This window comes from Protopterus annectens, chromosome 8.part0, assembly GCF_019279795.1.
Source record: "Protopterus annectens isolate FY-2018-M chromosome 8.part0, PAN1.0, whole genome shotgun sequence".
NCBI lineage: Eukaryota > Metazoa > Chordata > Ceratodontiformes > Protopteridae > Protopterus > Protopterus annectens.
This window is the reverse complement of record NC_056741.1, coordinates 437509424-437653602: the sequence shown is the minus strand read 5'-3', so window position 1 is coordinate 437653602 and position 144179 is coordinate 437509424. Positions and strand designations below refer to the sequence as shown.

The 144179-nt window shown below is 38.7% G+C and overlaps 1 protein-coding gene across 1 annotated transcript; it reads left to right on the top strand.

The window, feature by feature from the left end:
• Nucleotides 1–34377: 34377 nt before the first annotated feature.
• On the top strand, nt 34378–85665 carry LOC122808857 (protein S100-A4-like). The gene is made up of 3 exons (XM_044079955.1): nt 34378–34523; nt 71301–71470; nt 84831–85665. Exons 2-3 carry the CDS (start codon nt 71315–71317, stop codon nt 84966–84968), a joined length of 294 nt encoding a protein of 97 aa, XP_043935890.1. The 5' UTR covers nt 34378–34523; nt 71301–71314; the 3' UTR covers nt 84969–85665.
• Nucleotides 85666–144179: the final 58514 nt, after the last annotated feature.

Sequence of the window (144179 nt, the reverse complement as noted above, 5' to 3'; positions counted from 1 at the left end):
ATGAATTTCCTGTTCCCCATCCAATTGCCCAAGTTACACTTGAATTGGGTTAGGTTGGAAGTCTGCTTCACATGGATGAGGAGTCTGTTCCACAGAAGGGATAGTCTCTGAGATACATACCTATTTCTCGAGCAGGTTCCATTTATATCACAGGCAAAGTTTGAGTCTTTAGAATGGGTAATTTTTGTGCTCTCTTTTTGCAGATATGCAGGACTTTCATCAGGGTAGTGTCTAACAATATCTTGTAGGCTAGGTATAGATCTCCCCTCAACAGCTTGTAGGAGACAGAATACACGGATAGGGCCCTGTATTCTTTTAGTGAGGCACCTCAATGGACATTTCAATTGTTGGATGAGTCTGGTTAGGTACATAGTAAAGGGGCATTGTACTCAATGACAGGTCTAATGAATGCAGAATGCTGTGCAACAATAACGTTCCTGGACCTAGATGCCATACCTTTGCTTATAAGTTGCACAATGCAAAATGATTGCCTCACAATTGTAGATACGGGATGGTCAGAGGCTAGATTACTGCCTTTGTGTGTCCCCAAGTCCCTAATTAATGTGTCAACTCTTAGGGGTGGGTTGTCAATATAATAGTTACCGCGGGTGGATGGCTTTCCAAAGGATACTGTTATGCATTTCTTGGCATTTAGTTGTAGTCCACGGCTCTGTCACAATTTATTTGTCTGTGTCAGTCCTTCCTGGAGAACATTTGGGTAGGTGGAGGATTCTATGGCCACTCCTAACTTGCTGTCATCTGCAAATTTAGTCAGTCAGAGACCCTTGTCATTGGCCTTGACTTCAGAGAAGTAAATGCCAAAAGGGAGCAGGCCCAGAACTGATCCCTGAGGTACTCCACTTGTGACTGGCCTCATTGTAGATGTGGACTCCTCAGTTCTAACTTTCTGGGTTCTGTCTGAGATCCAGCTGGCTATCCACTGGGTGACATAAGGGTTTGTATATAACTTCTTGAGTTTGTCAACAATGTCTTAGTGGGGTATTGCTTCAAATTCCTTGACCAGCTTAAGGCAGGCAGTGTTAACTGCTTTGCCCTCCTCCATTGTTTTGCTGATCTTTGCAAAGAAGTCCACGAGGTTGATTGGGCATGACTTGCCCTTGATGAAACCAAATTGGGTTGGGTCCTGTGTCTGGAGGTCTCCTATGCCATTATTGATCATTTCCATGCTAATTTGTATCATGGCTTTGCATATGAGACTAGTGAGACTTACGGATCTGTAGTTTCCAGGATCTGGATGGGATGAATGTTGCTGTTCTCCATTCATGAGGAAAAAAAACTATTTGAAGGCTTCAATTAGACTGTGATTCCAGAGGACCTGATAAAGTCATGTTTCATGCTTTGTAGAAGGCATCCTGAGATATTGTTTGGTGCCATTGATTCAGTGTTCTTGGCCTTAGACAGAGCATTGAGGACTTGTTCCCTAGTGATAGTGGGGAGGGGGGCTATATTTGATGGTATTTCCTGAGGGAAGGTTGAGGGGGAGAGAAGGGTAAAGTTAGAGCTACATTTGATGGCCAGTAGGTTTGCTACATCACCAGGTTTGCTATATCCCTGCATCCACCTCCCTGTTGAGTAATGTTATTACTATGTCTGCCTTCCCAACAACTGAACTCAAATTCTATATCATATTTAATAGAAACTCCCTGGGAAAAGCCCTATAAAATTCCAGAGCAGTTTAAACATTGGGATAGCATGCATGCTAATGTATCTACTTTAAGGCAAGAATTTGTGAATTTAATTGCGGAAAGAACCACAAAAGGAATTTGTCGCTCTTAGCAATTGCTTGGATGGTAGATAAGTGTTTCCCATCTCCCCATTTGTCATTCTGCTATACAGCTGCCCTTTTCTTACGCTATTATTTGATTGCTGGATGCCCCTTCTGACATGGTGAGTAGGCATGTACAAAATGACAGACTATCTAGGCACAGTTGCCACTACTAAACTTTCAACACCATGATCCTAATTCCCCCAAAGAGCATATCTCTTAGCTGTCCAATTTTTTACAGAATGTACAGATTTGTGCCTCATATTTTAGGTCTGTTCTCATAAAATGTGTGTTTTATGGCAAATAGCTGAGAACTGAAGTCAATAAATAATGACATACAATAGGGTTTCAGATTTCACATCTTTCATAAAATACATGCTAATGCAAATCCTGTTATTCCAGAAACTGTATAAGTTTATAAGAGCAATATTTAAAACCTGTCCTACTTTTTTGGCTGTTGTCCTCCATTATTTTAGGCTTTATCCACATTTTTTGTACTAAGAAGATGGGAGCTGTGCCTGGGTGTTGGCAGTATTGGCTTCTCTATCATAACTCCCAGTCAGCTATGCAGACAAGTCCTATCTTTGCAGGCATTCAAAGTTAAGTGCAGTAGAAGCCAGGCTTAACCTACTACAATGTTGATAGACAGTCTCAAGCAAAGAGCCCACCTAGGAGATATGAAACTGTTTTAAGCTTGGGGAGAGTAAAATGTAGTACAGTGTGGCATATCTCACTAAAATTGTATGATAAAATAAAGTACATGTAACCCAAAATTTGTAAATATTATATAACAAACTGGTGTAAATAGCCTATAGGGAAAACTTATGCTGTAACTGTTGTAAATAAAGCTATCACTAAATGGAAATTTTGTTGTATTTGTTACAAGAGCCTCACAGATTTCCTTAATAAAACTAATGGTATATAAAAGAAGGGCTGGGCTAAGCCAGTTTAGAGAACTGTTTGCCCTACTTCGAGGGGGATTTGTAGCCTGGAGTAGTGGCTCTGTGAGAGATACATCAATGTAAAGAGAGATATAGAAGAAAACATCAGAAAGAAGTCTAATCTCATTTCCACTAAACAAATCCAAAAGAGAGAATGAAAAGAGACTGCATCTCAGCAGTATACAGATGCACCTATGAAATTTGAAGTTATGTTGCCAAACCCTATGACTTTTGTTTGGGAAAAACCTGCATTTTCTGTTTTGTGTGACTAAATTACTCTGCTTTTATAAGTGTGGTTGTTTTTACTGCATTTAATATTACACAGTGCATACACACCCACACACAAACACACACACACACACACACACACACACACACACACACACACACACATGCGCGCGCACACACACTCACACTCACATATATATATATATATATATATATATATATATATATATATATATATATATATATATATAAAATATATGTGTGTGTGTGCGTGTGTGTGTGTGTGTGTGTGTGTGTGTGTGTGTGTGTGTGTGTGTATTATGCGTATGTGTGCAAGCAACTGCCACCACTACATATGCTTTCTTTACAGACATTTCCTCTCCCACTTCATGTGATTATGAGTGCTCTGGTGTTTGCAGTTCACCTCATACCTCCCAACTGTCCCAAATTGCTTGGTTTTTATCGAGGTTTGGGATACAAATAATGGGGTGCCATGATTCCCGAGTGGCACCCCTTCATTCCCGATTTTTAAATTTTTTTTTTTCTTTCTCACTTTTGGAGCTGACGTCATCACTTGTGTGATGACATCAGCTCTGTTAACCTGTCGGAATTGAGCAAGGGCACGTAGGGCACGCATGGGAAATGATTGCTTTGCTTGGAGCTTGCATGCATGGAATAAAACTACTCAGGTATTCTTTGAACAAGTTTCCTATCCTATTTAAGTTTCTGCAGGTAGTTTCTGATGATATTTCTTTGAGCTGCTGCTTTGATTTTAATATTTCTTTTTTGAACTGGTATGATGATTTTTTTGAACTGGTAGTTTCAGGTACAATGTTGTTAGCTATTTGGAGCTCAGGTACAATGATTTTTTTGAACTGGTAGTTACTAGGAATCTTATTGCATTATAAAGCAGAAGCATGAAAACTTAATACTATTCTGTGTTAGGTATTTTCCCCAGGCAGATGGAACTTCACAGTAGTTAGTTCTCCATTTAAAAAGAGGCATGTGGTTTGAGGGGAAAATGATGGGCATATCTCATTCATCATCATTTGCTGGACTGTGAGAGGAACTGATTTACTTTTGCAAGCTAGAGGAGTACATTGTTGGGGAAAGAGTGGAATTTAATGTTTCTAAAGTGGTCCCAGTGCATAGTAAACAATCATAAATCATTTACAAAACTCATTCTTCACAGAGACTATTATATATAAGGATAATTGTTCCCAGGAAGGCCTTTACAAATGTGTCACTGCTTTATAGTTAGGTCATTGCCATTAAACGTGTCCCTGCCTTGTAAATAAATATCTGTTCTTCTGTGACATTTACACAACTCTTTTCAAATGTCACATACCCTTCTAATTGCTTTCTCTCTTCTACTGCTATTGGTAAAAAAAAAACATGTTTTATTTTGTTTGTTATCTATCATAATTACTATGTCACCTTGTATACAATTATTATGTCTGACAAGTGAACTGTATCTGTAGTAGCAATATTCTGTTTTGTTATATGTGGAGCTTTTCTCCCCGGGCCTCTACTGAAAATGGACATATATCCAGTTAGACTAGCCCAGTCAACAAATGTAAAATAAAATAAATAAATAAATAAAATGAAATGTTGTCTTTGTTTTCCTAACAAACTTTTTTATTTTGATCAGTTTGCTCCCCAATATTTTATCTAATTGTGGTACTGATGCACATGCATTTGATGAGGTTCTGTCCATTTAGAGGAATAGGAATTCTGCATAATGACGTATGGTGTTCTTTCTGCCTGTGGCTGGGGTTGTCAAGTTGTTTCCCATGACATTCTCTTGACACCTGAAATGTTTGTCTATTAGCAGTTATGAGACCTATGTACATACAACAAGACCTTTTTTTTTTTCAGAGATGTAATTTAGTTTTCATTTGTGGTGTCTTTCTGGTAGAATCCTCTTTTAGCAGGCTTGCAAAATTATTTGTGTGGCAGTTTATAGTATCTTGGAGAGTTTAAGTTTTAATAGCTTCTGCTGTCTCTTAACTCACTTCATACTAAAACTGAAGGAGGCTTCACATTCTTATTACACCATTTTAGATGTTGCAACATTCAGTTTAGTCACTCAGCAACTTCATTTCACACAACCCCATAATCAGTCTTTTGTTGAGTTCATATAACTCCCAAGTACAGTTCTCAGGAAAACTGTGAACAAGATCCTGACACCATAAACACACACACACACACACACACACACACACACACACACACACACACACACACACACACACACACACACAAACAACAATCGCAGCAGACTCATTAAAAGTAATTTGCACCATGTTTGATGATGTTCAGTTAATTTAGTGCTTATGATTGCATGTGTTCAGTACTTGAATAGCACAAACGTAATTCGGTTATCAGCTAAAGCATAAAATGAAATACTTTGGCCTGATATACTACTTTACTTGCCTGGGTTGAGAGTTGTACAGGGGTTTCATAAAGTAACCTTTCTGAATGGACAGTAAAAGCACTGTGGTAGGGCTGTCTATAAATTCAAAAAAGTTACCTTGAAGTGCACACCTGTTAGTAACCAAAATTAATCCCCTCAGGGTTTATTCCTTCCTGGCTTGCAGCAAGTTCAATTCTTTCTTGTGTTATCAGGATCAACCCTGATGAGTTAAAAACAAATCCATACATAACCCTTATGCCAGGCAGATATTAATATATATTAGTTAGAGGTTAGAGTTGCTGCTTTGCTTTTCAGTTTTTCTTAGACGTTAGTCATTAGTTTTACGTTTCTGATGCTTGGAGCTTTTGCTGTCAGGTCAGGTATTTTTACCCACTGCTTTGAAGCTTGTTTTGAGCCATAATGACTGTTTTCTGCTGCTTTGTGAAAGAACCTTAGGTATTGCATTGCTCTGTAATGAATATTTTCCACTGTTTTGTGTAGGTATTGCTTTAGTTAGAAAGGGTTGTGTGTCTGTGTGTGTGCGTGTGTGTGTGTGTGTGTGTGTGTGCGTGCAAGATGTCAGGGTAATTCTATGGGCTCGGTTTGTAGTACACACCTATGAGTGAAAATGCCCCCATCTGAATACACCTGGCGGCTAGAGGTACTCAGGCTCAAACCCTGTACCTTGGGTACAGGTAAAAAGAGCCTAAAGTCCCTAGCCACCACCACTTGTGAATTTGTGCCTCATATTTTTGTTATATTCCTCATTAAATCTGTGGGTTTCAGTATTTTTGTGGCAAATCACTGAAGAATTGAATTCACTAAATGACAGACATTTGAATTTCAGACTTCATATAATTTTTGGTAACACAAAACATTTTATTCTAGCAATTTTCAAAAAAAATTCACAGTAGTAGGAATGCTTAATTTATTAAAAAAGATAAAAGCTTTCGGGATACACCCTTCCTCAGTTATCAATAATAAACTTTAAAAAACATCTCATTATATACCCTCCAATGCATAATAGCACATGACATAGCCAATCAATCAAATAATGCATCCAATTAACAAAAAATTCACAATAAATGAGAAATTTAAATGAGTTTATAAATACATATGTGTGAACAATTAAAAAAAAAAATATATATATATATATTTCTTACATCATTTATATTGCATTTGTCTTTCAACTAAATAAGGTTTTATAGTCACCATGTTGTACAAACCAGGAAACTTATCAGCATCTAAACTAGTTATCCATCCATACTCAGCAATATCTAATTTATTATTTATATCACCTCCTCTTACATTCCTATGAACAATCTCCAAGACTTTAAATTTGAATGTATGTTGACCACCATACTCATTGATATGTCTAGCTAAAGCATTTGCCATCACATTTCTTCTTATATCGGATTTACGCTCTATTATTCGGTCTTTTAACCGTCTCAAGCATTTCCCTACATAAAACATGTGCATCTTGTACATGTACATAAAATAAACAACTAATGTTGTATTGCATGTTGCCTGACATCTTATACTAAATTTGTGCTTAGTTATTGGATGTTCAAATTCTAATAAATTACAAATATTACTGCAACAAGGTAATGTTCCATTTTTACCCTTGAAATGTGTCATAGTATTAACTTTGAAATCCTTATAGCAAAGTTGCCTTCTTAAAGTCATACTATTTATATATGTGAAATATGGCCTATTCCCCAGTAAATTTAATAATTCTGGCATAGAAATCAATATCTGCCAATTTCTTTTAATAACACTTTCTACATTTGTGGCCATCCTATTATATGTAGTTATATAACGTATATTAGCTATTTTGTCTTTATTATTTACTCCAGATGAATTATCTATTATTGTGTCACTAGAAAAAGGGGGGGGGCAGTTGTCATCCTATTATCTTACTTTGCTTACTTCTTAATGTCAGTGTCATCCCTGTTTGTTTAGTGGCATTGGGCTGCTGTTCTTCCTTTTCTTCCCATTGTTGTTGAGATCTTTTCTTTGTTCCGACTGCCCTCTCGACTGTGAACACCCACATGCTTCTACTTTCTCCAGGAACCGAATAGCTACCGGCTTTGTTGTATTGAAAAAAACCTTGCCATTCTGGATGTGATTTGAGGTTTCCACTAGTGTAGATGATGACGCTATTGCTGACATTTGCGTCTGATTTGCCCAGCGTTGATTCATTGAATCATTCTCTGCTGAATCTTGTTCCAGTCTATGAGTGATAGGAAGAGTGGCAAACATCGTCGGCTTGTCTTGGACATCCCTCATCACCTCATTGGGTGGATTCCAATCTCCACACATCATAGTATAATGCCTGTTTACTGCCCTTCCGCAGATGTCTGGCATCCGCGGCAGTTCTGATGTACTCCGCGGCAGTTCTGATGTACTGCGCGCCTGCGCAGTACATCAGAGCTGTGGGCAAAAGCAACGGAGAAAACAAGATCTCCATTGCTTTTTTTTTTACTGTTTTGCTATGTTAAATGGGTTTAACATAGCGAGACAGTTTTAAAATAAGCAACGGAGATGTCCGTTGCTTATTTTAAAACTGTCTCGCTATGTTAAACCCATTTAACATAGCGAAACAGTAAAAAAAGCAACGGAGATCTTGCTTTCTCCATTGCTTTTTTTTTAAAACCTGTCTCGTTATGTTAAATGGGTTTAGCATAGCGAGACAGCTTTAAAATAAGCAACGGAGATCTCCGTTGCTTATTTTAAAGCTGTCTCGCTATGTTAAACCCATTTAACATAGCGAGACAGTCTTTTTCCATTAGTATAACTCGATTTACAATGTGCACGCTGGCCAATCAGCGTGCACGTTTTGGGGGGGTCATGGTATAATATGCATTGAAGGGTATATAATGAGCTGTTTTTAAAATTATTGATAACTGAGGAAGAGTGTATCCCGAAAGCTTTTATCCTGTTTAATAAATTAAGCATTTCTGCTATTGTGAACTTCTTTTTTTTTGAGCATTGCAGCATTGTTCCTAGTGGTGTGCTACAGCTAATTCGTTGACTATTCTATTTTAGCAATTTTCTAAGTTTATAAGATAAGTGTTTGAAATTTGTCCCTATTTTGGGGGTGTATACTACATTATTGGCTTTGGCCAGCTTTTTTGTGCTAACATGTAGAGAGCTATGGTGAGAAGTGAAAACTGAATTCTGTGTTTCCCCCATTATTGGCTTTGTCTGGGTTTTGTGTGCTAAGAGGTTGAGAGTTATGGTGAAAAGAGAAAAGTGAATTCACTAAATGACGGCCATTTAAGTTTGTCTTCCTGTCTTTTTGGAAGCTGCTGATTTGGCATAGTGGCATGTTGCACCAACTGTAGTGCACAGGGTCCTGGGTTCAAAACTTGGCATTATAAAGCATGGTTGTAACACATTTTATTCTAGCAACTTTCCAAACTTATACAAGCAATGTTTTAAATATGTCCCTGTTTTTTGGCCTTTTGTCCCCCCCCCCCACAAAAAAAAAACTGAAATTGAAAATAAGTGCGAGAAGCTTTGCAAGATGCCTATGGCTTACACTACTGTCATTCTACTGATAAATATATATATATATATATATATATATATATATATATATATATATATATATATATATATATATATATATATATATATATATATATATATATATATATATATATATATATATATATATATATATATTATATATATATATATATCCATATATCCATATATATATATATATATATATATATATATATATATATATATATATATACATATATATATATATATATATATATATATATACATATATATATATATATAGTGTGTGTGTGTGTGTGTGCGTGTGTATAAGTAGACTTTTATAATCATGAAATGTTCTGAATTGGGCAGTTTTTTCATTATTAGTTCATGCATTTTGTTTCACTGCCTACTGGAAAAAAGTTCAAACAATAACTTTTAAAATGTGCTCTAACTTAAGTCTAACAAGTGTGCTGTATTATACAAGGAATATAATTTAATAAAGTCACAAAGGTGTATCAAAGAATGCATGTATGTTTTGTGTGCAAGCCAGGGGTCTATGATTTGAAAACAGCCCAGATGTCATTTTTATCCACCACTGGCCAGATGCATTTTCTTTGGATGTGGTGTGGGTTTCAATGCTGTTTCAATGAATGTGAATCTCAAGGGCAGAGAAGTTTTAATGCCATATGTTTTCATTGGGAGACAGTGTTGCTTTGTTTAGATATCTATTAGTGTCTGTGCATTGTGCTATAAAATGTAAAAATCCAAATAATCATTGTAGAAGTAAAGCAGTATACACACATTAGTGTTTATGGTAGATGGGGCAAAATAGCCAGTTAACAGGACTTTGGAATGACTGCAGGGAGACTCTGGTGCCATATTTTGATCGATTGTTCTTCAGTTTGTATTTGAAAGTTGGTATCCCACAATTCCATTGGAGTGGGTGGGGTTACTTAATTATGTATGCAAATTATACGTTAATGAGTGTACACATTTGTACCTATTTTTCATGGACCTTGTCCAGATTTTTGATGTTTCCAGGTTGAGAGGTATGATTCACCTTCATGCTGCATATCATTGAACTTCTAGTCCCTTCCCCCGTCACACTCCTGGACCAGTTCAATGGCCTGTGGCTGTGGAATGACAATGATATTCATCTTCACTCATCAGTCGACATAAAATAGTGTCTTTCAAACCTCCTTTTGCAAGTACTATAATCACAAGCTCCTCTCTCTTCTCCTCTCCTCTCCTCAGCAAGTAAACCAACAGCAGACTTGTATGATGACTCCTTCTCATCTATAAATGCTGTCGCTGGCATTTTTACCACAGATTGTTGTTTGCTGTGTTGCAAATTCTAGCACTCCAAAAACTTATTGTCCAAAATCTCAGTTCTTCTTGTTGCCACCCACTGGCTCACAAATGGGAAAAGACTAGGGGAAGATTTCCATTGCACTGGACAAATTTCCCTTTGGTATCCCTTAAAAAGAAGACACTGGCCTAGCTTGACTAACCCAGTCAACAAAGACTAAATAAATAAATTATACACAAGTTCCTCAATCAGAGGTTCAGAGTAGGATAAAACAGAACCATGACACTTGGTGTACAACAGCCCAATCTGAGTTTATGAAAGTGCATTTCTTTTGTTGCTGCTAAAGCTGAAAAGACATTCTAGCACAGCCTACAGCTGGCCTTGAGCAGCTTGTTTGCTGGAAGCGATCTACAAACCTAAATCTTGTAGTGAAAATAACTTTGATGTGTTGATCGATTTGTTCACAAATAAGTTGGTTTCTTCTGTGGATTTAGAAAATAAGCTATTGTTTTACATAAGTCCTGCATTCAATATCTTTGCAGAGTTATACTGGTCATCTTTGCATGGGAAGTTGGCCAAGGACTTGACCTAAACCATTTCTTGTAATATCTCTTCTGGCAAGTGCATAACTTGCTTGGGCTAATATTTCTATTAGAAGTTATATCCAGACAGATTCTTGCTACTGTATTTTGTGTATCTGTCTTCTGTTTCCAACCATGCTTTCTTCAAACTAAGATTGTCACATTTTCAAGTTCGTAAAGTGTTTCTTTGTAGAAACTTGAAATTTTGTAGGACAAACATACTCATGGTCAGAGTAAAGGACAGAACGTCATATTTTTTGCTAAAATAAAAGTTATTCTTGTAGTTTTGAGTTGCTTCTGCTATTTCTTACAGCATTTAGGTCTTTCAAATACAAAATAACTGTTTTATGCAAGTATTAAAGACAATTTAGGAAATATTTTTTGTCCTAAAAATCTCAGTACATTTGCCATTTTTTTCATTTTTTTCACTGGACACAATGGCCCAAAGGGACATGTGGTAACCCTACTTCTAACTCTAGCTATGAAGTTGTAAGTGAACTGACAGTTGCCTGAAGCAAACATAATAAAACCCTTCCTTTATTTATTTAGGTACAGAAAGATAAGCGCTTTCATTTTTTGATTAAAAACTTTATCAGATAAGTCACATATATGCCATAAGCATATTTAAAAACATTTGTGCACATATGACCACCACAGTCTCCAAATGGCCCAATGAAAATCCATTTCACCTCACATCCTTCATAAATATAAAGTGGAATTATGGATCTGAATAGTTTACTCTCCAAATAATTATTAAGTTATTCTTCATCTCCTTTGGGATTTTAACTTTAAAATGCATGCTAAAGAAAGCATGCCATTTAGACCGGGCCAATAGTTTGCTCCTGAATGGAGCTGCCAGTATAGCTCTCATTTTTCTAGCAACAAAGGACATGGTCCTCCACGTGGTCACACTCAATTTTCTCCAAAATTAAAAACTTAAAAGAATGAGAGGGGCAGTCGAGTAGATGTTTAAACAATGCATTTGTATCCTTCCTTTTCTTTATCTAATATAAATGCTCATATACCCGCTCCTTTATTTTTTGTCAGTTTTACCAATATAAAAACACTGACAGGAGTTACACAAAGCTGTGTAAATTACTTCATCAGTATTACAGTTATAATTTCCATTGATATATACATCAATATTATAAATAGTGGTTTCCTTGGTAACAAACCAATTTACAGAATCGACAAGCTCCACATATTCTCATCCCCAAACATCTCATAGAGGTGTTATTATTTCCCCTGTCAAGGATAGTCTTTAAATTTGAATTTCTATAAACAATTTTTGGGGAATGTCCCAATTGCTCCACCAAACCTTTTTCATATCTTATTATATTTTAATTTTTATCTAACACCCATCTTAAATTTGTGGCATCCATATTATATGTAGTAATAAATGCATGGAGAAATGTGCAATCCGCATTGAGCACTTTGTCAACCTGATTTTCCTCATTAATAACATTATCAGCCATTTGGGTTCCCCCATCCATAAACTGATCATCCACATGTAATCTTTCCTGCTTACCACCTAAGATGGGTAGGCAGCTCCCATCACCATTTCTGTGAACAATTGACCTACAAACCAAATAAAATTATTTTTAGGACCATATCTAATAACATTTCATGTGTATGTATCTGGTCCTGAGGAATGGAACATGTACCCAAAAATTCTAAAAAAAAAACATTCCATTCCAACCTCATGGGGAATACAGGTATAAAGATCTCTTACATCAATTGTCAGGAAGATGAAATTGCCCTGAAAGCATCAATCTGAGCCAGAAATTCCCATGAGTCCCAGCATATATGATCTTCCATAGCTACCAAATGCTTAAGCTTGATATCTAGCAACTTTTCTTTGCTGAATGGCTTAGTCCCACTAGGCAAGTAGCCTCTTTCCATGGGAGACACGAGTTAGTATTGATACTTCCAAGGCAAATGTGTCCTGCCCTTCAGGGAACATTCCCTACTCTTTTCAATAGGTGCTGTGGGATATTTTACATCAACCTGAGCTACCACCAGCTGAAGCAGATGGGGCCTCAGTTTCAAGTGTCAGCCAATATTTAGCAGAAAAGTTCAATAAAACACTGAAGTCTATGCTAAAGAAAGTATTGCCACAGATGGGAAGACTAAGAGCATTTATTACCTTTCATTGTGTTTGCTATAAAATAGGTGACAAAAGCTTCAACTGGATGAATCCCATTCTAAGTTTTGTATAGCAGGCATCCCTTAGAACTGCTTGACATTGCTGAGGAAACTTGGGACAAAGAAAACAGACCATTTGTAAGTGTGATACAACACTATGTTGGTTTGCTGAATAGCTCAAGGCTGGCTATGCCCAGATCGAGGAAATAAAACAATGGGATTAAAATAAGAGTGCCCAACTTAGAGAATTTAACCCAGGAGGTCAAGTATTAGTGTTAGAACCTGTGACATCCCACCACTGGCCAAGTAATCAAGGAGCCTCAATCCTCACCACTAGCATCAGTGGGGGACATGTACTTGGGAGGATGACAAGTACACACAAGGTAAAGTGCAATTTCCCTTAAGAGCACACAGAGACCACGGTCCGTCTGGGGCTGTTTTCTCCCTCTTTCTCCAGCTCCCCAGTAAGACTCCCCATTGGCACAGCTATAGAGTTGAGATCTCAGTTGAGTGGCCAAGCCAAGACCTTCAACACCCTCTCTGTCCTGAAATCTATGCCTGGCATACAGGGCATTGTCAGACCCCACTCTGATGGAACCCCTGCATATCTGCAAAGCAAACAGCACCAGAATTACCCATTCAAAAGACTTAAACCTTGCCTGTGATATAAATAGGACCTGCTGGAGAGACAGGCATGTATCCGAGAGATCACTCCATCTCTGAAACAGGCTCCCCATCCATGTGAAACAGAATTCTTCCCTAACCCAATTCAAGTACAACCTGGACAACTGGATAATGAACAAGAAATTAATTGATGGCTTGGCACCTATGTCTCTAATGGACACAGGTGACCTGTAAATGGTTCATCCACCAGATCGTAGCTTGTAAATGTTTCATCTCCCAAGTCCCTGCTTACACTTGTCAAGGGTATCAGAACTTGTCAGAGATTTGGGATGCATGTCTAGGCTTAAAAAGGTCCTTGGGGGTTGTTAGCCTAGTAAACACCTATGAACCTATAAGGCTTCAGTACCTTCACCACAGTTAGACCATCAGCTGCACAGACAAGGAAAAAAAGTGGAGAAATCTCAGTCTATATTAGCAGCAGGCATAACTCTAGGCTGGTTAAACAGGATGATGACAAGGAATTTATCTACATACAAATCACAGATGACAAAGCCCCATACTATATCTTAGCAAGCTATAGGCCACCCTCTGTGTCCCTAGAATCCCATACATTATACTTAGACCTACTGAAAAGACTCACCAATAAACAAAATATGTTATTCATTGGAGACTTTAACTACCCCTCTTTTGGCTGGGAAACATACTGCTTCATACTTGCAGGCACAATAATTCCTGGACTTTATAAACATAAATACCATTGAATAGATAGTGCATACTGGACCTGGTACTCACCAATATGGAAGAGCACTGCACCCCCCCCCTTCCCAGTATCATGTCCTCACTAGTGAGGTCGTATCACAAAATTGACCTGATAATCCCAGCAAATCCTGTTACAGTTAGGAACTATTCCAAAGCAAACTACATCCTATTAAGCAACAGTTTGTCAAAATTCCATGCTCCTCCCAACCCCAAGTTCACAGCAACCTATGTGGAATTGTTCACAGAGACCCTGTGCAACCATGTAGGTGGCTGTATAGAGGCAGCTGTTCCTAGTAGAAGTAAGCCCCCCCCCCCCCAAAAAAAAAAAAAAATCTAAAAACAAACCACATGGGTGGAATCCTAAACTTAATAGGATATATAACAAAAAGAAAAAAAGTCCTGGCTAAAATCGGGAAGAACAACCCTTATAATGATGGGAGTTGTCTAAATAAACTAAACAGGAGACTGAGAGACCTAATTAATTCCAACTAGGCCAATATGAGGTCAAGATAGCCTCACAGATTGCCCCAACTATTAGCAGGGAGCATGTCTGTTAGAGCTCGCTAAGGCTAAAAATACAGGCTTAGTGTGCCCAGCAATATAACAGGATGTCTCCTAACTAGTCTGAAACATGATCGATCAGGATCATTTGAGTCACTTTTCAACTATAGACTTAAAATAGGCTTTGTACCATAAGAATGGAGGACTGCAATGATTATTCCACCTCACAAGGGAAGACCATCAACTGACCCTTAAAACTGCAGACCTATTAGTCTGAAGAGTATAATATACAAAGCAATGGAATGAATTATCATGGAAATGATCAACAAAAACATAGGCAACCTTCAGACATTGAGCCCAGCCCAGGGTTGGCTTTGTCATAGGAAGGGCATGCCTGCTAAACTTGGTGGACTTCTTTGAGAAGGTCACCAAGGCAAAGGATGAGGGGAAAATGGTACATACTGCCTACCTGAACCAGGCTAAGGCATGTGATACAATACCCCACTCGGGCAACAAACTCACTGAACTGGGCATATACCCTTACATAACACAATGGATTGCCAGCTGGATCCCAAGCAGGTCAAAGGAAGTCAGGATCGGTAAGACTACATTCACAAAGAGACCAGTCACCAGCATGGTACCTCAAGGCTATGAGCTGGGACTGCTTTTATTTGGCATGATTTTCCGAGGTAAAGGCTAAAGTTAAGAGCCTTTGTATGACGAAGTTTGCAAATGACTGCAGATTGGGAGAGATCATAGGTTTCCCCCATGACACAAATATCTTACAAGAAGGTCTAACACTGAGAAATGAATGTTGCCAAAGTCATGGATTAAAACTCAATGCCAAGAAATGCATTATAATATCTTTTAGGAAAACTGCAACCTAGGCTAATTATTCCATTGATAAGACACCCATAAGAGTTAACCAATAGTCAGGGATCTGGGAACATTTGTAGACAGTAATCTGGCCTTTGACTAACATGTCGCCAAGTTATTAAGAAAGCCACTATATGTTGCCTAACTTATAATGGCATCCAGGTCCAAGGAAGTCATAGAACCATTGTATTTGGCTCTTTTCAGAACCATCATTGAGTATAATGCCCCTTTTTACATGTACCTGACGAGACAGATGCAATAGTCAGAATGGCCACAAAGGTTCCTTACCAGGAGAATCCAGGGTATAAACACATTGCCGTAGATGGATTACCTTAAAGCCCTATCTCCATATTCGTCTCCTACAGGTTACTGAGCTGTGATCTATGCCATTGCATAAAAGGCATCCTCAGATACAGCTCTGATTGAACTTTTGCATATCTTCAAAATGAACATCATCAGAACCACTAGATTCAGGGATTTAAATTTTGATTGTGACATAAATAAGACATGTTGCTGAGTAAGGTATGTGTCTCAGAGTATCTCCATGTTCTGGAACAGGCTCCCCACCCATGTGAAGCAAAGTGCATCCCTAACCCTATTTAAGTGTGACCTTGACCAATAGATAGGAAATCAAAAATTCACCCTGGTTCTGGCCCTCATGTCAAAGATAGACAGAGGCAGACCGTAATGCCCAAACTAACATACCCCACCCCCATATAACCTCAAGAAACTTTCTAACTAACATACTCCCCTCCTAATAAATGCCCATGATGCATATGGACACAACTAGACTGAGTTGCACAGCTAGGCTTATAAAGGCCCTGGCGGTCATTAGCCTAGTAAATACTTATGCACCTATTTGAATATATCACTGTTGCAGTAACTGTTTCTTCCCTCTTATTTTGGTGTTATTCTTGTTGCTAGCTTGTGGATATTGATTTTTATTTACCTAGCAATGATCCCTTTCAGGGCTCTAGCCTCCCTCTCTTATTTGACATGAAAGCTCTGAAAGGACAGCTGATTTTCTTCAGCTCTGCTCAAGCTGCCAATGGTCTGGGTGAATGGCATATGCCCTTAAGCACTGGAAGCTGGCCAGCTATCTGAGGCAGGATATAGCCCATATAACTAAGGCTACTGCATCTGTAAACTATTCACATATAAGGCCCACAACTGTACCTTATAGTTGATGACATTACATCATACTATCTTGGCCACTTTATAACAAATAAGATGTCAACTCTAATGACTGCCTTTCTCTCTTAATTGCTTTATTATCTAGTCCCATGCCTAAGAAGATCCTTACTTCATTTGGCCTGTTAGATTTTGGAGGGCTGAAGTGAAACACATGCTGGTCACATTCTCATTTGTTTTATATCTAACTTAAGTAGCACCTTCTATGTCCTTTAGATGTTATGGGCAGGGATGGTCACTTGTCAGTTTAGTATAATAGCTTTAATGATGTATCTAAACACAGACTGACTTGGTGATTTTTCATGCCTTTGAATGCATCTGCAAATTCTTCTTACTGCTGTCTGCTTTATATTGTTCCTTAAAATAATCAGAAAATTTATCATCTTAACTTGGCCTACTTTTTCTCTGTTGTAATGAAACTGTTAAGAATAATTCACCCTGTGCTTAAAGTATTTCTGTCTTGGTTTTGATATTCTTAACTGAACCTTTGAATATTCTTTTGATTGGCTGAGGTTGTTTATTAATACATGATAGGGAAAGATCTTAATATTCCATATCTTTCTTTCTCAGTATGTATTGTAATATTAGTGGGGATGGAGAATATGCCCTCTCCCCAGCATTGTGCAGTCTTGGAGCTATAATATAAAATTAGTTTGGAGTGTAGGAAGGGAGGTGGGGGTGCAAAGACACTTATCCCCCTGCAAAAAAAAAAAACTGCTGTGTTTTTAACTGTTTCTAGAACTTTTATTGACATGGTCTTAGGTCATGTGAAATTTTTTTGTCAACCTTTTGATTTGGACATTAGTAATTTTGACATTTGGGTATTTTGATTAAATGTAGTACACCCACACATGCACACACATATATATATATACGTGTGTGTGTGGTGTGTACATATATATCTATCTATCTATATATATATATATATATATATATATATATATATATATATATATATGTGTGTGTGTGTGTCTGAAAGTCATAATGTTTTATAATTATATGATCGAAAAAATATGTTGAATATGTTCAGTTTGGTAATACTGGAAATATACAATGTTGAAAATGAATACCAGGAAGGGCGATATTGAGAATGATTCAAAACACTGTAAAGCAGTGCAAGTGTAACCAATGACTCCAGCACTTCAGTAAGAGTTGTTCTTCATCTGTGCTCAGCTCTGTAAGGTGCATGTCAGATAGCAACACTGTGAAAAAGCCTGCAAACCACAGTAAAGAGCCTACAGCAATGTTTATATCGATTCCCATTAGTCTCATTTGGGTGAAAATACTTATATAAAGTAATAGGAATAGAAGCACAGCAAGCACAGAAGAGCACCCAGGGAAACAATGCAGGTAAAAATGGGATTAGGGAGGGTGAGGAAGGAAATGAGGAATTTGTTTTCCACAGGGACAGTTGCCTATTTATTTATTTATTTATTATTTTTGTTGTTAGAGAAGGAAAGATGGGGAAGTATGGAAGGGTAAGGAAAGGGATGCAAAGAGGAAGTGGTTTGGAAACAAGGCAAACAATCAAACATAAAACACAGACAAAGACTGACGGGGAAGTGCTAACACACTTGGGAGGGGGGTGAAAGTGAAATAACAGACATACAGACCAAAGGGAGGCCATTACTGATGAATAAGACTGGACAACAAACAAAGGAGGAAGGTGACACATCTGGATAACGAACACCAGGATGGGAGATAGAGTGGGTATAACCCTCTTTTTCTCCACTGCCTGGCCTAGACCCATTTGGTGAGGTTAGTCAACATCCTGACTACCTTCCCTACTGTGCCAAGCCTGAGAAGGTGAAGGGCAGGGCCAGGCAGTGGTGCAACTCTAAAAATCCCATAGGGACTCTCTTCAGACCGCTGATGCAGGCTTTGAGCCACCATTCCATCAACATTCCCTACTACCTTCGCAAACTCCTGCTGCATAAACAAATGCACATGCACTGCTGGCAGTGTCACTGGAGTTAACAACAGCACTCCACTGAGGTAAGAGACCAACAGTGGCCACAGATGACACAACCTGCTCATCCCAACTACACCCAACAGGGAGGCTGGCCATGGGCCACAATGAGTGCTAGCTGGAGAAGGCCAGGCCTAATAGACGGGTAGGAAACTGGGCCCTATGTCTGGCAGAGCTGAGGCAGATGCTGCTGAAAATGGGAACCTAAATGGATAGATACAAAAACAACATGAATCAAATCAAATACAAAAAAAGATGGATAGTGACAAAGAGGAAGGGTGATAGAAAAAAGTTTATAGTATTTAAGTTACATGTGACTTATCAGGCCACAGATGTGTAGTACTCAAGCATTAAACATGCTATTATGACACATCAGATACTTTTGTCTATATGCATTATCCTAAGATACTATGGTAGGATGTCAAGGCATGTGTGCAGTGTCACAGGTCCTACTGCCGTGAGTGTGTGTCCATGGCCATTCACTTGGTTGCATTCCACAGAAGTATGGTAGCCCTCTCATTGTCATGCACATTGATGTTGTGATATTACCAGTCATGTTGCCGCACACAAACATACACACACTCACAGTCATATCTGCAGTGCCAACCATCACTACATAGTTATACAACAATGGGGACAACACCCCTGTCTAGCTAGTATACCCAGTCTCCCAAATCTCCTGGACATGTCTTTCTCTCTTTCCTACACACAAACACACACACACACACACACACACACACACACACACACACACACACACACACACACACACAAACACACACATATATTCACACTTAGAAATGAAGTTAGTCCCACACAAACAATGAAAAAACAATAGGAGTCAAGAGTCCACACCACAAACCCAATAAGTTTATAAGTATGAGCACCAATTTCCTAGAATTTGCTAGTAATATAACCAAGGAATATGTTAATTATTTAGACATAAGTATAGTTAAAAATCAGATTAAAAAGGAATTTATGTCCAACATCTTTAGGAAACCAACCTACTTTAATACCCTCCTTCATTTTAAAAGTTGCCACCCCTTTCATCAGAAGAAGTCTTTGGTCAAGGGACAGGGGGTGCACATAGCTAGGATGGTATCGGAGGAAGATGCATTCAAACAACAGTTAAAAGTACAAAAAAATCTTGGTTAAAAGAGATTATCAATGAGGTTTTATAGAAAATATATTTAGTGAAGTTAGAAGGAAAAGGGAACAAAGGCTATTCTCGCCTCTATTGGGGAAAAACCAGGTGATGGAGGAAAGAAATAGACAACAGGAAAGAAATAATAGTGAGAAATTAGGTATTTTTAAATTTAATAATCAATATTTTGATATTAAAAAGATTTTTACATGTAACTGGAACATTTTAGGATAAATCAGGAACAACTAGATTTAGTTGGACTTGCACCTAGAATAATATATAAGAGAGACTTGAGCTTGAAAAACATTATTAAAAGGAATAGAAATGTGAATGGGAGGGGGGAAGGAATGGTTAAATGTGGATTTTGCCTGCAATATAGGGACATTAAAGAAGGGAAGGAAGTGATAATTCCACATTATGGCAAAATCTGCTTGTAGAAAAATACACATGTAGTAATAAAGCTGTGGTATATCTGGCATTATGTTCCCTATGTCCTTGTTTCTATATATGAAAAATTATTAATACCCTAAGGACACGTATATATCAACGTAATTATGACATCAGTAAAAAGGACATGAAAAATACTTTAGCGGTTCATATTGCATCCCATGAGGGACATAAGTTTAATTTTTTGGTCATCGACCAAGCTGCTGTGGGAGAGAGAGGGGGCCCCCTAAATGATTTTTCAGAGCTAAAAGAACTGAGATGGCAGCTGAAAGTGAATACTTCAGAGCATCCTGGGCTGAACAGTGCCATTTCAATCAGCTCAATTTTAAGGTTAAAAAGCACAATGTTTTAGGTAAAATAATTCTAACATAGAGTAATTTTTATATAGATTTTTTTATAGGAGTAATTACCTTAGAGCTTTCTACATAGACTAGTATTAATGTATTTATTATTCTTTGTATCCATATAGATTGGATATAATAATAATGGGCATTTTTGGGTTATGTGATGTATTCTATATATATAAAAAATGTTTTTTGTATGGTTCGAATAAGTGTTTGGGGTGACATGTAACAGTACTGTATTCACCTTTTTTGGGATTCATGCAATGTAGTACGATGGTTAGATGCAACATGTTTTATGTTGGCAGTATGGCTTTAAATTTATAATAACAAGGAAGTTATGGCATTTTACAAGGCTATTTAAAGGTGGGGTTGTATGTAACATGTATTCTGATGAAGTTTCTAACAGGAAACGAAAGTCCTTAATTAAAGGATTGTGTTGTGGACTCCTGACTCCTATTGTTTTTTCATTGTTTGTGTGGGAATGACTTCATTTCATGGTGTTGGAGAGGATGGAGGGTGGAAGAACACCTGAACCTACTGTGGCAGACTTGGCCAGATCGTTTGCTGTGTTAAACTTGACTGTATCTAACCTCACCAGCCTGGTGGAGAAATTATGTCAATAGGGAGATGTTCGTGGTCATTCCTTTAATTTGGGTGATTCCCAGACCTCTGGTCTGGGTGTCATTAGTGAAGACACTATTTCTAATACAATTGAGTTCATGCTGGCTCAAAGAGACTCCCCGGGTAGCAGGAACCTATCGGATGACTGCAGTTTGCATAATTCGATGCACGGAGTGACGCAAATGGGAGGAAACTTATATAAGTGAAGTAATACGTTATACCAATGGTTAGATGAAGGTAAAGATTGGCGTGTTGGCTCTAATGATGTGTTGGAAGATAATCATAATTTTGGAACATTAACTGAGCAACTAAAGAATTTTGAGGATTTAACACTCAAATATTGCAAACTACAAATAGAGAACAGTTATTTAAGGGAATATGTCAGGACCGAGAGTATCCCAAAGGGTTTATGGCTATGGAAATACCCTTCTGGTCTGGTAAGGGATTCCCTTCTGCATAACGAACTTTTGGAACTGTTCAACAAACAAGGATGTGAACTATTAACTGCTTTAATTAAAGACAATGATAGGAAAATGCTTAAACTGGCTGAAAATATAAAAAACTGTGGATAGTAATTTGCATAATGATTTGTTATTTGAATCTAAACAACATGATTATTTTAAAATATTCAAAAGAATAGATAGTACTGCAAATGAAATTAAATGTAGAAAGAATCGTAAGTTATTGAGGGATGAGAGGAAATATGGGGAAGTGAGGGTTTACACCCTACCCCTCCGGGACAGAATGGATATCAGAGGGAAAAGAACCAGGATGTACAAGAGGAAATAAACAACACACAAGAGGATAGTATGACTAATGAGTTTAATCCTAACTGTTTAGAATACCCCCGTCTGAGGAGGTCTGAGCGACTGAAGAATCAGACGAGGGAAGAAGGATATGGCTCTTACAACAACAATTATTACCCCTACAAAAACAACAGGAACAACTGGGGGAAAGGGAGGGGGAAAGCTCCATACATGAGATTTTAATGGATGAGTCACTAGTATTTAACATCATTACTAACAAATATGGGGACTTTAAAATATATAACTATAGCAGCTTGGATATTGATGAAAGGGTGGCAGATTTATTTGAGAAAGGTCTGTCTTTCGTTCCCAATAAAGATGCAACTATAGATGAAGCATTAATAAATTGAACACTTTTCACCAGAAAAATAAATTTCAATTTTTATTTTAAGGGCACAACACAGAAACAACAAAATGTAAATATATGTAAGAAGACAAGTGTTTTCAACCCGCCCTTTACGTCCCAGTGTACAAATGTATGAGAAGATGTGTGAGAATGATATTAAGGCTATGTTAAAGAATAGAAGAAAAACGACCTGTGATACATGTCTAGAGATGAAATGGAAATATTGAATGGTATTTCCAATAATACTGGAATTAGGGTAGCAAGCCCTGATAAAGGTGGTGGTTTGGTGGTAATGAACAGAAATACATATGTGGATAAGATGTTAAGTGTATTGTATACTGATACATATAGTGAAATCAGTATCAATGAAAAGTGCATTGCATACAGGAAAGTGGATGTAGCAATGAAGGAATTGGTTTTAAATGGGGAAATTACAGGAAGAATATATGTATATGTAAATAAAACATCCAAAAATTCCCACAATATTTGGGGTCCCGAAGATAAACAAAAATCTTTGGGAACCCCCTTTTAGACCAATTGTAGATGCAAGTGCCTCCAAGACCTACCTGATAGCCAGATTTATAGACAGCCAACTGAAGCATGTGCTTAAAGATTGTTCCTGGATTCTAAAAGATTTGTGGGATTGTTTAAGTAAAATAACTATAGATAAGTATCACGATGAATTAATATTCGTTACTATAGATATAAACGACTTATTTTCTACAATTCCACACGACATAGGTAGAGATTGGTTTTACTCTTTCTTATGCCATTATACTAACTTGAGACATGATCATATCTTAACCATAAGGGCACTTAAGGAATTAGATTTAGAAACAAATATCATTACATTTGAGAAGCAACTTTTTAGGCAAACCAAGGGAGTGGCTATGGGGGCAACGTGCGCCCCCATCTTTGCAAATATTGTGTTGGCTTTCTGGGAAAAAGAGAGAGAGGACATTCTATGGTCATTTTTTAGATTGCATCATTGTCTTCTGGAAGAAGGGTGAACAAGAATTAACCGATTTTTTAACGTTTATAAGTATGAGCACCAATTTCGTAGAATTTGCTAGTAATATAACCAAGGAATATGTTAATTATTTAGACATAAGTATGGTTAAAAATCAGGTTAAAAAGGAATGTATGTCCAACATCTTTAGGAAACCAACCTACTCTAATACTCTAACACCCTCCTTCATTTTAAACGTTGTCACTCCTTTCATCAGAAGAAGTCTTTGGTCAAGGGACAGGGGATACGCATAGCTAAGATGGTATCGGAGGAAGATGAATTCAAACGACAGTTAAATGTACTAAAAAATATGTTGGTTAAAGGAGATTATCCATTAGGTTTTATAGAAAATATATTTAGTAAAGTTAGGAGGAAAAGGGAACAAGGACTATTTTTGCCTCTATTGGGGAAAAGCCAGGTGATGGAGGAAAGAAATAGACAACAGGAAAGAAATAATAGTGAGAAATTATGTATTTTTAAATTTAATAATCAATATTTTGATATTAAAAAAGATTTTAATACATCATTGGACAATTTTTAGGGTAAATCAGGAACAACTAGATTTAGTTGGATTTGCACCTAGAATAATATATGAGAGACTTGAGTCTGAAAAACATTATTAAAAGGAATAGAAATGGGAATGGGAGGGGGGAAGGAATGGTTAAATGTGGATTTTGCCTGCAATGTAGGGACATTAAAGAAGGGAAAGAAGTGATCATTCCACATTATAGCAAAATCTGCTTGTATAAAAATACACATGTAGTAATAAAGCTGTGGTTTATCTGGCATTATGTTCCCTATGTCCTTGTTTCTATATAGGAAAAACTATTAATACCCTAAGGACACGTATATATCAACGTAAGTATGACATCAGTAAAAAGGACATGAAAAATACTTTAGCGGTTCATATTGCGTCCCATGAGTGACATAAGTTTAATTTTTTGGTCATCGACAAAGCTGCTGTGGGGGAGAGAGTGGGCCCCCTAAATGATTTTTCAGAGCTAAAAGAACTGAGATGGCAGTTGAAAGTGAATGCTTCAGAGCATCCTGGGCTGAACAGTGCCATTTCAATCCGCTCAATTTTAAGGATAAAAGCACAATTTTTTATGTAAAATAATTCTAACATAGAGTAATTTTTATATAGAATGTTTTTATATGAGTAATTACCTTAGAGCTTTCTACATAGATTAGTATTAATGTATTTATTATTCTTTGTATCCATATAGATTGGATATAATAATAATGGACATTTTTGGGGTATGTGATGCATTATATATATATATATATATATATATATATATATATATATATACAATAAAAAGTTTTTTGTATGGTTCGAATAAGTCTTGGGGTGACATGTAACATTAGTACTGTATTCACCTTTTTTGGGATTCATGCAATGTAGTACGATGGTTGGATGCAACATGTTTTATGTTGGCAGTATGGCTTTAAATTTAAAATAACAAGGAAGTGATATCATTTTTACAAGGCTATTTAAAGGTGGGGTTGCATGTAATATGTATTCTGATGAAGTTTCTAACAGGAAATGAAAGTGCTTAATTAAATGATTGTGGTGTGGACTCCTGACTGCTATTGTTTTTTCATATATTCACACTTACAGTAGTGCTCAAACATGCTCACACATACAATGTCCATTGATGAGACTGTCAATTTGGACTCCCCACTTACGCAAATAATTATAACTGTGCCCTGCTCTCACTACTCAGTTACCTGAGTAACCTATGTCTGATGCACAGTGTGGTTAGTCTGTGCATGGTAGGGTACAGCTTAGGTGTAGGTTTGCATGAATTATTTTTAATGTTCTGTGCATTGCTTTCATCTAGTACATAGTTATGAACCTGCAACTATCTCCTCTACAACTCAACTGGCACCTCCTACACTGCTCAGCCAAGGACTTACTTCTCCTGAATGTGTTTACCCTGCTGTAATGGCTTAGGTCTGACAAGGTTGTATAACACTGCACAGACTGCAAACATTTTACTGCATGTTGCAGGATCATATTGCAGTGCCACCCCAGATACCTCCAGACACAGAAATGGACATTCAGCAGGCCAAACACATGTTTGACAATGACAAGGGTATGCAACAGTGTAGTCGTGCAGCCATTCTCTGCCCTTGTCTAGAGATGTCTAACAAGTGTTATTCAGTAATGGGAGTAATATATTACAATTAGTAATATATTACTGTAATATATTACAATTTCTAGTAACTATTAGTATAACTAGTTAGTTTTTCAAAATAGGAATCAAGTAATAGTAATATATTACTTTTTTAAATAACTAGTAACTTAAATGTGAGTTACTTTTGAGTTACTTTTGCTTAAACCAGTGGTTTTCAACATGAATGATATCGCCCCCTAAAGAGCAATAGAAAACTTCCAGGGGGCCCTGGATAGTATGGCTAGTAAGCAGATGTTAGGAGGTAATAGAGACTTTGAAGGGGCAATTTGGATAAAAAAATTACAACATAATGTTGTCACAACTCATAGCACATAGCATTCATAACATACCTCTCAACTGTACCAAATTCCTCGGAATTTCCCAGGTTTGGGCTTACAATAATAGGGTGCTACAAATTCCCAGTTAGCCAAATTAAATCCCGATTTTGGCATGTGGACAAGGGCACCAGAACCATCCAACTTTTAAGATGGTTCAATTAAAAAAAAACTCCTCATGATGGCTGTGTCTTCTCCTTTAAGGAGGACCATTTCCTACTCCTTACTGACTACAGGAACAATCGCCAATGTCATTGATTTCATGACCCACATGTAGATAATGCCAGAGGAAGGGTATAAGGATTCAGATTCAGACATCTACTATTCTAATTCACTTACAGAAGCTGTACTGCCCCCAGAACAGCCTACAATGAGTGAAGAAGAGAAGTCCACCCTAGAAGAAGTAAGAACAGCACTAGGGAAAATTAAGTCAGAGAAAGCAGCAGGGTCAGATGAGGTCACAGCAGATAAGATAAATATGATAGGTGAGATAGGGGAGAAATAGCTCCTGAGGGTGCTAATAGCAGTGTGGAGGGGAAGGCGTATCCCAGATGACTGGAGAATAAGCATACTCATGCCAGTGTACAAGAACAAAGGGGGCATCCACAATTGTGGGCAGTACAGAGACATCAAACTCCTATAACAGTGCATGAAAGTTCTGGAGAGGATGATTGATAAATGGATACACAGAGTAGCAGAATGTAAGATGGGAGATGAGCAGTTCAGATTCAGATCAGGATGCAGCACAATTGGCCCATTATTTGCAGTGAGATAGGTACTTGAGAAGACGCTAGAGATGAAAAGAGAGTTCAGCTGGGCATTCCTAGACTTGGAGAAAGCATATGACAAGGTCCCAGGAAAGCCAATCTGGGCAGTACTGTGGTGGTATGAAGTCCCAGAAACATTGCCAAAATTAGTGCAGGCTATGTACAAGGATCCAATAACTCAAGTATGAACAGTGTTCTGCATCACAGAGGGGTTCCCAGTGGGATTGGGTGTACACCATAGTTCATCTCTGAGCCCACTGCTGTTCATACTGGTGATGGACTATATTATCAAACAAGTCGGAGGGGCCAGATCATCGAAATTGCTCTATGCAGACGATGTGGTATTGCAGTCAGACTCTGAGCTAGAACTTCAGCAAAGGATAGTAGAATGGAATGCAAAACTGAAGGCACATGGGATGAAACTAAGCACAAATAAGATGGTGGTAATGGCAGCAAACTGAGAAATGAGAAGAAGCTGAGAATACAGATGGAAGGTAAGCAGTGGAACAGGTAAACAGCTTCAAGTGTCTGGGAGGGGTGGTTGAGGAGAATGGAAGTCTGAATGAAGAGGTCAAAGCTAAAATCAGAGGGGCTGCAGCCAACTGGCATAGAGTGTCAGGTGTAGTCTATGACTGAAGAATGCCAAAGAAGCTGAAAAGTAAGGCGTTCAAGACAGTGGTGTGACCAGTACTAGTACTGTATGGTACAGAAACCTGGGCAATAAAGGCAGAACATTTGAAGAAGCTAGGGTGGGACAGATGAATAAATGAGGACATAACAGCAGAAGCCAAAGTAGCTCCAATTGCAGAAAAGATCAAAGAGAACAGATTACAATGGTTTGGACGTGTAGAAAAGCAGACAATTAGGTGAGGAAGATTTGGGACAGACAGGAAGAAGGTCAGAGGAAGAGAGGACATCCAGCAAAGAGGTGGATGGATTGTGTGAAAGAAGATCTGCGACAGTCAGGCATGAGTGTCGAAGAAGGGAGGAGTGTGGCACTGAATCAAGAGAACTGGTGATCGTTAACACTATAGGCTGGCCCCATGTAGAAAAAAATGGGAAAAAGGGGGTTGATAATGATGATGACTTACAGATTTTGTGTCAGTATGCATAAGATACATTGAGTTGTTGAAATCCTCAGCAATTTAACAGAAAAATCAACCATTTGCCAGAGGCAGGGCAAAAAATGAAGGCAAAATCAGGAATAATTGCTTGGTATGATCGCATATTATCCTGATGTTTGTAAGGTGGATGTCATGTTAGTGAGTTTGTTTCAAATGTTTTCCTGATGTAAAGAAATGCAGTTTAAGAGCTAGTAGCCCACAGAACACGTATACCACTCAGCATCGCAGCACAAAAAATTTGAAATATAGCCATTAGTCAAACATAATGTGTGGAGGGGGACAGTGGTCTGAAATCAGGAACAAATTTTCAATAGGGTGCTTATAAACTTAGAAAGGATTTAGAATGACATGATTTGCGTTAGTGTGCATTTTCTGAAGGATATCAAGAATTAAAACATTTTTAACAAAGAGTAATGCACTGCAGTCAACTAGTAATGATAATAATTAGAGCTGTACCTGACTGACGTAACCATAGAAATCTGCACAGGCATGGTTGTTGTTGTTGTGTCTTTCGGCTTTTCCCGGTAAGGGGTTACCACAGCGGAACTCCGGTCCGCACAGGCAAGGTGTTGCGTTAAAATAACATAAGTGCAGCTCGTACAGTGCATCTGCAAGTTAGTAAGTCCATGAGTAGTATGGGAAAATATTTTAACTGTCCTCTACAAGCGTTCATGCCATAATTAAACTTTATAAATACTAGGTATCTTAAGTCGCAACATTAATAAAAAGTAAAATCGGCCTCCACAAAATCCAGCATTTAACTTATACTTCAGGACTGAAAGGCGGCAACTTCAAGTTTAGTGTGACTACTAATGCATGCTATGGATGTAGACTCAGTCCACACTTACTGCGGAATTTAAACTAGCCATGCCGAGTTAAGTGTGAGTGAGTGTATGAGTGTATGAGTATGTGTGTTAGTTAAACTGGCAGTTCATTTTTCTGTATGAGAGAGAGAGATAGAGAGAGAGTGTGTGTGTGTGTGTGTGTGTGTGTGTGTGTGTGTGTGTGTGTGTGTATGTGTGTGTGTGTGTGTGTGTGTGTGTGTGTGTGTGTGTGTGTGTGTGTGTGTGTGTGTGTGTGTGTGTGTGTGCGCGCGTGCATTTGCTTTCATGTCTATGTCTGTCTGTGTCTGTCTATGTAATTTAAACTGTTCATATGACAGATAAAGTGTGTGTATGTTACTGTGTCAGAAAGTAGGTGTCTGTATGAGTGTGTTGCTGTGTGAGAGCAGAGAAAAGGTAGGTGTGTGAGTGTGTGTGTGTGTGTGTGTGTGTGTGTGTGTGTGTGTGTGTGTGTGTGTGTGTGTGTGTGTGTGTGTGTGTGTGAAAGAGAAGAGAGAAGGTGTGTGTGTATAAAACACTGCTCAACTGTCCAGATTCAGTCTCATAATTTTGGTCTATTTCTCATAAAATTTGTGGTATTCTGGGAAATCACAGAGGACTGAAGTCACTAAATAATAACATATGTATGAGCTTCAGACTTCATAGCCTTCATAAAATGCATACTAACAGAAATCCTGTTATTCTATCAGCTTTCTAAGTTTATAAGAGCAATATTTTAAATTCTGTCACTGTTCTTGTGCCTTTGTCCTCCCATTATACTAGTTTTTGACGAGATTTCTTTTGGTAAGAGGTTGAGAGTTATGTACTGCAGAATTTAGGAAGTACCAGTTTATTAGGTTTTAAATTTAAAAAAATATTTTGTACTGTTGCATTAAACAATAAGTGATGCAGTTATCAAAGAGGAATGCTGCAAAGGGCAACGGCCTCCTCCACACCCATGCTACTTAATTATATTGTCTGAGATAACCGTACCACAGAATAAATTTAATTCCCCAGGATACCACACTCTTGATGCTGGTATACATATCTTATCAACTAAATGCCACCACGCGTTTCAGTTTTGATCACAGCCATTTCACTACATACATGTGGTATTTGTGATATTTAATAAAACAAGACATTTAATAGTGCATCACATTCCACTGTGAAACTTTTTACAATATTTTTAATGTGGTATTTTAGGCACATATTACTGTACTCTTAAAGAACAATACTGCTACAGCTTCTACATGTATCATGAGTACAACACTACTGCTTTACAATTTAGTGTTTTTATACATTCCAGAAACATTACATTACTGTTTTATTCAATCATTCTCTGATATTTAATTTAACCAATTCAGTGTTGTGAGGGAGCAGGAGCCCCTCATAGCAAGCAGTGGGTGAAAGGTAGACAGCAAATCATGGGCCACAGTGCCAGTCTATAAGAGGACACACACACATGCACACGCAAATACATATGTCCAGATATAAACTTCAAAAGTTGCTACAATAACAGGATTTATGTTAGCATATATTTTCTGAAGGATATGAAGTGTAAAACACAAATATATGTCATTATTCAGTGACCTTAATCCTTAGACCATCGCAATGATTTATTCACAAACACAATTTTTATCAGGGACAGACCAAAAATATGAGGCAAAAATCTGTACAGTTGAAAGGTATGCTATGTCAATTCACCAGTGTCCTGCCTTTTGATGAAAGAGTGTGAGTCAATGCCCAGCATCATCAGCTACCAGATTTGCTTACAAAACCTACTAATACACATTGGTATTTATATAACTACAAGAGCAGGAGGTTTCCGAATCAGATTTATTTTATCCATTCATCAGATTGGCCTGATACCCACATATTGACAACAGTGGCTTGTTATACCAATGATTGTTGTGACAGACTTTAGTTTCATATTAAGATTAAGAGAGTACAAAGTTATTTTATATATGTTACAGTTACTGACGTATGCTATTTAATCAATTTCTGTAAGGGTACAGCTAATGTGACATCAATTTGTATATGTTAGACATGTGCTAGGGCAGAAAGTAGAATGCAGAGTGTTTTACATGCTTATTGCCTATTACTTCCCTTAATATCTTTTGTTAATGCTGTAAAGGGACTTTAACTGGTGTTTCAGTGTGAATATATATTTTCAGAGTTAATATTAAATTGGGGAACATTTTCATAATTATTTGAATTTTGGTATCCCACAATTCCAGCAGAGTGGGCAGAGTTACATTATTATACATGCACATTTTATGTTGCTTAGTGTCCTGATTTTTGGGCAGTTGTACCTACTTTCATGGGCCTTTGTCCATATTTTTGATGTCTCCTGGTTGAGAGATATGATTCATAACAGATCATTAGAATTAGTATGGAGCATAATTTACTTCATTTTTTAGCACTGCAAGGAGGTGAAAGCTAATGAGGACTAGACTCCGACCCTGCCCTGGTACTGTGGGACTCTCACCCACTAAAACACCCCCTAACACTGGGACAATTCTAGCCTGCTAGAGATCATATCCTTACCTTGCTGTACAGTAAATGGCATTGGTTCTCCATACCGCTGTCAGTCAGAATTGAACTCACCACTCATCGGTTTCACACCTAACACCCCAACCCACTATACCAAGCAGGACTCTGGGTGGATCTATGATCAACCAACTTTTTTTATGTTCTATTTAAAATTATTTTTGGGTTTCGATTTTTAGTTGTTGAAAACAGACAAAATGTGATAGTTTTTTATAGGTCATGTGATGTTGGCTGTGTATGGTTTGGTTTAATCATTATTTTGACTCTCTAGCTATAAACCCAAGTCACTTTCTTCTTCTTTTGGCTGCTCCGGTTACAGGTCACCACAGCAGAACATCAATATGGACAACAAGTGGTAGTAGAGTTTTATGGTATCGAGTTGCCAGCCCAGCACCCAACCTTCCTCAGAAGGCACACACACACACACCTAGGGCTGATTTAGAATGGCTAATCCACCTGCAGCATGTTGTGGGAATGTGGGAGGAAACAGGAGCACCCAAAGGAAACCCAAGCAAACACAGGGAGTACATGAAGACTACGCACAGAAGGCACCCCAGCAGAGAATCAAACCGGCGAACCTCTTATTGTAAGGCAACAACGTTAACTGCTGCACCACTGCACTGCCCAGCTACAAAGACTAGTCTGCTGGAGTTTTGCAACTGTTAAATACTATTCATCATCATTGTAACATTGCGTATACAACTTTAATAATACATTTATATGCATGTGCTTACTTGTTTGAGTAAATCTCAATATTATAATTGATAAACTATACTTATGTAAAAGTAACGCATTACTTTTGTTAGTAACTAGTAATAGTAATATATTACCTTTTTAGAAAAGTGATAAGTAATAGTAATATATTACTTTCACTGAAAAGTAACTAGTAATAGTAACATATTACTTTTATATGTAACTAGCCCAACACTGGTGCTATTAGCCATTGTTCCACGACTTATCTGGCACCATAAATAAGATGCCCTGTGGTTAAAAGATTTTACAGAAATCACTGATATGGACTTCACATATGCTACATATGGAAATCATGGGCACTGCCTGAGTGGCCTGCAGATACATTATATATTAATATATTACACCTTGTGCATTACAAACTATCTGGTAGTTGACAGTGTGAAACTCTTACAGTTAAGACACATTTGTCCCTGCTCCCCAGATTGGGCATGTATTCAAATATGGGTTCTGACTGTTACCTTCAGCACTTCAAGGAAAAGGGCTATGTCATAAAAGCCTGCATTTGTTGAGTTGCTCTTCACTGGTACATGTAAACCACACAAGCTCTAATGTATGCATGGTATTGAGGAACAGGTGAAGTATCCTTGAGAGAAAAATTTGGGAAGCACCCATCATATCCCCTGTTGGTCACTCAGAGGTCCCTTTAACTAATGTTTTCAAAGCTGCATATACCTTGGTGACCACAGGGTTAGATTCTCTACAGAGCCCCCAGACATTCACATGTGGACAACACATCTCCACCAACTCCTGTATGATGCCTGTGTGACACGGTAGTGGCCTACATGTTCTATGTTGTGGGAGACATGATATGTTTAACACTGATGGATAACTCGGCACAGTTGAAGGGGACAACATGCAACACCATGACTACCAGAAGTGACTACCACCTCTTGCATATAATGATGTACTTGTGCTGTAACTACCCTGTACATGCTTTCATAATCTGTCTCCAGTAACTTCACAATTTAGTTGAGGCCAGCAACTCCAGAGTTAGCATCTCTTGGCTTAAAATATATGTTTATGAATTGGTCTATCTAATTTATCCTCATGTATATTCTAAAGTTGTTCCTTATTACCATGTAATTATACCACCATTTCCATTTTATGCAAGCCACAGGCCACAGTATTTCAAATCAACCACACCCAGCATGTGTATGCTCCTCACTCAAATATGATGCAAAACTCTTTTTACATCCTACAATATGTTTTTATGCAAGTTACCATCACTGATAAATAATAGAACAAGTGTAATAGCATTGAGAAGAGAGAGTAATTAATTTCACAAAAAAAAAATGGAGGCAAATTCTTTTTAAATTCTTGCTGGTAGAATAGACCAGAAAAAAATATAAGAAGCTGTTTTCCTTGCTTAAAAAAGATTTGCTGAAATGAGCTTTATATGCAGGACATGAAAGTGAAGCAAATATTCACTATTTCACAAACAGCATTATGCGGGGCTTTTCAGGGAAAGGTTTTATTACTAGAAGGTTCTTTCAGCTTTATATCTCTTGCTGCCAACAGTGACACATAATCCTTGCATTCTGTACTGACAGATACATAATGGAACTTAATCCCTAACTCGTTGAACTGGTTCTAATAAGAAAGACATTATCTCTTAACATGCGATTGAAGAAACACACCTTATTTAACACGGAAACAGTCTAAAATTATTTTATTGGTATTTTGTACTGACAGTTTCTAGGTGTTTTTTACAAAGAAGTCAACTCAACTTGTATATTGTGCATTATTTATAGTGGATTTACAAAATAAATTTCATACAAGTTCTTTCTCCACTGTCTTTGTAAACCTATAGTAACCGTAATGGATTGCATAGACATACAGACATGCATACAGACACAGAGCCACTCACACACACACACACACACACACACACACACACACACACACACACACACACACACATATGCATACAATTTTTATAAGCTATAATGCTTTGCAATATCAAGGACATAATTTGCTTTATTTACTTGTTTTCTTTTCATATTCAATGATACATTTGTGGTAGACACAATAGTCCTGCTACAGAATAAGCTTCATGTTGGTCAATAAAAGGCTGAAATATATTGAATGGCAGCAGCTACACCTTCTTAGCCAAAGGCTTTATCAGCTGCAGCTCAAGCTTTCGCAACTGGTCTGAATCTAAGCTGGAATGGGTGGGTATGTTTGTGGATAGAAAAGTAAACAAAAAATGTACTGAAATTGTACAGGGAGGGACTTGTATCAAATAGCAAGCTTACAGCATATTAAGATCACCTGAGAGGAGAACTTGTGGTGGATTACCTTGGTGGGAGGGGAGTACAGTGTTGGCTTTTTGGTGGGTGTGTTAAACAAAAAAGGAATAAAACACCGCAGCACAATCTGTTGTGCAGCTGTTATAACCTGATTTCTCAGTTTTCTACTCAGGTTATCCACACAGGTGAGTGTGATTTCTTATTTCCTTTATTGTTTTTCTTATCTGTATATCTGGTAATTCTGTAGGATTAGTTATTTTCCATGTTTGTGAATAACTGGATATTATTTCTAATGAATCATGACAATTGTACAAATGTTGCTTAAACATTAAGAAATATTTAAATGAGCATGTATACATTAGGATCACAAATCTCCTGTTGCTATTTAGGAAAGCAGAGCAGATGAAGAATAAGGACATGTTTAGTCAGGCAGCCCAGCCACAGGGTTATAGAAGAAGTGAGATGGTGCATCCCTTTAACATGTTTTCGTTCATATCTGAGAATTTATTTTTTCCCTTAGCAAACCGCTTCATACAAGCCATGCAAACATTGCTTTGTGATAGCAGAAGAGAGCAGTCTCAGCTGCCGCCCCTGCTATTTATCAGAAATGTCAAAGACTGCCTCTTAACCTCACACATGTAAAAGTAGATTTACTGTCTTAGGACCTCCACTAGCAAATACCAAAAGACGACTTAAAGATTTAATTATGTGCCTTTATTAAAAGTCTTAGTAATGATGGATGTAGAAAAACATACTGGTATTTATTTTCATGCTTGTGATATAAAGGACATGCAGTAGGACTTGATAAAAAACCTTAATTGTAGCTCCCTCTTTGTACCTCTCAAACAGCATCAATAACAAGGGCCGGATTCAGGTATGAAGCAAGTCATACCTTTAGTTCAAAACCGAGTCTAATGTGTCACTTAGATGCATAATACTTTCTTTTCATGCCAGAGAAAAAATGATTAGGAAACGGTTGGCAAAAACAGTTGTCCTACCCAGCTACAATGGGTAGCTCATTCCTTGTACCTGACCTGATTCACTGACTGACTGTATCAGCAACTTTCTTGCAGGAACATTGTAAGAAGATGGTAACCCTACAACCACCACAACTGTCAGTAAAGGATAGGATAAGATACAGGAAAGTATCAGCAACCAGTTGCATACATGAAGTATCAGTAACTTAGGGACATCAACAGGTAGGGAAAAGCAACATGTACTGGTAGATCAAGTCTGGTAAAAATTAGAAAAAGAAAAATGTTAAAAGTGCTAGAGATAGAGTCCTATAAACCTACAACAATTCTAAGGCTTGCTTCCAGTAGTTCAGTTAATGTTTAAACTGGACCTTTTCTAAATACAGCATATTATATGTTCTATATGCCAAAGTAAATGACAACTTAGCTGCAGTTAGGCAACATGTAACTCTGTCTGTAACTTTCTTATTATAAAAGCCTACATCAGAAATGTGATACATGTTTCCACAAGTAATCACTATCTTTGGAAATTGACATTCAAAATTAAAAATAGCTATTACAATGTATTAAGCTGTTAAATAAAAATTAAACATAAACTTGTATGATGCTAATATGCTGACACATTTATTTCCAGATGTGTATTCATAAGTAAGAAAAAGGTATTAGGTCAGGATGGAGCTGTAAAGTGATGCGTCATAAGAAATACAGTATGAACAGTGAAGTGGCGAATAGACAATCGGTTTATAACTGTCAACAGTATGCAGTAAAGGATAAAATATAGCAGGGAGTAAGTATGTTGCGGAAATGCTGGTAATCAAAGCAAAGCAGCAAGACAATTTACAAAATACAAACTTTGTTGAATTGTTTATTTACTGCTACTTGCAGTGAATGTATTTAATAACTAGCACTTGAAAAATTGAAAGCTACCACACGGTGAGACCATAACCAGCCTTTGTAAGTAGAAAAGCATTAGTTTTAAGGATAGTACAATACTATGTTTACTAAGAGAACAAAAAATATTATTTCTTGAGTTGAATTATAGAAACAGAATTTCACAGTCACAAATGTGTATTTATTTTACTGATTTTTGTAATGGGTGTTGCCCCTGAGATATTATGGCTCGCTGTGACTATAGCACTGCAGTCAGTCATCAACAGATCCTGCTAAGTTGTAGTGCATTTCTTTTCCTTCATTTTAATATGAATGCAAACAAAACAGTACAGGTATCAGTAGTACATAGCCACAGCCATACAGTGTAAAGTAAGCACTGTTGTCTTAAGTCTACTGAGACATTCTGGATACTTATACATTTTTTAAACCATTATATTTTATACCAGTGGTTTTGTTTCTAGTACCCATCCAAAAATAAATAAATAAAATTGAAAGTTTGGCATAATGGGTAAAGTCTTTACCTCATAGACACAAGGTACGGGGTTTGATTCTAACCCTGGGTTATTGTCTAGGCTTAAAATGTCCCTTCAGGGCATTAGCTTAGTATTCACACTTGAACCTATGAAAAAACACTTCATCTGAAAAAGCAAGTATTATTAGAAAGTAGACTGAAGAAAACCAAATACTGTACCTTGGATGCCTGAATTTAAAATAGCTGTTGTACCGTGCGCATCAGTAAAATAAGTTGCACTACTTCTTCTAAAGCCAGACCCTCAACCGATTCAGTTCATGGCACTGTTGGACTGGTGGGTTATGCGGCTGCTGGAGATGTGATACAATATCTGTTCTAATAGGCATTTCTTGATTAACATCACGTAATTGTTCTTGGTACCCGCTACAGGCAGAAGTTACTTCTGTTAAATGATGTAAACACACAAAATGGTATACACCTTACTACATCACCAGGCTTGAGTTCAGATAGAAGAAGAGAGATTATTAATTACTACATAAACCATGTTCACTCAGCTGCTCCATAATCATGATAATCTAGTCCTAACAAAATTATAGAAATAACATGATGCTGACCCAGTGCCATTGTGTAGAACAGCATATGTTTGAGAGACATGTCACCATGTAGGTGAGGTTATTTTCTTTGCAATATCATTGCACAACCCATCAAATGTCAAGAAGTAAGACCAGAAACAGAAAAGCTCACTACAAGCCTCTGTATGGCTGATCCTCTCTTGGTCCAATCCTATTCAATGGTATGTGGCAGCCCCCCCCCCCCCCCCCATGTAGTGGTCTCTTGCAGGAAGGCCCTCCTGGAGTGAGTCTCATTAGGATGCCATCACAGTGTGGGAAACTGCTGAGGACAAGGGTGTCAGTGAGTTTCAGTAGAGGCAGTTGGCTGTTGGTAATGATGCTTTAAAAACAAATTATATAAAACTGGATGGAAATGATACACAAAATACAATGTTTAGAGTTGCAGAAAGACAAAATATTTCTATTTCATCTGCCATCTTAAAAAATAGAGATATACCAGCATAAATTTTACATGTATTCTAGTATATAAAAATAAATGTTATATTCAAGCAATCAGTTAATCGATCATTATTTTATTTATATTTCTTTTGTTATTGGAGGCTGGGCTGGTCTACTTACCTTTTTAACTTACAATATAGGAACAAATAGAAATAATAAAAATGGTAAACACATCTGAGGGTGAAAATACGGATAATAATATACAAAGAGTAGATGTACAGTTGTATAATTAAATATTGGTCATTAACTAAATATTCTATAAAGTACTACATGGACATGAGACATTGTGATTATAATAGATAGCACTGGGATTAGAATAATTATACATGGGGAGTGAAACTGTTCAAGAATATTACATGTTTCCCTTTTGCCAGCTGAAACAACAGTAGATGCCAACCAGTCAGCCAGAGTTTCGAAAGCAATTATTCCTAGCCCTCTTTTCAGATGTGCCCTTAACACGTTTTTGAATTCTAAGAATGACCAAACCATCTTGATGGTCTCCTTATAATGATAGCATTCTGCTAGGTATGTCTAAGAGAGTAGTTTGGCTCTCGAATGGATAGTTTTACCTCAAAGGTGGGCAGTAACCTGATCTTTGGATTTTGAAAAGGAGAGAACCAGGAAGGAGAGAGGCCTGCCTGGGACTAGGCAGCTATTTAAATTTCTGCGGAACAAGGCAGTGTTGATTGATTTGGCCTGCTAGGAGTAAAAAACTGCCGATTTTATTTTCAGTTTGAAGTTTGTGAATATTATATGAGGAATGAAGATATATAATTGGAAGGCTGTATTCTATCTTGGTAATCTGTCCTGGCCCTGCAAGTAAGAAGGTGAGGAATCCTGTAGTATGCTTGAAGCTTGGATAGTGCTTTACTGGAGACTAAATCATTGTGAGTGTTCACGTTTAGGGATGGATTAAGGATTAGCCCTAGATACTTTTGTTTGATTACAATGGGGATGGAAGTGTTACTGTTATCTTTCAGAATAATTTGTTTTAGACAGGAAGTTTTACAAGGGTTATAGGACAGTATGACATTTGTTTTCTTGAGGTTAATCAAAGATTTGTTATTAGTGCCCCATGTACACAGGAGAGAGAGAATGTTTCTTGAAGATTTAATTACAGGTTGTCTGCTGTTTTACTTCTTTCTATAAGGAGAATGCTATCTGCATACCTGACTAATTTAATACTAGTTAAAGTTGTAAGGTGAGGTTGTTTATAAATATAGAAAAAAGCAGATGGCCGAGAACCAATCCTTGAGGAACTCCAGTACAGAATGTACTAGTGCTGGAGAAGGAGTGTTAGGAAGTGTTAGGGAGCATCTGAAAGATTCTATTAAGTAATTTGAGAATTAGGAAATAGTATTTTCTCCTAAGTTAAACCTTTTTAGTTTGCCACATAACAGATCACAATTAATTATTTAAAAGGCCTGAGCCGTATCATTGAAGACAGCAGTGGGTAAAAGGCCACCCCTGATGTTGTAAATGTTAAAAGTGGAAGTAAGAAGGGCTGTTGTAGTGCTGAAAGAATTATGGAAACCATCTTGCTGGTCACAGATCAAGCCATAGTTACTAATGTGTTTAACAAGTTGTTTGTGTAGTAGTTTCTCAAACATTTTTGTGATGGGGGATAAATATGAGATAGGTCTCTGGTTGTTCATTGGATTAAGGGATAAAGTTTTGGGAAGGGGAGTAAAGAATGAATGTTTAAATTGTTGAGAAACAGATCCATTTGTTAATGACATGTTAAAGATATGTGTTAAAGGCTTTGTGATTTTTTCCTGATGCAAGTTTAATTAAGATAGCATGGATTTTGATAAATTCTGCTCCAGCTTTAAGCACTGTGTGAATTTTGCATGTCTCCAACATATCTGCATGAGTAGTTGCCATAATTTCCAGTTTTCACCCAAATCCCAAATACATGTAGGTAGAAGAAATTAGTATAATCAATTTTTTCTTATCTGTGTGTATGTCTTACGGACTGGCATACTCTCCATAAATGGCCACTGGATTATGCTTATTGTGTGCCCACATGGGTGTCAAATCACATACAACCCTGAAAAGAATAGAATAGACTGTGGAAAAGAGCAAATTAATTGAAGTAAGTTCATTATTATAGTAAAATGTTAATCTTTTTGTTTTGTGTTATACCATAGTAGTAATAATATTTGCAGGCCATAGGTTCATAGGTTCATAGATGTGTACTAGGCTAACGACCAGAAGGGCCTTTTTTAAGCCCAGCTATGCATCCCAAATCTCTTCCAAGTTCTGGTACCCTTGATAAGTGCAGACAGGGGTTTGGGAGATGAAACATTTGCAAGCAGTGACCCCGGGAAATAAACCCTTTACAGGCTGTCTGTATCCATTAGAGACATATGTGCCAAACCAGGAATGAACTTCCTGTTTTCAATTCAATTGTCCAAGTTACACTTGAATTGGGTTAGGGAGGAACTCTGCTTCACATGGATGGTGAGCTTGTTCCAGAGAAGGGGTAGTCTGTGAGATATATGCCTGCCTCTCCAGCAAGTCCTATTTGGATCACAGGCAAGGTTTAAGTCTTAGAATTAGTAATTCTTGTGCTGTTCATTTTGTGGATGTGAAGGAGGTCCTTGAGGGTGGGGTCTGACAATGCTTTGTGTGCCAGGAATAGATATACCCTCAACAGCCTGTAGGAGACAAAACAGAGGGATAGGGCCACGAGGCAATCTGCAGAGGACATGTTACTTACACCCTGCATTCTTTTACTGAGGAACCTTTGTAGATGTTCTAATTCTTGGATGTGCCTTGTTAGGTACATACCAAAAGGGGCATTGTACTCAGTGATAGGTCTGATGAATGTCGAATACAGTGGAACAATGACCTCCTTGACTTAGATGCCATACATTCGCTTATATGTTGCACAACATAGAAGTATTTCCTCACTACTGTAGACACATGATGGTCAAAGGATAGATTACTGTCTATGTGTGTCCCCAAATCCCTGACTACTGGGTCAACTCTTAGGGGTGTGTTATTAATATATTAGTTACCAGGGCTGGTTGACTTCCTGATGGATACTATTATGCATTTATTGGCATTTAGTTTTAATCCATGGCTCTGACACCAGTTATTTGTTTGTGTCAACCCTTAATGGAGAGTCTTTGTATTGGAGAGGAATTCTATGACTGCTCCTACTTTGCAATCATCTGCATATTTAGTCAGCCAGAGTCATTTGAAATTGGCCTTGACTTCAGAGAAGTAAATGACAAAAAGTAGCAGTCCCAGGACTGATCCCTGAGGGACTCCACTTGTGACTAGCCTGTTTGCAGAGGCGGCCTCCCTAATTGTCTCTGAGCCAGTTTGTTATCCACAGCGTGACATAATAGTTTATACTTAACCTCTTGAGTTTATCAACAATGCCTGATTAGGGTATAGTGTCAAATATCTTGGCCAGGCCAAGGTCGTTTTTTGAAAGGAAATCACTGACAGTGCAATTTCTAACTGTTTGCTGACAATGATTCCTTTGTTTTAGGAAAATTCTCCCTTCAATATGGTATATAGAAGTTCAGAAGGTGTGCCAAAATGTTAAAGTTAATTTTTTTGTCCTTCTCTGTTTCTTGTATTATTTTTCAGCATTTGTAATGTTCAGGATTAAGCATATTGGTGAGTCATAGTAGAAACCTTAAAAGCACACTGCCCATTTTCTGTATTCAGCATGTTGTACTATATGCAGTAAGAATTTGAAGCAGAAGAGTTGTTACATCTAGTAGCATAGCTAGGGTGCAAAGAAGATGGTGGCCATCTTGGGTACAAAGTATTAGGTGGTGCGACTGTCTTAACCAATCACTGTTCTGGGCATGCCAGCATTAGAATGCTGGTATTGCATATGTGATGAAAACACACCTCTCAACTGTCCAGATTTTTGCAGAATGTCCAGATTTTTGGCTCGTATTTTTGGTCTGTTACTCATAATATTTGTGGTTTTCTGCCAAATCACTGTGATGATCCGAGGACTGAAGTCACTAAATGACAGCATATATTTGAGTTTCAGACTTCAAATCTTTCAGAAAATGCATGTTAAAACAAACCTTGTTACTCTAGCAACTTTCTAATTTTATAAGAGCAATATTTAAAATATGTCCCTATTTTTGGGCCTTTGGCCACCATTTTGTTAGGCTTTGTCCAGATTTCTTGTACTGCTATTACTTTAACAACTATTACTTTTTCTATGCATAATTTGTATCCTCGGTTGTCTTAATTAAGTATATAAACCTCCATTGCTTGCATTGTACTATTGCTTGTATTATATTTTTGCTTGTATTGTTGTATTGTTCTATTGTGGAGCTTTTCTCCCCTGGCCTCCACTAAAACAGGCCCCTGGCCCAGACGGACACTACCAGGTTAACAAATGTAATAAATAAATAAATTATTCAGTCAGGAATACAAGTTTTTTGCTCTCCTAATTTATACAGCAGTCATATCCATGTTGACTCCCTTACATACTTTTTTTTCTTTTTTAGGTTTGATTTGAGTTGAAGACTATGGCAACCTTTAGCCATCCTTCAGCCATTTATTTCAAGAAGCTAAAGTTCTTATCTGACCAATGAGAAAAGGTTTTATAAAGCTTCAATATGTCTACTGTTAGGGTGCTAGGTAGGAAATGGAACTTTGCCCACCTCTTGTTCTTGCGGTAACAAATTTCTCTGAAAATTGATGGCCTCCTCTTCTGTAAATGTGTCTGCCTTTACTATTTTCTGTTATACATAACAGTATACTTCCCTGTTACAAGCAGTAAGTCAGGAATACTAGCATTTTCAGGTTTCCAGCTGTTGCTTGAATCCCTACATGATTTAGCTTACATGATGAAACACATATTGATGTTTTTGTCTTGGATCTGTAAGTCACATTGTACAGCTTTCTACAGCTTGCCACACCTAAATGCTCTCTTGGAAAGGTATCTAAGTTTTCTATATGAATAAACTTTTTTTTTTCTCATTGCTCATTCATGAACTGATGCAGCTAATTACACAATTGTTTATAATCCAAGCAGCATCTGACTGATGGCTTGAGTTATGCCCCAGGTTCTAGGTCCTAGTACTGATAATACAGGATCACTACAATGACGTGTTGTGTGAAGGTCTTACTGCAGTAGCTTCATTTTCATGTAATTGGAAGGGCCATTAGGATGATGACGTCTAGCTCCCTGGGGGTAGTAGTCAAGTTTTAATAATATAGATATGAAGGAAAGAGTCAAAGAGCAGATATTACTTTAACAGGTGCATTTTTGGACAATGGGACAGAACTCTTCACTAACAGGATAATAACCCAACAGATCCTATGCATGGTGGTTTTGGTCTTTGTTAGATTATTATGTGAGGCATAGACACTTGCATAGGACATCTCTTGACTGAAGCAGGTAATCAAAATATTGACTGGGTAGCCACAATGTATATCTGAAATCAGCTTTATGGAAAGTAGCAGAAAAGATAAGTTAAAACAGCTGAGAAAGGGAGTAATGGCAGCATTACCAAATCACTGGGAATATGCATATGAAATGCAAACACATACATAAAATTGTTTTCTTTAATAGTATAAGGAAGTTAACTATTTTCCGTGTGTTGTGCAAGCAGAGTATTTTTGTTTAGGTTAGTGGTGATGTACATGTGTTCATTGGATAGAGACTGTTGAATGTATATGTACCAATATTTTTGTGTACTGGTCAAGATGGGTGTATTTATTTTTCTTTTTCTTAAAGAAAAACATTGGTGTTATTCTGTTTGTAAAAATTACAACAGTGTGTGTGTGTGTGTGTGTGTGTGTGTGTGTGTGTGTGTGTGTGTGTGTGTGTGTGTGTGTGTGTGTGTGTGTGTGTGTGTGTGTGTGTGTGTGTGCGTGTGTATACAATAAAAAGATGTTCATTTTTTTAATTTTTTGACCCTATGGACCAGCCCATTGGCTGTCTCTGGTGCTTCCCCTCAATTTTGGATACTGGGAGTCAGTCCTGACCATCTAGATCTAACCCAAAACCATAGCTTTGCTTGGTAGGAGTTTGCATCATCCCAATGCAGAGTCATTATCATGGCCATAGGGATTTGTTTTCAATGTTTTTTTTTTTTTTACTTTCTCCACTTAACAGTGTAGAGAAAATAGTGGTCATAATTATTCTTGCTTTAGTTGGTACATTGATCTGTATTCCATCATGTTTAGAATGACCATCCCTGGGATTCAATAAAGTGAAATCTCCATGCAGGAACAGTGCAGCCGTTCTTGCACGGAGTATGGCCGCTGAGCGATCCAGTAAGCTACTGTTCTGACGTGCACAAGCCTGCCTACACTATTCCTGCACGGACACTACTGCATAATGCTAATTACCTCAATGCTGGTGAAAGCCATGCAAATGTGGTGAATTAGCAATTCAGCAAGCAGGCAGGCATCTGTGCAAGAATAGTGTTAGCTGCAGAAATGTATAAGGCTACTAGCCGAATACACTTCTGCAAAAATTAAAACGGAGGCATGACAGCTCAAATAAAAGCATGTATTATAATCCTTAGGCATGCCAATGGACAAATATATAGCCATTGGCATGGAAAAGTGTTTCATTTTTCTAAAAATAAAAGTTTTTTTTTTGACCGATCTCGGCCATTTAAGCATAGGGCTACAGCGTGCAAACATGATTGTGCCAAAAAAAATGTGAAAACATAATTTTAAGGGAAATCTGCATTTTGCCATTATAGTCTATGGCATGCAGAATCAAAACACTATCAGGGAACAGGGGTTGCTAAGGGGAAAGGCTCTGGGGTAGTGCAGTAACTAGGGACTAAGGCAGTGGGGTATTCGAATGAGGGGGAAATTTACTGAATCACAAAAATATTCTAAGTGTGAAACTGCACCTAACCATGTAGGTGCTATAACATGATTGTGTAAGCAGGAGTACCAGCAGACATGAAAAGGGTGTGGTGTCATGTATGGTGTAAGAACATTGGAGCTCCATGGCTCCCAGATAAACTTAGCTAAGCACAGCTAAGCAAGGGGGTGTGTCTGAGGCTGTATTGACTTATTCAATGAAATGAAGAGCGTGTTTGTGCCCAGGGAGGGCCATTTCTCAGTGTTTACATTAGCTAAATGGGTTTGTGTGGTGCGCACCAGGTCTAAAAAAAAAATGGAAATTGCAGGACTGTTTACATTTGGGCACCAGGTTTGCTCGGTGTGCCTCAGGGCTTAAAAGGGGCAGAAATTGGAAGTGGAAAAAAAGGAAAATAGCAGAATAAAAGCAATCAAGTACAATTTACATAGCTAGCAGGTGGAATGCATTATAGTCAGCCAATCATACAGGCAGCACAACAGTATAAACTATGGAAACACGTCACAGTCTGCTTTTTCCCACAAACTCTGCACCATTGGTGTACACATGCAGGGGAATTTTATCTGGAAAAATATTAGAGACTGCCATTGCTTTGATCCATCAGTGTGTTCTAGAGGCTGAGAGCTGTGAGGAGGATAATGGTGACAACCGCCACAGACCAAGGAGGAAGAGAAGAGTGTTCATACCCAGGGTAACTTACCAGGGGCTACATGATCTAGAAACAGTAGACTGCTACAGGGTAGACAGAGACATACTGCAGCCAATAATTGAGCTGGGCCAGCCTCAACTCAGACCCAGAGCCAACACAGGGGAACCCATCCCAGTGGATAACAAGGTATGTGTAGCCTTAAGAATACTAGCTACAGGTACTTTCCAAAGACCTACTGGGGACATCATAGGTTGTCTCACAGGCATCTGCATTGAGGGTACTCCACCAGTTTCTGGATGCCATGCTACCACATGCTGGTGAGCACATTTACTTCCCCAACACCCATGAGGAGAGGACTAGTAATATGCATCTCTTGCACCATGTAGCAGAATACCCGGAGGTTCTGAGTGCAATAGACTGCATGCACATCCACATCAAAGCACCACCCTGTGAATAGAGTAGCAGCTACATAAACTGCAAGGGCTTCCGCTCCATCAACTGCCAGGTTGTGTGCAATGCCTAGGGCACTATCATGAGTGTGTGTACTGGCAGCCCTAGAAGCTATCACGACTCCCACATCTGGCATTCGTCACAGCTGTACCAGACATTTGCCAGTAGGGTCATCCTGTATGGCCATCTGGTGGTGGATGCTGGCTATGCACTGGAGCCGTGGATGATGACACCCATCAGAAATGCCCACACACATACCCACACAAGAACACCATAATGAGGTACACACACAAACAAGGATCATTATAGAGCGTGTGTTTGGGATGCTCAAGTCATGGTTCCACTGCTTTGACATATCTGGTGGAGCCTTGCAGTACTCTCCAGCCACATGTGCACTCATGCTCATAGTATGTGCCAAGCTACACAATATGATCCTGTGGAAACAGCTGCAGCAGGAACAGCACAGGCAAGGGCCACACAACCCACCACTATTGCCCAAGGTCCCCACAGACACAGAGGAAATCACAGGAGGAGGCCCCTGAGCCTGCTCCTGTAGGCAGACAGAGGTGTGCCCAGTATGCTCAGGCCTTGGCAAAGATGCAACGCATAGCACACATACTGACACTGTAGGGACCACAGGGACTGACACCTCTCTCTGACTCGCACACACAGTAAAATGGATGACACACACATCACATTACCTGCAACTTACCATGTATAGGCAGTGTACTGTGTGCATCCAACATAGGCGGCCCTCAAGCATAGTCCTCACAACTGCTGCAGGCACAAGGTAAGTCAGTTTTCTTAACAATAAATTAATGGATTGGTATGTTTTGGTAGCATATCTATGGTAATGCTGCATGCATGCAGGCACAACGTATCAGGTCAGTTGCCCGATGCACCTATTGAATTCATAACAACAGTCAGTCCTCTTGCGAAGGTGTGTATCAGCATGGCACATCTCGACTTAGCAATATTTGTACACTCTCCCTTGCAGAAGCCCTCCAACTCTGTCACATTGCAAGGGCATCTCTTCTGCACAGGCCTCTTCAGGGCACCCCACAGATTTTCTATTGGATGTAGGTGTGGACTGTGGCTGGGCCATTTCAAAACATTGATTGTCTTCTGGTGAAGATATTCTTTTTTGGATTTTGATGTATTGTTTGGGTCATTGTCATGTGGAAAGGTGTAATTCCTCTCCATCCACAGCTTTCTAGTAGACACATGAAGATTTTGGAACAAAAGGGACTGGTATTTGGAACTGTTCCTAATCCCCTCTACCTTGGCTAAAGGCCCATTTCTAGCTTATGAACAGCAACCTCAAAGCAGGACACTGCCGTCACCATGCTTTTCCATGGGGATGGTGTTCTTTTGGTGAAGCGCAGTGTTGATATTGCGCCAAACAAACCTTTTGGTATTGTGGCCAAAAAGTGCAACCTTGGTTTCATTAAACCATAACACATTTCCCCACATGCTTTTGGGAGACCTGATGCATTTTTTTGAGATATTCACCAGACCTGGATGTTGGTCTGTGTGAGAAAAGGCTTCCATCTTCCAAACCTACCCCATAGGCCAGACATGTGGAGAACATGGGAGATTGTTGTCACATGTAGTACACAACCATTACTTGCCAGATATTCCTGCAACTCCTCTGGTGTTTGCTGTATGTCTCCTGGCAGCCTCCATGATCAGTTCGGGTCTTGTCTTTTCCACACATTTGGAGGGATGTCCAGTGCTTTGCAATGTCACTGTCGCCCCATATTTTCACCAACATTTGATGACTGTCTTCACTGTGTTCCATGGTATATGCAATGCTGTGGAAATGTGTGTGTACCCTTCTCTGGGCTGATACCTTTCACAAATGAGATCCCTTTGCTGCTTGGTAAGCTGTATGTGAACTATGGCTGTTGCTGTAGCAGGCAACTGAGTAAATGTTAGGATAATCCTGGTAGGACAGCTGACCGTTATTTGCTGTTAATCAAAGTCTCTGTAATTGATGGCAGGTTTGTATCCAAGAAGACGTAATGCTATAATTATATCGAAAGCTGCTTCAACACAGTATTAGCTTCAGCCTGTGCACATGTATGCATCTATCTTCTTGTACATTTTTAATGTGTCATAATTGTTCCCCTATCAGATTTGTTTGTTTTACAACTGAATTGTACAGTTTATAGGTCATGTGAAAGGTTGGAAGGGTTCAGAAATGTTTTATTGTGTTCTCATTTGTGTATATCACAAATACCTGGCATTCTAACAGGTGTTTGCACACCATTTATATGCACTGTATAACACTAATTTATAACATATGTCCCTAGTTTTGGGCCTTTGTCCCCCCATTTTGTCAGTCTTTGTCCAGATTTCTTGCAATGACAGGTTGTGAGGTATGCTACAGATATGTGCCATCTCCTGCAAATAGACCCCTGTAATCACCACTGTGATGCAATGCAGTTAACCCCACCACAAGTGAACATGCAGATATTGCAAAATGGCTGAGAGTAACAGTTGTGTGCATGGTCACATGCATGACCTTACCATCCCTGGGGTACTAGTGAGCCACAACAGGAAAATCCCATACTCACTGGCTTCATGCTGCTGTCCTAAATCCAGACCAGAGGTACCTATGTACTTGTGGGGGAGAGGTATTGTCAGCAGACTCACATTTGGCATTGGTACAAGATGAATGCTACTTTTCTGCACAGATACAGTACAAGCTCTGAGAGTACATAATTTGCTGTTCTTCACCTTAGATGTGCACTTGTGTGCATTACTAAACCCCACCCACAAATGCAGTTTGAACTAACATATGCATCTAGATACTCTATAGAAGACAGTATGACTGCTACATGATTAAATTGATGTGCACTGTGGCCTTACCTGGACACTCCTCACCTGTTGCCTGGGTGCCACCCACCTCCACGACTTGTGTTTCTTGTGTTGGCTGTTGTGTGGAGGCTGCCCAAAGGTTGGCAAGGAGCTCCTCTGTTGCCGTAAGTGGGACCTGTGTGGCTGGAACTCCACCTGTAGTAGTACAGTCCCTGGCCATGGCAGCAGCCCTTTTCCAGGCACAACGTATCAGGTCAGTTGCCCGATGCCTGACCTGATCATATGTGTGGCCATGGTGGTCCAAGGTGTTAACTCTTTGGGCAAGGTTGCCTCACAGGGCAGTCCGCTCCCACAGATTTTTATCAGCTACAGCTGAACAGCACCGCATGGTGCTGGATTATGGCATCGGTGATGGCTGCATTCTCATCTGCAGTATATACTGGCTGATGCTGCATGCCACCTGGAAAACATAAACAGGGAAATACATCACAGGACCTCAGATGTTTCCCAGAGTTATTTACAGAGCCATCACATCAGTATTGACTATCATTAACCAGCACTTACAACCACATCATACCCCTGTCATCTATCAGCACACTATGAACCTGCATTGCACTCCTGGACCTGATGTGTCATGTTCCCCATGATGAGGGCCAGTACATTGCATAAACCACCATTCATCATTGACATTTGTGGAGAGGGATGACAGTGGCCTTTATCCTTGCAGATGGGATGTCAGTGATGCTCAGGCTTTGCTTGCCTACAGGGTTTAATGGGACTGGAAACATACACTTTAGTTCATGTAGGATGCAGACAGGAATGTTCTTATGTCCCATGGAGACTTGCTTTTGTTGACTTTGATTAAGCAATATGCACCTGCTCCCTTATGATGAGGGGACAGGTCTGGGTGCTGTGCATATCCACCTATACTGATGGTGAGCCAGGGGTGGTGATGTTTTCCCTAAACCTGTCTGCAGCAGGTTGGCTATAGCTATGGTGTGTGTGTATGTGGTGTGATTAACAACCATTACAGGGTGGGTTGGGTTGTTGCCTCTGAGATTGCAGACATATGTGAAGATGGCCTTGTGATTGCCCTTGGTGGATGTGTCCAATTTGTACTCATAGTTAGCATTACAGAAATCCACCTGTGACCTTATATGCTCACTCAGACAATGGTTGGCTTGCTGCCAAGTTGATGCCTGCTCCTACTTTGCCCTGTACAGCCAATACAGCGAGCAATTATGTGTTTTTTGTATTGCTGCAGTCCAACAAAGGGGGTTACTCTACCTTGGTGGAGGCAGGTTTTACAAGTAAGGTATTGCCAAGTCCATACAGCTATGTAGGTGGTCATATAGCTGTTTGTAGTAGGCATGGACACAAGGTCATAACACAGTTGGACACCTCTCCAATTTCAACCTGATAATCATGCTTATTCTAGTACCCATGTCTGTGTCAGGGTAATGCAACAACCAGTAGCTATACAAATCTAACTCTGTTGGATGCACAGAAACTAAGATTACACATGTGTACAACATGTACAGCTTGTTTACCTGACATTTTGCATCCCATGTCTGTTGTTATGAGGCAGCCAGATACATCTTCTCATACATACATGTGCATAGGTAATACCTGATATACATTTCTGTTCTATGTCAGTATGGCACACTGTATTTACATACTTGCTCCTCAGTCATTCCTCTCAACCAGTTAGAGCAGGACATCTGGAGGATGCCACATATACATGGGGGGGGGGGGTGATGGCCCAAAATTAGGCACACTTTCTTAATATTGCTGTGACACACTTAAGTCATTTGATAGCACAGTAGCCTTTGCATTCACAGACATACCCTGGAGGATGTCTGACACTCTTATGGCAGGAAGAGAGGAGAAAGGCTAGGAGAGTGGTAGTGAGGGTAGGAACTTTTAATGTTGGCAGTATAACTGGTATGGGGACAGAGCTAGCTGATATGATGGACAGACGGAAGGTTGCTATATTGTGTGTGCAAGAGACCAGAAGGAAGGGTGTAAGGCTAGGTGTATCAGAGGTTGTCCCAAATTGTTCTATCATGGTGTAGATGGGAGGAGAAATTGTGTAGGGGTTATCCTGTAGGAACAGTGTTTTTGGAGGTGAAAATAGTGTCAGTTAGAGTGATGTTTATGAATATATAAATTGATGGTGTAATGATGAATGTTGTTAGTGCATAAGCTCTGCAAGTTGGGTGTGCGATGAATGAGACAGAAAAAGTTTAGAGTGAGTTGGATGAAGTGGTAATGACTGTCCCCAAGGGTGAGAGAGTGGTGATTGGAGCAGATTTCAATGGGCATGTTGGTGAAGGGAACAGATGGGATGCGGAAGTGATGGCTAGGTATGGCGTTAAACAAAGGAATGCAGAAGGTGAGATGGTAGTTCATTTTGCAAAAAGGATGGACATGGCTGTGGTGAATACGTATTTTAACAAGACAAAGGAGCATACAAGAATGGAGGAAGATGCAAACAGGTGGATTATATCCTATGCAGAAGGGCCAGTTTGAAGGAGATTGGAGACTGTAAGGTGGTGACAGGGGAAAGTGTAATTAGTTGTCATAGAATGTTGGTCTGTGAGATGATGTTGGTGATCAAGAAGAGGAAGAGGAGTATGAGAGCAGCACCAAGGATCAAATGGTGAAAACTGAAAAGGAGTGATTGTGAGGTTGAGTTCAGGGAAGGGTTCAGACAGACACTGGGTGGCAGTGAAGACTTACAGAATATCTGGGTAACTACAGCACATAGTCTTTCTAGTCATAAGAGAGATGACTAGAAAGGTGCTTGCTGTGACATCTGGACAGAGGAAGGAGGACAAGGAGACCTGGTGGTGGAATGAGGAAGTACAGGAGAGTATACAGAGAAAGAGTTTAGCGAAGAAGAAGTGGGATTGTCAGAGATATGATGAAAGTTGAAAGGAGTATAAGGAGATGAGGTGCATGGCAAAGAGAGAGGTGGTGAAGACTTAAGGATGAGGTGTATGAAGAGTTGTATGAAAGGTTGGATACTAAGGATGGAGAAAAGGACCTGTACTGATTGGCTAAATAGAGGGACTGACCTAGGAAAGATGTGCAGCAGGTAAGAGTGATAAAGAATAATGAGGGAAACATACTCACAAGTGAGGAGAGTGTGTTCAGCAGATGGAAAGAGTACTTTGAGGGGCTGATGAATGAAGAGAATGAGAAATAGAGAAGGTTGGATGATGTGGGTATGGTGAATCAGGACGTGCAATGGACTAGCAAGGAGGAAGTAAGGATAACTATGAAGAGGATAAAGAATGGAAAGGCTGTTGGTCCAGATGACATACCTGTGGAAGCATGGAGGTGTTTAGGAGAAATGTCAGTGGAGTTTTTACCCAGATTGCTTAATGAAATCTTGGAAAGTAAGAGGATGAGTGAGGAGTTTGGGCACCAGTTATAAGAATAAGGGTGATATGCAGAGCTGTAGTAACTACAGATGGATAGCATTGATCAGTCATAGCATGAAGTTATGGGAAAGAGTAGTAAAAGCTAGGTTAAGAAGGGAGGTGATGATTAGTGATCAGCAGTATGGTTTGATGCCAGGAAAGAGCACTACAGATGAGATGTTTGCTCTGAGAGTGTTGATGGAAAAGTACAGAGAAGGTCAGAAGGAGTTGCATTGTGTCTTTGTGGACTTAGAGAAAGCATATCACAGGGTGCCTAGAGAGGAGTTGTGGTATTGTATGAGGAAGTCAGGGGTGGCAGAGAAATATGTAAGAGTGGTACAGGATATGCACAAGGGTAGTGTAACAGAGGTGAGTTCTGCGGTGGGAGTAATGGATGCATTTAAGGTGGAGGTGGGATTACATCAGGGATCAGCTCTGAGCCATGTCTTATTTGCAGTGGTAATGGACAGGTTGACAGAAAAGATATAACAGGAGTCTCCGTTGACTGTGATGTTTGCAGATGACATTGTGATCTGTAGTGAGAGTAGGGAACTGGTTGAGGAGACCCTGGAGAGGTCCGCAGGACTAAGACAGAATATATGTGTGCGAGTGGGAGAGAGGATAGAGGAATGGTGAGGATGCAGGGAGTAGAGTTTGCAAGGGTGGATGAGTTTAAATACTTGGGATTAGTAGTTCAAAGTAATGATGATTGTGGGGGAGAGGTGAAGAAGAGAGTACAGGCAAGATGGAGATAGTGGAGAAGAGTGTCAGGAGTGATTTGTGACAGACGAGTACCATTAAGAGTGAATGGGGAAGTCTACAAGAGGGTGGTGAGACCAGCTATGTTGTATGGGTTGGAGTCAGTGGCAATGACAAAAAGGCAGGAGTCAGAGCTGGACATGCAGAGTTAAAGATGTTAAGATTTGCACTGGGTGTGACTAGGGTTGACAGGATTAGGAATATGTATATTAGAGGGTCAGCCCAGGTAGGACGGTTTGGAGACAAAGCTAGAAAGGTGAGATTATGTTGGTTTGGACATGTGCTGAGGTGAGATGCTGAGTATATTGGGAAAAGGATGGTAAGGATGCAGCTGCCAAGTAAGAGGAAAAGAGGAAAGCCTAAGATAAGGTTTCTGGATGTGGTGAGAGAGGACATGCAGGTGGTTGATGTGACAGAGCAAGATGCAGATGACAGGAAGAAATCGAGACAGATGATCTGGTGTGGCGACCCCTAATCGGAACAGCCAAAGGAAAGAGAAGGAGATGTTATAATGTCAGTCTTCACAGATTTGCCAGTGATTCGCCAGACATAACACAACTCTATAAGTAAATGACTACAAATATGAGGCACACATATGGTCACTGTGCATAACACTGGGCAGTTGAATGGTATGAGCTTAGAATATCACATACAGTTCAACACACACATCTGCAACAGTCGTTTACTATGCAAGCACCATGTTTAAGTCTTTCACATTTCTGAGACAAGCATGTGTATCACAGTTGTAGTCACAAGTAACATATGGATATCTACAACAATGCAGTAGCTGGCCTAGCAGTGTCACAGTCAGTATTTTTCTACATACATTCCAGTAGTAGTCATATGTGAGCTATAATTTCCTGGGGTGATTCAGAGGCCTGAGCTGCAGCAATATATCAGTACAGCAAGTCTTGTTGAGACATATTTATTGAACTTCCTATTTCCCATTATGACATACCCCCTACTGTATTCCATTACATGCTTACTTGTTTGACATACCTTCTTTTTCCAAGTATAGCTGGTTTGATTCTGATTTGTGTCAGTTTGCAGATTTGTCTGACTGTCAGAGAGAGACAGTTATGACTCTGGACTCCTGAATTCTCCAGCGTTGCACCCAAAAGCGCACTCCCTCTCCTATGCCAGCCATTGTAGCTGCACAGATGGACAATAACAGATTATAGCTGTATTCCCACTTGCTCTGTTTAAATAGAGCGATATTCCCACCCCTTGTTGTCATTGGACCATTTTGAAAAGGTGAAGCTCTGCTAAGCAGTGTGCAAACCTGCTGAGTCGGTTTTAACACTGCTTAAAGAAGAAGTTGTTGAGCACTGTTTAACAGTGCACAAATCTGCTTAGCTGAGGTACTTGCTGCTTAGCATTCATGGCTTAGCAATGGTTACACCTGCTAAGCATAGCTAAGCATTGCTAGCCATTGCTTACTTTTCATTTATTAAATATATCAGAATACTGACTTCAGTTATTAAGTGTATATGATTTACTTTACATGACATCCCTCTATGTGCTTTCCTTACATTGGCAAGGGGTATGACTATACTGTATGGGACACGTGTGTATGCATGGGTGGTTTCACATGTTATATGCACTCACACTTCCATTTTATACCAGCTACACTACCCTGGTTGACAAAAAATAGTTACTACATAATTTAAGTTTAAAAAAATAATTTTAATACTGCTTTCCCATATAAACATAACTTGCCTGTCTTGGTACTTGAATTGTGAATGCCTGTATGTAAAGCTAGCACTCTAACCAGTGCACTATCTCAGCTTGGGAATTTCAGCTGTATATTTGTATTTATATCCTATGGGTTGTTTAAGCTATGGCAAGCAGAGGGCCATAACATGCATAACCGCTTAGCTATGCTTAAACATTCCTTAGCCTAGAAAAAAAATGTATAATATTCTTATTATATTATTATGTTATATAGTGAGTATCGTGGTCTTCTGACAAGTCATTGAGGACTGCAGTCGGGAAATAATGGCATACATTTGGCTTTCAGGCTTCTATCCTTCAGAAATTCATGCTAATATATATTCTGTTTTCTATCAACTTTCTAGGTTTCGGAGGGCAATATTTAAGTGGTGCCCCTATTTTTAGTGTTTTGTCCCCCCGTTATTTGTGTCTTTGTCCACATGGACTGCTGTCAGGGAATATTGGCATACATTTGATTTTCATACTTCTATCCTTCAGAAATTCATGCTAATGCATGACCTGTTTTCTATCAACTTTCTAAGTTTGTGAGGGTAATACATAAGACGTGACCCTTTTTAGGGCTTTATCTTTATACTCCATTACTTGTGCCTTTGTACACATTTCCTGCTTTAGCAGGTTGCGAGTTTTAGTACAGCACTATTACAATGCAGGGAGTGTGTCACAGAACCTGTCATACACCCCCTGCATTGCTTTCCTCCTGCTGTATGCATTTCAGTGTCCTCGTACACTGAAGTGATGATTTAGCTCATTTCAGTGTCCATGGACAGTGACATACTGGCATAATATTAGAGAAATTCTATAATATTATGCTGGATCATGATTAGAAAGTGCCGTATGGCACTTTCTAAGTGCAGGGGGCGTGTCCATTGTCCGTGCACTAGTTGAACATGTCCCCTGCACTTATTCATGGTTCATGTCTGTGTAGGTTAAATAGCAGCGCACCTTCATGAATATACAAGGGTGGCTGCTGAGCTACATGGACACTAACCACTCCATGCAAGAATAACACTGTTCCTGCATGGAGTTTAATGAATCTCAGGGCATTTGTATGTGGTAATACCGGACTTATTATGGATAAAGTGATTGTGTCCAAATGACATTTCTCTTTTTGGAATATCTAGTCAGTGTCATTGTTTAATTTGTAAGATTCTTTTCAGTTAAGGTCTAGAAACTGTACAATTATTTTGTTAATATTTCTGAGGAAACTTTCTAAAACAGAAATAAGGGAATGCAGGACAGGGCACAGTGACAGCATGAACTGCTGAATTTGTGTATGTAGAGTTCTGTGGAAGCCTTGAAAATTCAAGGCGTCATTTACGGAGTCAGAAAAGAAACCATTTCTATATCTGGTTTCTGTTTGCGGGTTATGTAGGAAACCTTCTATTACAGAATTAATTCCTTTCTAAAACATTTATTTATTTATTATTTTAACTGGATAATTTGTTTTGATGTTACAGCTCTATGCCACATGTCATTTGTTTTTATGAATGAACATAAAGTTACCCTTCAGCTCAGACACCTCTGCAGTTTTCATGTATGTACTTTCTTCCATGATAAGGCATTCTCAACATTAATAATATTTATGCAGCTGGGCATGTGGGTGCTGTTTCTTTAACCAAAGTATGATAGGTAGAACCTGCTCACCGAAAAGATGCTTGAAAAATTGTTCCCTAAGCGTTTTTTCATTTGAAGAAATATTGCTGTCTAGGGATTAGCTTCTTCAAAAGCAAACCAATTACTAACTTCCTCTCTGTTTTCAGGTAATTGCCTCAATTTACAAACTGTAGAGTGCATTAGGCTGGCTTAAAAGTTAGCACAGAAATACATTTTGTATGAGCAAACAAGTGTGTTGTAGTCAAACATGTAAATTTCCTTAAACCATTCCTCAACATCAGAATAGATGTGAACAGAAACATAAATGTGTTGGCCAAAAATCAGAGGCTAAAATTAATTAGTCAATTTTTTTTCATCTGATAGTTCCAAAAAAGGGTGCACAACTGAAACATTGACATTATTTAACTTTGAGATAAGAGAAACAAAGAAAATCCAGAATAAATATAAATTATATAAATCATTAAACTAATGTGAGAAAATGGGGCAATGAAATGACAGAAAGTATTAGGCACCAGAAATCTGATAGCCAGTCACTTTAGTAAAAACTAGAAGGTTAGTGTAATGTTGCTAAGGGATGAGTGTCATTGTTCACAAGCATAGGTAAATCTTTTCATTTGTCAGTCCAAATCTGTGTGCTTTAAATGGGAAAGGGAAGACCAGGGTGAAGAATAAAAACAAAATGAAATAAAATTCACTTAAAGTGTCATAAATAAACAGGTATTTTGTGGGGAGAGATACAACAATCCACTGAGCTAGGCCATGAATGATACTGGACATACAAACAAACCCCTTGAGCAACATGCCCTCTCCATTAATATGCAGAATACTGTTGTACAACTCCAAGCAGTGCTGAGTGCCTCAGAGAAGAGACAAATCATTCTGATTATTTTTTCTTTCCATAATATTACATTAATAAATAAATACATAACTTCCAGATTTGTAAATAGTTCACAGCATGTACACATCCCAGCAAGAAATTGATTACACAGATTAAGTCCTTAAAGAGCTATTTCATCTTTGGAGACATGCTTCGAACCATCTTCAAAGCCTTTAAATTATCAATAATTACACTGGAAATGTTAAAGCTATTATTTTAATTTCATTAAGTTAACAAAAGAAGCAGAGTGTTGCAAAGTGTAAAATACATTTAATGTATACATTTCCTGTTTGATAAAATCTGCTACTCCATCACTCAGATAAAGTTACTACCATAAGGCGTCTGTAATGAATCTCGTAGCATCACTATTATTGTCTCACATACAAAGGTCCTGGTATCGTATCACAGTATTTTGATACTTCAGCTTCGCAGGGGCTTGCATTCTGTCTCTTGCTACTGAAAACAAAGCAGCTCTGTTCTTACACATACAATGCTAAAAGCATCAAAAGTAGAAACAAAAGAATTAATGATCTCATTCCTATGGCAAATAGTGGAAAATATGAAAACATAGCAGTAGCTGGTAGGTATATATCTGTTCTGTGTATATAACTACAATCAGATAATACAGTCATTGCCTAGAAAGCAGTACCCAACAGCCTTGACCATGGTGAGAGGTTAAAAGATGCTGGGGGACCAGTGCTGGAGGTGAGAGAGTGGAAGAATACTGGAAGGATGGAGAAAATGTGGGTGATACACCTGAGAAGGGAGACTGCCTAAATCGAGTTTGAAGCAAAAGTGCATATCTTTTCCAGGGGATGAATAACGGGTTTTGGCTGCTGTTGAGGAATGTTAGAATGGCCCTGTAGCTGGTGTCTTTAAAGGAGTTTATATGTTTTCAATATGTCAAGAAAAATGAAGAGTCCTTTTAGATTTTCTCATTTCAACCACTCAAGTTAACTAAATGTTTTCTGCATTGGATCTTGAGATCTGAGGGTGATGAACTAAGGTGGACATTTGCTTGAACTTATTTTATCTGTTTCACTCTGAATCACCATACTTTGAGTTACATTTCACTGATTTTCTTAAATCATAAAATATAACTTAAACATACAAGAAAACAAATATGGGATCAAATCCACCTGCACTTCCATTAGGGTGGCTTAATTCCCTTTACCCTCTGACTTATTTACCAGCTCCACTGTCATGTAACAATGGAAAAAGTGAAAGTCCTCCACAATAAGAGTTTATGCACTGTTGTTGAACTGCACTGAAACAATACAAAAAAAAACAGTGGATGCCAGCACATTTGTGTAAAAATTAAGACTGAGCCTGAGGCTTCATTTCAATCTGTTTATGCAGCTGAACCATTATGGACTTGCAGTGGTGGTATTTGCCATCTCATGAGGTTCCTTTGACAGAACATGGATTTTGCTAAGAGGAACTTGTTACTGACTAGCTCATCAGCTCATATGAACTTAATTCCGGGGTCACTAGGTAAAACGTTGCAATTCTTCAGGCAGTTTCCCAACATGATAATCCTGACTGTGCCATGTTAAACAGGAGAAGGGAAAGATAGCAGAGTAGGATAATTTACATTTGTGTGTTTCTGAAGCCGTTAAATATTTTTCTGTACATCACCAGAAAAGAATATGTGCATTGGTCATATTCTGATGTCTATGCAACACAGGAACATGCTTTTGTCATTTTCATCTACCACTTCTTATTAGCTACTATACTAGATCCTTTAACTATAATGTTTCTAAACTGCATGCAAACACCAGCTGTAGACCAGTAAAAACTGCATCTAGCCAAATTTCTATATCTATACAAGGAAGCCTTTTCAAGTAAAACAAGGCAATGCTACAAATGCAGTTTTGATAATTACCATGAATACATATATTAACTTCACAAGAAATCCAATCAGTTGTTATAGTATAACAATTCAACAGTTTAGCACTTTCATCCACTTAGCATCATTAAGGACTTCATCAGAACCATTTGGATTGTTATAAGATAAAAAGCTGGTTGGATTTCTTGTGGAGTTCTTGATGCATTGTTGCAATTTTTTTTGTAGTTTCAGTTGCCACTTCCTGCTATTGCTGTTTTGTATCTATTAACTTATCAGACTGAAATAGCATAGAGCTATTTCGTGTGAGCAAAGTTATGACAGCAGACTAACTAAGAAAATTGTTACAAGTGAAACAGGCCAGAGCTGCAGCAGTATCAAATACCTGCACCTTTTATGTTAATTTATAGGTATAAGCTTTCATGTTTAAATATATCCTAGATACAGTTGTATAATTAACCACTAAAACCAGCTCTGAGCTGCAGCAGTATTATGCACCTGTGCCTTGTTGGGTTAATTTACAGAGGTAGGCTTTCATGTTAAAATATATCCTTGATACAGTTATATAAATAATGATAAATAACAATAATAAAAAAGAAGTTAGATTTTGACAAAAGAGTTATCAGGGAAGAAGCAGGGCAAGCAGAGTGGGATAAAGATGGACGGTTATCATGAAGAGGACAGTGGTTAGGCTCTGGGACATTTGAGGCAGCAGAAGATGTTTAGCCTGCAAGAAAACTTGGAAACTTCAGGAAATTATATGGGAGCTAGAGATGGTAGTGGTTTGGCTAGTTAGTCAAGAAAGACAGGAATGGAGAAAAGGAAACAGGTGGTCAATATGTCAGTGGAAATAGGGTGGGAAAGGTAGAGGTGAAAAAGATGAGAGCATTTACGGTTATCACAGGCATATAAAGAAGGTTTTATGGGTAAAGAGTAAGAAGAAAGGTCAAATTGTGGGAGGCAACCATGAAGAACAGGACAAAAAGGTGGTGGCAAAGGTGGATGAACAGGTGTGAAGACAGCAGAGACAATTAATGAATGAAAGAGAGACAGAGGTAGAAGTGGCTACACAGAAGTGGAAATGTAAATGGAAAATGTAGAAACGGATAGGGATGGTCACTCAGTCAAATGGGAAGGGCAAAGGGTGAAAAGGGACAGAGCAAGTGAGAAAGCCTGTAGGAACGGTACAGCAGAGAGGGGTCCAAGTTTTTTCATGTCACAAGGATGGGGAAAAAGCAAGAAAATAAGTGAGTATGGGTAGCAGTGTGAGTAAGCTTACAGATATGAAGAGTGGTAACATGGGGTAGGAACTGAAGGTGGCAAGAGCCACTGGTGGGGCAGAAAAGAGTTTTCTAACTTGGAGATGCAAACTTCAAGCCAGTTAAGATTCTTGTCAAGGAGATGGGTTGATATGATTACAACAAAACCTATCTTAGTACTTAGACATTATATGAAGTGATCAACCTGGTTCCAAGGGCAAAGAGTATCTGCATAGACACTAAAAAACTGTCAGATGAGACAGGTAAGATGTTGAAAGCAAGGCTAGCAAGATGGAACAGACAGGTTAGAATAAGGGTTGGAGGTGACATTCCTAGTAATGTTACTGATGCCAGCAGCCACATACCTCTCAGCATCTTAGAGCAAGGGATCTGGACAGAGTCACAAATAATGGGGAGACAAAGTTTGAAAAAAAGGAATATGTTTTAAATGGTGCTCTTATAAACTGAGAGAGTTGATAGACTAATAGGTTTCACATTAGCATGAATTTTCTGAAAGATGTGAGGTCTGAAACTCAAATGTCTACCATTATTTTCTGACTTCGGTCCTCAATGATTTGCCAGTGATTTTCCAGAAAAGCACAACTTTATGAGAAACAGGCAAAAATAAAAAAGCAAAAATCTGGATGTTCTGCAAATATCTGGACAGCTGAGAGTTATGTCGCCAGCCAGCACATTAGAGGATGAAAATATTATGGAGTTTAATGAGTGACTGCAGCAGATGATAATGAAGAAATGTCTGATACTAGTAGGAATATGGGGGAATGACATGGTGGAGAGAGATCTACTCTGTGCCAGTAACAGAGTTCATCTTAGCTCACAATGGCAGTGTTATCCAGAAATGGGTTGGAAGGGTACATTTCAGTGAATGTACCATTAAACTAAACTAGAGGCATGGGATCACAGAAACAGAAAAAGGGCTAGCTACTTGAGCACTAGATTGAATAAAATTATAGGAACAAACAAGGTAACCTCACAGCATGATTGGGTAGTACTAGTATGCATTTTGAGGATTCTTAATAAGAAGATGGGTGAGCTGTAGGCTATAATGCAGGAAGGCAGGTAGAAATTTATGATGTGAAAGCAATATGGGAAACTGACAAGAGGGGACAGAATATAGAGAAGCCTAAGTATAGGTTGTTCAGGAAGTGCTACGATGGAGCTGATTCAGATTATAGCTACATAAAGTGCGGATTTAAATTTTAAGTCAGAAGTGAGTAGGAACACCATCCCAAAAAGGAAATAAGGAAGCAGTTTGGAAAAGAACATCAGGTAAGTGCCCTGGTGGTTAAGAAAGAGGGGAACACTGGTGGATCAATGCAGTGTATTGGCCACATGGCATGTCAAGGGAGGAGGATGACAGAGTGGAGGAGAGCATGCAGGGGTTGGTAAGGTATGGATGGTCATAGTCATGTGGGCACTGAATCCAATAGGCTCAGACAGGGAGATGCTGAGTATCAGGTCAAAGAGGGAACTGCACTTGCTTATGGTCTTGGGTGAAGACAGGTTTGACTAACTGGCACAGAACTGAACTGCAAAGAAAAGGATTTGATATGTGGTCTTAAGCAAGGTGGAGCATTTCAAAGATGATCATGTTAAGATGATCATGTTAAGATGTCATTAACCAAAGGTGATCATACCACTGCATGATTTAGAGTGAGGTGGAGGAATATGAATGCAATTATGTGGGATTTAAGGGGAGCTGATTATGATGACATGTAGGGGGTCATGGATAAAGTACTGGACAGGGATGTAACTGAGAGAGCAAACAAGTTATGAGAATGGGCCAGAGATAAATTAGTCTGTGTTGTAAATAAGCACTTGAGGGACAAATACAAATGCAAAAATAGGGAAAGCCAGTGTGGCTACATAGAAATGTGGAATTAGAAGTTAGAGCAAAGAAGGGGCCTACATAAGATGGTAGGAAAGGAGTGTGAAGGTTTATGAGACACAGTAGAAACAGGCCTGCAGAAGTACAGCAGAAGATATGGGTTCAGCAAAGGCACAAGCTCAAAGGAAGTTGTCAGGAAGAGTTAAAGAACAAAGATGTACATAAATAAAAAAAACAGAATAGAAGGAGAGACCTGACCAAGCTGAACAAAATTATTGTTGGGGGAGGAATTACCAAAAGTAGAAGTACTGAGCGCGCTTATGTGCTTATGGATTTATGAAGGAAAGCAATTGCAGGGTGGCATGCTGACAGGATAGTAGTCACTGTGGGGAAAACAATCACCAGACAACATGAAGGACAGGGAGGTGATGGGGGGTGAGATGGCTGTCTTTACAGAGGATAAAGCATAGTACTAGATGATCTACCTCCTGGGAACCTTAAGGATTAGTCTGAGAGAGGTCATAGCTGTTCCACAGTCAGTGTAGAAAGGCTTGATTATTAGAATACAGCAAGTGTAGTACCTTGTTGCATATGTAAGGGAAATAGCACTTCAATTATGTGGAACTGCAGGCCTCCAAGCTTAATAACAGTGGCAGAAAAAAGACATTGGAGAAAAGCCTGAGGGGAAACTGATGACTTTCGGAGAGGACAGTAATTTCCAGACAATAAAAACATGGGTTCCTGGTCAGAAGGAGCCAGCCATGAACCAGTTTATTTATATTTATTTGACATTTGTTACCTGGGTTGGTCCAACTGAGCTAGGGGCCCATTTTCAGTGGAGACCCGAGGGGAAAACTTTCAGACAGATTACAATCTTACAACAAATAAAAACAAAGATTACATACTATTCAGATATACAAGAATATGACATAAGCCAAGTTGTTACAATTCATAACACTACATTGTTTGAAGCAGTGAAAAGTATCACATTAGAAAAACACCCTCAATATTTAACCAACAGTTGTAGCATTAGAATAACTCTTTGTAATTTTTAAATATAGGGAGATTTTTTGACTCTTACTGGAAAATTAGACAGAGAAGTACCAGCAGATGCTGTCCACATAGATGTCAGAAAGGCCTTCAGTCCTGCACAATAAGCTGCAAGGATCATTAAAGGAATTGAGGTAAGATCAGGGCTGAGGTACTGTAGGCTTGCTGCTTGGCTGAGTAAAGTCACTGATGAAATGCTGAAAAGGTCAAGTGATGGGGCTCTTACTGTTCAACGTATTCATATATAATGTGTTGGGGGTGACAAATACATTTAACCTGTTTGCAGTTAACACAAAAATTGGGGTGACTGGAATTGCATTAGTAATAGTCAACTGAGGCTCAATACAGCCAAGTGCAAGGTTCTGCATTTCAGACACAGCAACTTCAAGGTTACATAATAAAATGCTAAACTTGGAGCCCTGGTGGCTGAAAAGAACATGGGGGTGGTAACCACACTGGTAATGTAACAGCAGTCACAATTGAGCAGATCAGTGGCAGCAGCAAGAGTCGGTTATGTATTTGTTAATCTATATTGTGTTGGGCACTGACTCCAGGGATAGGGAGATACCCCCCCCCCCCACTCTGCCATCTGGAACACCTTGTGCAATTCAGGGGGTTCTGCAAGAAAAAGGATATAAAGCCACTGGAAAGAATCCAGAGGAATGCCATGAGAGGTATCATAGATATGAATGAATGAAAAGAAGTAAGGCCAGCATCTGACATTGCAGAAATTGTATACAAAGAATACTAAACTAGAGGAGAACCATGATATGGAGACATGAAATGCACCAAAGGGAAAATATTGTGGTGAGAATGAGCCAGAAGGACACAATGGGGGAGGGGGCATCAGATGAAACTGGAGAGCACTCTTAAAAGTGAACGTGAGAAAGTGGGGGGGGTTGTCTGAGAGATAGCAAAAATCCACAACTTAGCGCTTTCACCCTTATAACAAGGGCATCATCAGAGTTTTACACCATCTTAAAAATTACATGTTTATATAGCAAAGTTAATTAACACACCCCCTTCAACAACCAATAAAACCTCAGTAAAGTTTTAAAGGAACTTAGTTAACCATAATGCCTGTTCATAAGTTGTTAAGCGCAAAAATATAATCGCTATTGTATATAAAAAAATGTGGTCTATGTAATGAGATACCTTGATATAATACAAATATTTAAAAAACATTCACCAATACTACAAAGTAAAATAAAATAAAATAAAATCTCTGTATTCTTGTAAACATTGTAGTGTGTCACAAGAAAAAACAGAAACACATCATAGTATGTTGAAATTTTATGAACGTATTTAGTCCACCTCTATAATGAAATGAACATTAAAACAACAAAATCACAAAATAAAAATCTCAAATTATCTTTGCTCTATATTTCAATATACTTGACAGTGAGATAAATTCATTTATCCCTGGTGACTTAGATGTAGTATACCTTGCTACGTGTTTAAGCTGCACAACATTTTATGTGGGCAAAACTATTAGGAAACTGAGGTCCAGAATTTTAGAGCACACTAGGGATATTAGGAATAGAAAAAACTACAAACACACTTTATGTACACAGTACTAGTTGCATTAATTTCAAAAAAAATTTGTTTTTTATAATTGACAGGGTATCCTACAGAGAGAAAGGTGGGGATGCTGAAACTTTATTAGAGGTTAAAGAATGCTTATGGCAGCTCAGACTAAATGCGTCTAAGTCACCAGGGATAAATGAATTTATCTCACTGTCAAGTATATTGAAATATAGAGCACAGATAATTTGAGTAACTGCAAATATTTCCCTTTATATTTAATATTTATTATTCATTAAGAGTTATGGTTATTAGGTTTATAGATTTTTATTTTGTGATTTTGTTGTTTTAATGTTCATTTCATTATAGAGGTGGACTAAATACGTTCATAAAATTTCAACATACTATGATGTGTTTGTTTTTTCTTGTGACACACTACAATGTTTACAAGAATACAGACAGATTTTATTTTATTTTATTTTACTTTGTAGTATTGGTGAATGTTTTTTAAATATTTATTTTATATCAAGGTATCTCATTACATAGACCACATTTTTTTATATACAATAGCGATTATATTTTTGCGCTTAACAACTTATGAACAGGCATTATGGTTAATTAAGTTCCTTTAAAACTTTACTGAGGTTTTATTGGTTGTTGAAGGGGGTGTGTTAATTAACTTTGCTATATAAACATGTAATTTTTAAGATGGTGTAAAACTCTGATGATGCCTTTGTTATAAGGGTGAAAGCGCTAAGTTGTGGATTTTTGCTGTTTGTTCTCAATTAAAGACGCTGCTACATGGGGATTCCTGCTTGGTTTGTTTTTCAAGACAATTGTGTGCATTCTGCTGTTGGATTGAATTGAATTGTCTGAGAGATATCTGCAGACCACTGGAACAGTCAATTTGTGTGGATGGCAAATTGTGAGTACAAAGGGGCCTTCCAGGGGTTGTGAGGCAGAAGATGTTAGGCAACAGTAGGAGGATAATAGACACACACACACACACACACACACACACACACACACACACACACACACACACACACGTGTGTGTGTGTGTATATATACATATATATATATATATATATATATATATATATATATATATATATATTCGGCACTTACGTATTATCGCAACCACTTTTCAGTACTTGCAGAAATTGCAATGTTTCTGTGAAACGAGGTATGCTAAGCTATGAACCGTTAGTTTTGTTGTTAAATGCCAACTTTAGTGTTTTCCAAGAATAGACTGTACTAATAGGATAGGATATGATTTGCTTTGAGCAAGAATGAAGAAGTGTTTCATTGGTGAAAAGGCTTAAAAAATCTGTTTTTTATGCGTTAGAGAAGACTGAATGCATGTATAATCAAACGTATTATCGCAACCACATTTCACTAATGTTTCTGTGAAATGAGGTCTGCTAAGCTAGGAAGGGGTATATGAAGTCTTCGGAAGTGTTGTGTGTGAGTGTTTCTTTTTATATTGGAAGAGGAAAAAGTTGAGAAATCGTCTTCCCTGGTAGGCTTAGAAAAAGGAGTGCTGCTTGTCAGTGATCGTTCCTCATCGAACTCATGCAACTCACCACCTTCACCAAAAGGCAACCACCCCATTTCAATTCTGTTTAGGTGTACACACTGCAAGGGGTGATTGCTATGTTTGGGACATGTGTGTGTGTGTGTGTGTGTGTGTGTGTGTGTGTGTGTGTGTGTGTGTGTGAATCATTCAGTATGTGCAGCACCTGTTGGTAGTACTATAAGTGGCTGCTGTGGCAACACAATTGGACATGCACAGGGCTATCAGTCTGAAGCGGTATAACTGTTTAACATCCCTGGCCAAGGAATCTGGATGGGGAGGAAGGCATCACTCCTTGAGGAATCACTGTCCCCTTAGTCAGAATTTCTTGCAAGCACCTTTTTTTTGGAATGGTTACTGACCCTGAGAAGTCAAAATGAATATTCCTGAGCAACCTCCTTTTGCTGAGGTTGTCATCAGCAAGGCAGTATTTGCAAAGCAGCGTGACACAGCAGAGTTCACCAAAATCATGACACACGCAAAACGAAAGTCCAACATTTGAAGTTTTTTCCTCTACCTGCCTCAAACCTTCTGGGACACATCACTACTTAGTTGCATACACACCTCTTTAAATTTTAACAAACCATTTTTCTGGGAAACACAACAAAGTATGCCAGTTCTGAAATGTGGTTGCGATAATATGTAAGTACTATATATATATATATATATATATATAAATAATGTGTGTGTGTGTGTGTGTGTGTATGTATATATATATATATATATATATATATATATATATATATATATATATATATATATATGGAGAGAGAGAAATATATATATATATATATATAGAGAGAGAGAGAGAGAGCTACACATGCAGTTTTTTATTTGTTAGCCAAATTAGAGCATTAATCCACAGAAGGGACTTTTCTCGTACTTTGTCGGAGAACACCATGCAAACTGAGGCTGAGGGATTCAAATCCTGCACTTTGGGATGAATGTCAGTAATGGCTCAGAAATCCAAAATTCTATGAACTAATGGTCAGACAGACAGACACATACACATAATTAAAAAAAATATATATATATATATATATATATATATATATATATATATATATATATATATATATATGTTCATGTATGGGTCCACTACGGTTGATTGAAAACTCACTTGATTGAAAATGAAATTACTAGGACCACTTCACTGAAAGCTCACTTCACTGAAAACTCACTTGACTGAAACTCATTTCATTGAAAGTTATAAATGGCCTTTTCCCCACTGTAGTGTAACCCTGGAGTTAGTATATAAAGTAAGGGGGATGTGGGGGGCACAGCCCCCCACATATCTTGGTTATATATATTCTCTTTTGGAAACAGTTATTTATTGCACTTGTAACTATCACTGTGTATAGTTTAAAATGTTTATAATATGTGGGGTCCTGTCCACCTGGAATACCTAAATATTGTTTTTTACACAAACACAAAGCTTCCAGTTACAGAGTATGATTCTTCTTCAACCAACACCTCAAACTATACCTCTTCCCAGCTGTACTGTCCCAGCCTTAAACCACCACCTATCCACTAATGAAACTAGCACATCAAACCCCTCACCCAATCATTCTCCCACTGGTCTTCCAAAAAAAAAAAGAAGAATATTGTCACTATCAACCTTTGTAGCATTTGTAACAAAATTATAGAACTACAAGCCTAGAGATCTTAGAATAGCCCTGATATTCATGCCATCACAGAAACTTGGCATTAGCCTAACATTAAAGATTCTGCACTAGTCTCTCTAGGCTATACTATTATCAGAGCTGATAGGCCCCACAAAAATGCAGATGGAGTAGCCTTAATTTATCCAAGCTCATAGAATCTCCCTCCCTATTCATACAATATCCAAAATTCCATAGTGGGGAAATATTTGTTTTGTTACAGTCTACATACCACCTGGGAATAATGTACCCACTTTATAAGAAATCCTCAACTGGACAACTAATATACCTTATGTAAAAAAATCATAAGCCTAATGGTTAAGGTGTTTGCCTTACAAACACAAGGTGCAGGGTTTGAGTCTCACAAGGGATAATTGGCTAGGCTAATGGCTTGCAGGGGCAGTTAGCTTAGTACTAATCTATGAACCTATGAAATATTGACTGGCAAAACTTCACATCAGACTTTCCCTCAGCTAATATAAATCACAATAAACACAGGCTTAGCACCACACCAAAAACTTGTAAAGACTATGAAATGCTGAGAATTAGGCTACAACCAGAAATTCTCACAATGCAGTCCCTTATTAAAATAAAAACACATACAATTGTTTCCGCCCTTCACCAGGATCTTCATCAAAATAGCACCATTTAAAATGTCACATCATTATATCAACATCCATTACCTGAGCATCCTATTATTTTAAAGATACAGGACATCTAAACCTAATATAGTTATCTTGCATAGTATTTACCATGTTAAAATTTGTAAAAATAAATTACTAACACCCAAATGATAAAAAGTCATTGTAAACTGTGTATGTATCAAAAAGAATCAATAATATTTCCAAATAAATGTTATTTATAATTTGCAGCTCTTAACTTTAAATCAGGTTGCATCGAAATATTTTCATTTTACCCTGGGGGCCTTCTCAGCATTTAATCTAAGCTGCTATACCAATTCTCTATATTCAAAATAATTCTCCCATTTTCCACCCCTGCATGTTTAGCAAGAGCATTACTATTTTTTTTTCTCTTAAGGGACACTGATTAATATAAAAGTGAAGTGGCTTATCCAGTGCAGAAGGGAAGGAACTTTTCACCCACTAGGTTTCCCAATGACTGTTCCATAGGGAAAGAACAGTTGAGGGCTAATGGTTATGAAACTAGTATTCTGGATAATGTGGGGGAGAGGTGTGAACAACAATTGGCTAGGAATTTGCTCTCAAAATATCAGGAAGACTGCAATATTGATAGCTTTAAGGGCTAAATAGTATCGTCAATAGTATATAAGATATTACGTTTTTGACATCTTGTCTCTTTAAAATTGTAGGACAATTAAGTAATGAATGGTTATATAAGGATGTGACATATATCTGTTGCTATCAACTTCAATTTTAGACATGTCTCCACATCAATGATAAAACAAACGCTACTTAAACTCAAACCTTGTTCCACTGCAGATGACAAACTCTCACCTGAATACCTAAAGATGGCTGCAAATATCATAGCATACGTAGTCTCTGTCATTATCAAGAGATCAATAGTTAAATTTTATGTATCCTCATTATAGAAAACAAATTCTACGTTATCGCTGTTCATAAAGGTGGCATCACTGATGTCATCTTTCCACCTACTGCAGTATTAACTCTCTCAAATATTCTTGACAGATGGATTCATAAGCAACTCCTTCATTATCTTCTACAAGAATGGCTCAACATCTACCCAACATAGCTTCTGCCCAGTCAAATTACTGCCTTCCTGTCATCTAATGACACCATAGACAAACACAGGTACTCAGGCAAACCTGCCTACTCCTTATTCCTTGACCTATCAAAAGCCTTCAATACAGTTTCTCACTCTAAACTCATGTAGAGCTGTCTCCCCTTCTTCATTATTGTGGTTCAATAGCTATTTAACTGACAGGCTCTAGTGTGTAAAATGCCAACATTTTATGTCTCCCTACCCTCAAGTTTCCACTGGTGTACCCCAAGGCTCTTTTCCTGGTCTGCTTCTCTTTAATATCTTTATCAATGATCTGTATAACTCCATAGGTCCAGCCTTTCTTATACAATATGTTAATGATTCCACACATATGTTCATCTAATAACTTCCTTTAACTCCTGCATATCAAGTAATATGCTTTTTCCTCAGTTGAGAAATGGTTCCATAAGGTTCGACTACTACTCAGCCCTAAGAAGCTGCTATTTTTCCCCAAATCACGTCTGATAAAGCAAATTACAAAATCTTTTCACTAAACAAAACTGAAATTGAAGTAGTCTCCCATACAAATTTTCTCAAAGTAATTATAGATTATAACCTTAAATTTGACATGCTTGTTCAAAATAACGTAAAAAAGGCTCACCAGAAATTGGGAATGCTCTACACACTTAAAGCCTTCCTTAGCAACATCACCAAAACAGCTCTTACCACTGCATACCTTCTCATATCTCCCCTGCAACCAACCTTCAGGTTTCAGTTAAAAATAAGCTATAGGTATGTTATGATAAGGTTGCAAAACTGGTCACCAACAAACGTTACTGCAGCCATCATTGTATTGCCCTTAAGGCTTCTAAACTGGCACAAATTGCTTCACCACTTAACATTACATATAGCTTATCTCCACACACATTATTCACAAAGCCTTTCCCTGTGAACAAATGTCAAATAAAATAAAATGACTTAAGCAATACATCATCTAATCATAAGCTATACTGCCTGGAGCTGTTTTGCAAATTGGTTCTAAGATATTTAACTTAGAAAGATTGTTTCATGTTATTTGTGTACATCAGAAATTAACATGTCAAACAAAGGCTGTACCTCTCCACTTAGTGTGTTTTTTCCCTCCGTGATTTCCTCTTCTCAGCACAAATGCATATGTTTTACCTGCTTCTTTCCCCTCATTATTGCAAAAAAAAGTCTTGACGGGTCAAATTAATTCTTGCTACAAACATGGGTTATAAAACTTTCACTTGTCTGCTGGTTTTGGCCCTGCTGCTTTTGTTGTCTGCAGAAAAGTAACAAAAGTAAAGACACAACACAAATTAATCTTAAAATGAAGTTGTAGTGACTCTAAGTTTCACTATCTACAGGTAAACTCTATACTACACTGACTTTAGAATATGTTTAATGTTTATAAACTGATTAACATCCTTTTTTATTACTATTCTGGACAAGAGGAATACTGACTGTCTTACCTTCAGTTAGGCACTCCTACATTTCTGTTGAAAAGAAATACCTTTGCTGTGTCTAAAACAACTTATTTCTTGACAAAGTGTGTAACAAATACAGTAACTAGATACTGGACTAGTGGCCTGAGACAGCTGAGAGTATATCTTGTGGAGCCTGCATTAAATGGACTTATATGTATTCATTGTATGAATGCATCTGATGTCAAAATGTTTTAAATCTAATGCCATATTAAATGGATCTACTTGCCACAACCACTGAAACTATAACAGTACAACTGCATTACACTGGCATAAGATAAAGCCATTAAACACTTACTGAGCTCCTGTAAGATTCATACCAGTTTAGATAACTAAACAATAGTTTGAAGTTGTCTATCTATAAAACAAATAAATAAATAATTGCAATTCTAATTTGTTCATAATTTTCTTTTAGATTGATTTGATACAATGGCTTGTCACGAAGGACTAACTGACCTGGAAACATGCATGGATGGCTGCATCAGAATTTTCCGCAAGTATGCAATGACAGATGGAGACATGCTCACACTGTCCTTACCTGAGCTAAAGAAGCTTTTACAAACTGAACTCCCACGTTTTATTAAGGTAAGTTATAACAAAATGGTTTCTGTGTGTGTGTGTGTGTGTGTGTGTGTGTGTGTGTGTGTGTGTGTGTGTGTGTGTGTGTGTGTGTGTGTGTGTGTGTGTGTGTGTGTGTGTTTATCTACACTGATAAATATATATGTGTGTGTATGTACATGCAAGAATAACATAATTTCTTTAAATTTGAAATACAAGAGTCAAATATCTATATTTAGCAAGCAAACACAATTTACATGCTTGTATATGTTGTTTGAATGATATGCAAAGAAATATCTTACATGTGAATGTGAATTCCAACTTAATGAAAGATGGATGTACATGCATATGTCTATATACTAAAACAATGCCTGAGTAACATCATTTCTTTACATGTGAAGTGGTATATTCTCATTTTGTAAGACACTATATGCATCTTAGAACTTTTTCTTCTAGCTTTTCCCAGTGAGAGGTCGCTACAGTGGATCACCTGTCCGCTCATGATTGACAGAGGAGTTTTATGGTGTCACGTTGCCCGGCGCCCAACCTTCCACAGAAGGCACACACATGCACACATTCACACCTATGTCCAATTTAGAGTGTCCAATCCACCTACAGCATGTCTTTGGGATGTGGGAGGAAACCGGAGTACCAGGAAGAAACCCTCGTGACCACAGGGAGGACATGCAGACTCCCCACACAAGGCACCCCAGCTGAGGATCAAACTGGAGAACCTCTTGCTGTGAGGCAGCAACACTAACCGCTGCACCACCACTTAGAACATGCTACATAAAAGACACACAGTAAAATATTTTGTGTCTGAGTGTGGGTGACATATCTTGCTTCTGAGTGTGGGGTGACATACCTTGTGTCTCAGTGCGGCTGACATACCTTGTGTCTAAGTATGGGTGACATCTCTTGTGTCTGAATGTGGGTGACATACCTTGTGTCTGAGTGTGGGTGACATATCCTGTGTCTGAGTGTGGGTGACAATTGACTAAAAAGGTAGATGTTAGTCTGCTGCAGCAACCCAGTACATCTCATCATGTTTGTTACACATTTTGATATCTTGCAACAATTTCTCATAAATTCTGTTTTCTAAGTCTGTTATTGTATCTATATAAAATTACCCTATCATCATAGCTCCTACATCTTTTTCCTCATAGTTGAGATATCCCACATAAGGGCAGCCCATTCATTTCTAATCTTCCAGTTAAATGCTTCTAATAACACTAAACTGTTAAGAAGTATGACAGGGCAGCAGCAGCAGATGAAAATACATGATTCTGAGTTATATAAGTAAAATAGCAGGGTAAAAATTCCACATATCAGAATACTGGATAATATTGTTTAGGCTTCATGCCCTCATATACTTCTTTCGTATTTTTCCTGAAATTTTTGTCAGGTTACTTTCTGCCTTATACTCATTCAAGGATGTATGATAAATTATGTTCTGGAGCAATCTATTACTTGTCCTAAGGTTTCCTGGGGTACTCTTGTGTTTTACTAATGATTGTAGAGACACAGTGGTAGATGCGTCTCTCCCCAAAATAATGCCAGAATGTGCCTGTGGGAATTCAAAGAGTTATCAGAACAGACTTCACATCAAAACTAAGGATGTATACTCAGAAATTCTGATCTGTAGTACTGACCAGTTGTATAAAAACATCCCTTCCTTCCAGGGATTTAGAGCAGTGAAATTGTCATGTCTTCCTTTGTGTCTCCCTAGCTTTCAGTCTGCCTTAAAGTTCTTCCTTTACAAGCTCTGCATTCATTAATTCATAGTAACTAATTCACCCATCCCATCAAAAAACTTTGAGATTTACATAGATGATCCAAATTAAAGCTATACTATCAGTAAATTTAATGAATTTAATTTAAGCTAACAAGTTATCATCATCATCATCCCCCTTTTTTCCATTTTATGCATGGGGTCAGGGTGCAGTTTCAACTGTTGCCATCTCTCTCTCTCTCCATTCAATGCCACTCTCTTGCCATCTTCACAACTCATGCCTGTCACAGATCTTCTCTCACACAGTCCATCCACCTCTTTGCTGGACATCCTCGCTTCCTCTTACCTTCTTCCTGTGTGCCCCAAATCTTCCTCACCGGATTGTCTTCTGTTTTTCTGCACATGCTCAAACCGCCATAATCTGTTCTCTTTAATCTTTTATGCAATTGGAGATAATTTGCCTTCTGCTCTTATGTCCTCATGTCTTCAACTGTCCCACAGTGTGCATCCTACCACCCATCTCAGACACTTCATCTCCATCATCTCTAGCTTCCTCAACTGCTCTGTCTTTAATGCCCAGGTTTCTGTACCATGCAGAAGTACTTGTCAAACCACTGTTTTGTCTACCTTACTTTTCAGCTTCTTTGGCATTCTTCTGTCATATATTATACCTGACACTCTGTGCAGTTGGCTGCAGCCCCTCTGACTCTAGCTTTGACCTCCTCATTTAGAGCTACCTTCTCCTCAACCACCCCTCCTAAATACATGAAGCTGTTAAACTTTGTCACCATCTTCCCTTCTATCACAATTGTCAGCTTCTTCTGAACTCCAACATTTGCTGTCATTACAACTGTCTTATCTGCACTCAGTTTTATCCTGTGTGCCTTCATTTTTTACATTACCCTATCTTTTGCTAAAGGTTTTGCTCAGAGTCTGCCTGTAGTGCCACATCATCTGCATTCAACAGCTTTGTTGAACTGTCCCCTCCAACCAGTTTGCTAATGTAGTCCATCACCTGTATGAACAGCAATGGCCTTAGAACTGAACCCTGGTGCACACCCACTCCCACTGGGCATCCCTCTATGAGACAAAACACTGTTCACACTTGAGTCATTAGGTACTTGTACATAGTCTGCACTAATTCTAACAACATTTCTGGGACTTTGAACCACCACAGGACTGCCAAAAATCAATTTTCTTGGGATCTTGTCATATGCCTTCTGCAAGTCTAGAAATGCCCATTTGCAGTCTTTACTCATCTCAGGCTTCTCCTCAACTATCTGTCTCTCTGCAAACATCAGGTCAGTTGTGCTGCATCCTAATCTGAATCCAAACTGCTCATCTCCCCTATTACTTTCTACTGCTTTGTATATTTGTTTATCATTCACCTTCTGCAGAACTTTCATGCAAAGTGACAGGAGTTTAATACCGTTATACTGCCTACAGTTGTGAATGTCTCCTTTGTTCTTGAACACTGGCACTAGTATGCTTCTTGTCCAGTCATCCTGGATACTCCTTTCTCTCCATACTACTGTGATTATTCTCTGGAGCCATGTTTCCTCGAACTTACCAAATGTCTTGATCATATTTACTGTGACCTATTATTAGCTTATTGCTTTCCATTACTTCAATTTCCTTAGTGCTGTTTTTACTTCTTCTCAGTTGGGGTCCTCTTCTCTTGTCATAGGCTGTGCCTGGGGCAGTACAGCTTCTGTGAGGGTTTCTTCTTTCAAAAGCTGCTGAAAGAACTCTTTCCATCTGTGTTTGAAGTCCTGTGGACTGGTGAGCAGGTTCTTGCTGGCATCCCTTATTAAAGGTGCCTAACCATTTATTTATCTTTCTATCTTTGCCTTGCAACCTGATATAGTTTCTTTGTGCCATCTACTGACTTACTTTCCAGGAACTGGTAGAGTGCATCTGGTGCCTTGTTCTTTGCTATTGCAACTGCTCTTGTAGCCTCTTTGTTAGCCAACCAGTACTCTTTCCTAGCCTGGTACGTCTTTTCTTTCTCCCACTTTTTCCCGCACTCTTTCTTTCTTTGGATGACTTCCTGGACTTATGCATTTAAGCTTTCCTTATGTACCTTATTTCCATATCTGGCTTGGCCACATATCTGTTCTGTAGTCCTCACACATGCTGTTTTGAGGCACTGCCATTCTTCTTCAATTCCACCTATTTCTTCCTCTTCTTGAGGTGTTAGAGCCCTGAGTAATTTCTTGAAATGTTGTGCTTTCTCTCCAGTCAACTTCTATGTCTTCAGCCTGTTCTCTGTTGACTCTAGAGCCTTCTGACAACTGCTGGCAGCTGATTGTAGTAACTAGTGGTTTATGCTGTGGGCTGACTGTTTCAATGGAGATGAATTTTGCAATTGCTGATTCTACCCTAGTGCTCTTTCCTTACTAAGCAAAAGTCTGCCTGCATGTTAGTCACTCTTGTATATGATCTTATGACTGTCTCTCTTTCTGAACCATGTGCTGGCTACTGTCAACAATTTTGCCAGACAGAAGTCTAGAATGGCTTCTCTTTCTTTATTCATGTTGCCTCACCCATGTGGACTTAGGGAAGCATCATATCCTGTTCTGTCTATCCCAATGTGTGCATATAAGTCACCTGTTATTAACACCAATTCATGATGTCTCGCATTATCTAGTAGGTCCTGCAATTGCTGTCTGTGTGCATTCTTTTCCTCACTATTACAACCTTGCTGTGGGGCACAGGCTGAGATTATGTATAGTGCCCTATCATTAGGCTGAAGTCTGACTGCCATGTGTCTGTCACTAATTCTGATGACATCACTCTCTGTATTCTGAAGTCTCTCACAACAATTTCCATACCATTTCTAGCCTGTCCTCCCAAATAGCAGACTCTGGATCCTTTTCATCTGTCATCCACTTACAAGCTGCACCCTGTCAGTGAACCTACCTTGAGTGTAGCTAGTAGGTTGATTGGTTTTACATTCAGTTTTCACTCAACAGAGCTGTCCCAGATAACCCAAGCTGGGCATTTGGACAGTAGCTTGTTGATCCGGGGCTGCTGGGCTTTATGGAAGGTACATGCTGGCCAATCAGGTCACATACCCATAATGGGTCCCTGGCATAGGTTGGGTCCTGAACTCACTCATCACTGTTGAATACCCATAACCATTTGGTGACATTAGTTGTTATAACTGCCTCACCTACAGCCATATTTTTACAACATGGAGTGGCTAGTCCTACTATAGCATGCAGTCTGTGATCTGTGTTCTACCGTAAGGACACTACACATCACAGTAAATGCCCAAAGTGGTTAGTTTATACAACTCTCCCCCTTATAGACCACCATGTAGAGTCTGTGCTACTACCCACAGTTCCAGTCTTTTAGTGAGTTTGAGATGGAAACAATTAGCATGTTTTTGGAAGTGAGAGGAATCACACAAAGTCGCAGGGAGAATATGCAAACATTAAACAGTCATTGGCCAGAGGTCAAGATCGATCCTTGTACCTTGTGCATGGGAGATGAAGACCCTAACCATTATGTCAGGTTATTTAGAGTTAGCAAGTATCTTTAAGAAAGAAAATATCATGGAAGTAGCCATGTATATGTGATGTAAAAATGATTTACTCATTTTTGTGCAAAAAGACATGCTAGAAAAATATTTAAAGAGGTATTTGTCATGAATTAGGTTATATATTTTGTAAATGGCTTTTTCTCAAAATACATTGCTTGAAAGGATTTTTTTCTTTTGCTTGAGTCTGTCATTTCTGTTTTACGTGTGTGTGTGGGGGGGGGGGGACTTTGTGTTCTGGACGTTGATGTGTACAGTACAAAAAAATCCCACTATGCCCCTTGGAAATGTAGTTAACTACTATGTCCTTCTACATGTTTCCATGTCATGTATCACAGTGCAACAGTAAATAAAATGGAAACAAATGGTAGTGTTTATGGTTTTGCTATAAACAGAAAAAAATATTTCTTCCACTTCCTGCTTATCTAATGACTGCATTATTTCTGGATCATGTGCAGACATTTTGGTTCCTATTGTTTCAGTGGTTTTAGAAATTCTTTTTTCTCTTCTTGTTCTATTCTTCTTCAGCTAGTGAGTTAGCACTCTAGTTTTATAGCAGTCCACCTTTTTCCATACGGTCCTTTTCATCTCATTTTTAAGTTCTAAAAGCTCTACATCTCCTCATTATTAGACTTTTTATCTTCTTCCTCCTTTTACCAGATTTTTGAGCTCTGTATAGTTTCCACTCAATCATCTTTTTCAGAAGCAATTTGTTCCTTTCCATTCATATATCCTCTGTCACATGTAAACAACATAAATGGTTTCCATTTAGTATAAAGTTTGTTTATGACAAGAGGTACTTCAGTCCACCACATGTTAATTTAACATGCACAAAATGTTATTTCATCCTCTAATTATGATCCACCTTCCAATATCTGGCTTTTATCAACTTACATTTGTATATTTCATTTGTTTTCCAGAATTACAGCCCTGAAACTTCTGTCACTCAATTGTCCACTGCAAAAAACAAACAAAAAAGTCATGTTTTCCATAAGGAAAAGCAGCTGCTCATGGTTTGTGCAAACAGTCCATTTTATTGGGTCTGCTGTAAGTGCCAAGTCCCAGACATTCAAAGGCCGCTGACTTGCAACCAGGAACTCGGGCATCTTGTGACATGCAAAGCCAATTGCTTATTCTGGAACTTGACTATATATTTTGGCAAGGTGCAGCAGCCATGCAGAGTAACCGTTACTGCGGCATCATGCACGAGTATTATAGTGACATTCAAGCAAGGTAAGTGGGTGGGGATGAGCTACTAGATGAAGGCTACAGGCAGTGATTGAGAGAAGGATTTAAGTTTATGAAGGTAGCAGCTTTAGGTTTCAGGAGCAGGAGAGGAGTTTAGGGTTAGACAGTGATCAGAGACTTTAGGTTGAGGGAGCAATGATGACGTTTCAGGTTTAAGGAGTAGGAGAGAAATTTTAGGGCTAGGAAATAGTCAGGGACTTTAGGTTTAGGGAGCAGGAGGAGAGTTTAGGATTAGAAAGTAAAAATGTAGTTTTAGAGTTAGGAAGTGATCAAGGACTTCAGTTTTGGGTGGGGAGAGTAAAGTTTTAAGTTTAGGTGGGGAGAGTAAAGTTTTAAGTTTAGGTGGGGAGAGTAAAGTTTTATGTTTAAGGAGCAATCAGGTTATTTATGATTAAGAAGGGGAGTGCTATAATTAGGGATTGAGTGAGAGTCTAATGATTAGAGTTAGGGTACTGGTAAAACTATGCAGTAGAGTAGGGCTGGGTGGTGGGTGTGCTAGGTGATTAGGATCAGGCTAGTGGGAGATGGGAGATTTAACAGATAGTAATCTGTACAACATATGTTGGAAATTATTTGTATATTCCTTATCTCTTGAAAAAAATAACTGAAAGTGATAATGCATGTTACACCAGCATAGTAACCAGCAAATAGAAGAGAAATATGTTGAATCGAGTTTACTGTGTCACAGCCTCAACACCGATTATATTATGGAAAGTTCAGTGAAATGGGAAAGCTCCCCTACATGGAGGATATGAAACGCTGTTGTTCTTTAACTGTTCAGCACTCTGTGGGACAGCTGAAGAAATTATGATATCAGAGAAGAAGTCAAAGTAGCTATAGTTGTAGAGAAGGTCAAAGGGAGCACATAACTGGGGTTCAGGTACCTGTACAGGAAAGAAGAATGGATGGATGGATGGATGGATGGATGGATTGTGTGAGAGAAGATATGTGATGTACAGGTATGAGTGTTGACGAAGGTAGGAGACTGACAATAAATCAAGACGAAAGTTGATGTGACACCCCAACCCCATGTAGACAATAGAGAAAATGAGGTTAATGATTCATAGATTCTTAAATTATTACCAGGCTAGTGACCCTGGTAACCTTTCCAAGTATAGCCAAACTTTTCCAAAAGAATGACATCCACTATCAAAACAGTACATTGAGGCCAGACATTTATAAGCTACCTCTGTCCATAAGTCACATGGGTGCCAGGCCCAGATGAAATTATTTTTTGAAGATTATATTATTTACCAAGATACACAGCTAAGAAAAAATAAACATTTTTTGAACTTTAGGGAAAGCAGACAGAGAAACAATCAGTTGTTATTACTTTGTGCTTCCGTTTTATATCATTCTGTTCTTGTGAAATAAGTGCACAAGGCTGCACTCAAAGTAATTCTGAAATTCATCAGACTTGTTTTCCAACAAATTTGAAGACAATCTTCCTGTCTGTGATCAAGGCTATAATTTCACTTCTTTATTAGTTTCAGTTAACAGTTAACTTTGAACATTTTGTGCTATCTAACAGAAACACCTCCCAGAATCTCTAAAGGATAGCCAGAATCTTCTGTCCCTTACATCATAACATATGATGTGTGCTTTTTTGAGCAATATTTTCAACAAATTCTGTAGAAAAGTTTACCAACCCCATATTTTTCCATATGCCTGTCACTGGGGTTGGGAGGAGCACTAGCTGAATAGCTTTTGTGATTTGATATCAATCATTGGCCATTTCACCTTCTCTGGAATAATTACTCATAGAAATGTTGCTGCTGGTTCTAGAAGCTGGACATTATTCATGTCCATTTTCAATGCAGCTTTAAATAAAGCTGTATAAACAACAAACAGTGCTACCCATCATTAGTGATCTGGATAAGGATTTAATCCACATATTTCAACTCCTTGTTTCTGAAACCTAAAAGTTTAAACATTTTTAGCTAAATCTTGATGGAAGCACATAAGTGAACCATGAAATCTCGATCTCATAATTAAACACTACTAATTATTAAACATAAAAGCTAAAGGCAGTGCTTAATGGGGTGTCAACGGCACAGAAAAGAGACTATATGCATGAGAATGCCTTGCAATTACTGCAAAGACATGCAATTAATACAGGTGTAGTAGCATTAAAAGGGTGATTGTACTTATTTTCTAACCTTAAAGCAGTCACTAATCACCACTACACATCTTTTTTCTTCACTTGGTTGTTCTAACTAAGTAGCTACTAATTTGTCTTCATTTATATTTGAACTGATTATCTCAAAATAAAGAACACCTTTCCATCACCATCCAGGAATATAAATCTGAGATTCTAGTCTTGGAACTTTAACAATGAGAAGTAATTAATAATTTGCTGTACATTACCACAGCCATCCATCTTTCTACCAGTATGGCTTACAACAGCTCACTGTAGCCACCACTAGGATTAATAATGTTTCTAATTAACAAAGCATTCATAATATGGCAGCCCCTGCTTCAACCAGTTAGCACAAAAGTCATGGATAAAGCCAAAAACAATGGGGGCACAAAGGTAAAAAAATGAGGGACAAATATTAGTTATTGCTCTTATATATTTAGAAAGGTGCAAAATAGCTGCTTGCGTATCAGCATGCATTTTCTGAAGGAAGTGAAGTCTGAAATTCAAATGATTGTCCTTAATCATTGACTGCAATCCTCAGCAGTTAAAAAAATATTTTATGAGAAATAGACTAAAAATATGAAGACCAGACCATGCAGTGAATTCAGGGACAGCTGAGGGTATGCTGAACACATGCTTCTTGCCATGTTAAACTGACTCACACTGCTCACATGGCTACCTCATTCACTGATGATCTCCCAGTCAATGCTCGCTGGACTCTAGAAAACTTAATAGACTCATCCACTAGACTTTCAATAACTGGCACTACCTTTTTCTATCTTTGATAGCACTGTTCAGTGACTACTCTTTGATAATGCAAAAATAAATTGGAATCCTTTCCTTTGTTAACTCCTCAAATGAAACCTTTATTGACCTAGATTGATCACTTATAGAAAAAATAACTATTACTAAAACAAATCTACGGGTAATGGTATTATATTTAAAGACATCAGAAGCAAAGTGAAGTCAAAGCTGCTAACCAGTATAAAGAATTTCTGTCATACAAGCAGTCCTTGCATTCTTTTATTCTCAAATGCTTCTTTCATGACAGACAGAATTACAGAACCCTATTAAGGGAAATCAGCCAAATCCATCCATACAAACTATTGTTCAAGCAGTGTTGTAACAGTGTAGTTTAAGAATGTTCTAGTATTTCTCCGGATGATATCCCAGATCCCGCAAGTGCTCATTTCTCTTCAGTTTGATTCCATTTCCTCTTTATTTAAGTGATTTCTTATAAAGCTCAAGCCCTAATCAATAGTTGTAAACTGTCTTCTCTCCATACACTCAGAGTAATAGTTGAAGCAGTTGTCTGTCCTCCCTCTTACTTCCCATTTGCTTCACTGAGGAAGCAAAGGTTCTCTCTTCTCTTCATAAAGGTGGAATGTCTCCTGCTGAGGAACCTTTTCTTCTGCTTTTATCAATTTTTGACTTATAGCTATTACTTTCCATTGTAGAGAAATGCAAACATATGCAATTGCTTCTCTAGTATCAAGAAAAAGCTAGTTATTCTTTGCACAGCATGCTTTCCATACTGGTCACAGGATCCTTCTAGTTTGCATTGATTACCTAAAGGCTAATAATGGTAGGTACGGCTCTCTCAAGTCCTGCCTAAGGCCATCAGCATCATAAATCATACCCAAATGTAGCCTAAGAAGGTAAATTATAACCTGTTAGATAAAATATTTGCAAGGTAGATTTCAGAGAACCACAGCTTGATTCAGCTTGTTTGCTTTTCTTCCCATACCTCTCAACTTGTTTGCTCAAGAATTTTGAACAAAGCCAAAAGTAATGGGGAGGCAAAAGCACAAAACCAGGGACAGATTTTAAGTATAGCTTAAATGAGCTTAAAAGAAGTTGATAGCATAACAGGTTTTGCATTAGCATATATTTTCTGAAGAATATGAAGTCTAAAACTTGAATACCTGTCAGTATTGAGAGTCTTCAGTCCTCGACACTTTGGCAGAAAAACACAAATTTTACAAGGAGCTGGCAAAAGATATAAGGAAGAAATGTGTATGATCTGTGTTATTCCGGACAGTAAGAGTTATGTATTTACCAGTTTCCTTACATTGCTTTAGGGATCTGTCTTTCATCCTATCCTTTTTCATATCTTCATAAAAGATCAAGCCTTTTACTGTAATCATATCAAACATAATCTGTATGTGGGTGATTCATTTATGATGGCAATATGTAATTTGGTACATGCTCTGATTTGTAGACTAGTTTCCCACAGTTATAAAAATGAATGCAGAACTGTTGTCTTTTGTCTTAGTACATCAAAAATAAAATTTGTGATTTTTACAATCAATAATTTTAGCATTCTTACCTTAAATTTCAAATACTGTCAGCAAAGCAAACTCCTCACTACCTTCCATGTTACTGGAGAGTGCATATGATAAACATGGAATTTCAGGGATGTTGCAAATGCATTCAGCCTTCAGAAGTTATCTCCCTTCATTGACATTTATCCATAAGTTAGTACATTTACATATCAGAGATGTGGGGCCTTGGGTGCAGGAAGATGCAGACTTTTGCAATGTGCATTTTTTTGTTTTTATTTCACATATTAATGGATTCATTTTTTTTTTCACTTTTGCTGGATTTGCTGTACAATTTCATCCTAGTTTGTTCAGCCAAAACACTTAGGGTCAGTCAAGATCAAGGAATAAAAAATCTGATCCTCAAATCAAAACTGTTGTTATCAGAAGCAAAGAGAAACTCTTATCTCAAAAATATAAATAAATAAAATAAAATGTGTATTAGTTAATGTGAGACTCACCACTGGTAGAGCATATTGCTTTCTAGCACTTTATATTCTGTAAATGTCATACTGCACACCAAACAGATTCTTCTATGATGATGGAACAGGCTTTTTAGAGACTAGACAAATCACCTAGGATCTATCACTGCATCTCTCTCTAAATACAGAGTACCCACAAATTGCCCATTCTGTTTTGCAAATCACACAAATTGACACCTAGCCATCCAAATATCTTTAAAATGGAATACTCTTGCTCAGTTTTCACTTAGATCCATTATGATAACGTGGTTATTGAGTTCATTGTGTTTAAAATGTAGAGTTACATCTTCTTCATTTTACAAATCAGTTTTTGCTCTGCCAGCAGTATGGTATGGAATGATAACGTTCTGAGTTTAAGCCAGACTCCCTAGGACTGATGAGTGATCTGGGTGCATGAAGAGACAATGTGGAGACATGGGAATGAGCAGCTAGCATCAGCTTGTCTAGCTTAGGGGATTTTTGCAGTTTTATCAGCAACCACACGTGCTTGGCTACAGCGAATGGTACTTATATACTGTAACCAGTTTTGGGTACATGCACAGTAGTACACATGCTACATTGGACCGGCATTGCAGTCTTCACTTAGTCAGCATGCACTCCAGCAATGCGGGGTTTGTGGTTAAGCCAGAAAAAATGACCACCTTCTATACTTGTCTGGCTGATGGTTCCTCTGCTGGTTTTGCTCTTGCATCAAGCAAACAGTCTTTGAACAGTAAACAAATATGAACTAAAGTACACATCTGATGATATATCTGATGATAGTTGACTGGCTCAGGGAGGGGGAAACAAACCAGGAAAAAGTCAACAAATATTTTGATATGCTTTTGGTACCCAGCTTCACCCAGCTGGGATTTGTATTTGCTCCAAAGGTGTTGCCTCAATAAATGTAATGATTACAATTATTTTTTAACCCCATTTCCTATAATGGAACAATAATCAATGGCTCTTTTGCAAAAGATGGTCAGTGGCTGTTTTAGCTCATGTAACATTTTACATGTATCAACATATATAAACACTATACATTACATACTGACCCTATTCGGCGTCTCAGTTTCTCATCCTGATGAACAAATCTCAGACAGTACACTCCTAGACACACACACACACACACACACACACACACACACACACACACACACACACACACACACACACACACACACACACACACAGCTTATGTTGACAGAACTCATGTCTCTACATGTCCTTAATCTAAAAAGTTCTCTAATTATGTTTAATCACCTTGCTTAATATTCTGCTGCAGTTGTTTTGATAATATATTACAGCTTTTCTACCCGGGCCTTCTTAGAAAATTGGTAATTCCTGTCATAGATATAGGTATATGTGAAATTCAGCTTAATATGTGTGTGTGTGTGTGTGTGTGTGTGTGTGTGTGTGTGTGTGCGTGTGTGCGTGTGTGTGTGTGTGTGTGTGTGTGTGTGTGTGTGTGTGTGTGTGTGTGTGTGTGTGTGCCTTTAAGAGACATACATTTACTGGAAATGGTACAACATGTGGTACTGTATTCTGAGTAAATCCTGGAGAAAAGCTTTATGGTGCTTAGAACTTTGCCTACTTCTTCTTATTTATTCATCTTAACAATGTAGCTTCTTTTATATTCCTATATGCTACAATACTCAAATGCAACTATCTTTTCAAAATACTAATTAATAAGTAAACCCTATATATTTTACATAATGCTGCTTCTCTTCATTTGTAGCCAAATATATTAATTTATATATGCTCATCTTCCCCTGTTTATATCTTCTTTAGGGGACTATCATTTGAATTATGAAGTCTTATAATTTACTAAATAGCATTCAACCAACCAAAAGCTATAAACAGATGATCTTCTAATTATAGTTACACAAGTACCTTCTGTCCTTATTCTCTGTAGTTAAATGACATTTTTCTCTTTTCCAGAAAGGTGAAGAAGATAAAGTTGCAAGGGAGATGATGACAAATCTGGATACACATGTGAAAGACAACAAAATTTCATTCCAGGAGTTTATGTCCCTGGTGTCTACCATTTCTGTTTATGCTCATAGTAAGACTTGTTAAAATCCATAGTCAATATTACAAAAAAGGCGAGAATGAATTCAAGGAAACGGCAAGCTCCCATCTTCAGCTGCCTCTTTTAGATCTCAGATTTACCAACATTTTGTGAACCAGAACATACGTATATTTTCCTCATTTGTAATGCATTTTCATGTTTTTACCAAACACATTTAAATAAATTGTTCTGTTGTGTTTATTTGTATATGTTGCACTGATATAAGATAGTAATACATGCCTTTGTTTTATTTTTTATATTGAGGCTCATGGTAGTGCTTTCTTCATTCCAGGCATAAATCTCTACTATGTTTTAGGCACAAAGCTATGATTTTAACCTTGTTCTTAGATTCAATGCTTTTTTGTGATTTTTAAAGGTTAAAACTATGATTTGTAGTCTTCAGAAGTTGATAGGTATGAAAATAAATCTTTACATCTTGAAGTGTAGTGTATCACATGTGATAACACATGCATTTGAAAAAGACAACATGCTGTTGAGTTTTTGTGAAATCTGTATAAGCATATTTTAGTTTCTTCAGAAGTTGATAGGTATGAAAATAAATCTTTACATCTTGAAGTGTAGTGTATCACATGTGATAACACATGCATTTGAAAAAGACAACATGCTGTTGAATTTTTGTGAAATCTGTATAAGCATATTTTAGTTATGCCTGGAAAATGTTAATAAACATTGTTATGAAAAGCATTCTCACTAAGTGAAAATTTTCCAGTGTCATAAAAACAATCAGAATAACTGCAATATTAGAAGAATAATTAATATTTTCTATGTCTAGCATAACTTATGGCAGCCTTTCTTGTCCATACATATTCTGTTCAACTGCTTTGGTCTTACCAGTCTGCCTTAATCTGTCATTTGCAAGATTCCACAATCATAACCCTTAATGGTACTTTATAGACAGTTGCGCTTAACTGTCTTTTTAATATTTCAGCTTTAAAGTAATTACCTTGATTCTGGCAGGTATCACCTCACTTTAATCATGTTTTTATATGTGAGCGTCTCATCACTGGGAGAAATAACCATAAGAGAAAGAATGCAAGTTCACCAAGTTAAATGGTATTTATTTATTTATTTACTGCCTGGATTTCTCCCGCTTGGCCTATGGATGGTTTGCATACTTATGGGGCCAGAGGTGTTATTATTTCAAACAGATTAATTTCATGCTTCTTTTGGGCTCTTATCCATGCCTTCTCACTGTTGACAGTGTGCTCCTCCTACTAGTCCAAGATGGAGAGCATATTGGTATACTTCAAAGATGTAGGTTGTTTTTATTTTATTTTTGGAACTGATTTTCCAGCAGTGTGTACCAAGGGGGTGAGTTGTTTTGAGGTAATTTGTGGATGCTTGCTGTTGTTACTTATAACTCCATGGCTTGTTTCAGACAGCTGCAGTGGTGAGGGAAGGTCACACGTTGTACACTGATGCTTTATTCACCTCAGAGTGATTAGCATGACTAGGGAGGGGAGGCCAAGTATCAGGGTGTCAGAAGTAAGGTAATTCTGTTTAATGTGCCTGCAAATCATCTGTTGTGATCACTGTACCACCCCAGTAAACAAACCGAAATAAATAAAAATATCTTATGTGTCAGTGTAAACTGAATCCAGTTTTGGTTTTGAATTAGCACAAACATTAATTGCCAGGAGGAATAAGATTCATAACGTTTGTTATTTTGCTAGTATTCTCACTGAGTTTTAGGAATTCATAAAATACTCAGCTTAGACACTACAGGTGCTATCAGGTTTCATCAGCAGGCATGTTGCCAAGTCTATGACTTGGATTGCTGCCACTAAAAAAGAAGATTGTAAGGGAATAAGCATTCAGTATATACTACCAGTGCAATCAAAAAAATCAACAACTTAGCACTGAATTTGATTACAAGGAGTGTTGTATAAGTACTGAGTCATCTGGATATGCAAGTAAAAAATATGGGAATAGAAAGAAATATGCTGTCAGGACAACAAATCATATACTAAACAAAAAAAAGCATAAAAGAACATTGCAAAGAACTACTAGCAACATTTTAAATAGGCAGACTGCATCTAGGCAGGTGTCCTTATAAGATTTTAAAAAGTGAGTATATTAATATAGTTAATACAACAAAAACAGTGTCATTGCAAAAATAAACTGTTACTAGAGGAAAACCATAACAGTCAGGATAGTGAGAAATGTGTTGCCTAGAATAAACAGATTAAATATTTCAGTTACAAATAATAATGTATATGATTTAGTTAATGTGGTATGTCAGATAAATGATATTGGAAGGGCTAACTATGAATGATTTTTGAAGGCTGCACAGGGTATTATTGGCATGAGTAGAGAGGAGAAAGTAAAGTTGTGTAAAATCTTACCTTAAAAGTAGATGCCCTTCTCTTCACTGTTGCAGCCCATTGCTTGGCCTGTATGGAAAAGCTTAAAAAGGATCTTGCTTGTGCCGTACATCACATTTAAGCTCCTCGCACAGAATGTAGGGCATAAAAGAGGCATACAAACGTAACTACCCAGAACTGAATTGCCCCCGAATAGACCAGTCAGCATAGGACAAAGGAGTACATGCACATACAGAAGGAAAACAAGCAGAATAAAGAAGAGGGGGGGGGTGCAGGGAGGGAGTTAATACTGCAACAGTGAAGAGAAGGACATCTCCTTTTATGGTAAGATTTTACCCAACTGTACCATGTCCTTCTATATCACTGTTGAGGTGTTCCATAAAGAAGGGAGAGTAAAAAAGCTCAAGAAACAGAATGGGAGGTGAAATGCTGAGAAAAGCCCTCAACAAATCCAAGTAAAATGATGATTTCAGCAAAATCTGCTCTGGCTATAGAAGCCATATCTAACTTATACTGTTTAATAAAGATATGCATTGAAGACCAAGTAGCAGCTTCAGGGATGGGAATGGTGTCCAACCCCTTGAAGACACCAGAAGAGGCATAAGAAAGAGCTCTAGCAGAAGTAGACAGAAACTTACAGTGAAAAGAATAACAGAAAGAAATGGCCTTAGATATCCAGGAGGAGATGGTTTGCTTAGAAACAGCCAAACCCAAAGACCTGGGATTAAAGGAAACAAAAAGCTGATCAGACTTACAAATAGTCCTAGCTGTATACAAATAGTACCTGAGCTGTCTATGCAAATCCAAGACATGCAGGATCCTGTCAGTAGCAGACTGAGGATAAGGGAAAAAGGAAGGGAGTTCTACCAACTGATTTAAGGACAACTGCTTTACCACCTTGGACATAAAAGAAGGATTAGTATGAAGGGTCTGCCTGTCCCTTTGAATAAACAAAAAAGGGGAAATGGCCATAAGGGCCTGGAGCACAGAAACTCTGCGAGCAGAATTAAGACCCAGCAACAAAACAGTTTTCTAGGTACAATGTTGCAAAAAAGCAGAATTTTCAGGCCCAAAGGAGTCTGAGTCAATTTTTTCAAAACAAAATTAAGGTCCCATGGAGGAGGAATAGGTTTTCTTGGAGGCCTAATATGCAGGATAACTTTAAGAAATTGTTTGACCTCAAAATGAGAAGTCAAAGGAGGGGACAACGGCAGACAAGCAGAAATGGCTGACAAAAGGCCAAGCCAGCCTGGAGCAAATCACACAAATAAGAGAGTGCTAGAGCCCCCCCCCAATGAAAAAGGGTCCTGGTAATGAGTAGAGGGGGAAACAGTGCTGTCTCAGCCAAAAGGGAGTCAGCAAGATTTTTGGGGTGTCAGGCTGAGTCTTCTGCAGGACTTTAGAAAGTAGAGGAAGAGGAGGGAAAGCATAAAGAAACTTTCCCTTCTATGGAAAGGAAAGGGCATCTGTTTTCCAGGTCAGATGGCATGGCCCTCTGGATCAGAAGAGAGGAAGCTGCCTGTTCAGATTAGAGGCAGAAAGATCTACCTAAGGAATACCCCAACAATAAACAGTGTCCTCATGTCTGGGACACTGGTGAACAGCTCTTTTGAACAGACTGGAGGCTAAAAGGGCTGGCCTAGGTTGAGAGCTAACTGTTGAATCTACTGCTCAAATTCCTTCTTGAGACAAGGAAGGAAAGGTACACTGAAAGTCAGAGTGATGATGCTGCAGCCAAACTGATCTGAGGAACCACTAAAGCTTCTGCTTATGCAGTATGGATAAAGTAAGCATTGGAATAGAAGAGGCCATGAATCCTAGGGCCTGAAAAAACTCTCTGGCTGGTATGGCAGTCATGGAAAGAGCACATTGAAAGAAGGATGTCAATGGCAATACCTTTGGAGGCAAAAGACAGGCCAGCATTGGCACTGTCTGAATCCTGCAACCCAGATACACATGATCCTAAGAGGTAGTCAGGATGGTCTTTTGGAAGTTGATTGTAAACCACAGACTTTGAAGAAGAGAGATGGTGAATTTCGGATCCTGCAACAATCAACTGGGAGAAGGCACCTAAAGCAACAGGTCATCTAGATAAGAAAAAAAATCTAAATGCCTTGAAGGCTACAGAATACATTCACAGGACCTAGGCATTTTGTGAATACTCTTGGAGCAGTAGAGAGGTCAAAAGGTAAAGTAGAAAACTGAAAATGAGAGGAAGACACAGAGAAACGTAAAACTTCCTATAAAAAGGGTGAGTAGGGATATAAAGGTAGACATCTTTCAGATCCAAGCACACCAGAAAAGGCTGGGATAATAAAAGAGGAAACAGAGTTTGAAGAGGAAGCATTAAAAAAGAAGGGATCTCAAGAAAGGTATTGAGCCAAGAGAGATCCAAAATAGGTCTCCAAGTGCCCTTCTTCCAAAAAAAAAAATGAGAATATCCTGGAATAAAAACCCCATCCCACTTGGGAAGGGAGGACAGGTCAATTGATCTCTTGGTTCAACAGGGACCCTAGAACATTTGGGAAATCAGGATGTGGCTCTAGCAGAGGTTTGAGGTAGCTAGTAGGTTGATTGGTTTTACATGTAGTTTTCACTCAACAGAGCTGCCCCAGATAACCCAAGCTGGGCATTTGGACAGTAGCTTGTTGATCCAGGGCTGCTGGGCTTTATGGAAGGTACACGCTGGCCAATCAGGTCACATACTCATAATGGGCCCCTGGCATAGGTTGGGTCCTGAACTCACTTATCACTGTTGAATACCCATAACCATTTGGTGACATTAGTTGTCACAACTGACTCACCTACAGCCATATTTTTACAACATGGAGTGGCTAGTCCTACTATAGCATGCAGTCTGTGATCTGTGTTCTACCGTAAGGACACTACACATCACAGTAAATGCCTAAAGTGGTTAGTTTATACAACTGTCCCCCTTATAGACCACCATGTAGAGTCTGTGCTACTACCCACAGTTCCAGTCTTTTAGTGAGTTTGAGATGGAAACAATTAGCATGTTTTCTGGAAGTGAGAGAAACCACACAAAGTCACAGGGAGAATATGCAAACATTAAACAGGCATTGGCCAGAGGTCAAGATCGATCCTTGTACCTTGTGCATGGGAGATGAAGACCCTAACCATTATAGCAGCTTATTTAGAGTTAGCAAGTATCCTTAAGAAAATATCATGAAAGTAGCCATGTATATGTGATGTAAAAATTATTTATTCATTTTTGTGCAAAAAGACGTGCTACAAAAATATTTAAAGATGAATTTCTCATGAATTAGGTTATATATTTTGTAAATGGCTTTTTCTCAAAATGCATTGGTTGAAAGAGTTTTTTCTTTTGCTTGAGTCTGTCATTTATTTTTTACATGTGTGTGTGTGTGTGTGTGTGTGTGTGTGTGTGTGTGTGTGTGTGTGTGTGTGTGTGTGTGTGTATGTGCGTATGTGTGTGGATGTGGGGGACTTTGTGTTCTGGAAGTTGATGTGTACAGTACAAAAAAATCCCACTATGCCCCTTGGAAATGTAGTTAACTGCTATGTCCTTCTACATGTTTCCATGTCATGTATCACAGTGCAACAGTAAATAAAATGGAAACAAATGGTAGTGTTTATGGTTTTGCTATAAACAGAAAAAAATATTTCTTCCACTTCCTGCTTATCTAATGACTGCATTATTTCTGGATCATGTGCAGACATTTTGGTTCCTATTGTTTCAGTGGTTTTAGAAATTAATTTTTCTCTTCTTGTTCTATTCTTCTTCAGCTAGTGAGTTAGCACTCTAGTTTTATAGCAGTCCACCTTTTTACATACGGTCCTTTTCATCTCATTTTTAAGTTCTAAAAGCTCTACATCTCCTCATTATTAGACTTTTTATCTCCTTCCTCCTTTTACCAGATTTTTGAGCTCTGTATAGTCTCCACGCAATCATCTTTTTCAGAAGCAATTTGTTCCTTTCCATTCATATATCCTCTGTCACATGTAAACAACATAAATGGTTTCCATTTAGTATAAAGTTTGTTTATGACAAGAGGTACTTCAGTCCACCACATGTTAATTTAACATGCACAAAATGTTATTTCATCCTCTAATTATGATCCACCTTCCAATATCTGGCTTTTATCAACTTACATTTGTATATTTCATTTGTTTTCCAGAATTACAGCCCTGAAACTTCTGTCACTCAATTGTCCACTGCAAAAAACAAACAAAAAAGTCATGTTTTCCATAAGGAAAAGCAGCTGCTCAAGGTTTGTGCAAACAGTCCATTTTATTGGGTCTGCTGTAAGTGCCAAGTCCCAGATATTCAAAGGCCGTTGACTTGCAACCAGGAACTCGGGCATCTTGTGACATGCAAAGCCAATTGCTTATTCTGGAACTTGACTATATATTTTGGCAAGGTGCAGCAGCCATGCAGAGTAACCGTTACTGCGGCATCATGCACGAGTATTATAGTGACATTCAAGCAAGGTAAGTGGGTCGGGATGAGCTACTAGATTAAGGCTACAGGCAGTGATTGAGAGAAGGATTTAAGTTTATGAAGGTAGGAGCTTTAGGTTTCAGGAGCAGGAGAGGAGTTTAGGGTTAGAGAGTGATCAGAGACTTTAGGTTGAGGGAGCAATGGTGACATTTCTGGTTTAAGGAGTAGGAGAGAAATTTTAGGGCTAGGAAATAGTTAGGGACTATAGGTTTAGGGAAAAGGAGGAGAGTTTAGGATTAGAAGGCAAAAATGTAGTTTTAGAGTTAGGAAGTGATCAAGGACTTCAGTTTTGGGTGGGGAGAGTAAAGTTTTAAGTTTAGGTGGGGGGAGTAAAGTTTTAAGTTTAAGGAGCAATCAGGTTATTTAGGATTAGGAAGGGGAGTGCTATATTTAGCGACTGAGTGGGAGTCTTACGATTAGAATTAGGGTACTGGTAAAGCTATGCAGTAGAGTAGGGCTGGGTGGTGGGTGTGCTAGGTGATTAGGATCAGGCTAGTGGGAGATGGGAGATTTAACAGATAGTAAACTGAACAACATATGTTGGAAATTATTTGTATATTCCTTATCTCTTGAAAAAAATAACTGAAAGTGATAATGCATGTTACACCAGCATAGTAACCAGCAAATAGAAGAGAAATATGTTGAATTGAGTTTACTGTGTCACAGCCTTAACACCGATTATATTATGGAAAGTTCAGTGAAATGGGAAAGCTCCCCTACATGGAGGATATGAAAAGCTGTTGTTCTTTAACTGTTCAGCACTCTGTGGGACAGCTGAAGAAATTATGATATCAGAGAAGAAGTCAAAGTAGCTATAGTTGTAGAGAAGGTCAAAGGGAGCACATAACTGGGGTTTAGGTACATGTACAGGAAGAAGAATATGATTTTGTGAAGATCTAGGTGAGAGAGGAAGAAGGCAAGAGGAAACATCCAGCAAAGGGATGTCTGGATGGGTGGATGGATGGATGGATGGATGGATGGATGGATGGATTGTGTGAGAGAAGATATGTGATGTTCAGGTATGAGTGTTGATGAAGGTAGGAGACTGATAATAAATCAAAATGAAAGTTGATGTGACACCCCAACCCCATGTAGACAATAGAGAAAATGAGGTTGATGATTCATAGTTTCATAGATTATTACCAGGCTAGTGACCCTGGTAACCTTTCCAAGTATAGCCAAATTTTACCAAAAGAATGACATCCACTATCAAAACAGTACATTGAGGTCAGACATTTATAAGCTACCTCTGTCCATAAGTCACATGGGTGCCAGGCCCAGATGAAATTATTTTTTGAAGATTATATTATTTACCAAGATACACAGCTAAGAAAAAAAAATAAACATTTTTTGAACTTTAGGGAAAGCAGACAGAGAAACAATCAGTTGTTATTACTCTGTGCTTCCGTTTTATATCATTCTGTTCTTGTGAAATAAGTGCACAAGGCTGCACTCAAAGTAATTCTGAAATTCATCAGACTTGTTTTCCAACAAATTTGAAGACAATCTTCCTGTCTGTGATCAAGGCTATAATTTCACTTCTTTATTAGTTTCAGTTAACAGTTAACTTTGAACATTTTGTGCTATCTAACAGAAACACCTCCCAGAATCTCTAAGGATAGCCAGAATCTTCTGTCCCTTACATCATAACATATGATGTGTGCTTTTTTGAGCAATATTTTCAACAAATTCTGTAGAAAAGTTTACCAACCCCATATTTTTCCATATGCCTGTCACTAGGATTGGGAGGGGCACCAGCTGAATAGCTTTTGTGATTTGATATCAATCATTGGCCGTTTCACCTTCTCTGGAATAATTACTCATAGAAATGTTGCTGCTGGTTCTAGAAGCTGGACATTATTCATGTCCATTTTCAACGCAGCTTTAAATAAAGCTGTATAAACAACAAACAGTGCTACCCATCATTAGTGATCTGGATAAGGATTTAATCCACATATTTCAACTCCTTGTTTCTGAACCCTAAAAGTTTAAACATTTTTAGCTAAATCTTGATGGAAGCACATAAGTGAACCATGAAATCTTGATCACATAATTAAACACTACTTATTATTAAACATAAAAGCAAAAGGCAGTGCTTAATGGGGTGTCAACGGCACAGAAAAGAGACTATATGCATGAGAATGCCTTACAATTACTGCAAAGACATGCAATTAATACAGGTGTAGTAGCATTAAAAGGGCAATTGTACTTATTTTCTAACCTTAAAGCAGTCACTAATCACCACTACCCATCTTTTTTCTTCACTTGGTTGTTCTAACTAAGTAGCTACTAATTTGTCTGCATTTATATCTGAACTGATTATCTCAAAATAAATAACACCTTTCCATCACCCTCCAGGAATATAAATCTGAGCGTCTAGTCTTGGAACTTTAACAATGAGAAGTAATTAATAATTTGCTGTACATTACCGCAGCCATCCATCTTTCTACCAGTATGGCTTACAACAGCTCACTATAGCCACCACTAGGATTAATAATGTTTCTAATTAACAAAGCATTCATAATATGGCAGCCCCTGCTTCAACCAGTTAGCACAAAAGTCATGGATAAAGCCAAAAACAATGGGGGCACAAAGGTCAAAAATGAGGGCAAATATAAGTTATTTGCTCTTATATATTTAAAAAGGTGTAAAATAGCTGCTTGTGTATCAGCATGCATTTTCTGAAGGAAGTGAAGTCTGAAATTCAAATCTTTGTCCTTAATCATTGACTGCAATCCTCAGCAATTATAAAAATCTTTTATGTGAAATAGACTAAAAATATGAAGACCAGACCATGCAGTGAATTCAGGGACAGCTGAGGGTATGCTGAACACATGCTTCTTGCCTTGTTAAACTGTCTCACACTGCTAACATGGCTACCTTATTCACTGACATTTCCCAGTCAATGCTCGCTGGACTCTAGAAAACTTAATAGACTTGTCCACTAGACTTTCAATAACTGGCACTCCCTTTTTCTATCTTTGATAGCACTGTTCAGTGACTACTTTTTGATAATGCGAAAATAAATCGGAATCCTTTCCTTTGGTAACTCCTGAAATGAAACCTTAATTGACCTAGATTGATCACTTATAGAAAAAAAAACTATTACCAAAACAAATCTACAGTGAAGTCAAAGCTGCTAACCAGTATAAAGAATTTTTGTCATACAAGCAGTCCTTGCATTCTTTTATTTTCAAATGCTTCTTTCATGACAGACAGAATTATAGAATTCTGTTAAGGGAAATCAGCCAAATCCATCCACACAAACTACTGTTCCATCAGTTCCAAACACACAAAACACTGCTAGGTGTATAAATGAAGTATTCCACCTAAAAACAAAGATAAGTATTCCACAAAAAAAGCAAATATTTCAACCATAGGCAAATGAATCTCAGCGCCAGTCCATCCAGTTTAAAATGAAGTAAAACAAACTTTAATCTTCCATTGAGCTCAGTTAAACAAGGTAAGCGCTTTCATGGTTGTATCATACCACTTCATCAGACCATAAATGCATTGAATTGTGGTCCCTTATAAATATACTCAGCAATTAAATGCAATACATGTATACCAATTATTCTATTTAGAATTAAAGACATACACACCCTTACTGAAATTTCTGATGCATCTTTAAACTATATGTTTAACATCTATCTTGGAATATTATAAAAGCATAAAAAACATGAACATAAAATATAAATATATATATCACTTTATTATTTACTATTCTCACACAATAAATTTATTTAAAAAGAGCCATATTCTTTAAAATAGGCTTCATTGGTATCCTTTCATTGAGGCCTTTGCCTCTGTCAGCCCTTAATCTAACTATCCATCTAGTTTCTGAGGTTTTCGTTTTATTTATCAAATCACCCCCTCTTTCATTTGATAAAACCTGTTCCATGATTTGAAACTTAAAAGAATGTGTCTGCCCGTATTCAACTACATGTTTTGCTAGGGCATTCGTCAGCGTGCTCTTTCTTATATGTAACAAGTGCTCACGGATATGAAATCTAAGTTCCCTATTCGTTTTTCCCACATGGAAGGATAAACATATTTGACAGACAGCTAAATATACAATGTCTTTACTGTTACAATTAGCTTTCACTTTAAATATATATGTATACTGTGTGTCTGGATGCACAAATTTGTTTTTCTGCTCAATAAATTGACATTGATTACACCTGGTACATGGTGATGTACCTGTCAAATTTACATTATTTTCTGTTGATTCATGTTTATAACAAAATATCTTCTTCAATGATTTTTTTGTTTCTAAACATAAATGTTGGTGTTTCACCTATTAACGGCCTTATTTCTGGATCTTGGGTCAGTATTGACCAATATTTCTTAACTCATTTCTCTTCAGTTTGATGCCATTTACTCTATATTTAAGTGATTTCTTATAAAGCTCAAGCCCTAATCAATAGTTGTAAACTGTCTTCTCTCCGTACACTCAAAATAATAGTTGAAGCAGTTGTCTGTCCTCCCTCTTACTTCCCATTTGCTTCACTGAGGAAGCAAAAGTTCTCTCTTCTCTTCATAAAGGTGGAATGTCCCCTGCTGAGGAACCTTTTCTTCTGCTTTTATCAATTTTTGACTTATAGCTATTACTTTCCATTGTAGAGAAATGCAAACATGTGCAATTGCTTCTCTAGTATCAAGAAAAAGCTAGTTATTCTTTGCACAGCATGCTTTCCATACTGGTCACAGGATCCTTCTAGTTTGCATTGATTAACTAAAGGCTAATGTTAGATACAGCTCTCTCAAGTCCTGCCTAAGGCCATCAGCATCATAAATCATACCCAAATGTAGCCTAAGAAGGTAAACTATAACCTGTTAGACAAAATATTTCCAGGATAGATTGCAGAGAGCAGTAGCTTGATTCAGCTTGTTTGCTTTTCTTCCCATACCTCTCAACTTGTTTGCTCAAGAATTTTGAACAAAGCCAAAAGTAATGGGGAGGCAAAAGCACAAAACCAGGGACAGATTTTAAGTATAGCTTAAATGAGCTTAAAAGAAGTTGATAGCATAACAGGTTTTGCATTAGCATATATTTTCTGAAGAATATGAAGTCTAAATCTTGAATACCTGTCAGTATTGAGAGTCTTCAGTCCTCAACACTTTGGCAGAAAAACACAAATTTTACAAAGAGCTGGCAAAAAATATAAGGAAGAAATGTGTATGATCTGTGTTATTCCGGACAGTAAGAGTTATGTCTTTACCAGTTTCCTTACATTGCTTTAGGGATCTGTCTTTGGTCCTATCCTTTTTCATATCTTCATAAAAGATCAAGCCTTTTACTGTAATCATATCAAACATAATCTGTATGTGGGTGATTCATTTATGATGGCAATATGTAATTTGGTACATGCTCTGATTTGTAGACTAGCTTCCCACAGTTATAAAAATGAATGCAAAACTGTTGTCTTTTGTCTTAGTACATCAAAAATAAAATTTGTGATTTTTACAATCAATAATTTTAGCATTCTTGCCTTAAATTTGAAATACTGTCAGCAAAGCAAACTCCTCACTACCTTCCATGTTACTGAAGAGTGCATATGATAAACATAGAATTTTGGGGATGTTGCAAATGCATTCAGCCTTCAGAAGTTATCTCCCTTCATTGACATTTATCCATAAGTTAGTACATTTAGATATCATAGATGTGAGGCCTTGGGTGCAGGAAGATGCAGCCTTTTGCAGTGAGCATTTTTTTTGTTTTTATTTCACAGGAGGATCTATCACTGCATCTCTCTCTAAATACAGAATACACACAAATTGCCCATTCTGTTTTGCAAATCACACAAATTGATACCTAGCCATGCAAATATCTTTAAAATGGAATACTCTTGCTCATTTTTCACTTAGATCCATTATGATAACGTGGTCATTGAGTTCATTGTGTTTAAAATGTAGAGTTACATCTTCTTCATTTTACAAATCAGTTTTTGCTCTGCCAGCAGTATGGTATGGAATGATAACGTTCTGAGTTTAAGCCAGACTCCCTAGGACTGATGAGTGATCTGGGTGCATGAAGAGACAATGTGGAGACATGGGAATGAGCAGCTAGCATCAGCTTGTCTAGCTTAGGGGATTTTTTGCAGTTTTATCAACAATCACACGTGCTTGGCTACAGAGAATGGTACTTATATACTGTAACCAGTTTTGGGTACATGCACAGTAGTACACATGCTACACTGGACCAGCATTGCAGTCTTCACTTAGTCAGCATGCACTCCAGCAATGCGGGGTTTGGGGTTAAGCCAGAAAAAATGATCACCTTCTATACTTGTCTGGCTGATGGCTCCTCTACTGGTTTTGCTCTTGCATCAAGCAACAGTCATTGATCAGTAAACAAATATGAACTATAGTACACATCTGATGCTATATCTGATGATAGTTGACTGGCTCAGGGAGGGGGAAACGAACCAGGAAAAAGTCAGCAAATATTTTGATATGCTTTTGGTACTCAGCTTCACCCAGCTGGGATTTGTATTTACTCCAAAGGTGTTGCCTCAATAAATGTAATGATTACAATTATTTTTGAACCCCATTTCCAATAATGGAACAATAATCAATGGCTCTTTTGCAAAAGATGGTCAGTGGCTGTTTTAGCTCATGTAATATTTTACATGTATCAACATATATAAACACTATACATTACATACTGACCCTATTCTGCTTCTCAGTTTCTCATCCTTATGAACAAATCTCAGACAGCACACTCCTCCACACACACTCACAAGCACACACAGCTTATGTTGACAGTGCATGTCCTTAATCTAAAACATTCTCTAATTATGTCTAATCACCTTGTTTAATATTCTGCTGCAGTTGTTTTGATAATATATTGCAGCTTTTCGACCAGGGCCTTCTTAGAAAATTGGTAATACCTGTCATAGATATAGGTATATGTGAAATTCAGCTTAATATGTGTGTGTGTGTGTGTGTGTGTGTGTGTGTGTGTGTGTGTGTGTGTGTGTGTGTGTGTGTGTGTGTGTGTGTGTGTGTCTTTAAGAGACATACAGTTACTGGAAATGGTGCAACATGTGGTACTGTATTCTGAGTAAATCCTGAAAAAAAGCTTTATGGTGTTTAGAACTTTGCCTACTTCTTCTTATTTATTCATCTTATCAATGTAGCTTATTTTATATTCCTATAAGCTACAATACTCAAATGCAACTATCTTTTCAAAATACTAATTAATAAGTAAACCCTATATATTTTACATAATGCTGCTTCTCTTCATTTGTAGCCAAATATATTTATATATGTTCATCTTCCCCTGTTTTTATCTTCATTAGGGGACTATAATTTGAATTATGAAGTCTTATAATTTACTAAATGGCATTCAACCAACCAAAAGCTATAAACAGATGATCTTCTAATTATAGTTACACAAGTACCTTCAGTCCTTATTCTCTGTAGTTAAATGACATGTTCTCTTTTCCAGAAAGGTGAAGAAGATAAAGTTGCAAGGGAGATGATGACAAATCTGGATACAGATATGAAAGACAAAGAAATTTCATTCCAAGAATTTACATCCCTGGTGGCTAACATTTTTATTTATTCTCATAATAAGAATTTTTAAAATCCATAGTCAATATTACAAAAAAGGTGAGAATGAATTAAAGGAAACGGCAAGCTCCCATCTTCAGCTGCCTCTTTCAAATCTCAGATTTACCAACATTTTGTGAACCAGAACATTTGTAATGCATTTTCATGTTTATACCAAACACATTTAAATAAACTGTTCTATTGTGTTTATTTGCATATGTTGCACTGATATAAGATATCGATGCATGCCTTTGTTTTATTTTTTATATTGAGGATCACGGTAGTGCTTTATTCAATCCAGGCATACCTCTCTACTATAATTGAACCACGCTGATGAAGAATAAATATTTACCACATCTCAAAAACCTGTAACAATTGACAGAGACAATTATAAAAAAAATAAGATACTGGAAGAAACTAAAAAAATGTGTGAGGAAGTGATTAAAGCAACATCTAATTCGGCATTAGAAACTTTCTTGTCAAGTATTAATGACCTGGATAAGGTGAGAGAATTAAAATGGAAAGAAAATATGTATTTTGTTGTAGTAGATGTCACTGGTCTATATACTAATATACAGCATATATATGGACTAGAAGCTATACAGTTTTTCTTGGGAGATAATCCCAGAACACAATATATCAAGTTAGTATATTTCTGTCTGAATAATAACATTTTTGAATTTGAAGGAAGCCTCTATAAACAAAAACAGGGCACAGCCATGGGGGCAGATTTTGCCCCCATGTATGCAAATATGTTTATGGGATTAATGGAGAGTACCCATATATACGGAAATATATTTTTTCAGAGATATGTTAAACATTATTTTAGATTTATAGATGAAATTATATTTATATGTCATGAAGGTAGAGAAGAGGTATCTGAGTTTTTGAATTTTTTGAAAAATAATAGATTTGGAATTAAGTATGATCAAGCATAAGTTGGATTGAAAGTTAATTTTTTAGACATCACTGTAGAAGGAGTGAATAGTGAGAAAATTAAAACTAAGATACACAGAAAATTCAATCAGCAGAATTTAATGTTACAGGCCACTAGTTGCCATCCACCACATACTTTAGCTTCTGTTCTGTATGGTGAATTGTTAAGAATCAAGAGATTATGTAGCGATATTAATGATTCAAAAATGGAAGCTGCAAGAGCTATGCAAATATTTCTGAACAGGGGATACGAAGAAGAAACAATAATGGAAAGTAATATTAAACTTTATGAAAACCATAACACTAGAAAAATCAAGTTATACGGGTAACGTTGGAAACAGAAATAGAACTTTAGAAAACAACATTATATTTTTTGTTACTAAATATACAGTTTTTTCAGATAGATTTAATAATTTATTGAGAGAATACTGGAAATTAATAAGGAGACAAGTATCCTGTTTGTCACAAGTAGAACTTAGGATATGTTATCAGAGAGGACATCATTTACAAGATTTTTTTGGTTCACAGTAAATATATTAGACCAAAAGAACCAATAAATAGAAATTTCAAGAAATTGGGCACAAGCTCTCGTGATAAATGTTCTATTTGTCAACAAATTGTACCTACATTTGATAAAATTAATGGAAACAAATTTGAAACACAGGATTGCTTTGCCTGTACAACAAAGGGAATAATCTATGCAATAAAGTGGTGTTCTTGTAATTATTTCTATATTGGTGAGAGCAAAAGAAGTCTGAGTGAAAGGATAAAAGAACATGTTAGGGACATAAAAAATAATAAAATAATAAGCCCCATAGCACATCATTTTAACACAGTACATATGGGCAATATTGACAGTTTGGAAGTAACAGTTTTGGAACATATTTCTTTATATTTTACTGGTGATGATTTATTGAAATATTTATTTAAAAAAAGGAATACATTTTCATTATTAAATATAACACCATGCAGCCTTATGGGCTAAACATAGAATGTCACTGGCAGAGCTTTATTTGACTTCTATTTTTAGCTTTAAGGAATGTATATTCTGCTTTAAATGTTTTAATTGATTGATTAATTGAAGCTGATTATGGTATAAATAGGCATGCTGTGAGCTTGCATTTTACTTTGTAAAGGTTGTTACGGCCAAGGCGCTGGGAGATTTTATGGTGAAACTTTCATTGTTCATTTTGCTGTTGAATTCGCTGTGGAATTAAACAGATTTTTACCCAAGAAGAAGGCGTTACTGGTTTTTGAGACGTGGTAAATATATACCTCTCTACTATGTTTTAGGCACAAAGCTAAGATTTTAACCTTGTTCTTAGATTCAATGCTTTTTTTGTGATTTTTAAAGATTAAAATTCTGATTTGTAGTCTTCAGAAGTTGATAGGTATGAAAATAAATCTTTACATCTTGAAGTGTAGTGTATCACATGTGTTAACAGATGCATTTGAAAAAAAAAACAACATGCTGTTGAATTTTTGTGAAATCTGTATAAGCATATTTTAGTTATGCCTGGAAAATGTTAATAAACATTGTTATGAAAAGCATTCTCACTAAGTGAAAATTTTCCAGTGTCATAAAAACAATCAGAATAACTGCAATATTAGAAGAATAATTAATATTTTCTATGTCTAGCATAACTTATGGCAGCCTTTCTTGTCCATACATATTCTGTTCAACTGCTTTGGTCTTACCAGTCTGCCTTAATCTGTCATTTGCAAGATTCCACAGTCATAACTCTTAATGGTACTTTATAGACAGCTGTCCTTAACTGTCTTTTTAATATTTCAGCTTTAAAATAATTACCTTGATTCTGGCAGGTATCACCTCACTTTAATCATGCTTTTATATGTGAGCATCTCATCACTGGGAGAAATAACCATAAGAGAAAGAATGCAAGTTCACCAAGTCAAATGGTATTTATTTATTTATTTACTGCCTGGATTTCTCCTGCTTGGCCTATGGATGGTTTGTTTACTTATGGGGCCAGTGGTGTTATTATTTCAAACAGATTCATTTCATGTTTCTTTTGGGCTATAATCCATGCCTGCTCACTGTTGACAGTGTGCTCCTCCTACTAGTCCAAGATGGAGAGCATATTGGTATACTTCAAAGATGTAGGTTGTTTTTTTTTATTTTATTTTTGGAACTGCTTTTCCAGCAGGGGGTGGGTTGTTTTGAGGTAATTTGTGGATGCTTGCTATTGTTAATTATAACTCCATGGCCTGTTTCAGACAGCTGCAGTGTTGAGGGAAGGCCACACGTTGTACACTGATGCTTTATTCACTTCAGAGTGATTAGCATGACTAGGGAGGGTAGGCCAAGTATCAGGGTGTCAGAAGTAAGGTAATTCTGTTTAATGTGCCTGCAAATCATCTGTTGTGATCATACCACCCCACTAAACAAACCAAAATAAATAAAAATATCTTATGGGTCAGTGTAAACTGAATCCAGTTTTGGTTTTGAAGTAGACACACATTTAGTTACCACAAGGAATAAGATTCATAACGTTTGTTATTTTGCTAGTATTCTCACTGAGTTTTAGGAATTCATAAAATACTCAGCTTAGACACTATAGGTGCTATCAGGTTTCATCAGCAGGCATGTTGCCAAGTCTATGACTTGGATTGCTGCCACTAAAAAAGAAGATTGTGAGGGAATAAGCATTCAGCATATACTACCAGTGCAATCAAAAAAATCAACAACTTAGCACTGAATTTGATTACAAGGAGTGTTGTATAAGTACTGAGTCATCTGGATATGCAAGTAAAAAATATGGGAATAGAAAGAAATATGCTGTCAGGACAACAAATCATATACTAAACAAAAAAAAGCATAAAAGAACATTGCAAAGAACTACTAGCAACATTTTAAATAGGCAGACTGCATCTAGGCAGGTGTCCTTATAAGATTTTAAAAAGTGAGTATATTAATATAGTTAATACAACAAAAACAGTGTCATTGCAAAAATAAACTGTTACTAGAGGAAAACCATAACAGTCAGGATAGTGAGAAATGTGTTGCCTAGAATAAACATATTAAATATTTCAGTTACAAATAATAATGTATATGATTTAGTTAATGTGGTATGTCAGATAAATGATATTGGAAGGGCTAACTATGAATGATTTTTGAAGGCTGCACAGGGTATTATTGGCATGAGTAGAGAGGAGAAAGTAAAGTTGTGTAAAATCTTACCTTAAAAGTAGATGTCCTTCTCTTCACTGATGCAGCCCATCGCTTGGCCTGTATGGAAAAGCTTAAAAAGGGTCTTACTTGTGCCGTACATCACATTTAAACTCCTCGCACAGAATGTAGGGCATAAAAGAGATATACAGACATAACTACCCAGAACTGAATTGCCCCCAAATAGACCAGTCAGCATAGGACAAAGGAGTACATGCACATACAGAAGGAAAACAAGCAGAATAAAGAAGGGGGGGGGTGGAGGGAGGGAGTTAATACTGCAACAGTGAAGAGAAGGACATCTACTTTTATGGTAAGATTTTACCCAACTGTACCATGTCCTTCTATATCACTGTTGAAGTATTCCATAAAGAAGGGAGAGTAAAAAAGCTCAAGAAACAGAATGGGAGGTGAAATGCTGAGAAAAGCCCTCAACAAATCCAAGTAAAATGATGATTTCAGCAAAATCTGCTCTGGCTATAGAAGCCATATCTAACTTATACTGTTTAATAAAGATATGCATTGAAGACCAAGTAGCAGCTTCAGGGATGGAAATGGTGTCCAACCCCTTGAAGACACCAGAAGAAGCAGTAGAATGAGCTCTAGCAGAAGTAGACAGAAACTTACAGTGAAAAGAATAACAGAAAGAAATGGCCTTAGATATCCAGGAGGAGATGGTTTGCTTAGAAACAGCCAAACCCAAAGACCTGGGATTAAAGGAAACAAAAAGCTGATCAGACTTACAAATAGTCCTAGCTGTATACAAATAGTACCTGAGCTGTCTATGCAAATCCAAGACATGCAGGATCCTGTCAGTAGCAGACTGAGGATAAGGGAAAAAGGAAGTGAGTTCTACCAAATGATTTAAGGACAACTCCTTTACCACCTTGGACATAAAAGAAGGATTAGTATGAAGGGTCTCCCTGTCCCTTTCAAAAAAACAAAAAAGGAAATGGCCATATGGGCCTGGAGCACAGAAGCTCTGCGAGCAGAATTAAGGCCCAGCAACAAAACAGTTTTCTAGGTACAATGTTGCAAAAAAGCAGAATTTTCAGGCCCAAAGGAGTCTGAGTCAATTTTTTTCAAAACAAAATTAAGGTCCCATGGAGGTGGAATAGGTTTTCTTGGAGGCCTAATATGCAGGATAACCTTAAGAAATTGTTTGACCTCAAAATAAGAAGTCAAAGGAGGGGACAAGGGCAGACAAAAAGCCAAGCCAGCCTGGAGCAACTCACACAAATAAGAGAGTACTAGAGGGCCCCGAATGAAAAAGGATCCTGGTAATGAGTAGAGGGGGAAACAATGCTGTCTCAGCCAAAAGGGAGTCAGCAAGATGTTTGGGGAGTCCAGCTGAATCTTCTGCAGGACTTTTGAAAGTAAAGGAAGATGAGGGAAAGCATAAAGAAACCTCCCCTTCTATGGAAAGGAAAGGGCATCTGTTCTCCAGGTGAGATGGCATGGCCCTTTGGAACAGAAGAGAGGAAGCTGCTTGTTCAGATTAGAGGCAGAAAGATCTACCTAAGGAATACCCCACCAATAGACCATGTCCTCATGACTGGGGCACTGGTGAACAGCTCTTGAGAACAGACTGGAGGCTAAAAGGGCCGGCCTGTGTTGAGAGCTAACAGTTGAATCTACTTCTCAAATTCCTTCTTGAGACAGGGAAGGAAGTGTACACTGAAAGTCAGAGGGTAATGAAACCACTAAAGCTTCTTCTTATGCAGTATGGATAAAGTAAGCACTGGAATAGAAGAGGCCATGAATCCTAGGGCCTGAAGAAACACCCCGGCTGGCATGGCAGTCATGGAAAGAGCACATTGAAAGATGGCTGTCAATGGCAATACCTTTGGAGGCAAAAGACAGGCCAGCATTGGCACTGTCTGAATCCTGCAACCCAGATACACATGATCCTAAGAGGTAGTCAGGATGGTCTTTTGGAAGTTAATTGTAAACCACAAACATTGAAGAAGAGATGGTGAATGGCAGATCTTGCAACAATGAACTGGGAGAAGGTACTTAAAGCAACAGGTCATCTAGATAAGAAAAATATCTAAATGCCTTGAAGGCTACAGAAGGCAATCACAGGAGCTAGGCATTTTGTGAATACTCTTGGGGCAGTAGAGAGGCCAAAAGGTAAAGAAGAAAACTGAAAATGAGAGGAAGACACAGAGAAACATAAAAACTTCCTATAAAAAGGGTGAGTAGGGATATAAAGTAGACATCTTTCAGATCCAAGAACACCAGAAAAGGCTGGGGTAATAACAGAGGAAACAAGTTTGAAGAGTAAGCATTCAAAAAGAAGGGATCTCAAGAAAAGTGTTGAGCCAGGAGAGATCCAAAATAGGTCTCCAAGTGCCCTTCTTCCAAGGAACCGGGAATATCCTGGAATAAAAACCCCATCCCACTTGGGAAGGGAGGACAGGTCAAATGGTCTCTTGGTTCAACAGGGACCCTAGAACCTTTGGGAAATGAGGAAGTTGCTCTAGAGGAGGTTTGTGGAATCCCTCCACCCCAAAAAGAGGGAGAGATTTCCATACCATAAAGTAACCTTGATGGATGATAGAAAGAACTCAAGAGTCTGAAGTGATAAGACATCAATTTGGAAGACAAAAGGAGAACCAAAGAGACAAAGGAACCTGGTCTAAAGGGAGGGTGGATTGTCAATGAGAAGCAGTCTTACCAAGTTAGAGAAGCTTCTGGACCACAGAAATCTGAGAAGCCTTAGCAGAGGGGACCTGTCTACCACCCTTCCTGACCTTAGTGGCCTGGCAGGTTTGCCTGTGAACAAAAGCAGATCTAGAAGGATAATTCCTCTGGAGATGAGAGACAAAAATATGTTTAAGGTCTTGCAAGGCTTTGCCTTTCTCTTTAAGAGACTTAAGTTATCAGCAGCAGCCCAATAAAGATGAATATTATCCAAAGGAGCATCCAATAACTTGGCCTTAATGTCCTCAGAAAGAGACTGGGGATGAAGCCAAGAATAACACCTTATGATGGACCCAAAAGAACTGGCCCGAAAAGAGGTATCAGCAGCATCATAGCTACACCTAACAGAGTGGTGTGCTATTTGAGAAGCAGTACCTATCAAATATAAGGCAGAGGATTTGCTACCGGAATCAGGAAAGACAGAGATAACCTGACAAGCCTGAGCAACCAAGGTCAGAGCATACCTGGTCATGTGGGTCTGATAATTAATAGCCCTAAAGGCCAAAGTAGAAGCAGAGTAAACTTTTTGGCAATACTTTCCATTGCCCTCCTATCCTTGTTAGAAGGCAAAAGTTTGGAAGAGGGGCAAAAGCTTAGAAAGTTTTTAAGAAGAAACTGACACCACAACAGGATCAGCAGAAGGACATTCAAATAAAAGTTTTTTTTAGGAGCAGGAGACCTGGAAGCACCAATGAAATATCTAACAAGGCAACACAAGAGGAGCTGCTGATAGTTTAGGAGTATCCACCTCAAGCAACTCACATCCTCTCTGAAACTCTGACACTTGAGAAGTGTCCCACTTAAAGAATTCCATCATCATATGCTCCAAAAGGACAATTCTTTGAAAGGAGACTGAGGGTTAACAGACTCCTCTGCATCAGAACCATAAGCCAAAGGCAAAGGCATCTGTGAAGAATAGGACAAAGAACCCTCACCAGACACAGAATCCTCATCCAAAGAAAGCTGGCTCCCTAAACCATTTAGAAGGGGAGAGGTCCAAGGAGGACCACAGAAACCTCCTTGAGAAGAATTTAAGGCCATTAAGGCAGTGAACAAATCCTGGGTAAACACTTGCTATTCACTTTGAAGGTCCATAGGACAAGGTGAAACATGCATTCCCACCCTTGGCGAGAGTCGAGAAGAGAGCCCAGAACATCCTCCCTGCCCAATATCTGCAAAATCCCTCTAGGACCCTCCAAGATAATCAACAGTGGTTCCCCCTCAATGTACAGAGCAGGTGCCTGCAAAGCCTCAGAGGACATATGAAAAGATGGATCCATGCAGGCCACCGACAGGTTAAAGGCAGAAGAATCCAATGTAAACACCAAACAACCTCTTCTAGAGGGACACCCAGTGGAGGCTGGACAGCTAAAGAATCCAGCTGAGACTTCTTGGCTTTCTTCTTCTCAAACAGAAGTATCTTGGGGTTAAAGGATTCCACCATGGTACCATGGGCTAACTGTCAAAGCTGTTAATTTTCACGATAAATGGCCAGGGTAGACAAACAGCTTCTGAGTATCTTAGGCACAAATGCCTTACAGGTATGGCTGTAGGAAGTGTGCAAACAAAAAAGACATTGTTTGTGACAATCCTTACAGGGAATCTGGCTCCCACACTGACATTTTTTTCCCTTTTGGATGACATGAACTGTACGTAGTGATCATACCTCTCAACCTTTTAGAGCAAGAAATCTGGACAAAACCATGAATAACAGTGGAGCAAAGGCCCAAAAATAAGGACATTTTTTAAATACTGCTCCTACAAACTTAGAAAGTTGATAGAATAACAGGTTTTGTATTAGCACAGATTTTTCTGAAGGGTATGACGTCTGAAACTCAAATGTCTGTTATTATTTTCTAACTTCAATCTTTAATGATTTGCCACTAATTTGCCAGAAAACCACAATTTTATGAACAATGGACTAAAAATATGAGGCAAAAATCTGTACATTCTGTGATAATCTGTATCGTTGAGAGTTATGGTAGTGATGATAAAAAATACACGACCAAGAAAGTAAACTTTTAAAAAAAGAAAAACACAAAGAAAAAATAATCTCAATGGGACACTTAATTGGTATTCTAAAAAGTCAGAAAAGCAACAAAATGTTCAAATCAACTTGCAATAACAGCATTCAAACTGGTAGAAAAAGAAGTTCTAGGCAGTTGCATTTGTACGTCCCTTTTATGCCCTACATTCTGTGTGAGGAGCATAAATGTGACGTACAGTGCAAACACAATCATTTTCAAGCTTTTCCATACTGACTAAGCAATGGGCTGTCCAGGGCAGGACATCCCTTCTTTAAGGAATACTGCAACAGTGATATAGAAAGACATCTTTCAGCTCCTGTCAAAAGATGACATTCCTACACCTAGGTTTGGGAATGGCAGACTTGGGCTGCTAGCAATCTTATTGTCTGTATAAGATAGGCGTGTTTAATAACTGAAATCAGAGTGTTATTTTTTTGGGAAGAACTGATTGATAAGTCACAGTTCTTTAAGAAGGATTTATTATATATTAATCACTTAAGCAATATAAAAATGGCAATGTTCTCACTTCCTCCATCAATTCATTCTTTAGGTTTTTGGCTGTAGTTGAACTAGTCCTTTGGCTTGCCTGTTATGTTTTGAAAACACATTTTATGCCAAATGTTAAGAGCTTAAACAACAAAGTATGGACTTCAGCAAGAAAAGTATTATATAGTCTTAATAATCTTAACAAACTAGTATCCTTACTAGGAAAACAGGTTTATCATAGACATAGACAGGAAAAATTAATTAGTGGGGTATCTACTTTTGTGACAGACTCCTTGACTTCATTCTGTACAGTAGAGAATTATTATAGTGAAATAAGTAGAGTTACAGTAACTGTAGAAAAAAATGATATTTAATTTTGGTGATCTGTAGAACAAATTAATAAGTACAACTGAGAAAGGTTTGCTTTGGAGTTGCAACAGTCTTTTATAAACAACCATTTAATAATTGTGGAGACTTGAACAACTCATATTTGTAGGGAAAGTTTTACATCTAAGCATCCCTATGTTAATATGTTTCTGAAAGTAGTATCTGAAATAAATATAATCAAATAGTTAAAGATCCTGCCAGATAGTAAAGTATATTAGATGCTGACTGGGTGAGTGATAGGTGTAAAATTAACAGCTGTAGGTTGGAATATAAATCAGGTAGTTGTGGCCATTTAAGCTTGATTTAAGATATTTGATTTTCTAAACCTTCTTCAAAAGTAATCGGCCATGGAAAGAAATTTTGTAGAGTGGACTATGCTGAGATTGAAAATATAATTTTGCAATGGAATTGAGAGGGCTATATCAGTAATTGCATTATCAATGATCACTGGTGTATGTTTTGTAATTTCTTAGAAAACCTAGTAAATGAATATGTTCCAACTGGTCTCATTGAAAAAGTAGTGTCCACCTTGGCATCACAGACATAGTCAAAGACTTCATAATCAAAAGAAGCATTACTGTGCAGTTTAGAAGAATTATCTACGCATTAAAATAAAGGTAGATATTCAGATATTAAACAAACATTACTAAGGGGTATTAGTAGGACTAGAAGTAGGTATAAACTAAGTGTGGATATACATACTGGTAATAATAAAGAAGACTTCTAACGTAAGAAGAAATACAAACGGTAGGCAAAGGAGTCTTACTTAATGTTGAGAATCATGCAGTGACTTACCCAGGAAAATTACCTGAATTTTGTTTTTATAAATTTAATTGTAAGTCTGTAGGGTTGCTGTTCTCTTGTATTTTTTTCAACACCTTTATTGAATTATCACTTTTGACATAGGCAAATTTACATTTATACAAAAGTAATCAAACTGTATTAACAAACTAACATTAACAAACATTATACTTCACATATATAGTTATAACATCTGCGGTGGTGCAGAGGTAGCATTGTTGCCTCACAGCAAGAGGTTCTCCAGTTCAATTCTCAGCTGGAGTGAGGGGAGTGCCTTCTGTGTGGAGTCTTTATGTCTTCCCTGTGATTGGGTGGGCGTTCGAAAGACATGCGTAAATGGGCATGCCTTCATTGAAGGTGGAACATTGAGCTGGCACCTCGGCGTTCGTGAAAATCTACTGCCAATCATTAGCGGGCCGGAGTTCCGCTGTGGCGACCCCTAACCGGAAAAAGCCGAAAGACAACAACATACTTCACATATATAGTTATATATCACATAACATAAGCAGCATTACATAAATTATTCAATTCCTGCCTCTTTTTTAACAAGAAACATCTTTATTAAACCATTGCTTATGACATAAGTAATCATATATTTATATAAATCAAAACAAACCACACCGACACAATCCTACTTGCAAGCATTTTACATCACAAACCATACTGACACACTCCCAGTTGCAAACATTATACGACTCTTATAATCTACCCAATCATTTCAGTCGAACATCACATAGCTCATTTAAGTCCTCCCTTCTTTTAAACCTCATTCCCCCCCGTATGTATTGTTCCCACAGTTACCACTTTTTCATATGTAGTTTGCTCTTACCCTTATCCAAAGATTTCAGTTTCAGTTGTTTTACCTCTGTTACTATATTCACTACTTCTAATATAGTTGGTTTAAATTTTGATTTCTATTTTCTAGTAATTTTTTTTGGCAGCCACCAAAATTAGACACAGCAAGGCCTTAGCACATCTAGGCAATTCTGATTCTGTATCATAGCTCAGAAAATTCATCTCCCTCATCACACTAATCCACATGCCCTCCATCTCCAACAGTGTATCCCGCTGGGAATCCTTAAATTCCACCAACCCACCGCACTCCCAGAAAAAACTACTAAAAACTCTACAAGTGCTGTTTTTTTTTCTTTAGGATCCCCCTATTTCTTTCTCTTTGCCTATACTCTGATATCAATCCTTGACAGGGATGGCAGTCTCTAACCTGCAGTCCAAATAAATTATTGGCCTCTTCCCATTCTTTTACCATTCTCTCTCTAGTTATTTGATCCCAATACCTTGGATCCCTTACAAGTTTTTTTCCAATAAATTACAGCCCCCTATTTCCTATTGTCTATATCCCTAATTGCAGTCATCCCTATTGGCAGAATCTCCTTTCTCCTTTCCCATATTGGTTTAGTTCTTAGAATATTTTTTGTTACTTTATGGATATAATATTCTGTATGATTATTGTTATTCTTTTTAAAGGCCTGCATCCAAAATCCCACTGTCTCCTTGCTTCTTGAGTTTCCCCCCTGTTTCAACATCATCCCTTTCCACTTTCAATTATAGTTTTCTGCTTGTGCTAGGTATAGGAGCCTTAACTGTGTATACTATTAACTTGGATTACAGTACAATATGTCAACTGATTACCTATTAGAATGCAAAAAAACACTCTAGGGATAAGACACAATGCTGCTGCAAACCCATACACATTAAATTCTTTGTATTGCTTTTTATTTTCAGTAAGATAATAGGTCATACTGTTTCATGTTTGGACTTGCATGCTCCAGCACACCGTTATTATAGCAATAACCAATGACTGGGTGTGGTATATTGAAGATTTACCGACGGCTGGTGTGATTTAATCATGAGTGAATAAACTAATGCAACCATGGGTAATTCCTCAATACATCACACCCAAGAGTTGATTTTTGTTCATAGGTTCATAGGTAGGTACTTGGCTATCAGCCCTAGGGCCTATACAAGCCCAGCCAAAAAGGTACCCTGACTTTTGCCACCCAAGAAAATGATTTTCCTGTGCCACTGTCGAGCAGAGCCACAGAAGTGATCACTGGGTGAATTTCCTATTTCCCATCCAATCATCAAGATTTTTCTTGAAGACTGCTAATGAGGAGCTTTGTTTGATATAGACAGGTAGTTTATTCTAGAGTATGGGATGTCTCTGGGATAGGAATCTATCCCTCCGGCATGTTCTGTTTATTGTGGTGACAAGATTTAGGTCCCTAGAACATGTAGCTCAGAGGGATTGGGATTTCTTTAAGTGGAGCATGTCCAACAGCTCTGGGTCTGACATAGCTTTGTATGTTAGGCAGAGATCACCTCTGAGTAGGCGATATGCGATGGAGTAAAGCTAGAGTTTTTTGAGATGGTCTACTTAGGGCATCTGTTTGAGGCCAGTAATCCTCTTTGTGAGGGATTTCTGCTGCCTCTCCAGTTGTTGTAGATGTCTTGTGAGGTACATACCAAAAGGGGCATTGTACTCTATAATTGGTCTAATGAATGATGAGTAGAAGGGAACAATGACCACTTTTTTTCTGGATGAGAAACCTTTTGTGATGAGGTGTGTCATGTAGAAGATTTCCTGACTATTGTGGCAATGTAATTATCAAAGGAGAGACTACTGTCCACCTGTGTCCCAAGGTCTCTTATCACACTTTCAGTGTTAGGTATACTACCACTTATGTTGTAGTTCATGGGTACAGAGATTTTACCAAAGGGGATGACAATGCACTTTTTGGACTTGAGCTTGAGGCCATGGCTTTGACACAAGGCATCTTTCTCAGTGAGGCCCTTTTGTAGGATGTGCACATCGTTAGGGGTTTCGATTATGGCTCCTAGTTTGCAGTCATCTGCGAACTTCATTAGCCAAAGACCTTCTGTGTTAGCCTGTACTTCAGAGAAATAGATACTAAACAGGAGAGGACCCAGGACTGAACCCTGTGGTACTCCACTTGTCACTGGTCTGAAGTCAGATTTGGAGTCGCTATTTTCACAGTGTGGGTTCTGTCATTGAGCCAGTTGGCAATCCATCTTGTGACATAGGGATTTATACCAAGTTTAGTGAGTTTATCTATAATTCCAGAGTAGGGGGGTGGTGTTGAAAGCCTTGGCGAGATCTAGATAGACTGTGTGAACCACCTTACCCTCGTTATTATACAATGACATTATTTAAGAAAAAATGACTTGCCTTTCTTAAATAATGCCTTTGTATAACAGTGCCATGTTGTTCTTCCACATTGTTTCCATGTCCTGTGGCTTTGTTGATGTACTGTGCATGCGTATGATACTTATGTTCCCATGTTTAAGCAGTACGTCACTGCTTTGGAAAGCAAGCAATGAAGATGGAAAGATCTCCATTGCTTCTGTGATGATTGGGGAGAGATGGGCAAAGGCTGCCAGCCTAGTCAAATAGAATTTGATATATAATTCTGGCATTTGTAAATAAATACAGGCATGTTTCTTGAGTGTAAAAGAATACTGTTAAATGTGGAACTGCAAAATATGTGACAACATTGCACTCTATTGGCCCAGTGAAGCATGTTGTGATCCTTTCATGTTAGACTTTAGCTCCAGTGCATCTGGATGAAGGTTTCATGCCCATTGTTTTAAGGCTAAAGTTTATGATCGGAATTTACATATGGAAGGTGCTTTATTGCTCTGGTTTCTTCTAGAGTGTATATGTGAAATGTATTGTATTGTTGTAAGTTTCTGAGCAGGTGTTAGATTGCTAAATAATGCATTCTGTGGCCTGAGAACTCAGACCAGGTGTTAAGATGATGCAATATGAATACTGGGAAAACCTAAGTGTCAAAAATGATGTAATTTAGGAGGGCCTTAGAGACATGTTTGTTAGTAATGTTTAAATACTATTTCTCACAAGAGACTGGGAGCATTTTAATGTTGGATATCTAACTCAGCACTCTGCCTAAGCTCACATGTAAGTTTTTAGCACTGTGATTTCTTGTAGGAATAGTTAAAGCTAGTAAAGATTAATTAGGTATTGTTCTTTGAAATCAAACCTGTCCTACTGTATAATTTTATGTTTCTGTGTGATCTCTGAACTCTTAGATATCTCTGTAGTGTAGTAGTTTTGTCTTGTGTTTTTATTATTTATTATTAAATATTTTTAAAACCTTCTACCTGTGGCTGGTTTTTGTAGAGATGCATTATGCTTTAGAGTACATTCTATATGTATAGAGTTTACTATCTACACCCTTCCAATTAGCCTAGACTGAATAGTCACATTGCCAATGGATAATAATATTGCACAGTAATAATTGGGACACCCTTTTAATGGCCCTTTAGTAGCTGATATTATTAGCTGGGTGGTGGCAGGGATTACTACCATATGGTCTGGGTAAAGGGGCACAGCTGGAGAATCTGTGTCAGCCTTTCCCAGGAGTGTCTGTGAAGTTGTATAAATACTTATCTCAAAGTGTGTGTGTGTGTGTGTGTGTGTGTGTGTGTGTGTGTGTGTGTGTGTGTGTGTGTGTGTGTGTGTGTGTGTGTGTGTGTTGTGTCAGCTACTTGGCAGGGACATGAAGCACTGGTTGGACAGAGAGGTACTGGAGGTTTTAGCTTGCCCATCTAGGTTGAGACCTGGACCCTATAGCTGTGCCAGTGGGGAGTCTTATTGGGGACCTAGTGAGCAAGGGAGCAGCCAGCCTCAGACTGACTGTGATCTCTGTGTGCACTTAAGGGAAATTATACTTTACTGTGTGTAATAGTTATCCTTTCCTCTCTTCTAGGAGATGACCTCCCTGGTGTTAGTAATGAGGATTGAGGCTCCTTAATTGCTGGGCCAGGCCACGGTCATAACAAGTGTTTGGCAGTGGTGGGATCTACTTCACATACTGATTGGCTTGTAGTGGCGTGGGTAGAGCGAATTCCTGTAGCTTATGTACAGTGATCTCTGAAAGTGTCTGAGTTCAGATCAGAATTGTTTGGGGACCTGGTGAGCAAGGGAGCAACCAGCCCCAGACTGACTGTGATCTCTGTGTGCACTTAAGGGAAATTGTACTTTACTGTGTGTAATAGTTATCCTTTCCTCTCTTCTAGGAGATGACCTCCCTGGTGTTAGTAATGAGGATTGAGGCTCTTTAATTGCTGGGCCAGGGCACGGTCATCACAAGTGTTTGGCAGTGGTGGGATCTACTTCACATACTAATTGGCTTGTAGTAGTGTGGGTAGAGTGAATTCCTCTAGCTTATGTACAGTGATCTCTGAAAGTGTCTGAGTTCGGATCAGAATTGTTTGGGGACCTGGTGAGCAAGGGAGCAACCAGCCCCAGACTGACTGTGATCTCTGTGTGCACTTAAGGGAAATTGTACTTTACTGTGTGTAATAGTTATCCTTTCCTCTCTTCTAGGAGATGACCTCCCTGGTGTTAGTAATGAGGATTGAGGCTCCTTAATTGCTGAGCCAGGGCACGGTCATCACAAGTGTTTGGCAATGGTGGGATCTACTTCACATACTAATTGGCTTGTAGTAGTGTGGGTAGAGCGAATTCCTGTAGCTTATGTACAGTGATCTCTGAAAGTGTCAGAGTTCAGATCAGAATTGTTTTATTACTTTTGTTAGCTTAGTGTTAGTCAGGGTGAGCAGGCAACATGGCAGTAGAGGAGTATGGGAAGCTGACAAGGAGCCAGCTGGCGGAGATGTGCCAGGGTAGGGGACTGGTGCATGGAAACCTGACTAAAGCATACATGATTGCAGCCTTGGTTACAGCTGCATCAGAAAACAGCAGCTTGGAGGGCAATCAGACTGACAGTGGAGATACAATATCCTCGGAGAATGGACAGATCAACCTTTCTGCAGTGGACTTAAAAATCCAGCTGGAGCTAAAGAGACTTGAGTTGGAGGCCAGGCATATGGAACTAGAAGCAGCTGAGAAAATGAGGAGTCTACAAGCTGAGGAAAATGAACGGCAGAGGAGGCATAAGAGGGGAATGTTGACTCTTTGCCAGAGTCATGGAGGTAATAGAGAAGGGAGTAACTGGACCCCAGAAGCACAAAAGGTCAGTAGATTTCTTTCACAGTTTAAAGAGGGGGATAATTTCAATAGCTTCATTCATATGTTTGAGTGGGTATGTAAACAGTATGAAGTTGACCAAGGGCTCTGGGTACAGTTTCTGACCCCCTTACTCCATGGTAAAGCTGTAACTTCTTTAGCAAAAATGCATGACACTGACTGTTTTGATTATACTGCTGTAAAAAGACACTTGTTGGAATGTTTTAAGCTGACACCTGAAATGTATGGGGAAAAGTTTTGTGAGCATAGACGCAAGGCAGATGAAAATGTATGTGAATATGTTGCTGAAATGGGCACTTATTTTCATAGCCGGGTGAGTGGATGTCAGGTCACCACTTTTGAAGGGCTGGCAGACCTTTTGGTAAGGGAACAAGCCCTTAGCACTTTGCCTGAGGACATGAGGATCTGATTAGCTGATAGACAGTGTGCTACTTCAGAGGAGTTGGGGAAGAAGGGAGACCTATACCTAGCAAGCAGGACAGCCCTGCACAGGAAAGGGTCCCCCAGTACTGCTCATGGGACTAAAGGAACCCATGATGGGTAGCACAGACTGCCCCAACAGAATCTGCCAGTAGCAAGGGAAGCCACTAGTCCAGGTACATATCCAGGAGCTAGGGTTAAATGTTTTGAATGCAACCACTGGGGTCATGTGGCATACAGATGTCCACAAAGGCAAGGTGGGGAACAAAAGGTGAAAGAGCCATTAAGTGGGAAAGACACAATGCCAATAGTGGGTTGTCTTGAAACAACAGGGGTATGAAATTACCATCCTGCAGATGTCCTGAGAGGGAAGGATTTGGATGAGGCAGTACTATGTACTTATGCAGTTACATGCAGTGAGTCTAGGAGACAAGCATGTCAGTCTGGTAGCCTGGGGGAGACCCAGGCAGACTGCATACTTGCAGCCAGGACTGCTGAAGTGGTTACTTCAGAGAGTGAGCTATGCTGTAGCAGTGTGACTGAATGTGAGCCACAGCTGCTTGTGGGTACTGATATTCCCTTGGACAGGGTAACTGCAAAGGTAGAGTAGAGTAGTTGTACCCAGGCTGACATTGAGGCACCACTGTCAGAGGATACCAGACTTCCTGTGGAAGGGGAGCTGGGAAGGGTTACAAGGAGAGGCTTGAGACAGGCTCAGCTCTCAGACCCTACATTGCAAGGCCTGAGGCAGGTAGCTAGAGAGGCACCTGATTCTCAAGGGAAGGGGGATCTGTATACTGGAACAAAGAGTTACTGCACAGAGAGTAGACCCCTGAGGGAAGGCTAGAAGGTGAGAGAGTACAGCAGTGCCTAGAGCTTACCATTTGGTGCTTCTAGCCATAGCCCATGATATTCCCTTTGTAGGTCATATGGGAATAAAACATACAAAGAGGCATATTATGCAGAACTTCTATCGGCCTGGAATTTCCAGAGATGTAATAGGGTACTGCAGGACCTGTGAGCAGTGCCAAAAGGTAGGCAAGGCAGGAGACAAGGTGAAAGCTCCTTTGATGCCTTTGCCTGTGATTGAGGAGCCATTTCAAAGGTTAGCTATGGATATTGATGGTCCTCTGAGTACCCAAGTTCCACAGGGAAAAAGTATATCCTACTGATAGTGGATTATGCTACATAATACCCTGAGGAAGTGGCTTTATCCTCCATTGAGGCAGAGAAGGTGGCAAATGCTTTGCTAGAGATTTTCAGCAGGGTAGGTTTCCAAAAGGAAATACTGTTTGACAGAGGTGCCAATTTTATGTCAGACCTGCTGGCTTGTCTGTGGAAGTCCTGTGGGGTGAAGCACACTACCATCCCTAGACTAATGGTCTTGCTGAGAGGTTAAACTCTACAATCAAGTCCATGCTACTGGCATTTGCAGATCAGTTTAAGAGGGAGTGGGACAAATATTTACCCCATCTGTTTGTTTACAGAGAGGTTCCCCAGGAATTTACAAGTTTTTCACCCTTTGAGTTGTTGTATGGGCATAGGGTGAGAGGACCTCTAGATTTAATTTGAGATGAGTGGGAAGGTGAATGTGAATCTCCCAAGGAGTCTGTTGTAGCATATGTCCTGAACCTCAGGACAAGGCTCAGGGAACTCATGGGCCTGGCCCAGGAGAACCTGGCAGAAACCCAACAACAGAAAGAGGTGTGGTATGGCAGGAATGCTTGCGCTAGGGAATATACTGTGAGGCAGTAGGTAATGGTTCTCATTCCTGTCAGACACAATAAGCTGCAAGCAGCTTGGGAGGGACCCTACAAGGGGGTAAGAAAGGTAAGTGATGTTAACTACATGGTGGAAGTGCTAGGCAGATGGCAGGGGCACAAATTGTGCCATGTTAACATGATGAAACCTTAAACATTACCATGATATGGAGACCCTTGTGCTGAGCATTTGCAGTGGATTTCAAGAGGAGTCTGAGAGAGATCTCATGACTGATCTCCTCAGTGATGTTCGGGCTGACACCTCGGTGGAAGGGGTAGCAATGTCCCAGCACGTGTCTCCTACCTAGGTTCGAGAAATCCAAGCAGTGTTGCAGAAGTTTGGGAGCATGTTCACCAGGAAACCAGGGAGCACCCACCTGATGCAGCACCAGGTGGATACAGGACCCCAAATGCCTATCAGGCAGGCCCGTTATATGGTGCCTGAGAGAGTCAGACTCTGAGGGAAGAGGTACAGAAGATGTTGGAACTAGTTGTGATTCAGGAGTCCAACAGTCCCTGGGTCACCCCAGTTGTACTGGTGCCAAAGAAGGATGGCAGCACCAGGTTCTGTGTGGATTACAGGAAATTAAATAGTCACACAGAGTCGTATGCGTACCCCATGCCTAGGGCAGATGATGGCCTAGAGCAGCTGGGTGGGGCTAAGTATCTTACAACCATTGATCTTATTAAGGGTTACCGGCAGGTGCCCTTGACTCCCAGTGCTAAAGAGAAGTCAGCCTTTGTGACTCCTTTTGGCTTGTATGAGTTCACAAAGATGCCCTTTGGGATGAAGAATACCCTGGTGACTTTCCAGAGGTTGGTAGATCATATCTTAGCAGGAGCAGGAGGGTTTGCCCTTGCTTACATGGATGATATTGCTATCTACTGCCATTCTTGGCAAGAGCACATTCAGCATGTCAGGGAGGTACTGGGCAGACTACAGAGGGCAGGGTTGACCATTAAGCCGAGCAAATGTCAGGTGGGTATGGCAGAGGTCTCCTACCTAGGACATAGAGTGGGGAGTGGTAAGATAAGGCCAGAACCTGACAAAGTGGAAGCCATTCAGGCATGGCCTGCACCTGTCACCAAAAAGCAGGTGATGGCATTCTTGGGGACATCAGAGTACTACAGAAAGTTAGTTCCCAATTATAGTACCATAGCTGCTCCCCTCACAGACCTGACAAAGAAGAACAGGCTAGAGATGGTAGTGTGGACCCCAGCATGTGAGCAGGTATTTCAGAAGCTTAAGGAAGCTTTGGGCGGACTTCCTGTGTTAGCCAGTCCAGACTATAGCAAAGACTTTGTTGTGCAGGTGAATGCTTCAAACTATGGGGTGGGGGCTGTACTTAGTCAGATTTCTTCAGAGGGAGAAGAGCACCCAGTGGTTTATGTCAGTCATAGGCTCCAACCCAGAGAGGAATGCTATGCAGCAGTAGAAAAGGAATGTCTAGCCATAGTGTGGGCACTACAAAATCTTCAGCCTTATCTGTATGGAAGAAAATTCACTGTGATGACAGATCACAACCGTCTAACATGGTTAAACAGAGCCAGTCAGCAAAATGCCAAGTTGCTAAGATGGAGTCTGGGGTTGCAAACATATGATATTTCTGTGCAGCACAGCTGTGGGAGTAGCAATGCCAATGCAGATGGGCTCTTAAGACAGGGAATGGGGTGAGGTACACCCAGATAGACCTGACACTCTCAAGCGATGTTTCTCAAGGGGCACTTGAAAAACTTGCTTGAGTTCCCCGGGGGGGGGGGTGATGATTGGGGAGAGATGGGTGAAGGCTGCCAGCCTAGTCAAATAGAATTTGATATATCATTCTGGCATTTGTAAATAAATGTAAAATACAGGCATGTTTCTTGAATGTAAAAAAATACTGTGAAATGTGGAACTGCAAAATATGTGACAACATCGCAGTCTACTGGCCCAGTGGAGCATACTGTGACCCTTTCATGTTATAATTCAGCTCCAGTGTGTCTGGATGAAGGTTTCATGCCCATTTTTTTAAGGCTAAAGTTTATTACCAGAATTTACATGTGGAACGTGCTTTATTGCTCTGGTTTCTGCTAGAGTGTATATGTGAAATGCCTTGTATTGTTGTAAGTTTCTGAGCAGGTGTTAGATTGCTAAATAATGCACTTTGTGGCCTGAGAACTCAGACCAGGTGTTAAGATTATGCAATATGAATACTGGGAAAACCTAAATGTCAAAAATGATGTAATTTGGGAGGGCCTTAGAGACATGTTTGTTAGTAATGCTTAAATACTATTTCTCACAAGAGACTGTGAGCATTTTGATCTTGGATATCTAACTCATCACTCTGCCTAAGCTCATATGTAAGTTTTTAGCACTGTGATTTTTTGTAGGAATAATTAAAACTAGTAAAGATTAATTAGGCATTTTTCTTTAAAATCAGACCTGTCCTACTGCATTATTTTAAGTTCCTGTGTGATCTCTGAGCTCTTAGATATCTCTGTTGTGTAGTAGTTTTGTCTTGTGTTTTAATTATTTATTATTGAATATGTTTAAAACCTTCTACCTGTGGCTGGTTTATGTAGAGAAACAGTATGCTTTAGAGTACATTATATATTTATAGAGTTTACTGTCTAAGACCTTCCAATAAGCCTAAACTGAATAGTCACATTACCATTGGATAATATTTATTTATTTATGTATTTATTTTTTATTTTACATTTGTTAACCAGGCTAGTCTAGCTAGATATATTTCCATTTTCAGTAGAGGCCCGGGGAGAAAAGCTCCAACAAGATAGAAAAGTTAAAAATGTCATTACATGGTAAAATAAAGGATTTATAAAAAAAATACAAGTAATTATAACATACTAAAAGTATTTACACTTGAAAAAGTAACAGTAAATAATATTTACACTTGAAAAAGCAACAATAATAATGTAGCACAGTAAGATTCATAAGGAATTTTTCACATCAAGTAGAAAATATTTCAGCAGTATGTTGATTAGAGTTTAAACAGCGCCAGCCTTGCTTACAAGCATAAGAATTAAAATGTTTGGAAGTTTGTAGGGAATAGGAAAAAAAATACAGTGGTGGGAGAGGGTAGTTAGTCAGGGTTACTACAGGGGCATAGCCAGTGAATTTTAAGGTGTTTTTTAAGTTTTTGTTTAAAGAGAGGCAAGGATGTGAGAGTTAGTTCATTGGGTAGCAGGTTCCAGTTTTTTCCCGCTGCGTTAGTAAACAAAGAGTCACCAGCCATATTGTTAGACTTTGTTATGCTAGCGAGGAGTTTGCTAGAAGAACGTAGGGAATTCAGATTTTTATAGGGGATGAGGAGATTGGAGAGTATAGGGGTGGTGTTGGGTTGGTAAACTATTTTGTGGGCAATTGTGAGTTGGGAGATTATCAGTTGGTTTTGGAATTCAAGCCAGTGTAGTTGCCAAAGATTCATACAGTGGTGGGTTCTAAAGCGATTGCCAGTGGCAAATCTGGCAATGTTATTGTAGGAAGTTGCTAGTTTGTTGAGATTGTTTCTTTAGGTTGGTATAAATAGGTGAGGCATACAGAAGAGTAGAGATTAGATGGGAGTGAGCAATCTTGGTTCTGGCTGCTGGAGTTAGGAAAGGTTTTATTCTATATAAGGAGCCTATTTTTCTGTTGACTGTTTTAATGGTGTTATTTATATGGTAATCAAATGTAAGGTTATTGTCAATGGTTATTCCTAACAGTTTAGTGGTAGAGTCAGGGAATATAACAGTGCCATTACTGGAAGAGACTGATAAATCTATGGGGGACGACTTGGTAGTGGGGGTAAAGAGAAGGAGTTTGGTTTTTTTGGCATTAAGAAGGAGGAAGTATTTTGTAAACCATGTTTCTACAGTGTTAAAAACATTTTGAGTAAGAGAATATAGTTCTGATGGGGCGTATGCTGAGCATATTAGTGTATAATCATCTGCATATTGAATGCAGGTGGTTTGAGGAATTGTTACATGGAGGTCATTGATAAATAATGAGAAAAGCAGTGGTCTAAGAACAGAGCCCTGAGGGACTCCGAGGGTGACTGGCAGAATGGATGAAATTTGATTTTCCCAGAGAACTGCCTGTTGCCTGTTACTGAGGTAGGATCTGAACCATTTAACAGCCTGAGATTCAAAGGAAAGGGATTGAAGAATATTGATTAAGAGGGTGTGATTTACCATGCAAAAGCTTTTGAGAGGTCAATAAAGAGTGCAGATGAAAGGATTTTATTGCGGTTTCTATTGATGGTATCTGTAAAGGATAAAAGGGCAGTAGTGGTACTGTGAGATGGCCTAAAGCCATATTGGCAGTTTGCTTTTATGTTATGTTGTGATAGATGATGTAAAAGTTGTTTGTGAATGCAATTTTCCATAATTTTTGCTGAGGGTGATAACAGAGCTATTGGCCGATAGTTAGAGTAGTCATTTGAGTTCCCACCTTTGTGTAGGGGGATAATATGGGAGATTTTCCAAATATCTGGAATGGTTCCCTCTTTGATTGTCCTATTTATAAGGATGGATATATGGTAGGCAATTACTTTGGCTGCTTTTTGGAGATGTTGTGATGGTAGCTGGTCAGCAGAAGGAGTACATGGCTTGAGGTTTTGAATGAATTTATAGATGAGAGTAGTAGAGATGGGTTGTAGTTTAAATGTAGGTAGAGAGAGCCTGGTGTGGTGGTGGGAAGGCTTGAATTGTCTGGGATAAGTTGACTAGCTAGAGATGGTATGGTGTCAGTGAAGAAAGAGTTAAAGGTATTGGCAGTTTGATGGGGGGTATTTGGATCTGCGTTGAGTGGGGTGGGTGTTTGAGAGTGGCCTGGGGAAAGGAGTTTATTGATACTAGCCCAGAAATTCTGAGGATTATATTGGTGAGTTTGCTGCAGTTTACAGTAGTAGTTCTTTTTATCTGTAAGTATTGCCTTTTTTGTACTATTTCTCAGCTGCCTAAAATTTATTTGATCAGAGATATTTCTGTTTGCTCTCCACTTAGCCCAAGCTTTGTTCCTAAGCAAAATTTGATGTCTGGTTTCATTAGAAAGCCATGGGGCTGGGTTGGACTTCATTCTGATGGACCGTTTAGGTGCATGCCTATCCAGGATAGATAGGAATTTAGAGTTAAGATACTTTACAGCCTCTTATTGCACAGTAATAATTTGACACCCTTTTAAGGGCCTTTTAGTAGTTGATATTATTAGCTGGGTGGTGGCAGGGATTACTACCATATGGTCTGGGTAAAGGGGCACAGCTGGAGAATCTGTGTCAGCCTTTCTCAGGAGTGTCTGTGAAGTAGTATAAATACTTATCTCAAAGTGTGTGTGTTGTGTTAGCTACTTGGCAGGGACACGAAGCACTGGTTGGACAGAGAGGGTACTGGAGGTTTTAGCTTGTCCAGCTAAGCTGAGACCTGGATCCTATAGCTGTGCCAGTGGGGAGTCTTATTAGGGACCTGGTGAGCAAGGGAGCAACCAGCCCCAGACTGACTGTGATCTCTGTGTACACTTAAGGGAAATTGTACTTTACTGGGTGCATTAGTTATCCTTTCCTCTCTTCTAGGTGATAACCTCCTTGGTGTTAGTGGTGAGGATTGAGGCTCCTTGATTGCTAGGCCAGGGCACGGTCATCACAGCTTCTTCTTTTTTTTCTTTTTTTTAAAGAAACTGTGAAATTCAGACAGTTTGGAGGTACAACAGATGGCAAAAGTAAAGGAAAATCGGATATGTTTCTTTAGTTTTGCATAAAGTACTCAAATTTCCTTGTATTTTCTATGCCCTTCATATGTATCTTTCAACCTCTTAGCTCAAGAAAATTAGAATGCCTTGTCATCATACCTCTCAACCTCTCAGCACAAGAAATCTGGACAAAAACAGAAATAATGGAGGGGCAGATAGAGGCCGAAAAATAGGGACAGATTTTAAATATTGCTCCTGTAAATTTAGAAAGTTGCTAGAATAACAGGTTTTGTATTATGTATTTTCTAAAGGATATGAAGTCTGAAACCCAGATGTATATCATTATTTATTATTATTTAGTTACTTCAGTCCTCATTGATTTGCCAGGAAACCACAAATTGTATGAGGAACAGACCAAAAATATGAGGCAAAAATCTAGACATTCTGCGAAAATCTGGACAGTTGAGATGTATACTCATCATATATTAATAAAAGCAAGTCTGGGCAACCGGATTTTTTTTCTGTTGGTATATGCTTGATTTACAATGGGCACACTGGGTGGGCTGACCAATCAGCATGCTCATTTTCGAATATTAATTACCTGTCCTTGTATAATAATGGTTATATACTTGACAAATGGAAGGAAACCTATATGGCTACAATTCTAAGGAGGTAATGAAAGTAATGTTGTCAGTCTTACTGTCCTTTGTAAATGATCTGAAAGAACTATTCTCCTTTTATTACCATTGGCAACAACTGCAGGTGTTTGACATTAACCAGCATAGTTTTCTTATGACGCATTCTTTCATGATGAAATAATAAACTTTTATACAAATCTCAGTGACTCTTTAGATCATGGGTTAAGCAATGACATTGCTTACCTAGATTTATGCTGTGTTACATGATAATGTAAACATTATCATGTTTACATAATTATACCAGTTATTCTCATCAGTGGTAAAATATAATTATCAACCATGGAATGGGTAAGGCCAGGTCCAGGCTTACAAGAAGCTCCAATGGCAGTGGCTAAGCTTTTCAGCTTATTTGGAGCTAAACGAGAGTATTGCGAGTATTAAACATGCAAGCTTATACAAATACAAATCCTGAGCTTCTTACAAAAATGGCAGCTACTCACTCTGAATCTCAGTGCTGATTACATGGTCCTAATGAATGATTTTTTTTGTTGTCATCGGGAAAGACTTATCTGACGAGATTGTTAAATTGGAGAATGAGATCATTAACTCATCGGGTTTGCGTATTACACCGCCTTATACCAGCAAATGTTGGATAGATTGAACGTGTTTGAGAAAAGACTAGAGGCAACTAAGCAGCGTAAACTTCACAGTGATATCAATGATTTTAAGATAGGCCATATTTTTTCTTGGCCTAAAAACGCTAATTTTTCTACTAATGTAAATCATGTAAAAAGAAATCCAACATGGAAGGGAATGCTGCATGAATTACACACTTTCCCTGAGGGTATTAAAGTGTTAGCCAATTAGTGCTCTGAATCTACCAAACCATCCACCGATATCTGTGGGTGTGTATCTGTCCAAATGCAGTCATTGCCATCTACTCAACCCATGAATGAGACGTCTGAAGCCATGAATATTCAGTACACAAGGGGTTTGACTAACCAGCACTCCGATTTGGACCATTCATCCAATCAAATAACTTCTAATCCAGCTATGGCATTGTTGGCTGGAAGTAATAATATGGAGACCTTGAATACGGCTTTCAATATGCAGTATTCTGACGTTTTTTGAGAGGAACGAAAGCAATACCAGTGAAATTACCTGAGAAGGTAGAAATATGCAAACAACAAGAACTGAAGATCACAGCAGCATGTCGGGCCGCATGGAGCAAAAGAGGAAGAACAAAAGTGCGATACCCTACAACGAACAGGATCAGAAGTATTGTTTAACTGTTGAGGCTACACACTCAAGTGCACTAGCCTGTCTATAGCATTTAAAGTGTTTTCTGTGTGATTTTCTGTATTTTCTGCTAATAAAACAATAAAACAACAAAAAAAAATGTTTTCCCGCCTTTGCTGAACTAGATTAGTTCAGATTTCAGGCTTTGCTGAATTCTGGACTGTGGTATAGGTTCCTGTGTTGCCCATATCCTTACTTGGATAGAAGGAAGCTTTTCTGTTCACCAGTGAGTGTGGGGAGCTTTGAGCAGCCTATCTGTCCCTGGAGGAGTGGTCTCAGCCCAGAATCTAGTAGCTTATTTTATTTATTTTATTTATTTTACATTTGTTGACCGGGATAGTCCGACTGGATACATGTCCATTTTCAGTGGAGGCCCGGGTAGAAAAGCTCCACATTAACAGTAGGTAATTACATGTTCATAGAATACAAATTAGTCTCATTTGGTAGTTTAACAAAGGAGAAGCTACTATAAAGTATATTAAAAAAACGTAGACTAGTCTAAGTATTAAGAGAAAAAAATAACAGGCACAGACTACAACATACTTTTTCTCTTACTAGTCTGACCAAGAAGGATTACTATAGCCAGTATTAAAAAATGGGGGGGGGGAGTAGGAGGGGTAGAAAGAGAGAGAGGTAATTTAGGTTTAAAAGGTTAGACCTAAAAAAAGAAGATGTTCACTAGCTAAGGGAGATTTAATCCGGGCTTGCACACTGGCAGAGCCAATGAGATTTGAGATGGTAATTTAATCTTTTTTTGAATAGGTTTAGTGAGGAAATGTTGGTGAGACTGGAGGGGAGGGAGTTCCATTTTTTTCCAATGGCATTGGCAAAGAGTGCATCACCCCCTCCATTAATGGATTTGACTGTTTGAACTAGGAGTTTGTTTGAGGAGCGTAAACTATTGAGATTGTTGTAAGGTGTAATCAACTTTGTCAGTGCAGGAGTTTTGTAAGGTTGTTTCAGAATTTTAAAAGCCAGGATTAGTTGGCTCTGCTGGAGAAGGTTTGGGAATTCAATCCAACCCAGGTTTTGTAGGTTAGTACAGTGATGGGTTCTATAAGGCATCCCTGTTGCAAATCTGGCTATATGATTATAACAAGATGATAGTTTGTTAAGGTCAGATATATTAAGATTCGTAGGAATAGATGAGGCATATAGGAGGGTAGAGAGAAGGTGAGAGCGGGCAGTGGCCATTTTTGCACATGGAGTAAGAAAGGGTTTTATGCGATAAAGTGTCCCGAGTTTCTTGTTAACAGTTTTAATAGTCTGATTGATATGTATATCAAATCTAAGTTTATTATCAATGGTAACTCCTAATAGTTTAGTATTGGCGTCCGGGGAGATAATAGTTCCATTTTTGGAATGTATAGTGAAGGATGTGGGTGTGGTCTTTTGTGCAGGGTGGAAGAGTACCAATTTGTTTTTTTTTGGATTTAGAATCAGTTGACGTCCCGATAGCCAGGTCTCAACTGCAGTAAAACAGGATTGTGTTTTAGTTAAGAGGTCAGCAAGAGATGGATCAGAACAAACTAATGTCGAGTCATCTGCGTATTGTATGCAGGTGGCATCAGGTATGGCTTTGTAGAGGTCGTTTATAAAGACTGAGAAAAGAAGAGGTCCCAGTATAGAACCTTGGGGAACTCCTATGGTGTTGGGTAGGAGACTAGAGAGCATATTCTGCCAGAGTACCGCTTGTTGCCTATCAGAGAGATAGGCATGGAACCAGGCCAGGGTTTGGTTATCTAGGTGGAGATTTTTTAGGGTGTTATGAAGTAGCTGGTGGTTCACCATATCAAAGGCCTTTGATAGGTCAAGAAAGAGAGCTGATGATATTCTTTTCTCATTCCGGTTATGGTTAATGGAGTCAGTAAACGAGAGAAGGGCAGTGGTTGTACTATGGTTGGGTCGGAAGCCATGTTGAGAACTGGTTAGCAGGTTATTCTGGGTAAGATAGTAGAGTAGTTGTTTGTGTATGCATTTTTCCATGATTTTGGCTAATGGAGACAGTATAGATATGGGCCTATAATTTGATAGTTCTGTAGATGAGCTACCTTTATGGAGTGGTATTACATGGGATATTTTCCATATTGAGGGGATTGTGGATTAAACTATGGTACGATTGATGAGTATCGAGATGGGGTAGGCTATGACATCAGCAGCTTTTGTAAGTATTCAGCTGGGAGAAGGTCAGCAGAGAGAGTAGTTGGTTTAAGTTTCTTCAGTAAGGATCGAATATAGTCGGTTGAGACAGTTTGGAATTTAAAGGTGGGTTTGGACTTTAGGGTATTTTCTGTTTTAGGGATGTTGACAGTTGGTAATTGGTTTGCTAGTGATTGTATGGTGTTAGTAAAGAAGGTGTTAAAGGAATTGGCTACTTCTTCTGGTATTTTATCACCTAGCATTTCTGGGGTAGGAGTTGATGATTTGCCTGGACGGAGAAGATTATTTAAACCAGCCCAGAATTTTTGAGGGTTATTTTGGTGTTTATTTTGTAGTTGGCTGTAGTAGCTTTTTTTGTCACGTACTATGACTTTTTTGGTCTCATTACGTTGCTGTTGGAATTTAATGCGGTCAAGGGGTGACTTGGTTGCTCGCCATTTATCCCTATTTTTGTCTCTAAGTTTGATTAGGCATTTGGTGTCTTTTGTTAGCCAGGGTGCTATATGTGTTTTGGTTCTGATTAATCTTTTTGGGGCGTGAGACTCAAGTATTGTTAGAAATGAAGTATTAAATTTTGAAACTGCCTCCTCTAAGGGGAGGTATTTAAGGGATGCCCATTTGTAGGCTTTAAGTTCATTTAGAAATTTTGTAAGGTCAAAGTGTTTCCTATTTCTAACTGGTCTATATATGGGCGGTTTAGAAGATATTTCCTTGTTTTTCCTTATGTAGGTGATAAGGTGGTCACTAAGGTCATTCGGATGGGTCCCAGTCCTGTAGTTTTGTGGCTGACTGTTTATTAGGACCCAATCTAGTATACTCTCTTTTTGTTTATTATTACCTATTCTGGTGTTGGAAGATATGGTCTGTTGGAATCCGTGTAAATTTATATGCGTGGGGTTAAGCTCAGAGGAGCATTGGTTCCAGTCCAAGTTAACATCACCTAAAATAATAGTTTCTTGAGGGTAATTGTTTGATAGCCAGCTAAGCATATTCTCCAGTGTATCAGAATTTTTCCCGGGGGGGATGTAGGTCACTATTAGATTAATTCCTTTCTCTTTATTTAGTTGTAGTTTTAGTGCTAGCATTTCGGCATTAGAGATCTGGGGTGGCTGAGAGGGGTTGACTGTAACGTTAAGTGTATTTTTGTAGAGCACGGCAATACCACCTCCCTTTCTTTTTAAACGGTCAGCTCTATGTATATTATAGCCAGGTGGAATAATCTCATTATCTTTGGTACTTGGTTTTAGCCAGGTTTCTGTTAAACACATTATTTCCGGGTGGTAGATTTCTAATAGGGCATGTAAGTTGTGTATCTTATTGTTCAGACTTCTTATATTTAGGTGGTATATTTGGAGGGAGTTGGATGAGCTTGAGGAAGGTGATGAGGTATTCGTTACTGGAGTAGACAAGGGGCCTGGGTTAGGGTGGATATCCCCATCTTTAGTGATGTTTTGTCTTAGAGAGTCTAGTAGTCTCATGAGTTTAAATAATAGTTTTTGTTCATGTTTTGATTTGGAGTCCCTTAGTTTAAGTTTATGCGGGTAGTGGAAATTAGGCTGTGATCTATTATTGTCCAGATGAAAGATGTAATGTTTAGCATTACATAGGGCTGGGGAAGTACTTGTTTGGTGCCTGGGGTAGTAGAATCCTAGGTATGTTTGATCTTCATATTTAGTTAGCAGGTATAGTATGGTGATCAGTGTTAGTGTGAGGGGTATAATTATTAGTGTTGGCTTAATTCTAATGGGAGTGGTAACCTTCATTTTATATGGGTTATTTAGCTTTGTTATAAGAGGATAGATAAGGGTTAGGATGATGATCTGGTAGGAGGAGTGGGAGGTAATTTTTAAATGGTTTTGTATGGCTATATAAAAAAGTAGAGGGTGTGGTTAATCAGTAGAGGGTGTGGTTATTTAGGTATAAATGTGGGTGTAGTGGGGGCGGGTGGGATATGGGGGCAGGGTGGGGCACGGAGCGAGCCCGAGCGCAGCGAGGGCGAGCGTAGCGGGGTTTATTCAGCTTATTGGTCGTTTTGAGTCAATTCCTATATCTTTCAGTTTCCCTGCTTTAAAACCCACATTTGCATCATTTTGCATGATTTTGCACACCGCACAGCATCGGGCAGCGCCGTTTAAACAGGTTTAAACTATTCCCAGCTCCACAAAGTCTACTCTTCACTTTTTCCCTTAGAACTGTTCTAACTCTCAAAGTAAGCACTCTATTTTCATTCTAAAGCCCTACACTTGCTCTTATAAGTAATCTTATAAGTAAACACTAACAAACTAAAGCACTACACCCTCGTATACTCTTTATAAGTACTTTACTGCCTATTGGTCCTTTTTGATCAGTCAAAAAGCAGTTCCTTATACTATTCAGGCATGTCCGAAAGTCAGTTTCAGGTTTACTCTCCAGTCCAGCTAGTGAATCTGGGAATCTTGAGGCAATGTTACAATTGCCTTATGTACACAGCCCACCCTCTCCCCCTCCCAACAAGCTCAAATATATGTGAGAGATGCAACTATACAGCCAAACTGGAGGCTGAGCTCTCTCTACCCAGTACTGGCAAGGTCAGTCAGGAGGAGAAGGTAACCACACACACCACAAATCCAGTCTCACATAGACCTATCGCATCAGCAAACCAAACACATAAACACACAAAAATATACTCGGAGGCTCTAAATAAAAATCTGCCAAAGCAGCAGAGACCTCCAAAGCAGACATACAAGCAACCACTACCCCACAACAATACCCACATATATATTTCACAAAGTCAGTGTTCCCCACAGTCACAGCCTTTAAAGCTAAAAAACACACCTAATACACTTGTAATAGGTGGCTCTATTGTCAGATACACTGACGTCCCACTCACTAGACTGAACAAGGAGAAGGTCACTTGTAAGCTGCCTGTTGGGTGCCAGGATCCGCCACATCACTCAAGCACTCAGGTCACTCCAAAGCAAGTACAAATATGACTCTGTCATTGTCCATTCTGGTGTGAATGACCTGAGACGTATGTCCCTGGACTATATGAAAAGAGACATAGAGGAGCTCTTTGATCATGTAGCCCAGGCCGGAATGACCCTGAACTTGAGTAGCATCTTGCCCTCACCAAGAATGATACCACAGTATAAAGACAAAATGATCAATTTTAACAATTGGCTAAAGTATTGGTGTCATTCAAAGGGGATCCAGTGTCTGTCAGCCTGGGGTGGCATGCTCGACAAGCCACGTTGCTTCACTAGGAATGGCTTGCACCTGTCACCCCTGGGCTTTCAAATAATGGCTAAGGCTCTTGCCCCCCCCCCATAGTGCCTTTTTAGGCAAAGCTCAAAAGACACATCCACCTCCATAGACAACACAAGGGAAAAAAAACTAAGGGTAATGCTGCTCATCTCCAGAAGTCTAAACCTCAAGATGCACATACTCGAGGCTCTCCTCAGTATGGAGAATATTGATATCTGTGCAGTAACAGAAACCTGGTTCAAGGCTCCCGAGAGCACCCCAGCACTACCAGATTATACCTCATACCATACTTTTTGGCCCCAAAACTCAGACCAAATCACAAAAGGAGGGGGAGTATCCATATTCATCAGAAATACCCACACCTCCAGGTTAGTGGCACTGCACGAAGCATTGGAGACCATCCATGTGCAACTTACAGTAGGCAAAACTGCCTTTCAGTTTGTAGCCTGCTACAGACCACCCTCCCAAACTCAGGAACCACACTCAGCTTTCCTGAGAACACTGGAGAATATGAAGGTCTGTCCAAACACCATAATATTGGGTGACTTCAACTACCCAAACATTGACTGGGAAAACTACTCAAGCCCCAACACCCTCGCCCAATGGTTCCTAGAATTCATAAACTGAAATGCTATGGAACAACTGGTCACCACTCCCACAAGAAGGGACAACATATTGGACCTGGTCATCACCAACATGGGAACTCTATGTTTTACACCAGAGGTAAACCCCTCATTGGTAAGATCAGACCATAAATTAATCTCACTGGACATCCATATCCCATATCCCATATCCATATCCATATCCCATCTCCATTTCCACCCCCAGCCAAGGAAACCATGATGAAAAATTTCTCAAAAGCAAATTTCACACTTCTCAAAACTGAGGTGGAATCTTTCAAATCCCCTGGGCCAGTGGAAAATACTGCCCAAACCACAGAATCCTTTACAAATGCATTCTATGGACACCTACAGGAATGCATGCATCGTGCTATCCCAAATGAAACCAAGACTCACTCCTCCAAAGGCAGGAGGCCTGTCTGGTGGACCCCAGCCATAAATAAGCTATACAAAAGAAGGAGGAAGCTACTACATGATAGAGCAAAATCCCAGAAAAGGAAGGCATCTCTGATCAGTACTACCAAGAAACTACGATCCCTCATAACATCATCTAAGGCCAGCTTCAAAAGAAAAATTGCACAAGACGCTAAAGATAATCACAAGGCCTTCTTTAGTTATGTTAGGAATCTGGGTGGCAACTCCCAGATATGCTCTGAGTTAGTGCAAAATGATAAAAAGTACACTGAACCCACAGACATTGCCAACATCCTGGCAGACAGGTTCAGTGCAAACTTTCCCCCCCTTCCTCCCCAAAAGAGCAAATGTCTATTCCAACAAAATGTAGCCTCCCTGACATCACAGATGCACAGGTGAAAGCTGCCCTCTCCAAAGCAAAAAACACAGCATCAATGGGACCGGACTGTGTCCCGGGCTGCGTCTTACATGACCTCCAAGAAGAACTGAACCCTCACATAAAGTCACTGTTCAATCTCAGCCTTACTACAGGATATGCACCCTAAGAATGGCATACAGCAACAGTGGTCCCACTCCACAAAGGTGGTGCCACAACGGACCCCGGAAACTATCGCCCTATAAGCCTGATTAGTCTGGTCTGCAAAGCTTTGGAGCGTATCATCATGGAACTCATAAACAAAGACATTGGAAACCTCCAGACACTGGATCCTACCCAATTCGGCTTTGTTAAGGGCAGATCTTGCCTCTTAAACCTAGTTGACTTCTTTGAAACAGTTACTAAGGCCATAGATGAAGGGAAGGTAGTTCACACAGCCTACCTGGACCTCACAAAAGCCTTCGACACAATACCCCACTCGGGCATCATAAACAAGCTCACCAGCTTAAATATCAACCCCTATGTCACAAGATGGGTTGCAAACTGGCTCAGGGATAGAACCCACATGGTCAGAAGTGCAGTTGCCATGTCAGACTCTAAACCAGTTACAAGTGGCATCCCACAATGCTCAGTCCTGGAACCTCTCTTGTTTGGTATATACTTCTCTGAGGTACAGGCTAACACGGGAGGAATATAGCTGACCAAGTTCACAGATGACTGCAAACTGGGAGCCATAATCGACTCTCTGGCTGACACAAACATCCTCCAAAAAGGTCTCACAGAGACTGATACCTGGTGCCAGAGCCATGGCCTCAAGCTAAATGCCAAAAAGTGCATAGTCATCCCCTTTGGGAAAATCAAAGTGCCCACAAATTACCACATAGGTGGTAATCCATTAAGTACGGAAGAAGTAATTAGGGATTTGGGGACCCAAGTAGATAGTAATCTCTCCTTTGACAATCATGTTGCCAAAGTGGTTAGAAAGACCTTCTATATAGCCCACCTTATCATGAAAGGGTTCACATCTAGATCAAGAGAGGTCATTGTGCCCCTCTACTCATCATTCATCAGGCCCATAATTGAATACAATGCCCCATTTGGGATGTACCTTACCTGACACCTGCAGCAACTGGAGAGACCCCAAAAGTACCTCACCAAGAGGATCAAGGGCCTCAAACAGATGCCCTATGCAGTTCGGCTAAAGAAACTCCAGCTCTACTCAGTTGCTTACCACCTACTCAGAGGCGATCTATGCCTGACGTATAAAGCCATGTCCAACCCAAAATTAATGGACATGCTCCACCTCAGGAAATCCAAATCCCTTAGAGCTACATGCTCCAGGGACTTAAACCTCAGCACAGCAATAAATAGGACATGTTGGAGGGACAGATTCATATCCCAGAGGCTCCCCTCACTCTGGAACAAAATCCCAGTCCATGTTAGGCAGAGCCCCTCGCTGACTCTCTTCAAGAGAAATCTTGACGAGTGGATGGGAGATAGTAAGTTTATCCCTGGGATCTCTTCTATGTCCCTGCTAGACAGAGGCACAGTAAATTAATCTTAAAAGGGCTATCTTCTGTGATCTACTATACAGAGGCACAGTTAACTAATCTAAAAAGGAGCCGAAAGCCAAACACACTCTGGTTAGGCTTATAAATGCCCTAGGGCAGATAGCCTACTATCAACCTATGAACCTATGAACCTATGAACCTAAGTAAGTAAAAAACTGCTTTCATGAATCTATCTAGTTATAACTTAACAGAAGCTACTAAAATGTTATTTGATAAATGTCTACAGTTTATACCAACAAAATCTGATACAGTTGTTGATGCAATAACTGATTTGAAGATTTTTGTTAGAAATGTAAGTTTAAAACTGATTTTTAAAGATATATGTGAACGTAATACTGATTGTAAAAAAATCAATAACTTTTATTCCAAATAACTGTCCAGTATTAAATGCATTTATGTATGTATGTGAGCAGGATCTTAGGTCACTATAAAAAGTAGAAGCTCTAAGATAAAATATTCATATAATTTATCTTATGATGAATACAAAGCCTTGATGGATTTGTGTCAAGATGACACTATAATAGTTAAGCAAGCAGACAAGGGTGGAGCTACCATTTTATTCAATAGATCTGATTATGATGCCCTAATGGAGGAATTTTTATATGATAAATTGACTTTTAAAATGATTACTTTTAATGAAGAAAAAAACACATTACTGATGCGAACATGTGTATTTATGAGCTTCAACTTCAGGGGGATATCTCCCTAGATCTTTTTAATTATTTTACAGTGTTGTGTCAAGTCATACCAGTAATATATGGGATTCCTAAACTTCACAAATTGATTTCACACTCCCCAATGAGGTCTATTGTCTCAGGGAGGGGCTGGGTAACTGAACTGCTCTCGATTTATGTACAAAATGTTTTAAGTAAATATTTAGTATTACGTCCTAGTTTTTTAAAAGATACTGATGACTTTTTAACCAAGCTTTATGCTTGGTACAAAGTAAATACAGATGATGATTATTTGATGGTCACACTTGATATAAACTCTTTATTCACCGTGATACTAAATGACTATGGCATAAATGCTATACGGGAATTCTTATGTAAAAATACAGATATGAATGGTAGAGCTGTGGAAAATCTATATAATCCGACAGAAATTGTCTTAACAAAAAATTATTTTGTGTTTAATGGACAACCATATCTACAACTGAGTGGTGTAGCCATTGGGACACCCATGGCCAACACTTATGCAAATATAGTACTAAATGAATGGGAATGGGAATTTAAAAACTGTGCTAATAACCCTTTCAAAGAGAATGTATGATTTTATCAGCATTCTGTTGAAGGTTGTTTTATAATTTGGAAGGGTTCTGTGTATGATTTAAATATTTTTGTTCAATATTTAAATGATACTGTTTTTTGAAGTTTAAAATGACTTACTCTTATGCAGATACTGTATTTTTGGATGTCCACTTGATTAAAAAACAGGGGCAGCTCATTATGACTGTGCATAAGAAGAATATACAAGTTAATAAATATACACATAGTAAAAGTATGCATAGTAGCCGTGTCTTCAATGGTTTAGTGAAAGGACAATTCTTGAGAATTAGTAAGCTCAATACTGATGCTGGGGTGCCTTCTGTGCGGAGTCTGCATGTCCTCCCTGTGGTCACGTGAGTTTCCTCTGGGTGCTCCGGTTTCCTCCCACTTCCCAAAGACATGCTGTAGGTGGATTGGACACTATAAATTGGCCCTAGGAGTGAGTACATGCATGTGTGTGCCTTCTGTGGAAGGTTGGGTGCCGGGCTGGCAACTTGACACCGTAGAACTCCACTGCCAATCCTGAGCGGACAGGTGATCCACTGTGGCGACCACTAACCGGTAAAAGCCAAAAGAAGAAGTAAGCTCAGTACTGATGAGGTTAGATGTACGGAGCAAATGCAACAACTAGCCAGTGATTTTGTTAATAGGGGTTATAATACTGAATTAGTGAGAAATATTATGTATGATACCCTAAAAAATAGGTTACATCAGGCGTGTTCTATATTTGGTGAGAAGGCTGTGGTAGCTTTGACATCTGAGGACAAAACTATTGAAGTTGGTTCAGTAAGGTATATTACTACATACACGACTAGAGTTAAACAAGTAGAAAACATTATTCGCAAGCACTGGCGGATACTAATGACCATGCAGGAGCTGGTCCCAATATTGGGACATACACCAAGATTTACTTACAAAAATAGTTTGAATTTAAAAAGGCAACTATGTTACAAAGATTTTAGTAAAAACATAAGCATTCCTAGAATAACTAGATATGGAACTGTTTCATGTAAGGAATGTAGCTGCTGTAAGAATATTTGTGAAAAACAATTTTTTGAACATCCTACAACAAACATTAAATATGAAATTAGATGTCAGGCAAACTGCAATACTGTGTTCATTGTCTACCTGGGAACATGCATAAAATGTAAATGTTTCTATGTTCGGAAATGTTCTAAACGTTTCACAGACCGGATAATTGAGCATAAATCTGAGATAAAAAGGAAGATAGAAACCAACGTGTTAGCTAAACACATTATTGATGATAATGATACACATACTTTCAGGTTTAAAGTGCTAGAAATAATACATAGAAATGTCAGAGGTGGTGACATGATAAATAAGTTAACAAAAAACAACAAATAAATAAGTTGGACATAACAGAGTATAAGTGGATTACTATGCTGGAAGCTGATAAGTACCCAGGGTTAAATAATATGAACACAATAAAACCCATTTTGGTTAACAAACAGAACCAGTATAAGTAAATGTTTGATATGGATACTTCTATAAAATGTGCTCACAAATGAAAGATATCTTTAGAGAAATATGCATAATTAATTCTAATAGTGTATTGGTTGGCTGTGTCATGTACTATTTGTATTAAGATATATATACCATGTGATTTTAAATGTTAATTAAACACTGATGAAGGGATTTTTTCCTGAAAGCTTTGTTGGATTTAAATAAATCAAGAGTTTCTACTTGTTGGTGTACGTGCTTTGGATTGTTTGCTGTAATCTGACATAGTTTACTATAGTTAGTTCGAGTCTTGAGCGAAAATATAGTTATCAACCATGGAATGTGTAAGGCTAGTCTCTGACCAAATGAGATAGGTTAATTCAAACACGAAAAGGGAAATTGGCTACACTTAAAATTGCCCACAATGACACCTGACCGAGTACTTCCTATGAATCTATAATATCAATAAATATATTTTGGTACAAGTTTACACTTGGCAGTGTAATAGAATCTAGCAAAACTGCCAATATTTTATTGAAGAAGGTTTGGTGTAGACTGGAGTCATAATGGTCTGTTTTAGCACCTTTCCTTTTTGGACTGTTAATGTCTGAATTTATTTCAGATACAAAAGATCTGTGTGCTGGTAACTACCTATGAACCTATAAATTCATTGATAATACTGTAGTTTGTGTAAATGCGATCAGTTAAAATAGTAAGGAAAAATCTGCCAGGATTTTAGATAAGCCAAACCTAATATCAATGGAAAAAATGTATATAACACCTCAAAATGCATATGACTTCATCTGGTAGAATCAAAATGGAATAGAAATATGCCTGGGACAATGGCAGCTTATCTGGGTCAGAGACTATCACATATCTATGAGTTTTGGTAGGTAGACACCTGAACTTTTCAGCTAGTGTTGGGGACATCATTAGGACAATGATACCTAATTTTACGTAAAGTCTCAAGTAGGGAAGCCAAAGTTTTCATTCCATTGTATAACTCTGTCATCAAAATCAAACTTCACAATGAACCAGTTAGCCCCATGGTGTAGAGGGATAAAGCCCTAACTATACCCTAGGTGAGCTGAGTTTGATTACTGGCTCAAGCATCTGAGGCACTAGCAAGGGAGGGATTGGCATGTCTATACCCATGGAAGAGACAGTCACCTCAGCATTCCTCGAGTGTAGGTGTGGTCCATAGAGGGGAGTAGCCCAATGATGGCATTACGAGGTAAACTTAGGGAAGGGGATGGGACAAAAATTAGATTGGTCATACATGACGAAAAATCCCTCTCTTTCATATGCCCTTAAGTTCCATGCCAGTCCTGGCTCAGAATCAGAGTTCAGGGTGAGAAGGAGACGGATGAGCTGGTGGTGTATGGTGGGCATTGGAGTAAAGACTGGAAAGTATGACATAATTGGGTGAAGAGGACAAAAAATGGTTACATGATGACATACTAACTTCACATTTGAGAATAATAACATTTCAGATTTGCAACAGAAAAAATTCTGTGGTAGCCATTTTAAACTTTTGAAGTAGTTTAAAACTAGTTTTAAAAAAATGTGTTTTCATTGCAGAGCTAGTAGACTGTGGAATTTACTATCAGGTTTTTTAGGTTATTTGATCACCTGAATGCATTAAAGGTTAACATGAATGAATGGTTTGAGGTGGAAGTTCTTGGCCTTTGCCATACCAATTACAAATTTCACAATAGTCTAAGTTTGACTAAATTTACACTGACCATAGTTTGATCACAGAGAGGCATATTTTTCACTTATGAAGCAGACAGATGGGCCACACATGAATTTCCCTTTAAAAGAACAAAAATAAAACCATTTTCAAACCGGTAATCGTATTATTATTTATTATTATTATTTATTTATTTCCAGTTTGATTACTGGGGAAGTCCACTGGGCCGAAATGAACCATTTTCAGTGGAGGCCCGGGGAGAAATGCTCCAAGTTACATAAAACAATTGCAATACAATTGGTATAACATATACATTAATCTTGATGGCATTTTTGGTGATGAAAGGATCTTACTTAGTACCTGTCACTACTGCATGAGCTAATAGAAGCATCCTCATTTCATAGGTTCATAGATTAGTACTAGGCTAAATGCCATTGTGGACCCTTTTAAACATAGCCAATTATCCACTGTGAAAATCAAACTCTGCACTTGTGTCTGTAAGGTAAACACCTTAACCATTATGCCATCCTCCCAACTAATGCATCATGTTACATCACTTCCAGTGGTGAATGCAAAAGATCATTTGCTCTTACATGGGTGTAGTAAAAGCAAAGTATTTTGCTTTATCAAGCAGCCTTTTTAGTGCCCTAACAATGCCCCCCAATTTTATTTTAAAATCAGGAAGGCAGTGCTGTTACTGTTTGTTGTAACAAGCTGTTGCCTGTGGCAATGGCATTGCGAGGTTTATTAGTCCAATGTGGATTTGTTAGGGGGTTTTAGACCTTGATGGCAATTTATTTGCTAGCAATGTTGGTTTCAGTGACTGGAGTCTCTATGTCTGTAAAGCTGTACTGTTAGTACTATGTATTCACATTCAAGATTGTCCACCTCAGGGGAATGATGGAAAGTAAGAATCTGTCTATATGTTTTGGGGGATGGATGAAATCCACATCTCACCCACACCCCCGCAAAGGAAACCACCATGAAAAACTTCTCCAAAGCTGACTTTGGGCTCCTAAAAACAGAGGGGGCTAACTTCACGGCACCCATTTCAAGGGAAAATAGCTGCATGACTGCCGAATCATACACCAATGCACTGTACAAACATGCACATAAATGCATGGAACTAGCCATACCCAACAGAACCAAGATGCTCTCCTCCAAAAAAAGTAAGCCAATCTGGTGTCCCCTGCCATTAATAAACTCTACAATAGTAGGAAGAAACTGTTGCAGAAAAAGGTGAAGTCCCAAGACTGATAAAACTCCCTTATTAGCCTCAACAAAAAGTTGAGATCCCTCATCAAAACCTCTAAAGCCAGCTATGAAGGCAGAATTGTGGCAAACACTAAAAACAACCACAAAGCATTCTATAGTTATGTCAAGAATCTCCATGGCAATACCCAGGTTTGCTCTGAGTTACTGCACAATGGTGCCTCCTATACTGAGCCAACAGATATTGCCAACATACTGGCCAACAGATTCAGTGCCAACTTCACCCCCCGAAGGACCAATTACAAAACCAGAGGAATGCCAGGCACCCAGCATTACGGCAACACAGGTAAAGCTGCATTGCCCAAGGACAAGAATAAAGCTTCCATGGGACCCGACAATATCCTTGGATGTTTTCTACATGAACTACAAAGTGAACTGGCACCTCACCTGTGTGCCCTGTTCAATTCCAGCTTCACCTCAGGCTTTGTCCCTATCGAATGTCGCACTGCTACAGTCATCCCTCTCCATATAGGGGGAGTGACTGCAGACCCTGGGAATTATCGCCCCATTAGCCTGACAAGTCTGATATGTAAGTCTATGGAGCTCATCATCATGGACTTAATTAACAAGGATATAGGGAATCTCCAAACTCTAGATCCCACTCAATTTGGTTGTGTGAAAAGTAGATCATGCCTGCTCAACCTGGTTGATTTCTTTGAGTCAGTCACCAGAGCTGTGGATGAGGGCAAGGCAGTTCATACAGCCTACCTTGATCTGGCCAAAGCCTTTGATACCATTCCTCACTCAGAAATTATTGATAAACTCACCAAACTAAGCATCAACCCCTATATCACTAGGTGGGTTGCAAACTGGCTCACAGATAGAACCCTCAGTGTGGAAAGTAGCGGACACCAAGTCAGTCTGCCAGTCACGAGTGGAGTCCCACAGGGATCAGTCCTGTGTCTTCTCCTGTTTGGCATCTACTTCTTAGAAGTCCAGGCCAACACTGGCTGACCAAGTTTACAGACGACTGCAAGCTGGGAGCCATTATTAACTCCCCAAGTGACGTAGACATCTTACAGAAAGGCCTCATTGAGACCAATGACTGGTGTTGAAACCATGGCCTTAAGCTTAGTGCCAAAAAATGCATCGTCATCCCCTTTGGGAAAAACTCAGTTCCCACTAATTACCACATTGATGGGAGCCCACTGAACACTGAAGGTGTTATAAGAGATCTGAGGACACAGGTTGACAGCAACCTCTCCTTCGACCACCACATTGCCACTGTGGTCAGAAAGTCCTTCTATGTGCCACATCTCATTACCAAGGGTTTTGCATCCAGGAAGAAATAGGTCATCATCTATCTCTACTCTTCTCTCATTAGGCCAATCATTGAGTATAATGCCCCATTTGGCATGTACCTCACTAGACACATGCAATAGCTGGAAAGGCCACAAACGTACCTCATGAAGAGGATCCTAGGCCTTAAACACATGTCCTACACGGACAGACTCAAAAAAACTCCAGTTATTCTCTGTCTCATATCGTCTACTAAGAGGCTATCTCTGCTTGACTTACAAAGCCATGTCTGACCCAGCTCTGTTAGAAATGCTACATCTAAAGAAATCCCAATCCCTCCACAATACATGCTCCAGAGACCTCATTACCACAATCAACAGAACATGCTTGAGGGACAGGCTCATAACCCAGAGACTGCCCATGCTCTGGAATAGACTTCCTATACATGTCAAGCAGCACCTCACTGGGCCTCTTCAAGAGAAATCTTGATGAGTTGATGGGAAATAGAAAGTTCACCCTGGGGATCACTCCAGTGGCTCTACTTGATAGAGGCACTGGGAACTAACATGGGGCAGCACAATGCCAGGGCACTTCTATGGGCTAGGCTTTTAAAGGCTCCAAGACCATTAGCCTAGTACACACCTATGAACCAATGAACCTGTGAACCTATGGACTACTCACCCACATTTATGGAAGCAGAGAGTCATATGGCTAGCCTTATTGTGTATTTATGATTCATTACTATCAGTAAATTTTATCAGAAATATCTTTCCTCTCTGCATGAGATGGTTGTTGTACTGTCCCAAAAACTATTAAATACAACACAGGAAATGAAGAGCTCAGGTAAAGCCTGTACCTGATAATGAATAATTAACCTACTACTAATGATATTGTGTAGTTTAGAATGAAGGTTGACCTGCCAATAAAAGTCTGACTTGCTCCCTTGGTATTCTCCTATATGCCTTGTTCTCTCACTTTGTGCTCATTCTAAATTAGGATGTTATAATATAGGTGCATACAGGTATTTTTGCTAGATGAGTTATTTTCACTGCCCTGAATGAATGAATGAATGAATGAATGAATGAATGAATGAATGAATGAATGAACTGTTCGCAATCTGAAAGTAATTGAGAGTCTGAACTGTCCCTTTGGTAGTTAGCACCTTTATGCTACAAGTTGTTTATAAGATTCATCCTGAAGTCCAAAGTTTGGTTCCTTGAGCCTCAATTTGCCAAATGTGCGACTCTGAGTAAATCACTTAACCACAGAGGGCACTGGGGCAATTAGGAATTTCAGTTTAGCTCCTCAATGGTCTCCTGTACATGCCTAATATCCGCTATGAACTTAAGAAGAAGACAATGTTTTTATAATTTGAAAGCTTACAACCTAAAAAAAAATCACTTACATAGACACTCCAACACACCTACACACACACACACACACACACACACACACACACACACACACACACACACACACACACACACACACAATATCTTTAACACACTCTAGTTGCAAATCTCCTCTAAAAAGTATATCAAGCAAGCTGATAGAAACACCAGGCACCAGCTTATATACCAGAGCAGTTGATGTGCAAACTAATACATAACCGAGGGGGTGGGGTGGGGGCAAAAACCCCAAGCATACATCTTTAAACACTATCCTATAACCAATAACTGCATACTACACTACACTTAACACATAAACTACTTACTGTTCAACAATTTTACCATGAAAATTTGCACAATTAATCAAAGCAACATTTCGTGAGTTACCACTACATGTCTACTGCTCATTCGATGAACCATTACTAGGACCACCATATATATATAATTCACTTCAAAATCTTGAATTTCAAAAGACTGAGGCCAAAATCTTGAAAGTTCAAAGACTAAAAACTCAAAATACTGAATCTCAGAATACTGAAAACACACAGAATACCAACACTTACTATATTCCAGCACAACTACATACAGAAACAAATAAAAGATAAACTGTTTACCACTTCTCCAAGTATAAGCAGGGGGGCAAACCCCCCTGCACCCCACATGTGGGGGACTGCGCCCCCACACCCCGTGCTACTTAAATATATCAACTACGAGATCGCACTACACAGAACAAAATGGCAATTATACCATTATGTGTTTCATGACTGCCTCTTGTAACCTTAGTCATGTTCCCTTCTAACTTGCTATACAACAACGTAACTCATGTTAGTGTAATGAAGTGCGATCTTGGAGTTAATATATTTAAGTAGCAGGGGGTGTGGGGGGTGCTGGGAAGTTTTCCCCCCCTGCTTATACTTGCAGAAAAGTAATATGGTTTGTCTTCTATTTGTTTATGTATCTTATTTTCAGTATTCTGAGATTCAGTATTTTGAGTTTTTAGTCTTTTGAACTTTCAGGATTTTGGTCTCAGTCTTTTAGATTTTGGGCTTTCAGTCTTCTAAAGTGAATCTATATATATATATATATATATATATATTTATATATATCCTCAAACCCTTTTTCCCATTTTGCCCATGAGGTCGGGGGTGTCACTTCAAGAGTCACAGTCATCTTGGCTGACATCACCAGGTGGGAAGCCTTGCTACAGTATTTCATCTGTATAACTCACTCACACACACACTCGCACCTACAGCCAAGTTAGAGTATCCAGTCCTCCAATGCCTGTCTTTGGAATGTGGGAGGAAACTTGAGCACTTGGAGGAAACCCACACAATTGCAAGGAGGACAACTAGACTCTGCACAGTGTATATGTATGTATTTGTATGGGTATAGGTTGTTTTATCAAAAAAGCAACGTATCAAATATCTACATGTCCCAGTCCCCTTCAATAACACACATCACACCAAATGACATTTGACGACCTTTATTAGATTTCCATAACATAGCTTTGATCACCAACTTTATTACAACTATTCATGATATAATTGATACTAAATACAGCATAACATCCTTGTAATGTTAATCAGGGTAGCATACCTACTCCCCCTGCCCCAGTAAGCAGTGTTCATACCTCTACTCACTTTACTTATGAAGCAGTGTCCCAACTCACTTCATACACCATCCATTGAATTACCCTCCACCAAATAAACACCATCCTTACCTCAGCTTGCTTATCTATTCAGCAAGCTTCCTCCAACTACTCATT

Coding starts and splice junctions, on each gene's coding strand:
- LOC122808857 (XM_044079955.1), top strand. CDS start 71,315: ATGGCTTGTCACGAAGGACTAACTGACCTGGAAACATGCATGGATGGC. Junction 71,471..84,830: donor AACTCCCACGTTTTATTAAG/GTAAGTTATAAC, acceptor TCTCTTTTCCAG/AAAGGTGAAGAAGATAAAGT.